Consider the following 143,330-nt stretch of genomic DNA (forward strand, 5'->3'; position numbering starts at 1 on the left):
TATCAATGCTGTTGGACTTTAAAAGCAGTGTATATGGTTTGGCACGGGCATATTTTGAGTTCTGATATTGGGCTGGTTTTGGGGCTGGTTTTGATTGGCCATTGGGCTGGTTTTGTCACACAGACCTGGCAACCCTGCTCACAATGGTTTTATATTGCTGAGGGTGAGTTGAGTGAAAAACGATGTCGTACTATTTTGGCTATATTCTTTAATAAAAATTAACCGTTTATGTTACATACAGTAATGGTCGCTAATACGATCACGGCGTCCAGCTGTCGTGTCATTTAGACCGTCAACATATACGTTTGGTGGCGGTTTCATTGAGCCACTTTGGCACCGTTTGTTTTGCTACATCCGGTCGCCCCAACGTATATTTTCCTTGTGTAAATTGTGTTGTTTTGCGTGTATAGGAAGTGGAAGTGCAGAGACAGATCAGAAGGCAAATGTGTGTGTTCTGTTGTCTTCTGCAGAATAAATAAGTGCTGGGAAAATCCACCATCTGAGCCGACTTCTTCCATGCCCGTTCCACATCTGTTACATCTGCTCTGAACCTCTTTCATGTGAGGGTGAAACTCTTTTATTTTGCAAACCTCTGAAACCCAACCCAATGTTTCTTAAAGCTGCTCTGAACCTCTCATGCCCAAAGTTACAGTGTGTTGATAGTTGTTATTGGACAGTGTTGAGCACGCTGTTTTCTTGAAATAAAGCTTTGTTTTTTGCAATATTCTACTCAAAACCTCTTTTCTTCTCATTGTTGAGTGCTATTTAAACCGCGTCGCCCAACTGCGCCCCCCCAACAAAAAAAAATCACCAGCCGCCACTGGGTTTGCAGCTCTTTAGATCCCTCCCCCCGTTGTAGTCCAGAGAGTTTCAGTCCCAGGACTTTAGAACAACAGACAGGGGAAACTAAACAGCGCATTACTCACTGAGCCTCCAGCTGAACAGCTCCGGTTAGCAACCTGCTCGCGTAGCTCCGTGGAGCTCTCTGGGCTGAGGGAACGATACCGGTCTCTGATTGGCCGAATAGTCCAACCACGTGAAATAAGAAATGATGTGATTGGCCAGAGCGCAACTTTTTGCGCCCCAAGATTCACGTTTCATCCGCCAATGAGAAGCCGTCCTTGCCGAAACGACCGTGAAATGTTTGCTCGCTGCCGCACACACACGTTAGGCCGGTGTCCCGAAAATGGGGAGGGGCTTCTCTCCGTGATGATGAGTGGCGAAATATTATTTATGTCACATTTAACTTAAGTGGTTGTTGACAGGGGCTTACGGTCTCCCACACACATTTAGCGCGTCAACACGGTATATTTACTATTTAAATGATTTGGTACATAATGTTTTTTGACACTCAGTGCGTTTACATGATGGTATAATTCGAATCTTGCTTTAGTCGGACTATGCTATCTTTTGGGGGATCTGCTGTTATCCCAATATACATGGCACTGAGTAATTCGAATCATTGGCCGAAAGCATGTCATATCTGATACGATAGGTGGCGCTGTTTTCATTACAACTCGTGGTGATACAGCCATTTCCGCTTGACCTCTTCACCACCACCAACAACAACCAACAACAACATCATCAACATTTCGAGAAAGAACTATGAACTTTAGTATGTTCAACTCCTTCAATACATTAAGCATAAATTCTGTCTGCTCTTCGGTCCAGAGATGTGTGGTGGCTCTTGTGTTCTCCAAAGCGTTGTTTGCAGCGCCGCCGCTCCCATAACGCGCACTACGCGCTGCGCGTAGGGCACCAAGTCCTGAGGGGGCTCCACAAAATAGGCAACTAAAAAAATCCTCATAGTTATAATAATTATAATGCCGATATTATTTCAGTCTAGAAATATTAGGCGCCTTTTAGGCATGTATATCACAAAACAGGCAGAACAAGAGAGATGTTTAATCGCTCAGCACCCCCGTTAACACTTCTCGGGTCGCATCGCTCTGCCGACACATCCGCGCACACAGACCCTATCTCAGGGGGCATCATGAGGAGTTATGCTTAGGGCACCAACATGGTTAGCAGCGGGACTGGTTGTTTGTTTGTTTTCTGCCGGCCAGGCTCCCGGCAGTGACAATTTATCGTCTCTTTCGACTTCCGGGTCACGACATGGGAGGGAGGAGGGAGGAGGGACGGCGGGATCTCGAGCATGCGCAAAGACGCAAAGTCCAGTTCCTAATCGAATTCACCGTTACATGCCGCGATAGTCGAATTATCAACTGGATCGGACCAAGCTATCCAGGGGTGTTAATCGGATCGAAGTCGGACCGCACATAGTCCGACAAAGGTGTTTACATGAAACGGATAATTCGATTTCAGTCCGACTAAGCCAATAATTCGATTGCATGTAAACGCACTGACTATATAATATATATTTTTTTTCTTCTTTTTTTTTTTCATCTCAAAATTTTAAGAGGGGCGGCGCCCTAGCGCCCTCTATGGACGCACCGCCACTGTTGGCAACGCTCTTTGTGTGAACACAGCTTGAGTCTGAATGATCACCTCCCTTCACGATACCTTCCACCAACACATCTGGCTGGATGTTTACTTACATATTTCTTACCTCTCAGCTGTAGCTCATGGGGATGAGTGGTCCTCCCGTAACCAGCCGGTTCGATCCCCACCCTCCCCATTGTTGCATGTCGAAGTGCCCTTGAGCAAGACACTGAGCCGCCAGTTGCTCCACGGGCGCTTCACTGCAGAAGAAGTATTTCCCCATGGAGGATAAAGCAAAGTGTAAATGTGTTTCTCATTAACACATATTTCTCTCTTTCCTGCCGAGGTCAGGTTGACTTCTTGACCGGTCATGTGATCTCCTTGGCATGTCACATCATGATTGTGCAACGGTTCTGGTGGACAAGCCCGGTTCTAGAGGTTTCCAGGAAATGTTGACAATGCTTATCCGTTCCCCAGATGTGTACAATTCAAAGAAGGTCAATACAAACATGTCCATCTCACTACTTGATGCTCCGCGGTTGCATTTGCTGTAGTTGTCCTTATATCATCTGGGTTTCTCCCACACACCAGAACATTCAATCAAATATTAGTTTTTGGAAACCGGTGCGGTCAGGACAGATGGGGATGCAAAAGATTCTCTTAACACACCTCAGATACCTGACTACGTGACTAGGAGATCTTTAGAACCACCCTGAATATACGGGATCACACCGTAAAACCGCCTCTGCAAAGCACGTTGGGCTAAACACCTAGAGGCTGAGTACGCAACGCAACCGTGAGATCAAATGTGAATAATGATTTAAGCCGACAATAAGCTCGATCCGGAGCTGTGGAGTTATATATATAGTTCATCAGAATGAAACCCGCCGCCGACATCAACCTGTTCCACTGCTCCAGATCATCCAAGCAGGAAGGAGGAGGTGAAGTAAAGCGCTGACAAGTGGAGATTGTTTTGTATTTTACATTTGTACTCGTGTTAAAAAACTGCAAGAAAAGCAGTGATACCAAGTCCAGTGATACCAAGTCCAACTCAAAGGGAAGCATGGCAAACTTTTCATCGTGGAGCCTCTCGATACGGTGCATTGAAAAGTGTATCCTCCATATGCACTAACATAATATGGATCTATTTGATGCACCCCTTCACACGCCCTTTACATCTCCTCCACTGAGACAGTTCAGTAAAGTTAGAAAGATATTCACAGATTCGGACTTCCCGGCTCAATAGCTCTCTGACGAAACGGAGTTAAAGCACAAAAAACACCTCTCTGTGATCGTAGTGATGTCGACAACAAGCTACAACCTTCATTTTACCAAAAAAAGCCGGTCTCCGAGATCGATCAATAACGTTGGTCTCAATGTGCGATCAGCTGTTAGACCTAAGCCCAGGGACCGTCTGCAAAAAGCAATCCAGGAAAAACATATTTAAAAAAAATTCAATATATCCACTGAAAGATTGTGAAGGCTGACAGAACTTATACCATACGTCAAATGGCCACCCTGTGTTGTACTACAGCTGTTTATTTTTATTTTTACTCATCTTAAATAATTATTATGAATTATATTTAATATTTTATGGGAAAAAACTTCAATAGCTTCACTGTTATCAAGTGTTGGTTGAAACCATTCATTTCCTACATCAATGGGCTCCACATAGGTGGACTACACCTCTTACTTTGGAGAAATGTGTTTTTGAAAAATTATTATGAATATTTTTTCAGATTTTATGGAAAAAAATCTTCAATAGCTTCATTATTATCAAGTGTAGAGTGAAATCATTCTGTATCTACATCAATTCAATTCAATTCAGTTTATTTGTATAGCCCAATTTCACAAATTACAAATTTGTCTCGGAGTGCTTTACAATCTGTACACATAGACATCCCTGCCCCAAAACCTCACATCGGACCAGGAAAAACTCCCAAATAACCCTTCAGGGGGAAAAAAGGGAAGAAACCTGCAGGAGAGCAACAGAGGAGGATCCCTCTCCAGGATGGACAGATGCAATAGATGTAATGTGTACAGAAGGACAGATTTAGAGTTAAAATACATTCAATGAATATGACAGAGTGTATGAATAGTTCATAGTAGGCATATTCCACGATGGAGACCTCCACGATCCATCAGGCAGATGGCGGCGGGGAGGAGGAGCGGGCGGAGTCCCAACAGTGGGCGGAGTCCCAACAGGACAGCGGCGCAGTCAGGAGCAGGAACTCCACGACCCAGACCTCGATGATCCATCAGGCAGATAGGATCTATGCCGTCTCATAGGGTCCGATGACCCCATGAGACGTGAAGTCAAAAGGACTCCGGGGAGAAAGCAGAGTTAGTAACGTGTGATTGAGAGATGAAAATTCATCCTTAAGGAGAGAAAAAAGAGGAGATAGGTACTCAGTGCATCCTAAAACGTCCCCCGGCAGCTATAAGCCTATAGCAGCATATCAAGGGGCTGGACCAGGTGAACCTGATTCAGCCCTAACTATAAGCTCTGTCAAAGAGGAAGGTCTTAAGTCTACTCTTAAACGAGGTGACTGTGTCTGCCTCCCGGACTGAAATTGAAATGAGTGGACTACACCTATGATTTTGAAGAAAAAAGATTTAGAATAGTTATTATGAATATTTTGTCATAATTTATGGAAACAATCTTCAATAGCGTCACTGTTATCAAGTGTAGAGTGAAATCATTCAACATCTACATCAATGGGCTCCACATCAGTGGACTACACCTCTTACTTTGAAGAAAAAAGATTTGGAATAATTATTATGAATACTTTGTCATATTTATGGAAACAATCTTCAATAGCATCACTGTTATCAAGTGTTGAGTGAAATCATTCAACATCTACATCAATGGGCTCCACATGAGTGGACTACACCTCTCATTTTGAAGAAAAAAGATTTTGAATAATTGTTATGAATATTTTGATATCATTTATGGAAACAATCTTCAATAGCTTCACTATTATCAAGTGTAGAGTGAAATCATTCAACATCTACATCAATGGGCTCCACATGAATGGACTACACCTCTTACTTTGGAGAAATGTGTTTTTGAATAATTATTATGAATATTTTGTCATATTTATGGAAACAATCTTCAATAGCATCACTGTTATCAAGTCTAGAGTGAAATCATTCAATATCTACATCAATGGGCTCCACATCAGTGGACTACACCTCTCATTTAGAAGAAAACAGTTTTTGAATAAATATTATGAATATTTTGTCAGAATTTATGGAAACAATCTTCAATAGCGTCACTGTTATCAAGTGTAGGATGAAACCATTAATTTCCTACATCAATGGGCTCCACATAAGTGTGCTACACCTGGCCGGCTATACCTCATGAATCATTATACCATGGGTTTAATCTTGTACGGCATGAGAGAGCAAATGGCCAGGCAAGGGTTAAAAAAGGTGAGTAATTATATTATTATTATAAATCTTAACATCAAGTTGTTTTGAAACAATCCATTTGAAAAAGCAGCTTTAGATTTTTGGTTGTTCCGTTGGAGGAAAAATACATCATGCATACTGGGTACATTCTATTTGAGTTTTGCAGCAAAATACAATTATTTTTCCATTTTTACGCATGTTGTCAGGTCACATTTGATGACTATGATGGAGCCATTGGATTTGTCAACATAAGAAATGTGCACTGGAAGTTTGTGGTGAGTATGCAGCTGGTCATGTGGTACAATGTGCCTTTACAGCATTCATGTATGGCTCATTGTTGTGAGTGTATTTTAAGGTTATCTTAAAATTGCTTTAAATATTTATAACAACCTACAATCAAGTCAATATAACTAAATCCAATTTCAATGTTAAATACAAGTTTTATTCCAAGTTAATGTAATATTTCATAAATTGTCATTAATAAATGAAGAGACAATGAGATTATATATTTGTATCTAATGTAGCTGCATTGTGTACATGCACATCTGTAGCATGTGGATTGATTTTAAGACTGTTCTTTTAGTTTTAAATGTCTTCATGGTCGTCATCCCTATCTTAATAAAAAATATATCTTTGATTATTGTCCAATCAAAGCACTTGAATCATCCAACAGGATCCCGTTGGTAGTCCCCACTGCTACTCTAACAATTTGAGTTTTCTTTGATTGAGTATGACCCCATATTGTGGAACTTATTTTCAGACTAATATTCAGTACTTTCAAGTAAAATGTTAAAATATGCCTATTTAACGTGGTGTGTTTCTTTATTTACTCACAGTTGTGATTATCTTGTGTACAATAAATATACTTCCAATGTTGCTCATTCATTTAGGTTTAACATAAATAAAATGTATTATGTTATTATTGTTGCTGTTGTTGGTACGTTTAAAATATGGCATGCTTTAACACTATATTACTTTTTAAAACAGTATCTCTATGCCCTTTTAAACCGCATATTTGTGGTTGATCCTCTGCAAGGGTCAAATGAAGTTGACGACTCCAGAAAGGCTGGCCAAAGATGTGGGTAATATTAATTAGATTATGGGAAATATATAATGTTATTCACATCTTTAGTAAGGCTATAGAATAAGTGCAAATGTAAACCAAAATTATTTTCCTTTCATCCTGCAGACAGTATTTCAAAATGCGCCGGAAGGAGGACTGGGTTAACATCAAGTGGCAGCCGGGCCAGATAACCCACACCTGCCAGAAAGATGGCAGCAGTTGTGGGATCTTTGTCATGCAGGTTATTTAATGCAACTTTTTGTCTTTCTGATAGATTAAACAATATGCTGTTTTACTATGTAAATTGATACAAGGTGTGTTGTTTTGCCATTTGACAGATGGCCAAGATGACGGTGATGGAACTTCCAAAGATTCCGCAGCATTTTCGCATCAACTCATCTAAACAATCTATTGAAAAGCTAAGAAGAGACGAGGCTGAAGACATTCTGAAACAATCAGGTTTTGTTCAAAATATGTAATCAATATTTGTTTGACTTAATACATAATTGACACTAATATACATGTATTTATTTCTAGTTTCAAAGGATGAGCTCTGTTCCTTATGTGGAATTGAGGACCTGCCCAAAACTGATGTTGATGCTGTTTGGGTGAGACTTGTTTTTAGACAATCTGAGTTGTGGATAATCTGTAGATAACCTGGAGTGAGTTTCAAGGAATAACATTAGAAATCAAGTATTGTTAACTTGTATGCATAACATGTTTCCTAAAGTTTCCATTTTTTAAATATGTTTAATTTATTTATCCCCATGTAGATTCAGTGTGGAACTTGCTCAAGATGGTTTCACACGCAGTGCCTTGGGATGACAGCAGCACAAATACCAAACAACATTGGTATTGTGTGTTGTGTAACTGAACACTTAGGAATGTGTATGTCTGACTTTGTCGGATAAACTTGTTGACTTCAAGTTTATCCAGTTAAATGTTGTTCAAGCCGAACCAGTCATGTACAGTGCATCCGGAAAGTATTCACAGCGCTTCACTTTTTCCACATTTTGTTATGTTACAGCCTTATTCCAAAATGGATTAAATTCATTATTTTCCTCAACATTCTACACACAACAACCCATAATGACAAAGTGAAAACTGTTTTTTGCAATTTTTTTCACATTTATTAAAAATAAAGAACGAAAACATAACATGTACATAAGTATTCACAGCCTTTGCCATGACACTCAAAATTTAGCTCAGGCGCATCCTGTTTCCACTGATCATCCTTGAGATGTTTGATTGGAGTCCACCTGTGCTAAATTCAGTTGATTGGACATGATTGAGAAAGGCACACACCTATCTATATAAGGTATCACAGTTGACAGTGCATATCAGAGCATAAACCAAGCCATGAAGTTCAAGGAATTATCTATAGACCTCCGAGACAGAATTGTATCGAGGCACAGATCTGGCGAAGGGTACAGAAAGATTTCTGCAGCATTGAAAGTCCCAATGAGCACAGTGGCCTCCATCATCCGGACATGGAAGAAGTTTGGAACCACCAGGACTCTTCCTAGAGTTGGCCGCCCAGCCAGACTGAGCGATCGGGGGAGAAGGGCCTTAGTCAGGGAGGTGACCAGGAACCCGATGGTCACTCTGACAGAGCTCCAGCGTTGTTCTATGAAGAGAGGAGAACCTTCCAGAAGGACAACCATCTCTGCAGCACTCCACAAATCAGGCCTGTTTGGTAGAGTGGCCAGACGGAAGCCACTCCTCAGTAAATGTGTAGAATGTTGAGGAAAATAATGAATTTAATCCATTTTGGAATACGGCTGTAACATAACAAAATGTGGAAAAAAATCAAGCGCTGTGAATACTTTCCGGATGCACTGTATATATTGGTATCTGATCATTCATAAAGAATAAATGTGGGAACTACTTGACTACTATGATGGCTCTTATAATGTGTGTGGTACTATTTTTTTATTCAAGACGTATAAAGTACGAAGAATAGGTTTACAATTGCACTAATTTGACCAAATCACTGATATTACCAGACTTTTAGTAATGACCACTGGGTTACATGTTTTCTCAGAAGAAGCAATTAGTTAATATAAGATATATTATTTGTTTGAGTATGTATAATAAATCATGAAAGTGCTCCTTAACCAATATGCTGGTTTCTGGAAAGCAAATGGGACACCGTTTTACATTGTATCAATGCTAAACACATTTCGGTTCAAAATAATTCTAATTGAACAAACAATCTTAAATACACATTGGTTTTTCATAATCAATAGATATCCTGGTGACTGCCGAGAAAATGGTGCCACTACACTTTGTCCTAAAAATGAAACTGTGATTAAAAGAGATCTTCTGAAGAAAGTATTGTAGTTTTACCAACACAGGATTGGTGGTTAAACATCATTTTATTTAAAATTATGCAAAAGCACATCATCAATATAGCTGATCGAGTACAACAAAGGATTGACGTAGGAAATGTTGTCAGCCAACACTTTACTACATTGGGTATATTGAATATTGTCTCCATAAAATATTCATAATTATTCAAAAACACATTTCTCCAAAGTAAGAGGTGTAGTCCACTGATGTGGAGCCCATTGATGTAGATGTTGAATGATTTCAGTCTACACTTGATAACAGTGACGCTATTGAAGATTGATTCCATAAATTATGACAAAATATTCATAATAACTATTCTAAATCTTTTTTCTTCAAAATCATAGGTGTAGTCCACTCATGTGGATCCCATTGATGTAGATACAGAATGATTTCACTCTACACTTGATAATAATGAAGCTATTGAAGTTTGTTTTCCATAAAATCTGAAAAATATTCATAATAAATTTTCAAAAACACATTTCTCCAAAGTAAGAGGTGTAGTCCACCTATGTGGAGCCCATTGATGTAGGAAATGAATGGTTTCATCCAACACTTGATAACAGTGAAGCTATTGAAGTTTTTTCCCATAAAATATTAAATATAATTCATAATAATTATTTAAGATGAGTTTTTTTGCAAAAAAACAGCTGTATTACAACACAGGGTGGCCATTTGACGTATGGTATAAGTTCTGTCAGCCTTCACAATCTTTCAGTGGATATATTGAATATTTTTTTAATATGTTTTTCCTGGATTGCTTTTTGCAGACGGTCCCTGGGCTTAGGTCTCACAGCTGATCGCACATTGAGACCAACGTTATTGATCGATCTCGGAGACCGGCTTTTTTTGGTAAAATGAAAGTTGTAGCTTGTTGTCGACATCACTACGATCACAGAGAGGTGTTTTTTGTGCTTTAACTCCGTTTCGTCAGAGAGCTATTGAGCCGGGAAGTCCGAATCTGTGAATATCTTTCTAACTTTACTGAACTCACTGAGACTCCATCACCAAGAAAAGCCTTTGAATGTGACGGAGGCAGAAACACTCACAGTGGGCAGCAGGGGGATACTTCTACTACTACTGGACTGGACTGGAGGAGGATGAGGAGGAGGAGGAGGAGGAGGAGGAGGAGGAGAGACGGACTCATGAATCCAGCCGAGAGGTCTCAGTTGACCGCACCGAGCAGCACGCGCCGCCTTCGCGCCAGAGAACCGGGAATACCCGGTTTTTAGTGAGCAAGAAGTTAAGCCACACGCGGCGGGGGGAATTCCACAGACTTCCACAGACTTCCGCCGCCGTCTGCTGCGGGAATACCGGCCGGAGAGCAACTTCAGGTCGGAGAGGAAGAGCACCCGGGAGGCTGCGGGGAGGCTGTGTGTGACACCGCGCCGGTGTCGGCTCGCGAGGCTCGGTGCGCGCGTCTCTGGAACCAGGTGAGTCCGCTTCGTGCGTCCCAGCCTGCAGCGGGAAACACGTTTACACTTCGGGATCCAGACGTGTGACCTCCGTGGGAATAAATCTGGATCTATCCAACATTCAAGCAACCAAAAGATCTTTTTTTTTTTTTACTGAGCAGAATATTTTAAAACAATATATATATATATATTTATATTACGGGATATTATATTAACAAGTAATGGATCATTATTAAATCAATAATAGTAAAGAACATAAAGAAGAAAGAAAATATATATCATTTTGTTCATTTGGTAGAGAGAAAAAAAACAAATATAAAAATACATATTTGTCCTTTCATCTGGTATTTATGAATCTAGATAGTTTTGGTGTAACAGTATCTATTTCAAGCGTAACAAAATAAAAAAACATTAACTTTTTCTTCTTCTTCATATCAGCAACAAACACCGACGTGGTAACATCATCCACACACAGTCTGTTGTGAGCTTCATGTGGTTGAGAGAAAATAGTTCCCTCGTGAAACTGTACCCCAGATCGAGGTCCATCATACCGGTCACCTCTACGGCTGATATCACCACAACACTGCGGATTGATACAAGGTTAAAGGATCGATATGTTTCTATTTGGTATTTTGGGGTGTACTGTCCCTTTAAGAGCCCCGCTCTTAATTCCCGGCTGCTGCGCCGACATACGGGCACCCCGTTAATCACATTAAGACCACGTTATCTCTGGCTCATTAGGGCACGTTGAGGCTCACGAGCAGCCGGAAATGTATTGATTGTCTTAAAAAAAGACTTCACTGGTCTCGCACGAGAGGGACATCATCTCAAGTTCACAGAGCACTGGTCGGCTTCTGGTTCAGGCTTCTGGGCAACAGTTTAGGGGTAAACTCGTTTCACTGACCCTGGAGCATTAACCCGGACTGGGCCGGGCTAAACCTGGTGGACCAGGTTAGTGGACGAGAGCACGTGGTGCACATGCACGTTTTGTGCATTGTGTGTATTTTCTTATCCTGTATTGTTTGTTATTGTTTTATGTTTGTTATTGTTTTATATTTGTTATTGTCTATCAAGGGACTACTTATGCACATTATCTGTAGCTACAATCTGGTTCACTGCATCAAATAGTGACATTATGTTTTAACTGTATATGGTCACTTTTAAATAAATATAATAATTATTATAACAATAATTATTATACTTATAATAATTATTATTATAATAATAATCTGTTTTAAATTCATGACGCACATTTATTTAGAGTCTTAAACATACAATGGGTATATTTTCTAGGATATAGAGAAATGTTTCAGAGGTGATCAGACTTTTCATAATTTCAGCAATTTACAGTTTAAGACATTTAAAAGTATTTCTTGAACTAATTTTTCAACTGATATTAGCTAATGATCAAATGATTTTGATACTAGGGTCCCACTGGATTTGTACAACATATGCAGCACATTGTGTCTTTTTAGATGATTGAAATGTTTTGGCCCATTAGATACACGTTGACATGTTTTAAAACTTATTCAAGAGCATATGAAATGTGACAAATGATGATCTTGCTCTGGCATTTAAACATGTATTGTCTTTAAATAGTGGATTACTTATTGATCCACAACTTTAGTCTTGAAACTTTAGGATGATTTACAAAGTGCATAATAATGAAATGCATAATTCTCCCACGCCAATCATGACACATTGTTAGGTAAATACACATTTTTTTACAGCGTTGGTGTGTTTGCTAGCTAACATTCTCGCCGCTGCGCTGACGCAACACCATTTTTAAAATTGAAAAACTGACGTGAAAGAACCAGAAAGGAACGCAAAAAATGAGCTGCTACAGTTTCAGAGGGTAACTTCACTCTCAACTCGTCCAATACTGGTTAACAGTTTATCAACTGTCTCCCAGGTAAACCCACCTAACTGGGTTAGGGTTGCCGAGAACACGGAAGTTTATTTTGTGAAGACGCCATGGAGTTGGAAACTCGCCGTCCCTTAAACGTCCAAAACAGACTCTCCACTGAAGAGTCTTCAGTGGGGCCTCGAGTGTTTGAAGCGGAGGGCCACTGACCAAGCGTTGGGAGTAATTATGGGATGGCATCACAGTCCGACACCATCCGGCAACATGTTGCGTTGGCCAATTAAATATATTTATCCAGTTATAGTAGCAAGCAGCAAATAGACATTCTGCGTCATGCACTCACAATGCAGAGCCTCAGGGTGCTATCTCTGGATCATATGAGTAAGGTGGTTGAACGAGGAGGAGGAGGAGGAGGAGGGAGGTCAGGAGCAGCTGTTGCTGCGCTCCTTAACAAAGGCTGCAGTTAACCGATTAGAGGCTTTAAACGTCTACATTTAGAATCAGAGCTGTGTGCTGCTGAACGCACAGCATCAGTACCGATCAGGATTGGGTCTTAAACTGTAAAATGATCATTCCCTTTGCTTTGATTGATTCTTTTCATGTTTTAACTCTGAAGTTACAATTTAATATCAGACACTGAAGCCCCTTCATGTTTGGTCCCTTCAGCCAGATTATAAAGAAGCATGTCATCGCTTGAAAAAAAAGGAAGAATAAAGTATTACGAGATACTTTTGTCCACGCTACTTTTTTCAATTTGTAAATAGAAACAAGACTTTAAAAAAAGGAGAACCGGAAGAGTTCTCACCCACACTTGCGTCTCAGGGCTTCTGCAGAGCGGTGGTATGAACCGCTTCCGCCAAATAAAGCTGATGTGGAAGTGTCTTAAAACATTCGGTCAACTGACCACCTCCTCCAGTTGCAAACACAAGTCTGGTTGTATAGAAGTCCATGAGAAAATGACTTTACTTCTCTCACCAGGGGCGGCGACTCTGGTTGTATAGAAGTCTATATAGTGACTCTACTTCTCTCTTGATTTATTCCCTCAGTAAACATTGTAAACATGAGTTTATGTCTCAGTCTCTAGTTTCAAGTCTTCTTCTATACAGCATGATGTCGTCATTTAGTACATTATGCTCATTTAGAGTCAAACAGACCGTAAAGCAGGGGATGCTTTAGGGCGGGGCTACATGGTGATTGACAGGAGCCATATACAGTGTCTCTACGTTACTTCTGTGGATTGGTTGCAAAAAATTCCAATTTGGCAACGGCCTTATTTCAATATGGCAAAATCGCTGAACTCGAGGCTTGAAAACACAAAACAACGGGGGACGTCATGATGACGACATCCACTTCTAATACACAGTCTATGGTCGGAACTACGGTTGAATACAAGGAACTGAGATTTGGGGATTATCACCAACGTCTAGTCCGGTTTCTAGGAAACATTCCGGCCCAATGAAACGATTGGACAAGTTTATTCCAGCCACACGTTCCCGTTGGAACAAGAGAGGGATCTCCAGAGAGCTTTATTCGGATTATTCTCATGTCTCCTGATGCCTTATGGTCACTAAAATAACCGTCAGCTTTAAATGAAGCCAAAGCTTTGGTGTTTAATCTCCCGCGTTGCTCTCTGGATATCTGATATCTGAGCCTTTAAACCCTTGAGGTGAAGTTGCTGAGTAAATAACCCCCAAAAAAGAGGAAGGACCTCATCCCTGTGACGCGTTTTGAACTCTTTAATGTTAATTCATAATGTTGAAAACGTTTACATGAAAAATGACATAAATGGACACTTTGAGACCCACGCAAAAAGCCATCAATCCCCCCAATGGCGAGGATCGTAATGGTCTGTAAAGCAGATGAGACGGGTACGGTTCTGTGGATTGGAATGATCTGGAATCTAATTACATTCCCTCTTCTGCACTATTGAGGTTAGTTCATCTCGTATTCATTGACTACTTTATGGTCTTTGTACAAGAAACCAGTGAAGTATTGAATTAATAATAAATGAAGAAGAAAACCAACGTTTGTCTTCCCTTTAAGAAATTTGATTTGGCTGCAAAATAATTGGTCAAATGAAGATTTTTAAGACCTCATCTAAAAGCCAATAGGCCGGCTCTGTATAATAATAGGCATGTGAATGGTGCTTTTATCAGCTATTTGTCAGTCGTGGCAAAATAAATAAGTTAGATTGTATAGAAGTCTTTGAGAAGTTGACCCTTTAGGGTTCACACAGATGTTGATGGATTTCCAGAACTTTTTCAGGACTTTAAAACCAAATTTCCATCTTGGTGTAAACATGAAAAAGTGAGAACATTTAGTATTTAAAATAACAATGATAATTACAAAGCATACAGTATATAACCTTAAATGACACAAATGAATGAGAGACAATAGTTTGATTAAAAGAATATACATTTATGTCTTTTCAGTTACGGTGTGTTCACTTGCAGCGCGGAAACTTTGCGAGTATGCCGGTTTATATGTTGAGCGTCATTCTTTTAATAGCATATTAATTATTTAAAACTCAGCCTAAATGCATGAATATAACACATTTCTACGACTTTTCCAAAGCCTTTGGGATTATTTTTTTTACCAGGACTTTTCCAGGCCTTGAAATAACCATTTTAAAATCCCATGACTTTTCCAGGTTTTCCATGACCGTACGAACCCTGACCCTATAGCACTTGATTTATTAACTCAGTAAATGTTGTAAACACGAGTTCACACGGTGTTTACAGTGTGTTTTCAGGTGAAAGTTAATTAGCATGTTGGTCGCCTTAGGGTCAGACATGACTTTTTAAATACTTTATTTTTTACTTTACTTTTACTTTTTTATCATACTTTCAATACTTTTTTGAGAGTCGCGTCTGGTGTGATCGAGCCATTAAAGTGTCTTCTTTGGAGGTTTGGTTGTTGCTCCACCCTCTTATAAGAGCTCCTAATATACTGACAACAAACACATGATTTTAAATTGTTTAAAAAGTTAGAATCTTATGGAAAGAACGATATGTAGTCGAATTCATCCTTTAAAGTGAATGTACAGTACCAATGCATCATGGCCACACGGTGCCCATGCCGACCTCCTGTACAGCGTAAACGGAGCTGAGTGTACCCAGGCCAACGCGGTGTGAGCTGAGCGCCACAGTGAGCAGCAGTGACATGTTGTAGCAGCTGTGTGAGGACGCTGAGCAGCGGCAGCAGTGACCTGCAGAGCTCCGCTGCACTCGCCGACTCCGCAGGGAGCAAAGACACACACTCGTCTCACAGGGGGACAAATCATGGCGCGCCCGGATGTTAATTTGTATCGCAGCGGAGAGCCTTCCAGCTTTCTTTAGACCCGCAGCGTCGAGGCTCCAGCGTGAGGGGGAAGAAGTACTCGCGCTCGTTAGCGTTCCCCCCGCCGGCTCGCTCCGTGCGGCCCTCCGACGCTGACAACGCGGGGCCCTAATAGACGCTATTTGCTCTGGCTTTCGAGCCACCGCCATGTTAAGAGCCGTGTAGTCAATGGATAAGCTGTGGACTTCATAATGCACCTTCAAAAAGCGTATATACACTACCGTTCAAAGGTTTGGGGTCACTTAGAAAGGTCCTTCTTTTTTAAATCACTGTTTTTATCAATGAAGATAACATTAAATTAATCATAAATACTCTCTCTACATAGTTAATGTGTAAATGACTATTCTCTGGTGTTTAATGAAGTCTCTACAGAGGTGTGTAGAGGCCCATCTCCAGTGTTCGAATGGTACATTGTGTTATCGCCTTAGAAGACTAACAGAGGGGTATAAAACCCTTGAAAAGCCTTTTTATGTGAGCGCAGCTGAAAACTGTTTTGATGGTGAGAGAAGCTATAAAACTGGCCTTCCTTTGAGCCACAAGTTTGAAGAACGTAATTAATATTTACATTAAAAAATCATTATTTCTAACCTTGTCAATGTATTGACTATATTTTCTATTAATTTTGCAATTCATTTGATAAATAAAAGTGTGAGTATTAATGGAAAACACCAAATTGTCTGGGTGACCCCAAACTTTCCACGTCCCAGCAGACGATTCGATGACATCGTAGCCGGTTATTGGGCCACGTGAGCCAGAACTGAACGTAACATTCAGGTGACGATGTCATGGCCACATCAGGAATACGCATATTTAACCCTCAATATTACACCCTCCCCCCGCTTTAGGATTAATTTGACCCCATTCAATGTTTAATGTCGGTGTTCTTTCGGTAGTCAACAAACAAACATAAAGTGCCTCACACTTAAACTTGGAAAACAATATTAATTCTAATAATTTTCTGGAGGTTTTAATTGCTGGCGTCAAATTGAACTCAAAGGGTAAAATATGTTAGTAAATATAAAGGTAACAGGAGGGTGAAACATTGAATCGGGTCAAAATGACCCTAAGGCGGGGGGAGGGTGTAATATTGATTCGGGTCAAAATGACCCTAAAGCAACACAAGGGTTAAAATATATGTGGGAAACATTTCATTCACTGGCAGTTTTACAGGTTGACGTAAGATTGAGCAAAATTCGGCAAATTGGTCAAGTCTACACAAACCATACAGGAAGTACGATGGCTAAACCTTCAAAATAAAAGGACAATCTTTGTCACTTGTGCAAGCTTTCCTCCAACGTAGTGCCGCTAGGTATTTAGCGTCCTCCACCAGAATTTGTTTCCATTTTTAACAGGAGAGAATAAATGAAAATGTGCTAGTTCGTGATATTTTTTGCGTGATTGTTGTTTTGTTGTAGGCAAAATTACAAAATTGTTTCAGGTGATGGGTGAGAAATTGGTCTTATGGCCTCAGTAATGAGATTATTCTGTCAAATTTGTGTATTGTAAAATTACTAAGGACAGTAACCATGAGTGGCCTTTGGGGACACATGTTTGGGGGAGTTAATACATAACAACATATGCACATATTCTATAAACTGTTGTTGCTTTAAGGCCAAACACATTTTAAATAAATAATGACAATTTAACTCAGTCAAATCCTGAAAATGTGCAGACCTTGTTTTGGATTTTTCCGACTGGACTCTCATCCTTGGTGTGTCATGGAAACAGCGTTATTAAAAGGATGATGATGTGTAAACTTCATTACATGCACTGCATATAGTTTTGTTATCTCCAAAGAGACAGACGCTGTACGCCAAAAGATGAAATGCAAATGTTAAACTGCCGATAGAGAGAGTGCGTGTGGTGAAGTACACACTCTCTTGAAACCAAGAGCAACGTGGGGCAGCACTCGTCCTCAGGATGGCCTGCGGTGTCGAGGTTAGAGGCGGAGGGCGCCTGCACAGGGAGCTGTGCTACGTGGAGGTTTAGTCTGGTCATTTTGCTCCACTGTATACGGTTGTTTATGGCTCATTGGGAGACACACATTGAGAGACGAATATTGTCTTTGTTGTTCGTTTTTATGTGGCTTGTTTATGCTGAGTGTCCCAAAAAAAGGTATTTTATTCTGAAAAGCGGCCGGAACGTCCACACACACACGCTCTCTTTCGCCCTCCACACAGTGCGCGTATGTGTGTGTGTGTGTGTGTGTGTGTGTGTGTGTGTGTGTCGGCCGTCAGCCGAATACCGCGTTAGAAGCTGTGCGTGCACACACAGATACTTTGCCGGGACCGAAGCAGCCCTAAGCATCCTAAAGTCTGACCCGGGCTCCGCGCGCGTGGGGGCGGGAGGAGGAGGAGGAGGAGGAGAAGGAGGGGTGGGGGTCCGCTCCGGAGGCGCTCCATGGCCTGACCCGCGTTACCCCGCGGCGGCGGAGTAGCAGCTGCAGCAGCCGAGCAGCCTTCGAGATGCTCCGGGCTTCTCTCTCCTGCAGCCGCACAACGACACCCACAGCGGGCCGCGGAGGACGCGATGCTGTTCAGACGCAGAGCCAGGTAACGTGAAGCTAAAGGCTAGCGGGGGGGCGGGGGTGGGGGGTGAGTCGGGTAATGTTCCGGCGGGCTGGGAACGCAGGGAATGGGGAATGAAGAAAAAAAAGGTGGCGCTACGCTGCGATCCCGCAGAGTAAGAGGAGACGGCGTGGGGGGAGGAGTGGAGGAGGGGGGGGTCTGCTTCAAAGGCCTTTCTCTTCACCTCGCTTCTCTTTTTTTTTTTCCTCCTCAAATCATCTGCGAGATTTATTCGTGTCTATTGCAGCGCGCGCATTTCCGTGTGCGCGTGGGTGGGAATGGAGGCTGGGATGCCCACTGAAGGCGCCTTTGTGCCGCAGACTGTGCGGCCACCGCGGCTTCTTTGTGCCGCTCTGCTTGTGTGTTCTCCTGCTGCTGAGCCCGGGGAGGGGTTTTATTTTTATTACGTGTGTATACCTCCGCCTTCCATATGTTTATGAGCATGTGTTTAATATTGTCTGGTGTCTGTTTGTCATCACAGCCATCCGGCCACAGCCAAGACACGTGATTGTTCAAGTGGTTAGGAGACGTCTCGATCGCACGCACGCGTACGCACACACACTAACTTGTGTCTCACCGCAGAAAAGTTATTCCCTATTTTGGGCACGAACATTACCCTTTGCAACATATTTGCTTTATTATTAAGTGTCATGGGTTCGTGACCAGTTTAATTCTGAGAGCAATACCTCATTTTAATTGGATTCATCTGTTGAAAAACTGGTCAATACAAGATTTGTCGATGTAACGATTAATCACCTTATTGTTTGAGGGATATAAAAACGTTAAAAGTTTGTGACTAAAACTAACTATTAATTACCGTTATTGTTTTTATTTTATTGCTGTTTCAATGAATGACTCAACTGAGCCAGGAGAGAGAAGAACCAGACTTTTTACAATTTTTATTGTCATTATAAATTGTGTGTTCCTCCTGCTGTTCTTTCTCCAATTTATATATTTTGAATGCACAAACCATGTTGGAGTGTTAGACTTCCTTGGCAGATACAAGCTGAGACCTTTAGTTTAGGTTTAGCTCTCATACCTAAAGGTCAGTGAAGCTTATTTACAAGCTTGAAAGCCTCAATATGTCATACATTAAAGGGGGAGGCAGTTTTTTTCCTGGTGTCCTTGGGCCACAACTCCAAGATAACCTCTCAGCGTATTGTAATTCAAGCGGTCTGAAAACCAGGCGCCTGCACCGCCTCTTTGGCTCCACTTTCAGGGTTTAGGAAATCCAACCCGTGAGAGACTCCCATGTCATTTCAGCAAATGCCGATGTGCGTGCACGCCGCTTTCCGACGGCAAACAACTGATTTAACGGAATATTCTGCAAGAAGAGTTTCTATTGCAGACGTGGCAACAACTGCTCAAGAGGGACTGATCAAAAAGAGAGTCCCACAATATCAGGGATGTGTTTCAGAGATGGAGAGAAGTGGTAATTCATAGTTCACCCTTCTGCTCACCGCTAAGGCGAACTCACGGCTAACGTTCGCGGAAAGCTAATCGAACATTTTCTCTTCATCTTTCTGAAAGTTGAGCCTCCTGATAACCAGCCGCAGCCGACTAAGACCCCCGTCTGCACCTATTCTCATAAATTTTTTGTTGTTGACCACTTTTACCTTTCGTCAATAGAGTTTTAGGTCACTAAAACAAAGACTTTTGAGCTTTTTTACATTAGAACTTAACCATGCGGCGCCGCTTCCCTGACAAACGGAGGTCTAGGCCCTCATGTCATTTGGACAACATCAAGACTACAGTTTCAAAATCAAATACTATAGTACATTTATTTCACAGCAGTGGTGAATAGGGCTGCAACTAACGATTATTTTGAGAATCGATTAATCGGTTGATTATTTTATCGATTAATCGGATAAAAAAACAAAAAAACTTGAATTTTCAACCCTTTATTCAAAACAGGGTCCGTACAGTCATGGAAAACCTGTAAAAGTCATGGAATTTTTAAATGGCTATTAGCAGGCCTAGAAAAGAAATTGAAAAAAATTAAATCCCAAAATATTTGGAAAAGTAATGCAAATTTGTTTTATTCAAATGTTAATTTACACGGTATATATACGGTATGCTTTGGAATTCTCATTGTTAGTTTAAATACGACATCTTCTCACTTTGTCACGTATAGACATTCACAAAATGTTTAATCATGGAAATTTGGTTTAAAGTCATGGAAAGGTCCTGGAGATCCACTGGTCAGCATGTGGATGAACCTGTTCACTGGTCACCATGGTGATGAACCCGTCACAAACAGACTGACAGCTTTCCTCTCCTGAGCAGTGGTCCCCATGTGGCCCCCTGAACAATATCAGAAACGCGTTCCGATTGATTATTTTTTTCACCTGGCCCACTGCCGTTGAGATTGCAGTGAGACGCGGAAAAAATGTGAAGTGGTGCTCTTCGCAATAAAACATCTTTGATGGGACGTTATACTCTTGTGGAAATGCCACACACGTCGTGACATGTAGCGCCCTGGTGTCTGGGTTCATAACATCACCCGTAGGCGCACTTAGCTCCGTGAATGTCTCCGACTACGTGAATGACTTCCGCATCCAGCGCCACGTGAGCAGCAGCAGCCAATTAGATTCATCAACAGAGGAGCAGCTCAGCGCTGATTGGCTCTCACAACGCAGCGTTCCGTCTCTCCGCTCCGCTTGTGTTTCTCCTGCGCCGCTCTGCGCTCAACTCAACTTTGTTTATACTCCGTGACTTATTGAGCGCCGTAATAATCGCGCGACACAACGAATCAAGAATGAAATTCGTTGCCAACTATTTTAATAATCGATTTTTATCGATTCGTTGTTGCAGCCCTAGCAGGGTTTTTCCTGGGTCCCCAAAAAAAATGTTGCCGCGCAACGCGCGCACAGTCTGTTTCTCTCTATCTATTCGTGCACCTCACAGTTGCGTATTGATCAGACAAGAAGACACGATTATCAACTCGATTACTATTGATCAAAACAGAACGAGGGTTCGGCTGTAGCCTACTTGAAACATACTATTGAGAACTAGAGATGCACCGATCAGGTTTTTGGGTGCCGATCACCGATCACTGAAATCAGTATCTGCCGATCCGATAATACCAATCACGGTGTCGATTGAAGCATTCTATTTATTGTGTAGCATTATTGCCTAGGACTATGAGGAAATACATATATAAAGCACCTCAAACATTAAAGAAATTACAGATTTTTTAAACATTTAGGACTTTTACTTTGAAAAATGTCCTACTTGATACAATAAAATTGATTGATTGCCAGTGTAGGGGATATGTATGGAACACATCTGCATTATTCATTTCCTGGAACTCTTGGGGAAATCTATTTACAGGACTTTTTTTAACATACAAAAGTCTGACCTTTATTTTTATAAACTCTTCCTTGGTACAGTAAAAATGTTTTAATGTTAGCATAATTTAAGCTAAATCTCAGAAATTATCTATAAAGATACAAAATCAGTTCATTGTTTACTTGTGTATGATTTGTCGACATCTTATTTTGAAAAACGGATGTTGTTTCACGTGGTTCTTTCCGCTAACTTTGCAAAACCGGATGTTGTGTCACGTAAATCCTTCCGCTAACTTTATCAAAACCCTCGCGCGCTCCCGATCGAATGCGTTTACCGTGAGCATCAGTCTATAGGTGCACAGACGTGTAAGTGTCGGCTGAGTTGACCCAGAGATTCAACTCGGGGGACGGGGACGCCGCTCGCTGCGTGAGGATCCCCTCATGGACCTCTCACTCTGCGGCCCTCGCCGGGCGCATCGTCTCCGTTGCGGTGCGCCGCGATTGAAACGTCTCTGATTCTTTTTCTCGCAGATGTTACGTCATCTGATCGGCCGTTTTGAGAACGCCGATCAAAACCGATAATGGGAATATCGGCCGATATGGATCGGATCAGATCGGTGCATCCCTATTGAGAACATATTCGCTGACATGCACGTGATGAACACAGTTGTTTTTACCTTCGCATTGAAAATGCCGGAAGGTTATGTTTTGATCGCCGTGTATTTATTTATTTATTTATTTGTATGCGTGTTATTCGCAAATCTCAAAAAGTATTGAACCGAATCGCATGAAATTTGGTGGGATGATTGTTTATTATCCGGGGACCAGTTGATTAGATTTTGGGATCGATCGGGTCAAAGGTCATGAACAGGTCAAAATCTTTCGCAGAACTCAAAAGTATTTAACCGAATCGCATGAAATTTGGTGGGATGATTGTTTATTATCCGGGGACCAGTTGATTAGATTTTGGGATCGATCGGGTCAAAGGTCAAAGGTCATGAACAGGTCAAAATCTTTCGCAGAACTCAAAAAGTATTGAACCGAATCGCATGAAATTTGGTGGGATGATTGTTTATTATCCGGGGACCAGTTGACTAGATTTTGGGATCGATCGGGTCAAAGGTCAAGGTCAAAGGTCATGAACAGGTCAAAATGTTCTTGAATCGCATGAAATTTGGTGGGATGATTGGTTATTATCCGGGGACCATCTGATTAGATTTTGGGATAAATCGGGTCAAAGGTCAAGGTCAAGGTCATGGAAAGGTCAAACTATTTTTTAAACCATAGCACGATACATTTTTGTCCAATTGGCATGCAACTAATGCCAAAATGTTCATAATTCAATGCCCAATCTTGTGATATGCGAAGGTATGCGCTCTACCGAGTGCCCATTCTAGTTTTGTTTTGTTTTCCCATCGCAGACTTTTTTTTGCCTTAGGCGCTCGGGATTTGTCATAGGCGTTCGGGAAAACGGCTTAGGCGCGCGCCCAAATGTTCTCTATGCAGGAAAAACCCTGCCTAGTGGTGAAGCCTTGCAGAGTTGCAGAATAGAAGCTCTCGAAACGTAGGTCCACGAGACGCAAAATAACCACATTTGTCCAAAATATCCAGGATATATATTTGTTTTTGCAGTTTTTCCACAGCATACATGAAGCTTTAGATAATAGCCGATATTGAGCTTGGCAGGGTTTTTCCTGGGTCAAAATGGGTCTTCGGTGCTCCCCAAAAAAAATGTTTGCGCGCTGTATTGCCATGTCACTGTAATTAGCAGACATCTATGTTTTTTTTCTTTTTTTTCCAGAAATAATGGAGGCAATGCTTGAGGAAATGTTGCTAAAATATATAGGCTAATAGATTGACAATTAGAGATGCACCGATCAGGTTTTTGGGTGCCGATCACCGATCACTGAAATCACTATCTGCCTATCCGATAAAACCGATCACGGTGTTGATTGAAGCATTCTATTTATTGTGTAGCATTATTGCCTAGGAATATGAGGAAATACTCAAACATGAAAGAAATTACCGATTTCTTTAAACATTTAGGACTTTTACTTTGAAAAATATCCTCATTGATACATTAAAATTGTTTGATTGCTATTGTAGGGGATTTCAGATATGTATGGAACACATCTGCATTATTCATTTCCTGGAACTCTTGGGGAAATCCATTTACAGGACTTTTTTTAACATACAAAAGTCTGACTTATTTTTATAAACTCTTCCTTGGTACAGTAAAAATGTTTTAATGTTAGCATAATTTAAGCTAAATCTCAGAAACGATCTCTAAAGATACAAAATCAGTTCATTGTTTACTTGTATATGTTAGTGTATGATTTGTCGACATCTTATTTTGACAAACGGATGTTGTTTCACGTGGTTCTTTCCGCTAACTTTGCAAAACCGGATGTTGTCACATAAATCCTTCCGCTAACGTTAACAAAACCCTCGCGCGCTCCCGATCGAATGTGTTTACCGTGAGCATCAGTCTATAGGGGCAGACATGTGAGTGTCGGCTGAGTTGACCCAGAGATTCAACTCGGGGGACGGGGACGCCGCTCGGTGGTGAGGATCCCCTCGTGGACCTCTCACTCTGCGGCCCTCGCCGGGCGCATCGTCTCCGTTGCGGTGCGCGGCGATTGAAACGTCTGATAGTTCTCGCAGATGTTACGTCATCTGATCAGCAAAGTTTGATCGGCCGTTTCAGAACGCCGATCAAAACCGATAATGGGAATATCGGCCGATATGGATCGGCGTCGATCAGATCGGTGCATCCCTATTGACAATAGTCCAGGTGTATTCGTGCACGTCGGGCTGTTGAGTGATCAGCAGCTGGCCGCTCTGTCCATTCGCGCACCTCACAGTTGCGTTTTGATCAGACAAGAAGACACGCTTATCAACTCGATTACTATTAATCAAAACAGAACGAGGGTTCGGCTGTAGCCTACTTGAAACATACTATTGAGAACATATTCGCTGACGTGCACGCTGACTTTTTTTGCTGACTTTTTTTGCTTTAGGCGCTCGGGATTTGTCATAGGCGCTCGGGAAAACGGCTTAGGCGCGCGCCCAAATGTTCTCTATGCAGGAAAAACCCTGCTTGGTCGATATTGACTTGTTCATCAGGTGTTTTGCACGGAGAAACTCTTGCATAACGTTTCAATGTCTTCCTTTGCAAGTTACTGTCACTGAAAGGCAACGGAGATGTCTGAATGCTTCTTAGAACACGACTTCCAGTCAGCGTGACGCTAAGCAGCAACGCCGTACATCCACGCACAAGTCGACTTTTGTTTTTGCCATAGCACCAACTGGAGGGGAACCGTTGTGAACAAATGAAGTAATAACTTCTTCTGATCTCTCTAATAGCTTAGCTACCGCTGCGGCTAGCTCACGGCTAGGGTTAGCAGGAAGCTTAGCCACTCAAAATGTTCTCCTAATTTTTCTAACTGTTAAAACTGTTCCTCTCCATCTTTCTAGAAGTTAAGCCTTCCGCGTTGCAGTTAGCAGAGGTCTAAACTATTAGCAACTGTTCTTTTGGTCTCTCATAGCTTAGCCACCGCTGCGGCTAGCTCACGGCTAGGGTTAGCAGGAAGCTTAGTCACTCAAGATGTTCTCATTTTTCAAACAAAAAAACTGTTCCCCTTCATCTTTCTAGAAGTTAAGCCTTCCGCGTTGCAGTTAGCAGAGGTCTAAACTATGAGCAACGGTTCCCCTCCATCGTTGAAATCCTTGCCAGTTTTGTAGCTAGCTAGAACCATAAATTAGTTTGTGATCCTAAATGGCTTGTCAGGAAACCAAACAGGCCGGTGATTCTCAAATGTAATGTATGTGTAACGCTATCAGGATCATAATCTTTGTGATTGTTGAAATATACAATATGCTGGAAGTTTTATTGTGGATCTTGTGCCCAATGATAAAATAATGAATAAACTGCGTCCCCCAACGTAACGTCTTGGCCCAGTTAACATTTATTACTAATAGGTTAGACAATACTGGCCAAGTTTGGAATGAATCGGGTTTAAGCTCTAGGAGGAGTTAACTGTTTTAAACATGAAAAAGGCATATTTTGAGCAATGACATATCAACAATCTTTCAAACATGATTTCTGATGGCATTGAACCAACAATGAACCACAACAAGTTGTGTATGATTCGGACGAAGCGTTTAGGAGGAGTTAAACAAAAAGTGTTTTTCACAAAATTCAAAATGGCGGAAAATCTAAGTAGGCGGAGCTTAGGGGTGATATGGGCAATGTTGGACAAACAACAAAGGATCGCGGAAGCGGTAGTGACGAGGAACGAAGGTGGTCTGACCAATCAGAGGCTGAGCTACAGGTGAGTATTGTCGACTGGGACATGATCCAATCCAGTTCCAGTGGCGTCATGAGCCTGGTCTATGGACTGAGGAGGCGGTGAAGAACGCCAAAAGGAGGTACCGAGACAGAGTGGAATCACAGATGGAGCAGCGCGACACCAGGCTCTGTGACCGAGCACAGTGTGAGGAGGGCTCTGTTGAGGGTGAACACCAGGAAAGCTGCAGGTCCAGATGGCATATCTGGGCGAGTACTGAAGACCTGTGCTAACCAGATTGCAGCCGATAACCCTCTCGGCCGAGCGGATGATGCTCTGCAGCCTGCGCTTGTCTTTGGCTGTGGCTGCAGGGTGCCAGACGGTGATGGAGGAGCAGATGATGGACTCAACGATGGCCGTGTAGAACTGTACCATCATCTTCCCTGGCAGGTTGAATTTCCTCAGCTGCCTCAGGAAGAACATCCTCTGCTGGGCCTTCTTGGAGATGGAGCCGATGTTCAGCTCCCACTTGAGGTCCTGGGAGATGATGGAGCCCAGGAAGCGGTAGGACTCCACAGCGTCGGGGAGTCACACAGGATGAGAGGCGGGTGGGGCTGCATTCCTCCTGAAATCCACAACCATCTCCACTGTCTTCAGAGCGTTGAGCTCCAGGTTGTTCTGGCTGCACCAGGTCACCAGGTGGTCAGTCTCCCACCTGTAGGCGGTCTCGTCCCGCCAGAGATGAGTCCAATGAGGGTGGTGTCATCCATGAACTTTAGGAGCTTGACGGACTGGTGACTGGAGGTGCAGCTGTTGGTGTACAGGAGAACAGCAGAGGAGAGAACACAGCCTTGGGGAACCCGTGCTGGTGGTCCGGGAGCCTGAGACGTGTTTCCCCAGCCTCACGTGCTGCTTCCTGTCGGTCAGGAAGTCTGTGATCCACCTGCAGGTGGAGTCGGGCACGTGCAGCTGGGAGAGCTTGTCCTGCAACAGGGACGGGATGATGGAATTGAAGGCAGAGCTGAAGTCCACAAACAGGATCCTGGCGTAGGTTCCTCGGGAGTCCAGATGCTGGAGGATGTAGTGAAGGGCCATGTTGACTGCATCGTCTGCAGACCTGTTGGCTCTGTAGGCGAACTGCAGGGGACCAGGAGTGGGTCGGTGATGGTCTTGAGGTGTGACAGGACCAAGCGTTCAAGGACTTCATGACCACAGAGGTCAGGCGGGCCTGTAGTCATTGAGTCCTGTGATCTTGGGTTTTGGGGACGGGATGATGGTGGAGGCCTTGAAGCAGGCTGGAACGTGGCATGTCTCCAGGGAGGTGTTGAAGATGTCGGTGAACACGGAGACAGCTGGTCCGCACAGTGCTTCAGGGTGGAGGGAGACGGAGTCCGGGCCCGCTGCTTTGCGGGGTTCTGCTTTTAAACAGCCTGTTGACTGCTCTCTCCAGGATGACGAGGCGTCGCTGAGTTGATGGAGGGTGCTCCAGAGGTGTGAGCCCCTGATGGGCTGGGGAGGGTGGGCTGATGGTCTGTGGCTTGTTGGTGGGGCTGTGGGGATGGTCTCAGGACTGCTCCATTGTCTTTCAAAGCGGCAGTAGAACTCATTTAGCTCGTCTGCCAGAAGCACATTGTTCATGGAGTGGGGTGATTTGGGCTTGTAGTTGGTGATCTGCCTGAGCCCTCTCCAGACAGAAGCAGAGTCGTTTGCTGAGAGCTGCTGTTGCAGTTTCTCAGAGTACAGTCGTTTAGCATCTCTCACCGCCTTGCTAAACCTGTATTTGGACTCTGTGTACAGGTCCTTGTCCCCACTCCTGAATGCCTGGTCCTTCTGCAGTCTTAGCTTCCTGAGCTCCGCTGTGAACTCACCCTGGAGCTGGATGGAATACAGCTGTCCTCACAGAAGCTGATGTAGGAAGTTACAGCCTCTGTGTACTCATCCAGGCTGTTGGTAGCAGTCCTGAAGACATCCCAGTCAGTACAGTCAAAGCACGCCCGTAGATCCTCCAGAGCCTCACTGGTCCACTTCTTGAACTTCCTCACCACAGGTTTGCAGAGCTTTAGTCTCTGCCTGTATGAGGGAATCAGATGAACCATGACGTGGTCAGAGTTTCCCAGTGCAGCTCGAGGGACGGCGTGATAGGCCCTGCTGATTGTTGTGTAGCAGTGGTCCAGAATGCTCTTCTCTCTGGTAGGGCATTTAATTAACTGTCTATATTTAGGAGTTCGTGGCTGAGGTTTCCTTTGTTAAAATCCCAGTACAATAACTAAAGAGTCCGGGAAGGTCCGCTCCACACGCCGTATCTGTTCAGCGAGTGTCTGTTGTGCCTCGTTCACGTTCCCCTCGGCGGCATGTAAACTCCGGCCAGGATGAATGAAGCGAACTCACGTGGGGAGTAGAAGGGTTTGCAGTGGATGATAAAGATTCCAGGTCCGCGAACAGTGCTGTAGAATCACCGTTACGTCGTTGCACCAGCCGTTGTTGAGGTAAAGCAGATTCCTCCACCCTTTTTTACCGGAGAGCTCGAGACCCGGTCCGCTCGAACAGCTGGAAGCCAGCGAGCTGGAGCGCAGAGTCTGGTATCGAGCCACTAAGCCATGATTCCGTGAAACACAGAGCGGAGGATGAGGAGAAGTCTCTGTCTCTCCCACCAGCAGCTGGAGTTCGTCAGTTTGTTGCACAGAGCGGACGTTGGAGAAATATGCCCGGCAGCTGTGTACGAGATCCCGTTTCCGTAGCCGCATAAGCGCTCGAACTTTCCCTCTCCGCCAGCGTTTCACCACCTGGGCCTAGGTGAGCACACCTTTTACAAAAATGTCCAGTAACTCCACAGAAGTTAAAAACGTTGGAAGTAAATCCGCTGGAGTTGTTCCCCTGATATTCAAGAGCTCTTCTCTGGTGAAAGAGCTCTGGGAATCCCAGCAGAAAACAGTATTTAAAACGAAAACAATAAAAAACATCGCGCACCAACACACCGAGGCGACCTTTCGCGGCGCCATCAGTTGTTGGTGGTTGTCCTTGTGGCAATGACAGGAGGTGTGGTTGGTCGTTACAGTTGCACCCATGTGTGTTTAATCGCCAAATGTTCTTCTTGTGTAACGAGGCATGAGCGTGCCAGAACAGACCACTCTGCTGTTGACTGAGTTTTGCTGGTACTGTAAGTTTACACCGTGGTATGCAAATACACAGACGTGGTCTCCCTCTCACACATTCAGCTCCGCACCAATGAGTGCAGAAATGCAGTTGTGCAGTTAGCCCAGGGGTGGGCACACTTTTTGACCTGCGGGCCACAATCTGTTCTAAAATGTGACAGAGGAGCCGGGCCAGGAGCATTTGGACACACAATGTAATTTATTAAACCTGGAGATTGCGTGTTTTTTATACATTTCAATTTAAGGTGCAAAGTTAAAGTAATCAACATTTACTGGAAAGAGATCAATGATCACTTTCAACATTCAAAACAAATTATTACCCAACGAAATACTCAAGCTCAATAATTTCTAATTGTTTTAAACCCCGCAAAATAATGGACGGATTGTCCTGAGAGATAGATTGTATTAAATATCCTGCCTGCAGCAGAAACTAGAAAGGGGTCTTTAAATTGAGGGCGATGTGCGGCGTCATCTGGTCAGCATGTGTATGAACCCGTCACAAACAGACTGACAGCCCTTTACTCGAGAAAATATGACCCTAAAGCTGACAATTGAAGTTCGATTTTTAAAAATTATTCATAGCTCTTCTGAAAACACACCTTTACTCATGTGGACCAACTGTTTTGGTGTTTGAAATTGGTTTACCAAAGGTCATAGTTTAACAAAAGCAGTGAAATATCTGAATACAATGCTAGATACATGTAATTGCACCTGTCCATCCTGGAGAGGGATCCTCCTCTGTTCCCCCTGAAGGGTTATTTGGGAGTTTTTCCTGATCCGATGTGAGGTCAAAGGTCAGGGATGTCTATATGTACAGATTGTAAAACACTCCGAGACAAATTTTTAATTTGTGAAATTGGGCTCTACAAATAAACTGAATTGAATTGAATTAAATAAATGAGGAAAACCAAATTTTGTATTACCGTTTTTTGAGTAAAAATGATGTGTCTGTCACACATTCACCAAAATGATAAAGATGGGACTGAGAAATGACTTCATATTGCAGATAAAGTTTCATGGGGTGTGTGCAAATAAAAAATGACCATTACATTTTTTTTTTTATAAATATGTATTGTACATAAAATAAATAAAAAAATTCTACATTATATACATGTTGAGAAATAGAAAACAGAACACAACTATTGACACAGACTATTTACAATATGGCTTCACTATAATAACATCATGTCATCGTGTTACGAGACCTCTCTGCTGGCCGGGCAGGTGGAGCTGCAGGTGGAGCTGCAGGCGCTGGTGAATCCTCTCTGTAAAATACAATACTAGTCAGCACCGCGCACAAGTTACGGACACCGTGACACGTAACGATGTAAATACTCTTACCCGGTCCAAGTGGCTCTCTTGTGGCTGCGTGTTCCTCCTCGTGGCTCTGCAGCCCCTCCAGGCTCCGCGCTGCTCGCCAAAATAACTGCGGCTGTTTCTAAATGAGCATCACCTGTGTGGTGGGCGGGTCCTTTTTGATTGACTGAGTGTTCATTGGTTGTTTTTTCCGCAAAATGTTGACAGACAAACGGATTGACAAATCACGGTGAAGGGTTTCGTGTGACGAGTTCTTTCCGCGCCAACGCACATCGGAAGTAAACAAAGTCGCGATTTAGACAAGTTCGGCGGGCCGGATTTAAAAAGCCTAACGGGCCGGATGTGGACGGCGGGCCGTAGTTTGCCCATGTCTGAGTTAGCCAGTGTTACGCTAGCCGGTGTTTGCGTGCGGACTCCCTCGTCCGAGCTTTGACAGGTCCTGTTAATTGTGTACTACCAGGAAGTCCCGTTCATTGATTCACAGCGAACAGGCCACAACGACCTACACCCTTGTTCACACACAGGCAACCTCTTCCTCGTCACCCTCTCTCCAGCCCGAGGCCAGCACGCATGTTGGCGGCGGGCACGCCACTTACATACTCGGCTCTGATTGGACGGTTATTTTCTCCCTTTAACGGTTATTTGAAATGGCCGCGTGGCATATTTTTGTGTTTATGCCTCCTGGGTCAAAACGTATACGCGGCAAGGAACAAATCATCTAAACTATCAGCAGAGATTTTTTATAACTTTTTATTTTGCATTTTCCACAAACAGATTATTCCTTGACATCTAGAAAAAATAAAATAAAATAAATAATATATCTACAACAAAATAAAATCAGCACACATCCAAATCCATCCATATCCACATAAACACCCGCCAAAGATTCCCACCCATCCCCTCCCACATGTTTATACCCTCCAAGAGTAGGACCCAATGAGGAGGGAGGGAAGGAACAAACAATCAAACTACATACCACCAAATGATAAGCATGGAGTACAAAGTAAAATAACTAAAGAAAGGTAAAAGGCATTAATGTGAAAAGTAAAAAATAAATAAATAACAAACAAATCAACAGACATTCATTTCATACCCAGATTTTTCAGAGACCTCTTTGTTTTGCAGTTGCACTGTATGTGTACAACCTCAACCCCTCTGTTATAACATCTCCATCAAATATCGACTCTAGATATAACGTCACGCCCATCTTCTTGTGAAGATATCTAATGTCATTTGTAGTTTTGCAGTCATTTTTTTCCATTGTATGGACCTGGTTTAATCTCTGTCTCCACTGAGTTATGGTTGGTGGTTTTGCATCTTTCCAGTTCAGAGTTATTATTTTTCTGGCAATCATTAAAAGTATATGGAGAATATACCTCAGATTGGTGTCCCCTAAATCTCTTGGTATAGACCCCAGCACATATATTAATGGGTCTGAGGGTACCTCCACTTCAATGATTCTATTGATTTCTTTTTTTATATTTTTCCAAAAACCTTTGACTACTGGGCAGTCCCAAAAGATATGCGTGTGATCTCCTATTTTTCCACATTTTCTCCAGCATAATGGAGCTGAAGGATCCTTCACATATTTAGAGATTACAAGAGGTGTATTAAAATATCTGACTTTTAGTTTCCAATCAAATTCTTTCCATAATTGGCTATTGATTCCTTTATGACATCTGTTGCACAGATCTTCCCACGTTGCATCTTCAATTATAACATTTAATTCCAATTCCCACTTTTCCTTGATGTTCAATTTATTTTGTGTTTTGTCAGCTGTAAGCCTTCTATATATGTGGGAGATGTGGTTTTTAGTTGGAAAGCCGTTTTCTGCTATGCTAATAAAATAGTCTTCCATTACATTAGTTTTTTTTTTTACTAACTGTCTGTCTTTATGGTTTGTAATGTAGTGTCTCATTTGAAGGTATCTATACAGGTCCTTTGATGGAAGTGTATATTGTTCTTGCAGCTGAGAAAATGATTTGAGTTCTGTTCCATCAAATAATTGGTTGATGGTTTGAAGACCTTTTACAGCCCACTGTCTAAATCCACTATCCCACATCGAGGGAGGGAATTCTATGTTGCCTACAAGTGGCATAGCCCTTGAGAGTGAGCTGGGTCCTTCAAGCTTCTTTTTAATTATTGTCCAAATCTTCAGTGTGTGTTTTATCCATTCGTTTTTTATTTTTATTTTGTTAAATGATTTGATAACAATAAAAGGCAATGTTGATAGAGATATACCCTTAGCTGTGCTCTGTTCTATCTGGGTCCATCCTGTCTCCTGGTCATTTCCAATCCATGCCACTATAGCCGTTAGTTGTGCTGCCCAATAATATAATTTCAGGTTTGGTAGGCCGAGACCTCCAGCAGAGATTTTTATCAGAAAATTAAATACTCAACAATCTGTTGGTGTAATCATAATGCATCTTTGTCTCTGGATGCTTTCAGGCTGCTTTCCGCCCCGTGATGATGACGGCGAGGATGATGCCTTAGTCATGTTAACTTTGACTCATCCAAATCTCTTCCTCTTTATGCCTCCTTTTTTGCCTCTCCACTCTCCTCCCTCCAACACTACCCATCTCTTCATCTCCCCTGGTCCCCCTCCTTAACCTCATAAAATAATTTCTCCTTCCCCATCCATCACTTTGTCCCTCCATCCCTCATTCCGCTCCGCTTCTCTCATTTACCTCCCTCCCGCTCTCTCCATCCTCCACTCTCTAACCTTTTCTTTGACCCATCATCCTCTTCTTTACTCCCATCCCTCCATTCTTACCGTTGCCCCTCCAATCCTCCTCCCAGGATGTTGCGGTGGCTGGTTCGTGGTCGGGTGGGTCCAGTCTGGATGTGGAAAGCGTTGATGCTCTTCGTTGCCATTGGCTTCGCTGGCCAGCTGTTGGGGGTCATCTTCAACAAGAGGTACCTTAATGAATTAATCACTGTACTTTTATTTGAGCTTTCGCTGTAGGCCAAATACCTGCAGCGACATCATTGACAAGAGTTTAGAGTTCAAAGGAGTGTGTGTTCCTCCGCTTCCTTTATCGTGATTAAGGCACACTGTCATGATCTGGAGTTTGTGTCTCGTTTTGTGTCTTGTTTTGAAGTCCTTGTGTCGTCTGTCTCCCTGTGATTGGCTGCCCTGGCCCTGATTGTTTCCTTCTGTGTGATTGCTGGCCCCGCCTTCATTGTGTTCACCTGTGTCTCGTTCCCCGTTGTCCAATCACCTCCGCCTGCCTGTGTATGTAAACCCTGTTCGTCTCATTCCCAGTGTGGCTTCGTACTGTTTGGTCCGTGTGTTTGTCGTCCTGTTAGTAGTTGGAAATTAAATATTGGTTTTTGCAGAATATGTCGGCATTTGGGTCCTCTCTCTCTGCGACATCCGTGACTTATCATGACACACACTGTGCGTATGTGCACAGCTATTAACTACAATGAACTATTTCTCAGTCAGCTCCCAGTTGTTTGCACACCATGTGACACACCATGAGGAACAGAGGAGAACGATGTAGAGGGCTAAATGTCCCGCTGTTGAACTTAATCACGGGACACTTCTTTGACAAACATTGAAAGAAGTCATTGTTCGTTATTGGCTCTTTTTTAGGATAGTCCGCCTGCAAACAGGATATCTATAGAGACAGTTCATGAACATACCTACAAGTGTAAGATAAGATAAGATAAGATAAGATATTCCTTTATTAGTCCCTCAGTGGGGAAATTACAGGATCACAGTAGTATAGCTCACTGATAAACGAATAATAAAATAGAACAAGTAATATAATAAGCATTAAAAAAGAAAACATCAGTAGAATATAATAAGCATTAAAAACAGTAGAATATATGTACAGACTGAATAAAAAGTATATATATATATATAAACAAAGTATATAAACAAAAAGTACTTCAGCATATTGCACATGTTGTTGCACCAGGTAGTGATAAAGTGATAAACTGCTGAGTGACCAAGTTCAGTTTGGAAGAAAGGACCCCACCACTTCCACGGTATATCAGCTTGTCCATTCTCCTCCTGTCAGCTGAGACCTCAGTCTCCTCAGCAGAAAGAGTCTGCTCTGTCCCTTTTATAAAGTGCATGTATGTGGTCGGACCAGTCCAGTTTGTTGTTCAATCTCAATGTCTAGTCCCTGGATGCTCATGGTTTTACTGGAGTTAATCTGGTTGAAGTCCGATGTGTAGATGGAGAAGAGGAATGGTCCTGTGCTGCAGGACAGGTTGGTGAGGTAGTCCAGGATCCATGCGGTCAGGTGGTGGTCTGTTGAAGGCACTGGAGAGGCATCTTTGTAGCAGGAAGATGGTCCAGGGATGAACTCACCAGAGGGCGGAGATGGGCAAGGACCAGCCTCCAGGGTCTTCATGAGGTGGGCTGTCAATGCCATTCCATAGCTGTGGTACTTTCCCCAGCCTCAAGCTCAAGTTGAAGATGTGCTCCGCTATCCCGCACAGCTGGTCTGCGCAGGATTTGAGAAGCCTTGAGCTGATGCCGTCTGGACCCGTGGCCTTCCTCACTTTGATCCTCCTCAGTTCCCTTCTCACCTGGGTAAGGGACACTCTGGGGGGTGGGTTGCTGTGAGGTGTGTCCTCTTCCTCACAATGCCGTGCTACTGTTTTGAGTGTGTCTGACATCGTCAGTTTATCGGTTAATCATTTATTTCCCATGACTGGTCAGTCAAAAGGGGACATCTTGAAATGTCAGTCCAAAACCCCAAAGATATTAATTTTAAAACTCCAAATCACAAGGATGCCAATGGTAATGGGACTTGTTTGTGGAGGTTTTAACTGGACATATTTACGGACATGGCAGTACAGAATAAATAAAGATCACAGAAATATGAAAAATTCCTCGAGGTCCCCAGATGAAACTATTGCCATGCAGCTGTGGGGCTGAGTTGATGCCTGTTGTTTTTGGTTATCTGACACCTCGGAGCTGGATGGGGATCATCGTAGTGATCTAAAGCCCTGGGAATGGACCGTGGTGTTAAAACATACACACCCATGTGGGCCTGGACGGGTTTCATGAGTTTGAGTTCAGTTTGCACTCCAGAATCCACTGAGATCGAGCCTGTGCTGGGCGGAGAAAGACTCTGCACGACAACTCGGGATATGTTTGAATCTTGAAAATGATCTCTTTGCGACATAAGCTTATGAAATATTTATGTATGTCATCATCAAATTGAAACAAGCTGTGTTGTTCTGCTGCGGCTGCTTCTTAAGATATAATCTTAAGAAGAAAATTCGTAAAGAAAAATTTGACCAGATATATGATGTTAGTATTAATACTGAATAACTGCACATAGTAAGACCATAATAAGTCATTCACCCCAAAGTAGTCTTTGACTTGACTCCCCTCTCCTTATGGCGTACAGAGCCTCCTCAAATCTCTCCATTTAACTCCTTCACTCTAAAGTTTAATCATCTGGTTCCAAGGGCCCTGAGGGAGGTTCAGGTTTCAGAGCATGTCTGGCATAACAACTGGCTTTTAGAAGTATGCTGCCCTCTAACTGACCTATGTGCCAGGCCCTGGCTAATTTCTGAATCAATGCCAATATTAATATTTAGGATTCATAAGATTAGGCTGCTACGGAATTGAAGAACATGCCCTTTTGTGATTGATGAGTCGTGGATTAACTGATCAAGGCTCTACTACACACCAAACCTGCAAACTTTCTCTCATAAATCCCAAAAGGCGTAGAGCACTATATCATATGGTTGCACCTTAGAAATAAAATCAATCAATCAATTGGAACAGACATTGCGTTCCAACCGCGGCTCGTGTTATAGACCGGGGAGCGGCAAAACCAGAGAGAGAGAGAGCGGAATAGAACAAGATAAGAGATAAGAGATAGGAAGGAAGCCATGTAACAAGATGGATAGATGTGTGACTGGTTTAAAGCTCAAATCAGCGGAGGAATGCCTGCAGCCATTGACGTGGTTTCAACAGCTGTTCATGAAGCAACTCAAAACTAATGCGTTGTCAAGCCAAACTATTTCAGTGCATGTCGGTGACCTCTCTGCAGACATAGAAGAGCAGCTCATTGAGAAAATAAATGTTCTGGGGTGAGGTAACGGACTGGGGGATTTTCTTGCAGACTAATTCAGTTTGAAAAACAATGTTCCTTTATCATCAAAGGGGGGCTCGACATAAAAGGTTTGGGCACCATTGGTCTAGCCATTGTCTCGTATGAACTCTTGGCATTCTCAGGAGTTGCCCTTTCACTAATGTAGCACACAACAGGGGGTTTGTGTTGGGGCTACAAATACCCCGCTTGGTTTAGGCCAGGGATGGCAAATAAACATGGCGGTTACGTCGCCGGTGTGTAATTTGGTTATAAACAACAAGCCTCCTGCCGTCTCTTGAACTTGTCTGACAATTCTGCCGTTGGCCCTCATCAAAAGAAGTCTCCGAGTCTCGATGTCTCTCCAGTTGGCTTCTTCTTGTAGATGACCAAAGATCTCACGCGGTGCTTTTGTATGATTCTTTTTGCAAAAACTCTACAGGTCTGTCTAATCAATTAGTTGCCAAAACTGAACGAGCTGCTGCTGCTGGAAACCTCGTTAATAAGAGGTGCCTCGAAACCAAGGCAGTGCGGATGTTAGCAGAGATTTGATGTCTTTTGTTGATTAGTGTTACACTGCCGGATTTTCAATGCACACAATTTGACATGGGATCTCTACCTGTCCTCCAGCAGTCTCCAGACAGCTGGTCGCTCCATCTTCACGTCCGCTGATGCCCAGGGCCCGTCTCTGGGCTCCTGTCAGCCCCACACCCACATCATGTTCCTCAAGACCCACAAGACGGCCAGCAGCACCGTGCTCAACATGCTGTCTCGCTTCGGGGAGGAGCGAGACCTCCGCTTCGCCTTGCCACTGGGCTACCAGCTGGGCTACCCGCTCCCCTTCAACGCCCACAGGGTCAAAGGTTACCGAGGTCCCCGGGCCGTGGAGTTCCACATCATGGGCAATCACATGAGATTTAACAAGCCCGAGGTGAGTTATTGAGAAAGGTAGGGTAGATGATGATTATTCTGTCGGGATGTGGATACACTAAACTATAAAGTGGTCTAAATTGACTGTTTTTACCTTTTTTTTTTTTATCAACATGAATATAAAATCATCTTATTCCTTCAGTATAGAGCAAATATTACTTCATAACATCTTCTCTGTATCTTAAATGTGACTCAGGAAACTCACCACCTCTTTGGATTCGGTTTGTTTGACAGCACCTATAAGTGGCTACACGTTCTCCGTTTCTCTTTTCGTAGGTGGAGAAGGTGATGCCTGCAGACACCTTCTATTTCTCCATCATCAGGAACCCGGTCGCTCTGACCGAGTCCTCCTTCGCCTATTATAAAGAGGTAGCGCCCGCCTTTCGGAAAGCCAAAACCTTGGGCGAGTTTGCCGACGACCCTAAGAAGTACTATGACCCTCGTCTCCGCAACAACCACTACGCCCGCAACCTGTTGCTGTTTGACTTTGGCATGGACCACAATGCCAATTTCTCGGCGACGCTGGCTCAGCGCGCCGAGGAAATGATCCGCCAGACCTTCAGGCTGATTCTGGTGTCCGAGTACTTTGACCAGTCCATGATCCTGCTGAGACACGCCCTCTGCTGGCCGCTGGACGCCGTTGTCTCCTTCAGCCTCAATGCCCGGCAGCAGAAGCTCGGCGGCATCGGAGGGTTGAGCGGCGGCTGGGTGGGCAGAGTGGCGACGGTGGCCGGTGTTGGCGGAAAAGGGAGACGCTCACAAGCCAAGATATTAACCAATGTAACGGAGAAGCAGCGGGAAAAGCTGCGGCAGTGGAACGCCCTGGACTGGCATTTATACAAATCCTTCAACCAGACCTTTTGGGAAGAAATCAACCGGTTCGGTGTCGCCCAGATGGAGGAGGAAGTAGCTCTTCTCAGGATGCGGCGGGAAGAGTTGGCCCATGTTTGTCTCAGGGATGGCGGGAAGCCGGTGGAGGCGCATCGGATCCGAGACAGAAACATCCGCCCGTACCAGAGCGGGTTGGTGAAGATTCTCGGCTACGAGCTCCAGCCGGGGCTGGACAACGCCACGAGGACGGCCTGCCTGAGGATGATCCGGCCCGAGATCCAGTACAAAGACGTGCTGGACGCGAAGCAGTTCCCGCGTCCTGTGGCGGCCCAAGCCCAGCCAGAGGCCCACAAACAGAATCTGGTGGTGGCAGCCGGCGGCTCTCTTTTAAGACGAGACTCGTCCAGGACGAGAGAGAGGCCGATGGGCAGGTGGGTTGCGGGGAGGACTTTGGAGGAGGGGGAGAGAGACTGGGACGGAAACCGCTTAACGAGGAGGAACCAGACTTTGATAGGGGGGCAATATAAAGGACGATTGAGTTGAGGGATGAGGCGGGTCTGCTTCCTGAATACAGTACCTTTGGTCTCTGAACAGACGGACTAATGAAAGTGAGCCAATTGCGATTTCCACAAGAAGACAAAAAAACTCCTCCTTTGCACTTCCACTTTTTGAGTTGTTTGCTTGTTTTCGGTCTCTGATTTTAGTCGGTGTAATTATCGTGGACTACTTGACCCTTTGGATGAAAGGACTTGTTTTTATATTAGGAAAATTGTTTTTTCATGCTGCCGGTAGCTTCTGCGTTGTTGTTTATTCGTCGACGCACTGTTTGATTCCCTGTTAATTGTAACACTTTTGAGAGTGACGATTTTCACGTTGTCCTTGGCACACATGCTGGAAACTTCTGGATTTTTAAAGGTGCACGTGGCCCCAGTCTTTGCCTCTCATGCAGCACACAAACACAAAGCTGTGACTGCATTTGTGAATCAACCGCAGCTGGAAATTCCATTTCCTAATATTTATTGCTTGTCGAAATGGATTTTTCCCTTCAATCAGTTTTATCTTTCAATGCAAAATAATGTTAAAAAAACGAGCAAGGACATTTGTTATTTCTATCCGAATAAGGAAACATAGTCGAACTATGGATAAAAACATCTCGTTCTTATCGTGCAGCGGGCACAATTAGTGATACTAAATATCATTAAACAACCTTTTGTTTTTTTCCAAAGATTGCATGCTTTGCTGTGTGTCTCTGGTAACACGTGAGAGGCACACACTGGGGTCCAACACCAATGTCCCTTTGTGAAGTCACTATAGGCTGGTACTTGTTCACGGACAAAACAGAATTAGGATACGCGTTCTGTTTCTCTGACGCAAACTCTTGGTCGGCTCGGCTTCAAAGCGGACACCGGGTCACCGGCTCCAGACCGGGCTCGGTGTCGACCGCTTCTTAAATATCTCTTAATAATACAGGGGAAAGGGATCCGAGGCCCGGGCTCCTGTTCGCCAGTGTGCCTGATACTCGCCGGCCTGCAGGAGTCCGTTTAATATGTGCCGTTTGGGAACATTCCTTCACTCGGTGATGTGCTGAGGTAGCCGCGCGGCACACGCTGGGGTGTTACCATGGAGACCCATTGCAAGAGGAAATTAATATATCGTTGTGAATCTCAAGGCTGCTGCATGATAACGGTGAATGCTTTTTAATGACTTCAGCTCCCCAGAATGCCTTTCCAGATCAACTCGGAGCAGCATGTCAGCAGGTATTCTGGGAATGTCAACTCGCTGTGTGGTCAGACGAAGACACACTCCAGCTCCCACGCCAAGCCACGGACACTAACAATCAAATCCATTAACTAAACAACGAAAGCCAATCATAAGCAATGCATGGAGAGACGAGACCCATAGAAATAGGCAATACGTCAGAATTTAGAATTGTTTATTGGCCAAGGACGTCGCACATACAAGGGAAACCATGTCTCACAATGACCAGATGTAAAATAAAACATATCCTTAAAAAGTATGTCAAACATACAACTCATCTTAGAAACATTATATTAAGGCCATTTTACGTGTAAAGGAACTGTAGAGACAATTCATAATGTCAGCCACTTCCCCCAAGAGGCTGACATGAATAAATAAAGAAGAAAACAACTTGAGATTAAAGTGGTGAATTAGCGAGAGAGAAACCCACAGATTTACAAGACAAACTCGTCCCGTCAAAGAACCGCATTGCCTCCCTCCGCATCAACGCTAACCACCACGTGCAAAGCCGCGGTGACACCGGCTGCCTAAGAGTTATGGTTAGCCGGAGGTGATCGGTGGGATGCTGAATATGGTCTCTGAGGCGCTCTGTGCAAACACTTCATCCTCAAGTCAGACCTGATTGGCGTGGTTAGGCTGGTGCAACATTGTGAAGCAAAAAGAAGGGTTTAAACGGATCAGGACAAGAGGAAGTGTTGTGTGCAAAAAAATATATACAAGCAGGGTAAATCTGTGACAAAGGAAGGCCTGGTTCTGGACAAGCATGTTGAACTGTCTTTAATTTGACGTTTCAAAGTTGCTTTCTTTTACTTCACATGTTAAGTGTTGGGGAGGAAAAAAAGGTGAAGATTGTTTGACTTTAGATCCGTTACGAGTTACGAAAGCACTTGAGAACATTGTGAACCAACTCAGCTCTCCTCTGCCTCTGATTGGCTGAGCGTGGTATACTTACCCGAACTCTAACCAATCTCACTGCTCATGCTGCTCAAACCTAACCAAACCAACAAAGGCTACGAGCTCAAGCCTCGTGGCGTGATTTGGCCCGACGAAGGTGTCGCCCATGACGCTGCCTGTCAGTGGCCGGGCGGGTCACCTGATTCAACAGCAAACATCTCGTAGCCAAGTTGGCTTACGAGATGTTTGCTGTTTCATCCGTCTCCGTCCACCATGTCCTTTCTGCCTCTGCCACGTTTCACAAGCTTTCTCAGAACTGATAACTTTATCTTGGCCACAGGTCGTCTGGAGGTCCTTTTTACCAAATGAACAAAACGCCTCCAACACCTACTCGTAGACCCAATTTGTAAATCGACAATAGCGGCACGACTTACTTTGATGGTCCTTTTGAGAACTTCTCATCCGTGGCCTGTATTACGACCCGGGCCACAAGGGGGGGGGGGTCTGGGTTTCGGTCCCGGTCCGCTCGCTTTGGTGTCAACTGGTGTCAAGTTCCACCTCGTCGTTCAAGGAGAGAGATTCATGGGCGAGTTGCCCGTCTGCTGCGGTTTCACTCTTTCTGTGCCGATGGATATTGAGAGTAATATTCTGCAGGTACGGGGAGGCCCCTCATGACACCCTTTATAGTGACTTATTGCGTTGACAGACACCCAACAATTTGGACGAGCTGCAGCAGATGAAATGAGGACTAAATGAGCGTGCCGATAGCTTGACATCATACACATGCTCCGACCAATCAGAACTGAACATTCTCTATAAATGTATATTGTGTTGCGGTCAGCTTGCAGTTTGTTGGCGCTCCAGTTGGCCATTTGAGTGATCGATGCTTATAGTCCCAAACAAAGAGTGTTCCACAGAACGGCCGAGCGTGTGAATGGTGTCACCTTACAGCAGAGGGGGGAACCGGGTGCACTGCATTGTGTGGTCATGGCTGCCTCCTCTGTTTCCTCCCGTGAATGTGGGGTCTGTTGTTCAGCTTCTTCTGGACACTGAGGAAATAAATGAATTCAGTGGGAGCTCAAATGCATAGAGACGTACCTGTGTGTGTGTCCTTGTTCCCTCCGTCCCGGCTAACGTTGGTTTCTCTTCATTCCACTACAATGGAAAGCTCAACTTGAGTTATATAATCCATCGTTACCGTGGCCTTCATGTGGAATGGGGAGCCTCACACTGTACCACAGTGCGGCGCGGCTACCTCAAAACACCGTTTGTGTTGCTGATAAAATGTGAAGTTGGACAAATGGCCCAGTGAGGTCTCTTCTAATAAAGTCAAGGCAAATCAAAAATGCCGCTGGGTTTCTTCCTCTCACCTCACAGACCAGTGCCGTTTAAGCCGTGTGTTCAGTGCTGCCACCGGTGAAAGGAGTCTTGATGAGAATATTAGCTACAGCCTGTGGGGTTTCTTCCATTCTTCTTCTTTAAAGAGCTCTTAGATGCCCTCACTGAAATTAATGTATTATTTAAAAAAACGAAATGACTTTAAAAAGTACATACAGTTCATCCCCAAAATTTAGAAAAAACATATTTCCCCTCTGACCTGTAGTGCTACATATCAATCTAGATTGCTGAAAGTTCCGATGTAACGGAACTAGAGGGGACTCTGCTCGCGGGGCTCAAAGCGAAAACACATTTGAAGAGCTCAACGGCAAACGTCTCTTTCCAGAGGTCGTGACCCGGCTACTCGAGATGATCCTCGCCGTAAACCCGCGCGATACCGCTCGCTCATCGCCACGCTAGCTAACGTTACAGCTGTGCCTGTGAATTTAACATGTAGATTAGATAATTGGGACTATTATTCTTAACTGAGGATATTAGTTGTCTCTCCTTCAAGCTGGGGCAACCACTGTTGACCGAACGGCAACGCACAGAACAGAGACGAGCTTCGTTTCACGCCTTAGGATGCAATCGTATTACGGAGCCGGGCTTTAAACCAACATCCTTCTGTATTTATTATTCTAATTGCCATTTTGTACATACTGTATTTATGAGGGGATGTCACAGTGTGGCGGAATCTGTTACTGATGTTTTTTTATGTACCCCCCCCTCCCTGTATGCCACTCAGAAATGATGTTTGGCTCATAATTCAGTGGGATCATCTATTGATTTCGCCTGATGATTAGCGCGATTATGAAGGGGTTGTATCACGCTATTGTTTTACACAATGTAATCGTCCACATGTGGAATTTCAGCAGAAATTAGAAATACAATTCATCCCATTGAACAGACTATTTCAGATGTGATTGATTTATTTTTCCTTCTCAAAATCAGTCTGTATTATGCATATTGTCTCATAAATATAATATTGTTTATTTCATAAGCGATGTCGATCTTGAAATGATTTTCTCTGAATTATTATTAATATTAATTCACAAATCTTTCACACTGCACACACACACACACACACACACATCCTAGTCACACAGGTTGCAGAGAGGCAAATGAAGACTCTCTTCCACATACAGTTCAGCTTTGTTTGTATTCTTCCAGGAGAAATGGGATGCTAATGTTGATGTCTTTTTTTTTTACTGACATGGTACTGTGACATTTTGTCTTGCTATTTACTCGTTTTAAAGTTTTCACACGTGAACACGTTGTATGTTACATTGAGTGTCCGAGTAAAAGGTATTCGTCTTGTGTCAGTCTCAGTCAGCAGAGGTCTGGTGCACAGCGGGATCCGGTTCCTACCACTTCATCTGAGCAGCTTTGTGCTGCCATTACAAAAAACATTGTCAGGAAACACTTCATTTCTCTAATATTCTCTCAAGTTGTTACAGATTTGACTCGACTGGACTGAGCAGCGGTGCATTCAGAAAGCACCGGTGTACTTTGACTTGGATCTTACTTGAACATTTTGGGGGGGGGGGGGGGGAACTTGTGCTAGATCATGTGTGCATCTGTTTTTTTCCCTTCTTTTTCTTGTACTGAATAAAAGCTACATTTATTTGACCCCACTAGCACTTCTCCTTGATTTTGACTTGTGTGACTTTATTCTTTGATTTATTCTCAGAGAAAAATAAATAATGTATTTACCCTATACTACAATGTTTATGAATGGACTTCATGACTTAAGTCAGATCAATAAAAAGTAGAGAATCACATCATAATAGGCTTCATAATACCAAGCAACTTTAGACATATTGAGGGTAAAGACAGTTAAAAATATTATTTGAAATATCTAATTGTGGTTGAAAACAATGTAAGGTAATTGTGTTTCCCAAATAACACACGGAATTACAAAAAATTGTCCCAGTATAGCTGAATTTAACGGATTATAATACGATATATATTTTGAAATATTGACTTTAAACTTGAAATGGAGTTGTCTTTTTATGCATTGCGATATTACTACTTTTGAGTTATAATTCCACCACTGGTCATATCACAATACCACTTAAAAGATTTTAATAATAACTTATTTGCGAGCTTTACCCATCTGCGCCGTCTCATCTAATCGGTGTACTTTAGAGTTTATACTTTATCAGTGTTGTCTTCATCCGTGTTGTCCTTCTCCATCTGCACTTTGCTCAGTTCTCTTGTTGGTTAAAGTCGCGGCTCGGCTGTGTGTTCTGTCGTCCGGTGATTGATTAGTGTGGTCTGGATAAAAACATCTGTTTTTGATTAGCCGCCCTGTTTGTATTGTATACGGAAGCTCAACGGCGAAAATGGATATCGATGTCCCGGGGATTACTTTAACGCTAAACCCGTTGTTTGCGGTAGTAAAAGTAGTCGACCGTTTTAGTTAGATTAGTTAGTTTTATTTAAAACTGGTGTTTCTTTCCAGCCATACATGAACACACTGCGGCACTTCAGCCTCGCGCTGTGTACACCAGCAGATAGTGAGCCGTTAGTTCAGTAACTTCAGTGATGGAGTCACAATGCGAGTACTTCATGTATTTCCCCGCCGCTCCGATATCGAGTCTGTCCGACCCTAAGGACTACGCGTCTCTTCCGCGGCGGGACCACGTCTACCTCGGGGAGGTCGTCCAGTTCCTGCTGGTCCTGCGCTGGCACGACGACGACAGCTGGAAGGAGCTCGCGGGCTCTCTGTCCGCGGTGGCGAGCGCGTGCGTCGCCGAGAGCCGCGCGCGGACACCCGGCGCCGAGTACCAGCCGGACATCCAGAGCACCAGCAGCGGGGAGGAGGAGGAGTCCGGAGAGGGGGAGTGCGGGGGGGGCCCACCGGAGAGCAGCCGGACGTTCAGCCCGTGCAGCCCGCGGCTCATTCGCAACAGCTGTGCGGCTGGCGGGCGGCAGTCCGGGAGGGAGCCGGTGAAGGTATGGCGGACATGGACGAGTGGTGCTCCTCACTGTGTTGACTCTCGACATTCTGTATTAAAGAAGAACAACCACGTGGGACATGTTGGACAACCTTTAAACTCACTGCCATCACCGTGTCAGTGTAACCGGAAGTGACGAGGGGAGAAACCAAACCCACAGCCATTCATACACTTTTCTTTCTCCACTTACTTGCTTTCTTCTGATTTGATTTGAGCAGCCTGATCCGTGCAGGTGTTTGTGCTCCAGATGTGTCCAGACCTGCTAGTGCGGTGAGGACCTCAAGGGCTTTAAACCAGTTCCAGTCCCCAGTCCCCACCCCGAGCCCGTCTGACAGGAGGCCTCCGGGCACTGCAGACGACTCAGACGGCACCGCCATTTGACTATCGTTCTTGACTAAGTGTCTTAAAAGCTGCATTCCTTCTAATGTCCACCAGGGGGCGACTCTTCTGGTTGTAAAGAAGTCTATGCGCGATGTGTTAAAGCTGCATTATCTTTCCTGACCACCAGGGGGCGACTCCTCTGGTTGTATTGTAGTCTATATAAATGACTCCTCTCTTGATTTATTCCCTCAGTTAACATTGTAAACATGAGTTTGTCTCAATCTCTAGTTTCAAGTCTTCTTCTTTACACCATGGTGCTTATAGGTTGCAAAAAGCCAAGATGGCGACGGAAAAATCACCAACCTCGAGGCTTAAAAACCACAGTCCACAAACCAATGTGGGACGTCACGCTGACCATGCCAACTTCTCCTCTAACACGGTCCATGATGTTGAGATATTTGTTCAAAATCTCGTCACATTTGATATTCTCCATATCAGCTGCAATTCAGGTCAAACAATCTGGTTTCAGTTCCTCCAATGTGAGGAGTTTTCTGTCAAAATATCAAAACAGAAACATCCCCTGGACTGTTTAGACTAAACAAGACACAATGTCATTTGACTGGAGAACTGGAGAAGGACATTTGACACAGTTTTCGGTCGTTTTCTAGATAGGTTTGAGTCCTGAATGCTAATTTAATCTGGACATGATCACCATGTCTGTGAAAGACATGGTGATCAACGTCCTGTCCTCTGCTCGTCCTCCTGCAGTCTGCTCTGGTGCTGGAGGACCGGGTCGTTTTTAGTCTCGCCGTCTCTCTGGACAAGCTGCCGGTCAACACACTGAAAGCCAAGGTCAGACACGTCTGCATGTACACACACACACACTCATTCATCAGGAAGACCAAATGCAGGTGGACAGCAGGAATGTCGGCTCAACCTTCTGTTTCTCTCTGCTGCCATAAGATCGTAGTGACCGTGTGGAGGCAGGGCGGGGAGGACGAGGTGGAGGAACTCGGCTACCTCACTCTGCTGCAGCTCCGGAGTCCGATGCACACGTTCAGGCAGGACCTCAGCACCTTCAAGGCTCAGGGTACGAGCTGTAGCGCTTCTCTCAACGACATACACAAGACCCGGCGAGCGGCTGTGGTGTGACGAGCTGATTCAACCAAGCCATGTGGTTCCTTGACACACACAAAAAACAGTTTTTTCTTCCTGAAAATTTATGACTTTTAGAATCTCAAAGAATATTTCCACTTTTGTTTCTCAGAGATTTGTGAATTTCTACTATAGCCATGTTTTTTTTTCTCAGAAATTTACTGTTTTAATCTGAGATTATAATTTTTTTCCTCATCAATTTACCACTTTAATTTAAGAAAATGTAGATTCTCAAAAATTAAATTTAATCTAAGAATATCCACGTTTTTTTCTCATCAATTTATCAGTTTAATCGAAGAATATAAAATATATATACTCTCAAAAATATACCACTTTATTAAAATTTATATTCTCAAAAATGTACCGCTTTAATCTAAGAATATTTAAAAGAATTATATTCTCAAAAATATACTACTTTAATTTGAGAATATCCACGTTTTTCTCACAAATACCACTTTAAACTAAGAATATTACAAAATATATTCTAAAAGTATCGCTTTAATCTAAGAATATCCACGTTCTTTCATCATAAATGTACCACTTTTGTATGACCAAATGCAGAAATTGTAAGAATATGTATGTTTTGTTCTTGTCATTTTACATCCTCTTTTTATATTCCCATACATTTACTGTTTTAATCTAAGCATATCCACATTTTTTTCTCATAAATGTACCATTTTAATATAAGAATTTAATCAAATTAATATTCTAAAAAATTTACCGCTTTAATCTGAGAATATCCCAAAAAATGCCATCAATTAACCACTTTAATCGACAATATCCACATATTTTCTCATAAATGTACCAGTTTAATCTAAGAATATATATATATATATTCTCAAAAATGTACCGCTTTAATTTAAGACTATCCATATTTTTTCTCATAAATTTACCACTTTAATCCGACAATACCAACGTCTAAAAAAATGTATTTACCATTTTAAACTAAGAATATGTATGTTTTGTTCTCATCAATTAACCTCATTTTAAAATCGTAACTCTTTCCTCTGATTACTGAACACCTGTTTCCGTCCCCAGTCAGCACCGTCCTGAAAGTTCTTCCACCTCCCAGTGTCCAATGTCAGCACATGGCCGTGTCTGGGAAACACCTGACTGTCCTCAAAGGTAGTCCATCATCACACACACAAACACACACGCACACGCCTAGAGTTTTGCTAACCCCCCCCCTTTGTCTCCCCTCAGTGTTGAACTGCAGCTCTCAGGATGAGCTGTGTGTCCGAGATGTGAAGATCCTTCCTAACTATAACTCCTCCTACCTCCCCATGATGCCCGACGGCTCGGTTCTCATCGTCGACGACGTCTGGTAAGCATCAGCACGGCCATAGCGGGAGGCATCAGACCCAGCCAGGTCCAATAGACCCTATGAGACGCCACAAAGACTCCGGGGAGGAAGCAGAGTGAATAATGTGAGATGGAGAGATATAAATGCATCCAAAAGGAGAGAGAGAAGAGAAGACAGGAGCTCAGTGTATCCTAAAACGTCCCCCAGCAGCCTATCAGCCAATAGCAGCATCTCTAGGGGCGGGACCAGGTGAACCTGATTCAGCCCCAACTATAAGACTATCAAAAGCAGTGGTCCCCAAACTAAGGCCCGCGCTGGATACGGCCCGCCTCCACATTTGGCCCGGCCCCCTGAACAATACCAGAGACGCATTAGGATTTTTTTCTCAGTCTGGCCACGCAAATCCTAGACTAGCCCCTGTCAAATAGAACGGAATAATTAGGAGTTCCTAATTTTCTCCCGGAGAGGGTTATTATTATGGTGATGTGTGGCTTAATGGAAAACAATGAATGTTTACATTTAGCCACCCCTGCGATCGTCACACTTTTTCTGTTACGAACTGACCCCGGCCCCCATCAGAGAAGGGAAAAGTTATGTGGCCCTCACAGGAAAAGGTTTGGGGACCCCTTATCAAGAGGATTGATCTGCTGCTGGATAATAAACATTCTGACGGCGCAACCAAACTCCTCTTTGTGTTCCCTGGGTGTCGAGCCGTCGGCGGCGCTCGGTATACGACACATCGCCTCCGATTCAACTGGTGAGCTGCTCAGGTTCCCAGCAGCTGACAAGGGAACACGCATCCACGAATAGTTTCAAAACATCTTTAGGAACTTCCCAAATCTCTGCGGAAACCACTTCCCCCGCCGTGTTATGGCTCTGAACTGCCTCCTCCGGCATATTTAGTGGTTCATCTATTTTAAGTGGAGAGTGTCTGCTTCTCACTGAAGGCTCCGTCATCGGCTGAAGCGTACTGATGTTTCCTTTATTCGTGTGAGCCGTGTTGACGAACACACATTTAAGAGTGTTTGTTTCTCCATTTAATTTCCAAAAATCACCGAAAGAGCTCATGGAACAAATAAGAAATGAGCTCCTAGGAGTGTAAACATGAATTAGATGACATTAATATATACATGTGGACATCACTCACAACATGTTCTCTTTCTTAAAGGGAAACTATAGCTAATATCTAGCATTAGCATCTTATTACAATTTATTCTACAAGTTAATTAACAAATAAAGTCACTAAACATGTCGTCAAAGCCCAAATAAAACACAAAGTACCTCGTTCCCGTCCGGCTCGGTGCTCAGCCGTTCAGAGAGTGAGAACAATACTCATAAACACCTTTTCCTGCAGTTTGCCTAGCTAACGTACTTTATGCGAAGTAAAGTTTCGAGATTTACATCTACTTCCTGTCTCGCCGGAAGAGCTTCAAAATAAAAGGACCTAAAAGATTAAAAGGCGTTTACAAAATAAAGGCTTGTGGGAAATAGTATATGAACACATCTTTTCCCAGTGATTGACTCTGAGCTGGAGCCTCTTTGTTTGTGTGTTTCTCCAAAGCCGTTGACACCGGTTGTATTTTGCAAAACATAAATTCCCATCAGCCTCATGTGTGTCTGTCGTGAGTGAATGACTGCGTCGCCGTATTCTTGTGCTGGGCGTGTGATTGGTGCAGCAGGCGCCTCCAGTCATGATGACGCACACACACACACACATGGAGGGTTGTCGTCTCATCCGCCGTGCTGCTATGTGGGTCAGAGCAACGCTTCCTTTGTTTACACTTCCTCCCCTCAAGCCACCAATCGGCGGAGGTCACCGTGGCGTCGTTCTACCGGATGGATGGCGAGTCGTCGCGCTTGCCCAGCACGCTCAGCGCCCTGGAGGAGCACAACTTCCTGTTCCAGCTGCAGCTGCAGGACAAGGCGCGGGGGGAGTCCAGCGAGGTGAGCAGACGGCTTCCTGCCGTTCACCCGTCACAGGCCATCACACGAGCTCTCCAAGATTTGGACTTTATGGCAAAAGTCCTCATTTTTCTGTTCCTCTGTAGAATCACGAGATTCATTTTGTTGAGATAACAACAGATTGCCGTGTTAAGTGGTTTATCACAGGCCGTTAGCAAGGATATAAGTAGATACGGATACGTTGTTTTTGCTTGTAGGCCTCATGATGGAGACAGGAGAGGCATTTCTTCTGTGTTTGAATCCAGAAATGATCTGTTTTGGGTTCACATCTGTATGTATTATCGTCTGTTGGGACTTCAAGCCACGGATTTAAGGGTCAGTCCGACCAAAATTCCCCAAAATTAAATAAATGATATAACAATGTCCTCACTCCTTCCTCGTGGTATCCAGTTGGATCTCTAGTCTACAGAACATGAGAGATGAATGGAATTTAGTTTGTGGCACAGCATAAAAATAAAAAAGGCATTTAGAAAATGTCTCCGTCTCTTCCCAGAAACACACATGGACCGGCGGTCTGGAGCCGAACCCCCAACCTCAAGTCAACCCAAACCCCTATTTAGGATTATATTGCACAGAACTGAGAGTTCAGACATCTTATGAAACTAGAATATCTTCCTCCTCTGTCTTCAGGAGACATTATTATCCACAAAAAGACCAAAACCAAAAGGTTGTCAGCACTTTAAAAACAGCTGACTAATGTTTAATTTTATAAACGCTCTGTCATTCCCCTAGAAAAAGCCTGATTGTAAAACTTTTTCTGTCCACATTTTGTGCGCCAGTGTGTGTTTTTGTGTTGCCGGTGGTTGTGGGAGTGAGTCAGTGAACCACAGCGTGTGTGTTCATGTCGAGGAATGAACATGTCACCATGCGACAGGTTTACATGCGTCTAGTTCATCCTGTGTCCTAATACTGTGTGTGTGTTTTGTGTTTCTGTGTGTGTGTTTGTGTGTGTGTGTCTGTCTGTGTGTGTTTGTGTTTCTGTGTGTGTGTGTTTGTGTTTGTCTGTGTGTGTTTTGTTTTTGTGTGTGTGTGTTTGTGTGTGTGTTTGTGTTTCTTTGTCTGTGTGTGTGTTTCTCTCTGTTTATGTTTTTGTTTCTCTGTGTGTGTGTGTGTGTGTGTGTGTCTGATTGTGTGTGTGTGTGTAGGGTTTGGAGGTCCAGCTGGTGGCTGTGTTACAGTGGTACACTCCAACGCTGCCGTTGACAAGGTAACTGCTTCTCTTCTGGTCAACAGGTGTAAGGTCGGAGGTCATGTGATTAAAACAAAACGTTATTGTGAACGGCGTTCGCTCCACTTTCAACATTTCTTCAGTGAAAGCGAAACACGTGTTTCCCTCCAGGTACATCTCCAGTTGTTACTCGTTGCCCAGCATCCGCTTGGACCGCCCCCTGCTGGTGATGACCGCTTCCTGTCCCCGTGCCGTCCGGCCTCTGGAGCGCTTCTGGGTGAAATACACCCTGCTCAACAACCTGCAGGACTTCCTGGCCGTCCGGCTGATCTGGAGTTCGGACGGTGAGTCGCAGACTTCATCGTCGCCCGCTCCAGTTCTGATTGTCTTCTTCTTTATATTTATTTATTACTGTGCAGAAACTATTCAGCTCATTCCGTTTCTTGAGTGATTTTGTGTCGCAGCTCGACACAACATGTACAACGACACTCTGATGCCTCTTTCCCACTGTATTGATTCCTCTTCGGGAGGTGGGAAGATTTGAGCTTTTACCTTTAATTAGATTTTTAACCACATTCAGGGATCAGAGTTTTTCCCCAACATAAAAATAAGGTCTGGTGCTGGTCCAGCGGCTTTTCCTTTTATAGTGTGGCAGGAACGGACTGCCAAGGAGTCAGCAAGCGTTCAACATCTCGAGCTTCCTTTGAGCCGTCCGCTTTCTATCCTAATCTACTTCCACCTTCTCTCCCCCACCACTCGTTACCTACCTACCTATCGACCTACCTATTCAATTCAATTCAGTTTCTTTGTATAGCCCAATTTCACAAATTACACATTTGTCTCGTAGTGCTTTACAATCTGTACACATAGACATCCCTGCCCCAAAACCTCACATCGGATCAGGAAAAACTCCCAAATAACCCTTCAGGCGGAAAAAAAGGGAAGAAACCTTCAGGAGAGCAACAGAGGAGGATCCCTCTCCAGGATGGACAGGTGCAATAGATGTAATGTGTACAGAAGGACAGATTTAGAGTTAAAATACATTCAATGAATATGACAGAGTGTATGAATAGTTCATAGTAGGCATATTCCACGATGGAGACCTCCACGATCCATCAGGCAGATGGCGGTGGGGAGGAGTGGGCGGAGTCTCAACAGTGGGCGGAGTCTCAACAGGACAGTGGCGTAGTCAGGAGCAGGAATTCCACGACCCAGACCTCGATGATCCATCAGGCAGATAGGATCTATGCCGTCTCATAGGGTCCGATGACCCCATGAGACGTGAAGTCAAAAGGACTCCGGGGAGAAAGCAGAGTTAGTAACGTGTGATTGAGAGATGAAAATTCATCCTTAAGGAGAGAAAAGAGGAGAGAGGTGCTCAGTGCATCCTAAACGTCCCCCAGCAGCTATAAGCCTATAGCAGCATATCAAGGGGCTGGACCAGGTGAACCTGATTCAGCCCTAACTATAAGCTCTGTCAAAGAGGAAAGTCTTAAGTCGACTCTTAAACGAGGTGACTGTGTCTGCCTCCCGGACTGAAGGTGGAAGCTGGTTCCATAAAAGAGGAGCTTGATAACTAAAGGCTCTGGCTCCCATTCTACTTTTTAAGACTCTAGGAACTACAAGTAGTCCCACATTTAGTAAGCGCAGCTCTCTAGTGGGGCAATATGGTACTACAAGCTCCTTAAGATATGATGGTGCATCACCAATCAAGGCTTTGTACGTTAAGAGAAGAATTTTAAAAGTGATTCTTGATTTTACTGGGAGCCAGTGCAGAGCAGCTAGTGCAGGAGTGATGTGATCTCTTTTCTTAGTTTTAGTGAGAACACGAGCTGCAGCATTCTGGATCAACTGGAGGGACCTAAGAGACTTATTAGAGCAGCCTGATAATAAGGAGTTGCAGTAATCCAGTCTCGAAGTAACGAACGCGTGAACCAATTTTTCTGCATCTTTTTGAGACAAGATGTGCCTGATTTTTGAAATATTACGTAGATGAAAGAATGCAGTCCTTGAGATTTGCTTTACGTGGGAGTTAAAGGACAAGTCCCGATCGAAGATAACCTACCTTCCTACGAACCAACCAACGTACCTACCTATCGACCTTCCAACCTACCAACTTACCTACCCATCTTCCTACTAACCAACCAACTTACCTACCTACCTACTAACCTACCTACCTAACTACCTACCAAGTTACCTACAAACCAGCTTACCTCCCTCCCTCCATTCATCTGTTCATCAGCTGACAGAGGAGATGATCACAGCGCCCCCCCGGCGGTGGTGTGCCAGTCTCCCCTCAACAACCTGGGCCAGTGTAGGAAGGGCTCCTCCCTCTCCTTCACCGTGGCCTTCCAGATCCTCAGGACTGGACTCTTTGAGGTACCGCCCGGCTCTTTCCGATGCACTCCAACGGTAATCGGCTGACAACAATAAACCCAGTGACACCCCTGTCTCGCCCCCCCCACCGTAGTTGAGCCAGCACATGAAACTGAAGCTCCAGTTCACAGCCTCGGTGTCTAGCCCCCCCGTGGAGCCTCGGTCACCATCATCATCATTGGGCCCCGCAGCCAGAGGGCTGCTGGAGAAACGTGACCCGGCCCGGTCGCAGAGCTTCTCCCAGCCGGCGCCGTCCAGGTCCGGCCACAGCAGGTAGGGAGGGTTTATTACTCCAGCTGTCTAAATGATGTCGCAGACATCTACAGCTCATTCCCGTCTCATCAGGACCGGCAGCGCGGCGGCGCCCTGGGCCGCCGCGTCCACCGTGGGACCTCCGGGTGGCAGAGCGCTGCCGCCGGCCCCCGACCACGCCCTCATCTCACTGGGGAAGATAGCCAAGAGGGAGTGTAAAGTGTTGGTGCTGGGACCAAACCAAGAGGCTCACGGCAGGTCAGGAAACGGCGTTCACACGCTTACATCGTATTATGAGCAATACCCATGTGGTCGTTCTTTACATTCAGTGAGAGACGTGCGTGGGAACGGGTTCAGCTCATCTGACACCGAGCCGACCCGGAAGGAGGAACGACGAGAAACACACGGGCCGTCTTCAACTGTCTGGTCCAACCAACTTGGACTTTATTTTTTTGAAAAGATGTCCTCTCTGCCCTCTAGCATGGAAACGTTCTCAAAGATACACAGCAACTGTTTGCATTGGTCAGATTTATGTAACATTATTATTATTCTCTTTATTTAAAAGGGACCATGTACAGTTAAAACATGAATTTGAGCTAAACAGCTCATTAGCATCTGTAGTCCCTTGAGAGACTTTAACAAACATAAAACAATAACAAACATAACAATAACAAACATAAAACGATATTAATTAAAATAATTAAGTAATTAATAAAAACATTAAAAGCAAGTAATACAAACTATTAAAAGTAAGTCATAAAAAACATTCCAAATAATTAATAAAAAACATTAAAAGAAATTCATGATAAACATTAAATAAGTAATACATACTATTAAAAGTAAGTTATAAAAAACATTAAAAATAAGTCATAAATACTATTAAAAGTAAGTCAAAAAAATTGTTCTCAGTGAGTACAGCGCTGACCAGCTTTCAACTGATGTTTTTGATGATTGTGGAAAATCTGCCCGGAGCTGGAGGGGAATGGAGGGGGCGGCTGTGTGTGTGTGTGTGTGTGTGTGTGTGTGGGGGGGGGTCGGCTGTGTGTGTGTGTGGGGGGGGGGGGCTGTGTGTGTGTGTGAGAGCCCTTCACAATAGCCGGTGTGTACGTACTCAAACATGTTTAAGAGGCTCAGTTCTGCTGGTGTGACGTGTATGAAACGGGCTTTGGTTCAGTGGAACCGACATTGTGGACCAAAGAACTCTTTTCCTCCTCAGATGACGTGGAAAAAGTCTCGACTGAAGACGAGTAGATGGAGAGATGGACGGAGGAGGAGGAGCTTACAGGAGCGGTGATGGAGCGGTGATGGAGCCGATGCTGCTGGCCACAAACAATCTTCATTTCAGTGGTTCATCATTTCAAGTCTTGTTTTTCACACTTCCTTTTACATTTTATTTCACTCAGCGGGTTATTTTCATTGCGCTGTGATTTTAGTTTATTTATAGTTGCTAGTATATTTATAAGTTGTATGTAGGGTATAATCAGGAAACCCCAGAGTGCCTGCTTGTGCCTGGGGGCACAGATACAGCTGGTGGAACCAGTTGTTTGTATTTACTTAGATACATTTGGTGAAGTATTTGTTTACCATCAGTAAGTTTACAGATGGCCCTCGTAACGCTAGCGTAGCTAATGCTAATCCCACCTCGCCTGAGTCACATTCACTGAGATAGTTATTGTGATGCTAACTTAGCTAACAACATTCCAATAACTAAATGTACTAATTAACAGCCTATAGGTGCGCTTTAGGTCACCCTGTAGCCCCGCCCATAAAGCGTCCCCTGCTTCATGGTCTGTGTGACTCTAAATGAGCATAATGTACTAAATGATGACATCATGCTGTAAAGAAGAAGACTTGAAACTAGAGACTGAGACATAAACTCATGTTTACAATGTTTACTGAGGGAATAAATGAAGAGAGAAGTAGAGTCACTATATATACTTCTATACAACCAGAGGAGTCGGCCCCTGGTGGTCAGGAGAGAGAATGCAGCTTCAACACATGAAGCGTAGACTTCTATACAACCAGATGAGTAATTATATAGACTTCTATACAACCAGAGGAGTCGCACCCTGGTGGTCAGGAGAGAGAATGCAGCTTCAACACATGAAGCCTAGACTTCTATACAACCAGAGGAGTAATTATATAGACTTCTATACAACCAGAGGAGTTGCCCCCTGGTGGTCAGGAGAGAGAATGCAGCTTCAACACATGAAGCATAGACTTCTATACAACCAGAGGAGTCGGCCCCTGGTGGTCAGGAGAGAGAATGCAGCTTCAACACATGAAACCTAGACTTCTATACAACCAGATGAGTCGGCCCCTGGTGGTCAGGAGAGAGAATGCAGCTTCAACACATGAAGCCTAGACTTCTATACAACCAGAGGAGTAATTATATAGACTTCTATACAACCAGAGGAGTCGCCCCCTGGTGGTCAAGAGAGAGAATGCAGCTTCAACACATGAAGCCTAGACTTCTATACAACCAGAGGAGTAATTATATAGACTTCTATACAACCAAATGTGTAATAACAGTGAATATGACCCGCTGAAGGGTTACAACACGGCTCTATGTTGAGAAGAGGATCACATTTCAATGAGTGGACTGGTCAGCACCATCCACTGGACGTGCAGTTGATGTTTTTAATGATATTCATTGTTAATGTTCAGGTAGAGAGGAACACCTCCTCGGGACTTTATTGTTGAGCTGCTTCGTGTTTACATTCTGTCTTTGAACTTCATGACGGCCACATTCAAAGCGTTTCATTGAGCAGCCATTCAAGCTTTTGAATAAGACGATATGTACAACAGAATTATGAGTTTCGTAGGTTAAGATTATTTTATTTATTTGTTCATTTCCAGATCAATTGTTTCTGAAAGAAGTGTTCAATCTTAAAGACTGACAGAAGAGGCAAATATGTGGGTTATTGGACATTTGACTACTTTCATTTGTCTTGGACCAAAGTGTTGGCGTGGGGTGACTTTGAGATGGAGGTGGCAAAGGGTCAAAGGTCAACTCAGTCAAGAAAATGTGACATTGGCCGAATGGTGGATTTACAGCTTCCCCATTGGCTGACGAGTCTTTTGTTTTGGGTGAATGTCCGTATGGTGCCTTCCCAGTGTTAGCTGCTACACACTACTGACCTATTGACCTCCACACGTGCGTGTGTACACTGAACTTCAACCCCTTGAATTTGAGGCTATAGAATGTGGTAACGTGTGGAATCTCCCGAGTGAGACCGTTGTTTGTGTGTTTGTGTGTGTGTGTGTGTGTGTGTGTCGTTGTGCGTCTGCTGCTGAACACAGGCGCTGCTGTTCTTTGTCTGAATGTGTCTTTTATTCCTGAACCTCCTCCTCCGACATCCGAGCCGGCGGCGTGCGAGCAGGAAGCTCGTGTGGCGTCACGGGTTTGGAAACTCCGGGTGTTCTGCCCACGTTGAGGGCAAATAAAGTTTATATTTGAATTATTGTGTTGGCTGTTTATTACAGAACATTTTTCATCATTTGGGAAAAATATTCACATGAAGGAAAAGACCAACAGTTGAGCAGAGTTTTGCGTTTATAAAGTATAAGCATTTGTATAATATTAAATTATATATATATACTAATGCATATATATTTATAAATATGTATTCATAAATGTATATTTATTTATATATATATAAATGTATATATGCATATATATATAAATTTTATATAAAACAAATTTTTTATATATATATATTTTTAAATATTAAAACATGTATTTGTGTGTGTATATATATATAGATTCTCAAGTATGCATTTAAATATAATTTTTATAATTCATATTTTCTATTGCTTTATGATGTATATGCATATGTTAATCTATCAATGAGTATAATGCAATAATATTACTACTTTTTTGTACTTTTACATTTCGTACTTTAAGTATATTTTGACATTAATACTTAATACCTAAGTCTGATTTTTAAATACACTGCTCCACCGTAATGTCTCAGTATCACTGACCCTTTGACCCCGAGGCTGAGGGACATATTCTGTCTCTTTAATGTCAATGTTTTGATTATTTTGGCTCCGTTATTGTATATGTCTTATGTGAGGTCCAATAATGAGCCTCTAATAATCACTCTGACCTTATGTTTGATCCCACAGTCCTGACATGCAAATCCCCAAGTAACTTTGAGTATATGAAAAATATAAAATGTTTGTGTTTTTAAATAAAAAACAGTGGGTTAAATTAAAAAATACTTGGTGATGATCAAAAGTGTTTAAGTATAAAGTTCAGTCAGTAAAAGTGTAAAACAAAATGTTTGTATAGTATTTTTATATCACTGAGGGGACAACAGCAAAATATTAAATATGAGCACAAAAGATTGGAAATCCATCAAAATCAATTAAATAAAAAAATCCCCCCAGCATTTAGTATAATTACACTTCATAATAAACTTTTAGACAAACACACACATTCTCTTTTTGCACGCATCTCATTTCATAAATACACAAACACAGATTTCTACTTTTTTGTGAATTAAAAGTGCAAAACATGGTCATACGAGCAATATGTAAAATATCAACAACTCTCTTCCTTCAGTTCTCGGTCATGTTCTCCTCAGGAGGCTGAAGAAGAAGCCGTGTTGCATTCAGGTGCAGGGTCGTGTTGCATTCAGGTTCACATGGCGGTCACTTTGTTCTTTTCGTCCTCCTCGATGTTTGAATATGGAACGGCGGCTGGAGGAACAAACAAAGTCATCAGGAACGATTCGGAGGCGATGAGGATTCTTCAACTTACGCAAATACTTGGAGCTCGTTTCCTTTTTAACACGAAACATACACAGAATATATTTTTGGGGGACTTTTTTTTCTTCAAATATGGCTTTAAAAGAGTCAGGATATTAAATCAATACAACAATCCCATGTAGTGAAATGAAGCAAAGGGATGAACGCTTTATTACGAATATTAATGTTGCAGCGCATGATGCTGACAATGTGAGGCTCGGCCTTTTATTAAAAGCTTTTTATTGAAGCTTTTACTATTAACTCAAACTATTACTACGATTTACTTTGAAAGGGTATTTTTCTAAATATTTCTCTGAGAGACTATTGGGGACAAAATGATTTCTAAGCATATTAGAAAGAATAAAAAACAAATAAAACGTTCTACTTTCTGGTGCTATTAAAATACCAAAGACACTGATGTCATTTGATCTAATTCTGATTTTTTAAAATAACAAGTAATCAAATACTTGCAGTAAAAACATATTAATTTATAAATAAAACATTTTTTTATAGTTTATTTAAAAAAAATGTATTTATTAAAAAAATATTGATTTATAAAAATCTGAATTAATTATTTGAAAAAATACATTCATGTATTACAAACATATTAATTACAAATATTAATAATGATTAATTACACATATTAATATTTATTAATTTAAAAAATATATATAATTAAAAATATATATTAATTAGTTAATTTAATATGTTTATTGTGAATTAGAGCAGCTGGCTAGTTGGTGCTAAACAACAGGTTTGTTTTTAGTATTTCTTTCCGTGAACGTTGTTGTCTTTATTCTCCATGAGCAACAATAAACCTTCTTACTTGTCGTTTTCATGCTGATCTTTTTCTTGTGTTTCCTGCGGACAGAAAGAAACGAGTTGAGCGACCTCCAGGTAAACGTGATGGACAGGTGAGGAACAGTGCAGGGACAGGTGAGGGACAGTGGATCACACCCTAACCCTTAACCAGTACACCTTCACCCTTACTGCATTCTTTCATCTACGTAATATTTCAAAAATCAGGCACATCTTGTCTCAAAAAGATGCAGAAAAATTGGTTCACGCGTTCGTTACTTCGAGACTGGATTACTGCAACTCCTTGTTATCAGGCTGCTCTAATAAGTCTCTTAGGTCCCTCCAGTTGATCCAGAATGCTGCAGCTCGTGTTCTCACTAAAACTAAGAAAAGAGATCACATCACTCCTGCACTAGCTGCTCTGCACTGGCTCCCAGTAAAATCAAGAATCACTTTTAAAATTCTTCTCTTAACGTACAAAGCCTTGATTGGTGATGCACCATCATATCTTAAGGAGCTTGGAGTACCATATTGCCCCACTAGAGAGCTACGCTCACTAAATGCGGGACTACTTGTAGTTCCTAGAGTCTTAAAAAGTAGAATGGGAGCCAGAGCCTTTAGTTATCAAGCTCCTCTTTTATGGAACCAGCTTCCAATTTCAGTCCGGGAGGCAGACACAGTCACCTCGTTTAAGAGTAGACTTAAGACCTTCCTCTTTGACAGAGCTTATAGTTAGGGCTGAATCAGGTTCACCTGGTCCAGCCCCTTGATATGCTGCTATAGGCTTATAGCTGCTGGGGGACGTTTTAGGATGCACTGAGCACCTCTCTCCTCTTTTTTATCTCCTTAGGGATGAATTTTCATCTCTCCATCACACATTACTAACTCTGCTTTCTCCCCGGAGTCCTTTTGACTTCACGTCTCATGGGGTCATCGGACCCTATGAGACGGCATAGATCCTATCTGCCTGATGGATCATCGAGGTCTGGGTCGTGGAATTCCTGCTACCAACTACGCCACTGTCCTGTTGAGACTCCGCCAACTGTTGAGACTCCGCCCACTCCTCTCTACCGCCATCTGCCTGATGGATCGTGGAGGTCTCCATCGTGGAATATGCCTACTATGAACTATTCATACACTCTGTCACATTCATTGAATGTATTTTAATTCTAAATCTGTCCTTCTGTACACATTACATCTATTGCACCTGTCCATCCTGGAGAGGGATCCTCCTCTGTTGCTCTCCTGAAGGTTTCTTCCTTTTTCCCCCTGAAGGGTTATTTGGGAGTTTTTCCTGATCCGATGTGAGGTTTTGGGGCAGGGATGTCTATGTGTACAGATTGTAAAGCACTCTGAGACAAATTTGTAATTTGTGAAATTGGGCTATACAAATAAACTGAATTGAATTGAATTGAATTTACACCTTCACCCTTAACCAGTACACCTTAACCCTTAACCAGTACACCTAAACCCTTAACCAGTGCTGATAACTGCATGCACCCAGAAACAAAGATGGCGACATGTGGTTGCTCTCACCCGGATGACTCCGGCCTCTGAATTACATAAACTTTCGACCTGCAATGAAAATGCTGATAATTATCTGGGCTGAGGAGAGTGGATTCAGTTTGTGTTCAGTGGAAGAGGCTCTGGACACGTCAGGACACACACACTCACTCACACACACACACACACACACGCACACACACACGCACACACACGCAAGTCAGAATTACGATTCCAATAATTCTGACTTTACTCTCTTGATGCTGAGTTTCAAGTCAGAATTCCGACTTCATTCTCAGAATTCCGACTTGAAATTATAATTGACAACAAACCCAGAATTTATATTTTATTCTCAGAATTCTCACTTGAAAAATCAGAATTGGGAGTTTAATGTCAAATGAATGTCATACAAATAATATTCTGGTGTTAAACTCAAAATATGAATGTTCACAGCTCTCCTGTGTTCCCCACATGTCGCTCGTCCCCCTCCGTAGCTCTTCACACACACACACACACACACACATGCTTTGATATTTGTAAAGAAGCGAACCGGCCGGGACTCACTTGGACTTTTGGCGGCAGGCGCACGCCACGGCGGTCACCACGGCGACGACGGCGACCACGGCCAACACGGCGATGAGGATGATCCACTTGGTCTCTGTAACACACACACACACACACACACACACAATTATAACGTTTTTAAACAAACCTTTGTGTGAATAATCAAAGTTAGAAAAACATAAAAAACACAAAATCTTTTTATTTTTTATTTTATTTTAAATTTATTTAACCAGGAAATGCCTCATTGAGATTAAAAATCTCCTTTACAAGAGTGTCCTGGCCAAGACAGCAGCAGCAGCACGTCACACAAAGTTCCATACAATACAACATAAAACAGTGACAGACAATATATAAAACGAAAAACAAAATCACAGCATGAATAAAACCAAAACTAAGACTCAAGCCAACACAACCCAGCTCACACAGGAGCACATACCTCCGTCATATGAAACATCTACAGCTAGATGAATTTCCCTCCAATATTTTCAATCTATTTTTAAAAACACCTAAGGAGACCGGCTCCCGGAGACCCAGGGAAATTCCAAGCCGCAGGAGCAGCAAACTTAAAACCTCTTTTTCCCATTTCCAAACGGGTGACGACATTGAAAAACAAAATGCATTTATATATACATATATATTAATATACACACATATATCAATATATATATTAAAAATATATATATTAATCTATTAATATATATATGTATATTTATATATATATTAATATACAAACAAAGATGTATTAATATATATTTATATTCCTGTTGACAAAAGTCCCAAAAATCTACAAAGGAGTTAAAAATCTTTGGCTAGCCTTATGAAGTACATTTACAGTTTATTTGTGGTTTTGTTCTTGCAGTCTGACCCTGAGGAGTGAAACACGTACCCAGACCCCCGTCGTGTGTGACCTCCACCTCGCAGCTCGCGCCCTGGAAGCCGTCCGCACAGCGACACGTGTGCGTGTTGTTGCCGGCCTCGTCGCAGGTTCCTCCGTTCAGACACGGGTAGCTGAGGCAGGGGCTCGCTGCACACACACATCACCACGGGACATTAGCTCCGCTCGTGCACGAGTGCCGCTTGCATGGTGACTGAGTACGGGATGACCTTGAGTCACACACACACACACACACACCTCGGTAACAGTCGCGCCTGAAGTCAAAGATGGTGCACACGAAGCCGCCCTGGCAGGTCTTGGTCTGGCACGCGGAGCCGGTGCTGGTGCACTCACAGGCCTGGGAGCAGTCCTCCGTCACAAACTTCTCTTTCAGCTGCAGGGAAACGGAGGGTTAGAAGAGGTCATCATCACACACTCACACACACACACACACACACTGCTGAAGGCCTCTTACGGTGTAGTATCTGTTGAGGAAGGTGCAGCCGCACTGTGTGTACGGCACGCAGACGCCCTCGCTCATCACGAAGCCCGCCACACACTGGCAGCCCTCCACGCAGGCCGTGGTCTCACACTCGGAGGGGGCCGCCAAGTCGGCGCAGGAGGCGGGGCACGGTGTCATGCAGGTGGAGTAGACACTGTTGGCGTCACAAGACAATTCTGGGGGGGGGGGAGAGAGAGAGAGAGAGAAAGAGTCACAACCATCCGCCGCAACCTCTGGTCGAAGCAAAGCGTCTTAAAACTTGCATTCTCTCTCTTGACCACCAGGGGCTGACTCCTCTGGTTGTATAGAAGTCTATATAATGACTCTACTTCTCTTGATTTATTCCCTCAGTAAACATTGCAAACATGAGTTTATGTCTCAGCCTCTAGTTTCAAGTCTTCTTCTGCATGATGTCATCATTTCGTACATTATGCTCATTTAGAGTCACACAGACCATGAAGAGGAGAACACTTTCTCCTCTGGAGACGATGAAATGACTAACATCGTTAAAATGATGATGTGTAATTCAACAGCAGCATTATAATGTTCTCAGGCCTCCTACGACCAATACAACGCAAATGGAAAAGCTGTTTCACACGACACTTTGAACTAAGTAACATAATATTTCGAAAATTATAACGCTATCGTGGAAGAGGATTTTCAATTTGAAATGTACATTTGAATAGTCTTAAAGAAGCTGCTCGTCTCACCACAGCCCAGCTGCTTCCTCCAGGGCCCCAGCTTCACGCCGGCCTCCTGGCAGGCGGCCGTGTACGCCTCATAGCTGGCACAGCGCAGCGCCGGGGCGCCGGCCTCGGCACACAGGTCGAACACACAGTCACTGAGAGACGCACACACACACACACACACACACACACACACAGCAGTCATGGTTAGAGGAGCCCGGTCTGGTTCTGAGGCTGCTCGGTTGTTTCTTTATACATATATTGAGTTTATTATCTTTGAGGTATGCAGAGATACACTGGTAACCCCAGAGCGGTCAAAACTGTTTGCACTTTCCGGGGTCCAACGCCTATCAATCATGATCTGATTGACTATATATAGGTAAGTGGAGGACCACAGAACAGCGCCACCCAGTGTACATGTATAGTAATCCATTCCCACATGGCTCTTATAGTCATATATACATTGGAAGTAAGGATTTGAAGTCTGAAATTTGTTTTGCACCAATGTAAACTGCACTGTGGCTCTCCAGAGGATGGTTTCCACACACACACACACACACACACGGACGACTCACTCCTGGTAGGTCTTCGGCGGCAGGGTAGTGTGGCAGGCAGCCAACGGGCCCTTGGGGTCCGACAGCGCTCCACACTGAGACAGGCCGTTGAAGTCGTTGAGCTGAGCCGGAGAGCAGTCCGACGTCTGGAACCCGGAATCTGGATCGGTCTCCACCTCCCGCCTGGAGAGGAGGGAAGGGAAGAGGAAGTAGAACTGATTGAAGCTGCTACATCAGATATCAGATTACCATCAGATATCTCTCCATTACTTTACGTGTAGAGGTATTTCATATGCATATCTAGCTGTCCCACAATGGGCCCTGACACTTAGTACACCAGAGTACTGATATACCTTTGCCCTGAAAAGTATTATCACATGACATTGATCACATGACCGAGGTTAGGAATGAATCTCTATGCCCATAAACATCTATCCTAACATGTCTAACGTCTGGAGGACATGTATCCGGTGGACCTACCGGTGCACATTGTGAGGAAGGTGGGAGGTCTTCAGTCCATCCGCCTGGCGCTCACTGACCCTCCAGCTCTCTCCGAACTGGTCCAGGGACCGGATCACCCTTCCATCCGGCATCATGTACTCATTTCTCGTGATGCCATCGTAGTTTCCACAAATCCCCCTGACGGAGTTCTTATAGGTGCTGGGCAGTATGATCTCTGATGAGCAAACACAAAGATGGAGGAGGTTGGGGGTGAATGGATTCCCCAACGAGCCAGTGAGGGGATGCCGAGGTTTCTTCTTCTTCTCTTACCTCCGCGACTTCTGCCATCGAAGCGTACAGTGAGTCCAAAGTCGGTGGTGAGCTGGACCTGCCTGGAGTTCATCGTGATGGTCAAACCCTCAACCGGACTGAGAGGAGGTACCACACGCTCCCCGTTTAGCTGGAAGGGAACGACGTCATGTCACTACGGGCTTTTTTACGCACGCAAAAACTTAACAAGACACAAAACTACTGACCAGGACGTTCTTCTTCTGCAGGAAGCGGACATTGAAGCCGTAAACATCGACGTAGATCTGGTCCAGGAACGACACCCTCCGGCTCCCCCCGCGCCTGATGTTCTTAGACCTCACCACGAGGGGCGATAAAGAGTTCTGCAGGTTGTGGCTCTGAGTCAGGACGTAGGTGTAGGGGCCCTGGAAGTGATGCGAGAAGCCGTCGAATGTTCGGTAGTGAGGATCCCCGGAGATGCTGCACTTGTCGAACTCTAGATGACGACGTCAATGAAACGATGAGTTATGATTTCGACAATACCTTTTAGGTTTCAAGTCTTCGAAACGTCCACAGCCAATCAGAGTGACTCACTGGTGGGTTTGCAGGCGACCTCTCCGAGGTTGTCCAGGCCACACACGGAGTTGGCGTAACAGCTGTGGTCCTTACACGAGATTTTTCCACCGAGGTTGCAGGAACATAAATTAACACATTTATCCGTCAGCCACGAGTCTCCCAACTACAAACACAGAGCAGATCAGAAACACAACGATATAGATTACTACGTTGTAACAATCGTTCCTTTAAACTCCAAAGCGTGGATGGATGACTGAACGGGCTCAGGCCCAAAGGGCAGGGGGCCACCAGGGCCTTCAGTGGCATAATGTCCCTCAAAAAGGAGGAGATTAAAAATGACCACAAAGAAACATGAAGCAACTGCAAAAAGTTGGAAGGCTATAAAGAGACAAAAAGCACTACAAAGAGATGCAACACAGCTTCAAAGAGGTACACACAAACTACAAAGAGACATAAAGAAACTACAAAGAGGCTTAAAGAAACTACAGAGGCTTAAAGAAACTACAAAGAGAGATAAAGAAACTACAATGAGGCTTAAAGAAACTACAACGAGGCTTAAAGAAACTACAAAGAGACATAAAGAAACTACAAAGAGGCTTAAAGAAACTACAAAGAGGCATAAAGAAACTACAAAGAGACATATATAAACTACAAAGAGACATAAAGAAACTACAAAGAGATACAAATAAACTACAAAGAGATACAAACAACTGTAAAGAGAAGCAACACAGCTGCAAAGAGACTCAAATAGTTTGTAAAAGGGGAAAATAAATCCCAAAGAGAAACAAAATAACTACAAAGAGACTCAAAACAACTTCAAACAACCACAGACGACTGCAACAGGGACAAAACAACCACATACAACAGAAAACGACAACAACATATATTTGTTAACGACAGAAAGAAGAGAAACAGACAAAAGTAGAAACCCCTGAAACAGACCTGTTTCATTGGGTATCTACTAAGAGCTGCTAAGAAAAGTTCAAAGTTGACCAGCATGTGTCTCTGCTGTGATGTCACACCCTGTCCCTTCACTCACATCGTGGTACTCCCCGTCTGAGCCCAGGCAGCCACATTTGGCCAGAGGGACACACTTGCTGTCGCTGAGGACGTAGCCGGCGTCACACTGGCAGCCCTCCACGCAGGCGGTCGGCGGGAGGTGGCAGAAGAGGGGGAAGAGGTCGGAGCAGGTGGGGGGGCACGGGGGGGTGCAGTCCGAGTAGTGGCTGTTGGACGAGCAGGGCACGGCTGCAGGGGAAAAGGGGAAAGGATTACGAAACGAGGACTCGACTGGGACCTCTGGCGTGACCCGTCGATGGGCGCGTCCGGGACTCACGGCAGAAGGTGTTGTTCCTCCAGCTGATGGTGACGCCGGCGCTCTGGCAGGCCTGGGCGTAGCCCTCCACGTTGTCGCACAGCGTCGCCTTCATGCCGTCGTACTCGCACATGTCGTAGACGCAGTTGCCCAGGAAGGCCTCGGGGGGCAGCAGCGAGTGGCAGGGCTTGAAGAGGTCGGAGAGGATGACCTCGGCACACTGGGCCTCGTACTGCTTCTCCTCCTCGGCGGTGCAGTTGGGGTGCACATCTGGACGGGTGTCCGGCTGGCAGCTGGAAGGGAGGGCGTAACAAGTGTGAGAAGACAACGTGCACAGAGTGGACCGTGACTGTCCACGTGGAAGAGGCCGCGGGCCACTGACCCGGGATCACTGTCCCCGTCGGACTTCCAGCTGTTGCCCAGTTGGATCACATCCTTGGCTGGTTTCTTGTCGGGCATCAGGTTGTCATCCGAGGAGTTGTGGTTGTAGTTTCCACACATGCCGCACAGCTGGAGAAGAAGGAGGCGGGGCAGGGTCAGCAGGAGCTCTTCGCGGGGGACCACAAGACAATGAGTACATCTTCATACCTTGTTGAAGTATTCTCCGGGAACCGTGATCTCCAGGTGGTGGACGCCGTCGAACTTCACCTGCAGTCCGAAGTTTGTGACCAGCAGGCTGTAGGACCCGCTGGTGATCACCTTGGCCCCGACCAGGTCGAGGTACAATGGGGTTCGGACCCGCCGTCCATTCAGCTGGGACGAGAGGTACCAGACACAGTTAGTCGTGTTTCATTATGCCGGTTACCACCAAGTGTTTCCTCTGAAGGCCAACGGGCATGCTGCTGATTCGTGAGAGTTTTAATGTCTCTGGGCACTTTCAACACAAGGAAGTTATATTGTATGTGAAGCATGTAACACACAATATATTATGAAAATCATTATTTGTACAGTCATTTTTAGAAAAGGATTAAAATAACAAACCAAAAACTCAATTTCTAACTGCTATTTTTTTAAATCATCCCCTAAATCATAAACAGGAGAGACAATTATTTAAATTAGACTGAGAAAATGGATCCCCAGAACTTTGTAATTTTCTTCCGAAGTTCTATACGGCCAATATAAATATTTATATATATTTCTATATATATATACAGTATTTATATATACATATATATGTATATATTTATAGCAAAGAAAAGTCACTAGCACCCCCCACCCCCCACCCCCCCGTCAACAACTCTTCTCGGAGCTCTTGCCTGTCTTGAGAGCCCTGTAAATGTATATATGTGATTAATCATGATTAATCCACAGAAACCTGTGATTAACCTGATTACAAATTGTAATCGTTTCACAGCCCAAATTTATATATGAAAAAGAATAGTGTTCCTTACCATAACTCTGCGGCTCTTCTGCAGCTCCACCACGGTGTCGTGGGGCAGGTAGACCTTCACCGAGCGGACGTAGGAGGCCTCTGGTTGACCGCGCTCCTCATTCTTAGCTACGATCTTGAAGGGCGTGACCTTGGTGCTGTTACACACCTGTGGCACCCAGAACAAAGACATGTATTTCAAACAACATGCATATTGTCCCATTGTTTCAGAATGCAATGCTGAGGGTGAATCCACCCCGTACCTCCACCAGCGTGTACGTGCAGGTTCCCATGTACGTGTGCATCACACCATCGAAGGTGTAGTAGTGAGGATCTCCGGCCACGTGACACACCCCTTTACCTGAGAAACAAATATATATGTTTTTTAAACACACATTTGACGAATCATTAGCAGAACGACGCGTATCCTCATGAAGTGCATGTCTTACCTGTGGAGTGGCAGTCCAGCACGCCCTCCACGACCTTACACTCCTGTGCTGGGTTGCACTGCCACGGCTCGCAGGTGATGTTGCGGTTGCCGTTGCACTTGCAGCGCTCTGAGCAGTCCGCCTCCGGGAACCAGGAGCCTCCCACCTGCACGCACGGGGCCCCTGGAGGTCAACAAGCGCTCGACGGTACCGTCTCGCACACACAACACAAAGCGCTCCGCTCACCGGCCGGTAGTGTCCGTCCCCGTCGGTGCACCCGCACTCGGTGAGCGGGACGCACTTGTCTCCGCTGAGGACGAGGCCCGCGTTGCAGACGCAGCCCTCCACGCAGGGCTGGTTGCAGGCGCCGCCGGAGACCGCCGGGTCCTGGCAGCTGGGCTGGGCGCAGGCGGGGCCACACGGGTGGTACTGGCTGCCGGTTGGGCACTTCAGAGCTGGAGGGGAGGGGGGGGGGATGACAATGGATGTTTGAAGGAGGTTTTGGTCAAATACTTGTGTGTTTTTTTTTCTTCTTTTCTCCAAATGTAAAGTTTTCTCTAAAATGACGCCGTGAGGCTTTCATGAGGTGTGAGATCCAGACGGTGTATGTAGAAATCTAAATCACACATTATTTGAGAAATAAATGGAATATTCTCTTCAGTCATTAAGTCATGAATTTGTACGTTTCCTAAAACATATATTTTCCATCTTTCCATCTGGTTCTTGCCGTGTTTCTTCCCTTTGTTCCCCCTTGAAGGTTTTTTTACGATGTGAGGTCAAAGGTCAGGGGTGTCGTGTGTGTACAGATTGTAAAGCATAAGAGGAGAATTCGTAAATTTGTGATATTGGGCTCTATAAAATAAACCGAATCTTTCTTTTCTGAACATGAATCCATGGTGGTGGTATATTCTGCCGCTCACGTTGGAGCACGTTGTTTAGCGAGTGTGTGTGATGAGGTCGATCTGGCTCAATAAATCTTTCAATACATATTTCTGATGAGGTCATCTCAGAGAATACATTTCTCTCTCACCCCCCTAACTCCCTCCTCCCCCTCCCTACGATGGCCCCTCCCACGCAGCAGACTCACGACAGAAGGTGTTGTTCCTCCAGGCGACGGGCGCCCCGGCGGCGGCGCACATGTCGGCGTAGCTCTCCACGGCCTGGCACAGCGCCACGGTCTCGCCTCCGGTGGCGCACATGTCGTACACGCAGTTCTCAAAGTACGGCCCCGGGGCCACGACGGCGTGGCACGGCTTAAAGAGGCCTGAGGACCGCACGACATTCTGGGTTACTCAATGCCCCGCTGTCGCCGTGGCAACGGGCTACTTGTGTGTGTGTGTGTGTGTGTCACACCGTTGGGATCCGTGATCATGCCGCAGCTGGTGGGCTTCTTGGCCTCCTCCTCCACCTTCTTATCGCAGTCCTCCTGGCCCCCGCCGCTGGTGCAGCTGGAGAAGAGGCGGAGGATTTACGAGGATGAGATAAAGTGACGACGCCGCGGTGACGTGCGGATGTGACGCGACTCACTCGGGCCGCGGGTCGGGAACCAGCCAGCTGTCCCCCAGCTCGTTGGTGTTGGCCGCCGGTCGGCTGTCTGGCTTCAAGTTGTCGTCTTTGGAGTCTCCGTTGAAATTTCCTGCGGGTGAAACAGAGATAATGGGATGTCCGTGTGACCGAGCTGCGGCTGGGTTCAGGAGGAGCTGCCATGAAGGAACGGACGGAACCTGGAGGAACATGTCTGAGTTTGATGTGTGTGACTGTCGGTGGTTAGCCGGTGTGTCTTTCAACCGGGGGGTTGGTAGTTCAACCCCCGCCCTAGTCGAGGTGTCCTTGAGCAACACACTTCACCCTGAGCTGCTCCCCTGTGTCGACAGTGTGTGAACGTCCCATGGTTGTCATGTGACGATGTTTATCGTGCTTTTAATAACCTCTAACGGGTCACGACCGGTTCTTACCGCACATGCCGCAGAGCAGCCCGTTGTAGGACGTCGGCAGGGAGACGTCGGCGTGGTGGTTGCCGTCGAAGCGCACCCTCAGGCCGAAGGTCGTCTCCAGGACGACGAACTTGCCGCTCAGGTAGATCTTGACGCCGCCGATGGAGGTGACGGGCGGGACGACCGCCGTCCCGTTGACCTGGAGGATACGGGGAGACGTTTATTACTACTACTCACACACTCTGTCGTACTCATTGAATGTGTTCATGTAACTCTGGTCACATGACATCTATTGTTCTGTCCATCCTGGAGAGGGATCCTCCTCTGTTGCTCTGCTGAAGGGTTCTTCCCGTGAAATTTTTTTTTTCTTCTTCTATTTCTTTGGGGTTTCTCCTGATCCGATGTGAGGTCAAAGGTCAGATATGTTGTATGTGTAAAGATTGTAAAACCCTCTGAGGCCAAATCGTAATTTGGGGATTTTTCCAAAGACGTCCACACTTATAGAAGTCTGAGAAACCGGTAAACATGGACATTGAAGAAGGGCATTCTGGGCCGCCGTGGCCATAAACTCCACGAAGCGGCTCTGGTGGAAGGAGCTCACACACCTGGACCTTGCGGCCCTTGCCGAGCACGACGGTCACCCCGTTCACGTTGACCACCACGGCCCGGACGTAGGAGATCTTCTTGTTGCTCCCGCGGTGCTCGTTCTGCGTGTCCACGCTGAAGTACGGCAAGCCGGAGGAGACGTTGCAGGGCTTGGACACCGTGTAGGAGCACGCCCCCATGTAGTGGTGCGAGCGCTTGTCAAAGGTGGTGTAGTGGGGGTCGCCGGATACCGAGCAGATGCCATTTCCTAAACAGCAGAGCATTATTTATCAGTATAATGTGGATATTATCTGGCGAAATATCATATTTAATTCAGCATAACTCTTTTTTCGCACAAATTTGAGGGCGTTTTATCCACTTTGGCCAATGCGATTCTTCAAAATCTGCATAACAATATGTAAATGGTGCTTATATAGTACTGTGCTGTGTGTGTGTGTGTGTGTGTGTGTGTCACGCACCCAAAGGACGACATTCGTAATCTCCATCCTGCAGCTGGCAGCTCTCGGTGGTGGGTTTACAGCTGCTGTTGTGACACTGGATGGAGCCTCCACTGTGACACACACACTTCTGATTGCAGCCCTCCAAGTTCCACTTCTCATCCACCTGACACACACACACACACACATATGCACATTATACACACGTGTCAGATGTTTCCGTGCTTAGATGCTGCGTCGATGCTTTGACTCCGGGGCTCTGAGACTCTGAGGGTGGAGCTTCACTCACGGGGTGATAGCTGCCGCCGGCGTCCACGCAGCCGCAGTCCCTCAGCGACACACACTTGTCGTCGCTGAGGATGAAGCCCGGCTTGCACTCGCAGCCCTCCACGCACACGCCCTGGCAGCCGGGCGGCCCGACGGTGCCCAGACACGTCTCGGGACAGGAGCTGGCACACAGGGTGTAGGAGCTGTTGGGGGGGCAGCTCGGGGCTGCGTGGAGATGGAGGGGGAAGATGAGAGGATGGCCATCTCCAGTGTTCTAGTGGTACATTGTGTTATCGCCTAGAAGACTAGCGGTGGGGTAGAAAACCCATGAAAACCCTTTTTATGTGAGCGCAGCTGAAAACAGTTATGCTGGTGAGAAGCTATAAAACTGGCCTTCCTTTGAGCGACAAGTTTGAAGAACTCAATTCATATTTACAATAAAAATCATTATTTATAACCTTTTCAAAGTTTTGACTGTATTTTATATTCATGTTTTATTCATTTGATAAATAAAAGTGTGAATTTTCATGGAAAACACCAAAATCGTGTCGACGTCTTCATCCAATCGGATGTGGATCGCCCGAGAAGACAAACGATGGAGACTTACAACAGAAGGCCGGGGTCCTCCACTGGTGGACTTTGGCCCCGGCGCTGTTGCAGGCGTCGGTGTAGGCCTGCAGCTGGTCGCACAGGACGCTCTGCTGACCGCTGAACCGACACATGTCGTACACGCAGCTCTGGAAGAACGGCGTGGGATCCACCACAGCGACGCACTCCCTGGAAACCAAATGGGGGAGGGGGGGGGGGCACTCAGATGGTTCCAGCACGATGACACGGTGCTGATTTCACTGGAGAAGCTCGGGTTTATGGTTTTAAAATGAAAAATATACATTGGGCGTATATGTGACAACGGCGTCCATGTGACGTTCCAAGAACGAGCTATGAGTGTTCTCCGAAGCAGATAAACGAGATAGACTGTGGTTGTAAAGATAACATATCACGCCCTGTGCCACCGGACTGAACCCATAAACCTGTCATTTGAACAGACCGGTACAGATATGGGTATCTGCAGTCACACCTGAGCGGTGTGCATGTCAGGCACAGCTGAGGTCAGCTCTCTCACCTGAAGGGTCCTGCGGGGTCTCTGAGTTTACCACATTTGTCCGGTTTCACCACCTCGGCCTCGAGCTTGGGGTCACAGTCCGGGTCGGGCTTGGTTCCCGGGATGCACCTGATCAACGTTAGCACAACAACGGGGTCACGTTTCATCTCGCGAATAATCTTCTCGAAAAAACAACAATGTTGATGCAGTCGCGCACGTTCGGATGACGGCGTCTCGTCGCCAGGTGACTCTTCAGGAAATATCACTTTCATCTTCGCCCCCCCTGAGACTGAAAGGTTTTTTTCTCTCTCCGTGAACTCACGATTCATCCTCGTCCTCCTCGGTTTGCCAGCTGTTCGCGAAGTCGTTGACGTTTCCCGTCAGAGCGCCGTCTCTTTTGGTGAAGTCGTTGGCCGGCTTGCCGTCGTAGTCGCCGCACAGGCCGCACATCTGGTCATAGTAGGAGCTGAGGGGGGGGGGGCGAGCCAGGATTAAGAGATGAGGAGGGGGACAGGAAAACGGGATTAAGAGATGAGGAGTGAGGTCTTAAGGAGATTTAAGAGGTCAAAGAGTGTTTGAGCTTCAAGGGAATCCGAGAGACAAAGAGAAACAAAAAACCCAGCAGAAATCTCTTTATGACACATTATAGAGGGTCTTGGAGGGTTTATTAGAGAGAGAAGATCACAGATGAGTTCTTGACGCACAGCCAGATTAAACTCTCTGCACACGGCCCACATCGTCTGTCTCTCAGGGCGTTTCTGCTTCTCGAGACCGGGCGTGTTCATCATGTCAGCAGCAGAAATATTGAATATTGCATATTAAATGATGCATCAGAAGCAGCCGTCAGTGTCTGTGTGAGCTTTAACGCCAACGTGAAACCATCTCGGTCATCATGAGACTGAAGGGGTCAAACAAACACGTAACTTTCTCTGTTTGAGTCCCGCGTGAAACACAAAGTACATTTGGACTTATTTGATCTCCGCTTCTACGTAACTTCTGTGATTTACCACCAGTTACGATATATTATACTTATTTCAACCCAGAATTTCAATTTGGTTTCAATCCAATCCGAAACATAACCACATAGCTACGTTCATCCACCAACACGGGAGTATATTTCGAGAAGAATATCCTTTTGGCCTTGGAGACCATGTCGTCTTTTGGTTTATTTCTATTTATCATGTTTCTGTCTCGTGTTCCAGCCTTCTCTTTTCATTCCTGAAGGTTTCTTCCCTTTGTTTCCCCTCGTTTTTCAAAGGTCAAAGGTCAGGGATGTCTATGTGTACAGACTGTAAAAACCCACTGAGGCAAAATTGTAATTTGTGATATCGGGCTATACAAAATAAACTGAATTGAAATAGAACGGTGGCCACATTGTTGTTGCTGTTGTTGTCGGTAAACGTGTTGACCAGTTGTGACCAACCTGGGGACGGTGATCTGGGCGTGATGGTTTCCATCCCAGCGCACCCGGAGGCCGAAGGTCGTCTGCAAGTTGACGTACTGACCGGAGAGACTGAGGGTCATGAGCGGAGAGGGGGAGTGAGGGAGGGCCACACGCAGCCCTTTAACCTGTCAGTTGAGGGGGGGGGGGGGGGGGGAGAGAGAGAGAAAAGAAACAACAGGTTGACTTCATATTCAAGGGACGGGTCCAACAGATGAGCACCGGAGACGAGTGTGGACAGATCTCTGGGATTACGGCATTAAAGAGATAAATAAAGTCGGGGATGAGATCAAATAAAAAGGCGAGGAGGAGGAGGACAAAGGAAAGGCTTTACAGTGTCACTGAACCAGAAGATTAAGACACGGAGACCGCGTGATCCAACTGGTCATGTCCTAGTTAAAGACACAGAACCCAGCACCCCGGGGTGCCCACTGACCAGAGTCCTCCGGCCCTTCAGCATCGTCACCGTGACGCCGTTCACCGTGACGTAGAGCTTCCTCAGGTAGGACGCGCCGCTCATGCCTCTCTCCTCGTTCTTGCCCTCCACTGAGAACATCGGCCCTGCACAGGGGAGCACACACACACACACACACACTTCATCACGCCGGACAACGACGCGGGTTTATACGTTGTCACCTTCCTAAAATAATGGCCTATGTTATTTTGTGACAATTTTTTTTACCTAAATCATCTCCTCGTGATACAGGCCACCTCTGGTACAACGCCTACATCCTCAGTTGAACACGTCATGTGATTCTACCCCTAATATATATCACAATATCAAATAAAGATAAGAATGTGGTCACGTTTTTTGTGTTTTCTGAAAAACCTGTAAAAATGACGTAGCCTATGCCATTATTTTAGGAAGGAGACGATGTGTATCCTGTTGAAATAGTGGGAGGTGTCAGACTAATGGTGTATAGCTGCAGCGCCGCCACCTGGTGCTTTTTACAGTATACATCTAAAGGTGTTTTTTTCATCAGTATAGACAAAGCATTTTATTCTTAATAAATGACAAAAGAAATGATCCGGATAAATGAAATAGTTCTACACGTCTGAACCTACCGCTGCTGGTCCCGCAGGTTCTGGCCAGGATGTAGGTGCACGTTCCCATGAAGCTGTAGAACTTCTTGTCAAAGGTGGTGTAGTGAGGATCTCCGGACACCACGCAGTCCTGAGAGGCTGAGAGAGGGACGAGAATACCACGACTCAGCATTTTCAGGAAGAGGAATCGAGGAGGAAAAAAAAAAATCACCCAGTGTGTATCGTTCCGTATCCTGGCCTGACGGGCATTACCAGTGTTCAATGGGTCGTACTGGTAACACCCAGCTCGGTGCATTTGGGTGGTGGTGCTCTGGGTGTAGACTTACTGGTGGGGTAGCAGCCCAGCTCTCCGCCCTGGCTTTTACACTGGTGCATCGGGGGGCATTCAGAGGCCTTGCAGGTAACGAAGGGAGCGTTACACGTGCACTTCAGATTACAGTCCTCCACGTAGAACTCCTCTCCAGGCTGACACACACACACACACACACACACATTAGCAGATGAGGAAGCTTACATATCCTCACAACGCCCACCTCTCCCACACACACACCTCATAGTACTGTCCGTTGGTGTGCCTGCAGCCACACCGGCTCTTCTCGACACACTTGCCGGCGCTCAGGACGAAGCCCGGGTCACACACGCAGGACTCGGAGCAGGGCCCGTCGCAGGACGGGGGTCTCCCGGTGCAGGTCTCCTGACAAGCGTTTGCACAGGGCTCATAGTGGCTGTTGGTGTAGCAGCTAGGACCTACAGTGGGGGGGGAAGTCAGTGATAGTGAAGATACATATGAGCATCTTTCTTGTTTCTGTTCACACAAGACCACCTTCTGTATCGTGTTTCCTTTTATATTTCGTATTTTTTTCCTTTCTTATTCTAGAGTTATTTCTAAACCGTTGACCCTGAGAGCTGCACTAGATCTCCAATGTGTGTGGACTGTCGGTCTATAGCCACACATTGACACTTGATGTACTGAGAGGTTTTAATGACCAGCCGGGGGTACATCCACACATGTGATGACGAAATGAATTCAAACTATTCATTCAATTAATAGTATAAAACACCATTTATAGAGCAGATTGTAATTAATCACTTGACCTGAAACATGTATGTCGCCTTAATGTAAAAGAAAACGGTGAAATTATGTCAAATAATCATTTCCTGCTGAAGTTGAAAACATGCATTTGCATTGGTCAGTTGGCATTGATTTCCTAATTTGGAAAGCTTGACAGATCTTGCCCTCTATCCCTCCATCTCTCCATCCCTCCATCATGTCTTCTGTCCGTTCTTTCACCCAACACTCACGGCAGAAGGTTTCATTCCTCCAGGGTTTGACGTTCACTCCGCGGTCCTGGCACTCGTTGACGTAGGCCTCTATGGCCTCGCACAGGATGGGCCGGGCGCCATCCAGCTCACACAGGTCAAAGAGACAGTCCCTGAAGTAAGTCTGAACACACACACACACACACACACACACATGGCGTTAGTTGAGCTGCAATGCCTTACTCTCGCTCCTCCTTAATTTTATTTTTTTTAATGTAAAATTCTACATCAAAACTGCTTTGTGCGTACCGTATAGGCCTGTGTGTGTGCGCGTGTGTGTGCGTGTGTGTGTGTGTGACATGATTACATTTGGGTTGACTTTGGGGTGGCACATGGCGAAGGGACCCTTTTTGTCCAGCAGGATGCCGCAGTATCCAGAGCTCTTGTACAGTTCCTGCTCCGCCTGGTCACACTGAGGGATGGTGCTGTTGGGTTTCTTGTTGCACCTGTCAACACAGACGGCCGGTTAGAGAATCTCTTTGTGTTGTTGTTGTTGGTAGGTTTTTGGACCTTTTTGTAATTCTAACTAAGGGGTGATTGGTCTTCAGCATGGAGACTCAACACAAACTATATGAAATGCAGCTCACACTGGATCGGTGTTCCAGCTGTGTCCAAAGTCATTGGCGTTGTTGGTCAACGATCCATTTGGGATACGGAAGTCGTTTTGGGAATTTTTGTCGTAATCTCCACACAGACCACACAGCGTGTTCTCGTAGCTGCAAGAAAACCAAAAAGCAACAATTCAGTCCAAGAGTTCCCAAGAACTCGTGTTTCCACTGACGGTCCGAATATCGTCAGCATCGCGCTCCATTCAAAATGTGTTTCTCTGTGGGTGTCGGGGTGAGAATGTAAAGTTGGGTCTTTGCTCACTCTTTGATCACTTTGATGGCCATGAAGTGGTTTCCATCATAACGAACAGTCACGCCAAAGTTCATGGACACGGTGTAGTGCTTTCCTGACATGAACACAGAGACGCCAGGGGCCGGATACACTGGGAGGTTGACTTTGGTCCCGTTCACCTGGGCAAATAAGACAATGAGTGGATTTTTTAGCAGAGAATTAGCTCTTATAATTCTGTCGTTGATATTACATTTGTATGATTGTCACACTGCAACCCTCGTCTCCTCCAAAATCTGAGGAGACCAGGCTGATTTAGCTTCTCCCCTCGTTTATTACCTGCACTGTGCCACCTTTCAGGATGGATACCTTCACCCCGCGTACATACACGTGCACCGCCTTGACGTAGGAGATGGTGGGCCGGTTGAAACGATATTCGTTGTCCGTGTGGACCTCAAAGTGTGGCAGAGTTGTTTCATTGCAGGGTCGGGACATCAAGTAGCTGCAGTTGCCCATGAAGTTGTACTTGTGTTTGTCGAAGGTGGTGTAGTGGGGGTCACCACTCGCTACGCAGGTGGATGTATCTGAGGCGTGAGGAACTGTATGTTAGCAGTTATTTAGTTCACGTGAAAACATTATGTAACAGGAGCACAAGTAGAGAAGAGTCAAAGAGCGAATTCGGTTTTCTAACGTTAGCTAAACAAATTTATTGACGACGAAGCTGCAATTTTGGGCCGATGGGAACAGTTTGAAAGGAATGAATAGACTGTAAGAACCAGTCCCTGTACGCAACTCCTGGACAAGTTACCAGATGTTATTACCTTTGGGATAGCAGCCCGCAACACCATTAACATTGCGACACTCTTCAGTGGAGTCACACGAGTTGTCCACACATTGCAGAGTGTAGTTCCCCACACAGCGACACAGCGTTGCGCAGGCGTCTCCAAATATAATCTCGCCGGGCTAAAACAGAATTGAACAAAGCATCATCATTGGAGTCACTAGAACTGCAGAGTACAAGCTTCTTGTCGTTTACTCAACAGGAACATATGCTAACAGGAATATCTGACCTCATAATAATTATTATGGTTGTCCAGACAGCCACATTTCTCCAATGGGACACAGCGGCGACCCTTGAAGACAAACCCTGGTTTGCAGAAGCAACCGCTGATGCAGGAGCCAGAACAGTTGGTGGAAGGTTCCATACAGGTGGGAATACAAGCTGGACCACATTCAATATACTCTGCATCAGGAGGGCATGGGTCTGTAACGCAGAAAGACAAGGTGGATGAGCCGAATAAATATGAAGTATTCAAAATATAAAAAACGTTGATGAGGTCTTACTTGGTGGTTTTGTAGTTGGTCTAACAGTTGTTGGTTTGGGTGTAGTCGGTTTTGGAGTTGGTGGTTTAGGTGTGGTTGGACCAGGAGTTGGTGGTTTAGGTGTGGTTGGACCAGGAGTTGGTGGTTTAGGTGTGGTTGGTCCTGGAGTTGATGGTTTAGGTGTGGTTGGACCAGGAGTTGATGGTTTAGGTGTGGTTGGTCCTGGAGTTGATGGTTTAGGTGTGGTTGGACCAGGAGTTGATGGTTTAGGTGTGGTTGGTCCTGGAGTTGATGGTTTAGGTGTGGTTTGTCCTGGAGTTGGTGGTTTAGGTGTGGTTGGACCAGGAGTTGATGGTTTAGGTGTGGTTGGTCCTGGAGTTGGTGGTTTAGGTGTGGTTGGTCCTGGAGTTGATGGTTTAGGTGTGGTTGGTCCTGGAGTTGATGGTTTAGGTGTGGTTGGACCAGGAGTTGATGGTTTGGGTGTGGTTGGACCAGGAGTTGATGGTTTAGGTGTGGTTGGACCAGGAGTTGATGGTTTGGGTGTGGTTGGACCAGGAGTTGATGGTTTAGGTGTGGTTGGACCAGGAGTTGGTGGTTTAGGTGTGGTTGGACCAGGAGTTGATGGTTTAGGTGTGGTTGGTCCTGGTGTTGTTACCGGTGGTCGAGGAGTTGTTGGCGGAGCTGTAAATGAAACAGATGTTGTTAGTTTCTGATGAACAGCTGTCCACGTCACACAAGTGACACGAGGACATCCGATGGTGCTCGGGGTCTAACTTCCTGCTGGTCCGTCCTCACCTTTGCACGCCATCACACAAACAGCATCAACAGCAATGTCGGTTTGAGAAGTTTCTCCAAAGGTTCCCACAATCACAAACTGAAATACATACGAATGTGACACGAGCGTTAATGTGAACCTATGCACAGACACACGTACTAGAGTTCAAGTATTTACCTGAATGCCAGCAGCTCCCAAGTACCGGACCTCTGCAGGCTTCCAGCCCTGACCCCGGTTACCCCTCACAGTGAAGAGAGCCGGTCCAAGGCTTCCACCTGGTAAACAGAAACGTTTATTGAAATGAAACAAATGGCTTAATGCTGTCTTTGTTGCTGTCTGTATGGTCATAACGATCATTGCAATATTTGACCTGTGGTGATGGTGTGGACGCTGATCTCCATGGTGGTGCTGGTGCCGTACAGGTAGTAGTGGAAGGAGAGGTCCAGACATCCAGAGGAGGGGGTTATTAGAGGACTTCTGATCTGAGACTGGAGTCCAGGGACAGCCTCGAGAGAATCCATCAACATGTATTCGCCCACTATGTATGGAAGGATCACAGATAACAATCGTCTATTTGGTATAGAATACATTTAAATCAAATTGAAAGAAAAATCATAAAAAATCCATGAAAAGCTCTGTAGACGTTTGTTCAAATTTAGGAAGTCGAGCAAAGAGAGAAGAACCACGTACATCCCGGTGTGGAGAAGTCATCATCAGGCCCGGTGCCTGCAGTTTCCGTTTGCCCGGTCCACAGATCAAAGCCAAATATAGTTGTATCCTCAACGAGACTCGTCCACTCACACAGCCCATCGTCAAAATCACAGCCAGACACACAAGCTGTGAACAAAACATGAAGATAAACAGGGATAGAGCAATGTGTGCGTGTGTGTGTGTGTGTGTCTTTAAAATTATTTATAGTGAGGGCTGAATTAGTTTCACCTGGTCCAGCCCCTAGAGATGCTGCTATAGGCTGCTGGGTGATGTTTAGGATACACTGAGCACCTCTCTCCTCTTCTCTTTCTCCTTATGGACGTTTTATGATACACTGAGCACCTATTTCTTCTTCTCTCGCTCCTTATAGATGAATTTTCATCTCTCCATTGCACATTATTAACTCTGCTTCCTCTCCGGAGTCCTTGTGACTTCACGTCTCGTAGGGTCCATTGGACCTGGTGGGTCTGATGCCATGGCCCTGCTGATGCGCCCTGTCTAATTTGTAATATTAGGCTATATGAAATAAATTGAATTGAAGTGTGTGTGTGTGTGTGTGTGTGTGTGTGTGTTCTCACCGGGACATGCTCCTTCAGTGATGACGATGTTGTCTAGAGCTGTGTCACAGGAAGGACTGAAGCCTTTCTGAGCCTCAAACACAATCTACAGACACACAGCGTACATTATCACCCTCCATGATAAGAATACATCAATTGTACTTTGCTTGTAGTTAGTTCATTTAAATGTTTTAATCAATTATTGTGGCAATGAACTCCGTAAGTAAATTGTAGCTCATTTAGCACAACTTGTATGGTTGTTTTTTTCCGTTGTAATTGGTGCTTTTTTGAAATACCAATGTATTGGGCCCCCCTTTCTAAAGCATCCAATTAAAGCTAATAGATGGAGCAATTTAAAGAGTTCATGTTTGTCCTGGGTCCCAAGGTAAAGGTCTGTCAAAGCCAAGTATATTTGCAAAACAATTGTCAGGATGAATTGATCAAGATTTCATATTTACACGTTTTTCGTAATAATGATTTCTGGACCAAAAAATAAATTTCTTTTATGACCAAATTGCCGCAACTGGATTACAGTTGCGGCAATTTGCTACTCTCATCTAAAGGTCCAGATGTTGCCGGTTTAGGCAACATCTACTGTAAAGTGACCTGCTCACACACACTCACGTTGATGCTCTGACTGCTAGGTTTGGACACCGTGACAGAGCCCTTGAGCCAGGATGGACTCTGGATACCGATCTTCTCCCAGACCTCATCGGTGCCGGCGGACAACCTCCTGGCCAGAACCCTCAACGCATTCGCACTGTCGGAGCCGTACATGTAGTATCGGAACTGGACACAGATCTGAGTGGCCGGCGATGAGAGGGCGGGGCTCAGCAGACGCACTTTCTGCTTGTCAGCCATGTTGTCCACTTCGTGGTAGATGTAGTAGCCCGCTGCAGACAGATTGAGACAGAAGAAGGCGTGTATTGAGTCATAATTCAATGTTTTCATCTCAGGACTCTCGATCAACCTCAATCAAACAGAAAAACCATCCATTCAGAACTGACCTCCATCAGGGAAGTCTCCACTGGGGCCAGTGCCAGGTGTCGGGGTTACACCTTTGTGTCGGGTCCATTCCCCGTTGTCAGAGCCGTCCTGGCTGAACATGCAGTATGGTGCACTGTCCTGGTTAAAGTCACAGGAAGCCAACACCACCGCTGGAGGAACACAAACACAACACAGGAAAACAGACAAATGGATATCAGTTACATTCTGGGCCGGTACAGAATGAGTGTTTCTAAAAAGTTGGATGGATGAAAATAGAGTTCTTCAAATAACCTATAAAGGGGCCTCATGAAAATATGGTTCTTCAGTAGGTGATGGTTCTTCATAGAACCAAAAAGCCTTTTAAGAACCATTTAAGAACCGAATCCACACCTTGCTCAGAGTGATTGTTACAGGACGGATATCTCCTTTAGTGTTATATGTGTGTGTGTGTGTGTGTGTGTGTGTGTGTGTGTGTGTGTTAACACATCTGTACAGTGTAAAAGTGTTGTTGTTGGTTTATGGGTCTTGACGCTGAAGAGCTGTAAAGAGGTAAAGTCCATGTGGAGTCACGTGGCGTGCTCATGTGGGCCGGCCATCCAACTTATAATAATAATCACATTTATTTTGGAGGAAATAAACAAGATTTATTGTATGAAGAAAAGCAACCTACCATCTCTCTGTGTTTCCTGCAGGCTGTAAAAGAGAGAGAAACATGAACAGATTCAGGTTGGTTGATTCAAAGCACCTCATTTCCCTTTATCGAAAACATCCGCTCTATAATTGTGTGACGGAGGTCCAGAAACATAAGGAAAAATATACTGTACGCCTGAAGTGTAAAGTTTAGATGTACACTATGTTCAAAAGTTTAGGGTCACCCAGACAATTTAGTGTTTTCCATGAAAACTCACACTTTTATTTATCAAATGAATATGAAATCTAGTCAAGACATTGACAAGGTTATAAATAATGATTTTTATTGTAAATAATAATGTTGTTCTTCTTGTAGCTCAAAGGAAGGTCAGTTTTATAGCTTCTCTCACCAGCATAACTGTGTTCAGCTGCGCTCACATAAAAAGGGTTTAAAGTGTTTTCTACCCCCTCCGTTAGTCTTCTAAGGCGATAACACAATTTTACCACATTTACCACATTAACGTGTTGAGAGTATATTTATGATTAATTTAATGTTATCTTCATTGATAAAAACAGTGCTTTGAAAAATAAGGACATTTCTAAGTGACCCCAAACTTTTGAACGATAGTGTATATAAAGTCTTATTATATTTCATAAATTTAAACACTGCAGCTGCAAGCAATCAGCATGTCTATATTTCCTCATAACAGGTTTCATTTCATCTCATCAAAACGAAAAAAATATAATAGACCTGCGCGTGACGGACTTGAGATACGAGCCACTGCGGCCATTTGTGAGCATTCAAGATTTCAAGATTCAAGATTCAAGATGTTTTATTTGTCACATACACACACAGGGTGTGCAGTGAAATGAAAGTGGCATATAAAGTTATGATAAAAATATCATTATGTACTATAAAGTCCCCATAAAGTCAAACATGATCGATGCACTTCATCTTTACAGGGGATTATGAATTTACACCGAGACAACCGAACAGACGTTCCCAATTCAAATGTAAAACAATTCTGGTCCGAACACACGTAACTCTTTTGAATTAAAGGCGTAATAATCTGAATAATTAGCATTGTATTCGATTAGTGGATTGACAGAAAAAGGAATTATTTTCCCTTTTTTTTCTCTTGAAACATTCATAAATGTGTTACTTTTACATAACCATTAATTTGCTGAACAATTTTTTTTCTAAGTATTGGTTAAAATCCAAATTGTGCTGTGATGTGAGATCTGAATAATTAGCATTGTATTCGATTAGTGGATGGACAGAAAAAGGAATTATTGTCACTCTTTTAAATTTACTTGAAACATTCTGAAATGTGTTATTTTAACATAAACATTAATTGCCGACATTTTGCTCTGTCATGTTGGACATGATCAATTTTTTGGGGGACTCACCCGAGCTCAGCCTGCCCTCCACACATCCACAAGAGCAGGAGTAGAAAGTTGGACGTATCCATGGCTAACTGTTGGTTAGCGGGAGTGGAAGACAGAGGGACGGAGCAGGACTTTATAAAGAGGGCTAAGATGGTTAGGGAGGAGGAGGAGGGGGGTGGGGGTTATGGATGCTATATCGTGCATTACTTGATAAATGAGTAACCGTTCGTGATAGGGACAGGGTGTGTTCTCAATGTGCGGGATTTTCGTAGGTGTGTATCTGGGCGTGTGTGTGTGTGTATTTGTGCCTTTTGACCTCTGAGCAGTTCACAGAGTGGGCGGGGATGCCTATCAAACACTAAATTACAAACAACCTGTGCTGTGAGACGTTTTAGAGCTTGTTGTATAATATAAGGAACACTTTGATCACATGGACATTCCTTTACTGTACTGTGTTGATGTGTTTGGGGAAAAGACCGGCTACTTCCTGCATTCTTTCTGTGAAATAGAAATAAGGAAACATTGAATAGATTTGACTTTAAACTCCACGGGATATAAAATAAACAAAACACTTGAAACTTGACTTGGACTTAAACACCAATGAACTGTGACTCACATGGACTTGACTAGACGTGTCACCTTCCCCGAGGCCCAGATATTGAAACGTATGGTATTTAAAAAGTGTGGTGTAATTCATTTTATTTTATTCTTTTATGCAAACTACAGTCACACTTTTTAACAAATAAATAGAAACTCAAAGTTTACTTGACTTGGAACATGTGAGTCTTGATTATGGACATGACTATAGACATGACAATGGACATGACAATAGACATGACAATGAACATGACTATAGACATGACAATGGGCATGACTATGGACATGACAATGGGCATGACTATGGACATGACTATAGACATGACAATGGACATTACTATAGACACGACAATGGACATGACTATAGACATGACAATGGGCATGACTATAGACATGACAATGGACATGACAATGGACATGACTATAGACACGACAATGGACATGACAATGCACATGACAATGGACATGACTTGTAAAGATACATAATAATAATAATAATAATAATAATAATAACCATTTATTTTATATAGGGCTTCTCAAGACACTCGAAGTCGCTTTACAGTCCAGAGTCTAGTAGCCATACACACACAGTCATCCCGGTGGTGGTAAGCTACATCAGTAGCCACAGCTGCCCTGGGGCAGACTGGCTACCAATCAGCGCCTACGGCCCCTCCGACCACCACCAACATACATTCACATCCATACGAACCGGGGTGAGGCTGCGGGGCATGTCTTTATGATGGTGAGGGAAACCGGAGCTCCCAGAGGAAACCCACGCAGACACGAGGAGAACATGCAAACCCCACACAGAAAGGACCTGGAACAACCGGGATTCGAACCCAGGGCCTTCTTGCTGTGAGGCGACAGTGCTAACCACTGAGCCACCGTGCTACATAAAGTGTAGTTGTGACTTGAGTCTTTGGACTCTACTGGGTTGACCTGATGAGGTCTTCATCAGGTCTTCATCGGTCTGGGTCCTCTCACATCTAAAGCCTCATTGTTGTTGTTGGCGTTCCTCGGTGACCGGTCACATTGTTGTTAAGCTTTGTTTTCCATAGCAACCAGAATTACTCAACTTTCCGTGTGTACTTTGATCTCGGGCTGGCTCCATCACCAGTGACGCTCACAGCGAGGTTATCTGTGAACTGAGATACAACCGCGGTCTAAAGGCCCATGTGGTTCTGTAAGCCTTCGTCCATTTACATGAAACCGTCCTCTTCCTCCTCTTCCTGGACCGACTGACTCTGGTTGTTTCAGTAAACTCCATCTGAGAATTAATATTTGATGAAGGAATTTGATTGTTATCATGTTTGTACTGCTCTGCTTGTGTCGACACTCACACACACAATGCATTCCTTCACCGTGACACGGGTACTTATCCAGAAGGGTTCAGAAGAATCTCTATTAAGATTGATCATATGCAGCCATCGTGTTCATCGGGTCGAGGAGAAAGGAGACACCTTCAAATCTGTTCAACTCCAGCATCGCTGAACATCTCTCAGAGGTGACGAGCCAATCACAGAGCTGCAAAGTATAAGTAATGATGAGACGTTGGTGGTTTTCTGAAGTATTAGACAAGCAGGACAATGTGAGGAGAGACGTCTTCATCGGGCCGACTGTAAAGAATGGAGAGAATTCACATGGCCGCAAAGCAGCTGTTAAACCTGGGACCCTGAGGTTCTGAGGTTCTTGGCTTTTGAGGTTCAGAGGTTCTTGGCTTCTGAGGTTCTTCACCTTTTTATCCCCCTCAAAGGGTTTTTTCTATGTTTTGGGAGTTGTTCCTGTCTGATGTGAGGTCAAAGGTCAGGATGTCGTATGTGTACAGATTGCAAATTTCAAATTAGTGATATCGAATGTTTCTATCTTTCAGTGACACGTTAGTGTATTGACGGACTCTAAATGATAAATAAATATGTGCATCATGTCAAAAGAAGAAAAACCCTGAGAATAATAAATAAGTAAAGCATCCTGTTTGTTCACGTGTCAGAGCAACACGTACAAATGAAACAATTAATAAACTATTGATCCAATCTGTTGTGTAGATAGAGATCACAACAACATGTCCATTGTCATGTCAATAGTCATGTCCATTGTCATGTATATAGTCATGTCCATTGTCATGTCCATAGTCATGTCCATTGTCATGTATATAGTCATGTCCATAGTCATGTCCATACTCATGTCCCAAGTAATGTCCCAAGTAATGCCCATAGTCATGTCAATAGTCATGTCCATTGTCATGTCTATAGTCATGTCCATTGTCATGTCCATAGTCATGTCTCAAGTCATGTCCATAATAATAATAATAATACATAAAATTTCTATAGCGCTTTTCAAAGTACTCAAAGTCGCCATAGTCATGTCCATAGTCATGTCTCAAGTTATGTCCATAGTCATGTCCCAAGTCATGTCCATAATCGTGGATATAGTCATGTCCAATAGTCATGACAACAAGAACATCAACATGAGTCCGTCTTTTGCATGTGTCCCAGTGTCATAAAGATACTGGGACAGGAGGACACTCCTACGGAGGGACGGGAGGTCATTTGTTTTGGTATTCGAGTAAAATCTGTGTACTTTCTGAGAGCGGGGCTATCTTTGAGTGTATTTATAATGTGGGTTCTTTTGAGGTATATTGTGTGGCAGAATGAAAATGTTTGGGCCTCACCAGGTGAGATGACTCATGCGTGTCGTGACTCATCTGCATGGTATTATAAAGGAAAGGCCCAATTATTAATTGGTCTTGGGCCTAAAGAGATACGATGTTAGGTGACCAGTTTAACGATATTGATACTCAACCTACGTGTGTGTGGCGAAATATCCAAATAATTCGAGGCCTACTGATCATTTTGAATAGAATAACTTTTGAGCTATTAATGTATGCATTCAATCTTGTGGAGTCCTTCTGGTCACATGACACCTGTAGGTTCTACATACATGGAATAGATACGCGTTCTAAATATAGAGACATGCCCACTGCCTGATCGGCCTCTAGGAACACGGAGGGTGTGCTGATCAGCTGATAAATCATGATCTTTGTACCAACATACAACACAACATGCTTCTCCTACACGTCAACTAGGCGTGGCTCAGAGACGTCCATGAGTATTTAAGCCAATAAAAATACACATGACTACGCCTAACGCCCTACTAAAAAATAGAGCGGCATTGTGGAAATGTATTTACTCAAATCAATCAAGTCTTTGAGAATAAGAGTCGGGTAACTTCTAAATGAGACTGAGACGTATGAGACTATTTCACCCACACGGAAGTGGAGAGTGGGTCATCATTCTTGCATGTCATGGCAATTAATTTATTACCAGCAATTAAGGGCCAGTCTTGTGTCTGTTACGTCCACTTTTCGGCCTCTAGGGCAGGGGTGCGCAATACGTCGATCGCGATCTACCAGTCGATCGCGGCGTAGTATTGGTAGATCGCATGACATAAAAAAAAATGGGCCCGCCCCCCTGAAATCTCCGCCCGCCACCCTGTAATTTTCTCTATAGCACGTCTTTTGTTCTTTTACTAAACTAAATGTCTGTTATTGATCGTTTCTACACAACAGCATATCATTTCTGTCTCTACGTGTCGCGTTAACACTTCTTGTCTCGCGCGCCGCAGAGCTCCGATGCCGCCGTGTCTGCGCGCATCGGGACGTAGCAACAAAAAAAGAGTCACTTGCACCCCCCCCCCCCCGTGGGTAGATCATTTTGACTTGGTCATTTTATAAGTAGCTTGCATGCTGAAAAAGTGTGAGCACCCCTGCTCTAGGGGGACGAACACATGGCAGTCAAATAACTTGTGAAAAGAGGCCAAAAGTAGGAGCAACAGTTTCAAAATATTATTTATTCTCATGTGGTTAACACAAACCAAAGGTTCTATGAAGTGGGAGAGGTGGGGACAAACAAAAGAAATCCAGAGAACCAAACTATGCCTGACTGACTAGCTCTATGAAAAGAAACAAACAAAATGGCTTCACCTGCTTCTCTAACAAAGTTATATCAAAACATTACAGAGGACCAACCCATACTCGAATGTCTCTCAAATGTACAGGGGACTCCAAACTTCCCGACTTCCCGACTGTCCTCAACCTCCCACCACACACCTGCACAACTGGCAGTGTCTGAATGTACGCTCCACACACACAACTTGTAAAACTTACATTTACTGTTATTCACCGTGTGAGGTCTCTCTGGTGTATATTGGGTTCATCATTGTGTATAATTTCCCCCAAAATTATTTTTATAGTGGGATGGGCCGAGTTTTGGGTCTGAGGTTCTTGTATGTATTTTATTATATGTTAATGTTTTATACTATCTGGACCGTGAGTCTGTAATAAAAATGTGATTGATTGATTCATTGATTAACTTATTATTACAATGTTGGGTGGTTGCATCACATTCTATGAGATCATTATGTTTTCATCCTGTGAGATTCACATATCTCTGAAGAGTAAACAGTTTATTGTGTTATGAAGCTGTCCATTCAAAGCATATTCTAACAGCTTCTCTTGCTCTTGAACGTCCCTGGGTGCCAAATACGAATTGAAAATGAAACCGAATGCGTGCCTGTAATCACTGGCTGCGATGGCCGAGTGGTTAAGGCGTTGGACTTGAAATCCAATGGGATCTTCCCGCGCAGGTTCGAACCCTGCTCGCAGCGAACTTTTCTCAGGGTTTTTGCCCAAGTACAGTGTTTACACTTTTTCCAGCAGCTGTATTAATCCTGGAATTGAGAATTCTGTAGGTGAAAAAAACAGCGACGTGTAACCCCTCCCCTTCCGGTACAAAAGGCATCGCTGGGATTCGAACCCAGGATCTCCTGTTTACTAGACAGGCGCTTTAACCATCTAAGCCACGACGCCACCTATTCCGCGCCAGTGTTTAAAAAACTGATATATAGGCACTAGATGACGTCACGCTTTTGTTGTATTTCCATTGTTACATATTTATTAGCGCGCGCTCATTCCAGAGCCTCCGTTTGTTTATATGTGTAGTAACTACACACCACCACGGTGGGGCGCTGTGAGACCATAACATTAACATTTGTAATGACATCACTACAACAACACTGTGACTGAAGTCAAACCTCCTAATGAAGACCAGGAGGACATCTTCACATTTTGATTTTAATCAAACACAGATTATTGTTACAGACTGCCAAGTCGCTCAAAAAAGAAAAGAAAAATGTTATTGATCACTGAGTTGAATCATATCAAATAAATCCCACTCTTACACAATCCACAACAACTCCAGGAAAGTGAGATCAAACTGACGACATGAAGTCACGATGAGTTGTCAAAACATTCTAGATTCCAGACATTTCTTATTAATAGAACACACATATTTTCTCCTGTGGGTAACTTTCATTTCCATGAGTTACTTCCTGTTACTAATCGCCCCCAAACCACCAGGCCACTCATCCTCCTCCTCTCTCACCACTCAGTGTCTATTGTTGGAATGTTCCCTGTTTGGGGAATCAGCATCGTAGTGTCAAATATACGTCTTAAACTGCACATGTTGTTTAATATACACGTGTTATCATCCATCCATATGCAATAATATGATGTTCTGGCAGCTTCCATCATAAATCACATTACACTCAGTAAAGCTGCTGTTGATGTCAAACCGTTTTGTCTTATTTTACTTTATTTAACTAATTTCCTGTTTTATTTTGGCATTTACCTGTTGTATTTATTCACTTAATAATAAAATTAATTCTCCTTTAAATAATGAATTGATACAGTATAGTGAAATAATAAAATCAGAATATCCATCCATCCATCCATCCATTCTCATCCGCTTATTCCGGGGTCGGGTCGCGGGGGCAGCAGACCCAGCAGGTTGACCCAGACTTCCCTCTCGCCCGTGACACTTTCCAGCTCATTCTGACAAAAATATATAAATAAAAAAATATACAAAAAATATTCAGATAGCTAACTAGTTAGAATGTTCTATCAAGAATGCTATGTGAATATTTTATTTTAAGTAAATTAGAATATTAGAGGGGTACGTGGACCTACATACTCATACTCCTGTGGTTAATGCGGTTATGGATTATAGTGAGAATACAACATGGAGTTCCATCACTGGACTGGATCGTGAGGCATGTTAGTGAGTGTACACGCATGTTTGGTCATTTCTCGTCACACGTGGAGTTTAAGGATTTGTTTCTGTACACGTGTATTAGGTAACTAAATTTAAAAAATACAACATGTTTTCCTTCACAGCAGATGATGAGTCAGATTGGACAGACATAATTTGTCATGTTATAATTCAGACATGGAGAAAACCTGTGACACAGCACGTTTCTGACTCATCTTTACATCGTGCTGTGACCCACGTCCTCCTCAGCCATCCTTTTATCAGACATTTTAAGGAATTTATTGAGCGACCCAGAACATCTCTACCTTTTAATTCAAATTAATTTCACCTGCCATTATAAGTGCAAGTTATATATGAAAGCTTCCAGGAGACGTTCAGCACACATCTGGATGAATACAATTGAAGAACGTGCTGAATATTTCCCTTTAAAGCTGCAGTTTTTAACTCTTGTGAACATATCTTGTTGTCGTATTAACTCAATCTATCACTTTATCCTAACAGTAGAGGACACCAGACCGAACATCTGGGAAGAGAATCCGGTTCTTCTGCCTCCTGTGTGACTCCTGAGGTCAAGAGAAGATTCAGATAGAAAGTGAAACAACATCTCAGAGCACTGGTCCAACAGACTGGTAGAACCTCTCAGACCACTGGTCCAACAGACGAGTACAACATCTCTAACATCTTGCGACACACATCGAAGGATCGAAGTTTGCTCAAGAAAAAGAGTTGACTCCTCCCTTCTTGTACACAGACTCTTTAGCAGGTCACATGACCGTGTTGAAACCCTTCCCAGCTGTCTGTGAAGCTGAACACACCTCTGCTATGCCTGTGAAAGACGTAGCAGGACTCGTCTTCAGCCCAAGAAGTTCTTTTTGAAGATGAAGAGGACATTTTTCCACTTTCAAACAATCACTGGGTTGTTACTTTCTGCTTTATATTGATCATGTTGTGATATTTGAGTCATGTTGTGCATGATAAAATGGAGTTATGATGGACGCAGATTGAGCTTGAGCCAAACCTTTGTGTTCATATCCGGCCCAGAGGAGTTTACAAGGCAGCTGTTCTTTCTCAAAACACTCACCTGATGCATCAAGTTGATATTTATAATGAACACAATATTATTAATGTTCCCTCTACATCCTCTAGTCTGAAGGAGCATATTTATAAATGTCATGTTGCTTTTCTGAGAATTATGATGATGAAGTTCATACTAGATGCAAAAGTAAAGTTATGTATGATATATTATGTTGAACTGTGTTGCTCCTGGATGGATCACAGCCAACACAATGACCTTCAACACAGCTCGTTGTCCTTGGTCATGATGCCACAGCACTTAGAACATTCTGACCCTTTGTTTTTGTATCGGCAGCATTTACTTGTACATTTATTATCAATACTGAAGTACATTTAATATCAGAACATTACTTTTGATACAGAAGTCCAGTAAATATCAGATACTTTGAGACTTTTACTAAGTAGTATTCTCATCAGTGACTTTCACTTTTACTGGAGTCATTTTCCAGTAAGGTATCTTTACTTTTACTCAAGTATGACTTTTGGGTACTTTACACACCACTGAGTATAGGTAGTATGGAACTGGGACACAGCTCCATAGAAACACACACATAAACACACACACACACACACACACAGCTGGGTTTGATTTCTGGTGCTTCACACACTTATTTCCCCCACATCTCTTCCTTCTCTCTTTCTGTCCGTGCGTTACTCATATGGATCGTCAAAGGAGCAGGAAGTGGTTAAAAGGTCGGTACGCCTGTCACAGGGGGATCCTCCTCAAGAAAAGCCCTGCACGGGAAAAAATGAGTCAGGTTTTAAAAATAGCTGGAGCTCCACACAGTTGTTCCACGTCAGGCCTTCTGGGGAACAAGTTGCGTGACGTTGCTAACACACATATCCCACAACCAGTAGCCGTGGAATCTGAACCCCGTTTGTTCGGCGCCATTCGGCGTTGCTCTTTCTGTGGTGATCGTAAAGCTTTCCTTTGACTTTGTGCAGCGTTTTTTGTTGTCGAGCCAAACTGTGAATGCAGCGAGAGGAAGAATGTGCTCAGGGTCGCGCCGCGACATGCACGGACACTTATGAAGGGGTTGAACCTCCAGCGGTGGGCAGGGGGAGCTGGGAAACCCAGCGGGGGGGGGGGCTGACTGAGGGTGAAGGTGCATGTTTGTCATGGTCCTGTGAGGAGTGAGTCACTATGTACAAGTCTGTGGTGTTTTTGCTTTAGTATTTGAAAAAACAAGGAAACATGTCATTCAAAGTTAAAGCCCCATTATGTAGTTTTTCCCTTTTAGCGCCCCCTTCAGTTTTTGAGGTATTTAACGTTTACTTCAGTGTCGTAAATACCCAGTTACGATAGATGCAGTCCGGTAGAAGCAATCCGGCGACTGTTTCTATTTTGGATTTATACCAACGGGCGGGATCACTAATACGAAGACTGCGCAGGAACACTGTGAACTGGCCCAGCACCTACCGGACTAGGGTGAAGTAGCGCGGGGATTGAACGCGGCGCCTCGCCACGTTTCCGCCTGGTCGGTCAGCTGTTTGCCGGCTTTTGGGGGGAGGGGGTGTGTGCGCGCGTGCAGTCATTTACTTTTGTTTTGGGCGACTGAAAAGACTTTGGGGACTGTCGGGATCCGGGGATTATACTTCGTTTTGAGTGGGTTTGATTGTTTGTAGTGTACAGGACTGTCTCAGAAAATTAGAATATTGTGATAAAGTTCTTTATTTTCTGTAATGCAATTAAAAAAACAAAAATGTCATGCATTCTGGATTCATTACAAATCAACTGAAATATTGCAAGCCTTTTATTCTTATAATATTGCTGATTATGGCTTACAGCTTAAGAAAACTCTAAAATCCTATCTCATAAAATTTTAATATTTCCTCAGACCAAGTAAAAAAAAAGATTTATAACAGCTGAGTGTTTGTCAAGGCTCAGGAAACCCTTGCAGGTGTTTCGAGTTAATTAGACAATTCAAGTGATTTGTTTAATACCCTACTAGTATACTTTTTCATGATATTCTAATATTTAGAGATAGGATATTTGAGTTTTCTGCCAGGGAAGATGATGGTACAGTTCTACACGGCCATCGTTGAGTCCATCATCTGCTCCTCCATCACCGTCTGGCACCCTGCAGCCACAGCCAAAGACAAGCGCAGGCTGCAGAGCATCATCCGCTCGGCCGAGAGGGTTATCGGCTGCAATCTGCCTTCCCTCCAGGTCCTGTTCACTTCCAGGTCACTGAAGCGGGCCAGAAAGATTGTCGCCGACCCCTCCATGTCTGGACTCTCCCTGTTCGAGTCCCCCCCCTCGGGAGGAGAGGCTGCATCCATCATGCCCCCACCACCGCCACACTTTTTTCTTTTTTCCGACGGCGGTCGGATCCCCGGGACGGACTGACTGACTGACACCCTGTCACCCCCCCACCTCTTCTTCCACCTTCCTCTCTCCTCCTTCTTCCTTCCTCTTCCTCCTCCTCCCTCTTCCTCCCACTCCTCCTCCCTCCTTGCGTTGATTGTTGTTTGTCATGTCCAAATGTTGCACCTTCCACCAAAAAAAATTCCTCGTTTGTTTGTGAAAACATTCATTCTTTGGCAATAAACCTGTTTCTGATTCTGATTCTGATTATGTGTTCATTTTGGGGGCTTGCAGATGCATTGAATTTGATTTAATATAATAACATTTGGGTTTCCGCATATCGACTGTGTGTTTTTCTTTTACGACCATTTGAGCAGAGAGAGTTTACACCAGAATTCGCAGATCCGCTCATTCCCTTTTTTTTAGCGTATTGTACCTTTTCCCCTTGATTGAGTTGCTAAGGGCGAATTGTTACAACATAACCAAAAGAATGACATTTAGTTTAGATTAAATATCGATCGCGTTTTCAGCCTATATACGTTGTTTTCTAAATGTTTGAATGTGGAGTACGTGTGATCGAATACAATAGTGTTGACAACACCAAAAAGCTACATAAAAAAGTTTAGTGTATTTTCCACTTTGTTCCTCTTTGCGTAGACCCAAAGGTTGTGTGTGTGTTATGGTTAACCCCTGCATACTGCTGGACCCATCAGCTTAATATGTTTTGTTCCAAGCACTGACTACAATGGCTACAGAGCGAACAGCTAATGGAGTTAACAGCTAACAGAGCTAACAGCTAACGGAGCTAACAGCTAACGGAGTTAACAGCACACAGAACTAACAGCTAATGGAGTTGACAGCTAACATAGCTAAAAGCTAATGGAGCTAACAGAGTTAAGAGCGAACAGAGCTAACAGCTAACGGAGCTAACAGTGTCAAGAGCTAACAGCAAACGGAATTAACAGTTAATGGAGCTAGCAAAGTTAAGAGCTAACAGCTAACGGAGCTAACAAAGTTAAGAGCTAACAGCTAACGGAGTTAACAGCTAACGGAGCTAACAGCTAACCGAGCTTACAGAGTTAAGAGCTAACAGCTAACGGAGTCAACAGCTAACAGAGTTAAGAGCTAATGGAAGTACAAGAAGTTCAACAAAGTATTTCTTAAAACCTAAGCAGTGTCAAGATATTCGTATACCTTTGAATAAAATAACTAGTGTATTTGACAGCTGGAGCCTTGACTATTGAGTCTAGCTGAGTCTTTTGTCTAATCAGGTCCATTTATGTAATGCAGTTACGAGTCAAGGGGAGTCTCCACAACAGCAGCTGTCCTGTGGCGGAGCTTGGAGGCGGAGTCAGTGACGAAAAAGTAAATAAACCAAATGAGGGAATATCTTTTGGGAGAACGCTGCTCATCCAAAGACTTTTAACTTTGCCGCACTTCCAGTGTGCAAACATATCCACGTTGTTCGAGCCAGTCCACATCTCCTGACGCCTTCATGTGAGAGAGGAGGTGATGGCTATCAATCAATATCAATCTGACATCTTCAGAAATGAGTACTCTGTGTAAAGAAAATAATACTGTAATACATGTGTTTGATAACAACTCTGAGTAATAACCACAAATTAGCCAACACCTTCAGATTAAAATAAAGATAAATAGACCTTATCTTGATAAGCTAAGAGCCAACATGACCAACATGTTACAAGCACACTTCAGACTTTGTCTGTATTTTGTATCTCCAACCACAAACACATCCCCTCCATGACCACACTCTTTAGCGCTTCACATTAAATCATTAACTGCTCTTGTTTTCATGTGATTAGTTCATTTAAACAATGCCCATAATTACAAACTGAGATCATTGAATAAAGTTTCCTTTCCCCCCGTGTGATGAGGGTTAGATGTGTCATTAGATGAGGAATAGGGTTGGGTTAGGTGTGAATGAACAAGCGTCTTCACTGGAAAGTTCTCTCACGTAACACTAATGTATTTGTATGTTTTTTTGCAAGTGCACACAATTACACAGCCCAAGCCCACTGGGTCAAAGAGCACGAGACTATTTGTTTTGTCTCTTTGCAAGACACTGTTTGAAAGTTACGGGAGATGACGGTGCAGGGCTAAAAAAAAACGACTCATGGGTGGTGCGAATGTGGCGAAAACAGACGGTGAGTCACTCTTTTCTGCAGGTAGGAAGGAAGAGGTGCGGGTGGAGGTAAATCAGCACACGGTGTGCAATTATTTTCAATTCAATTCACTTTATTTGATATAGCTGGGAAGCAAGATAAGGTCGGGGCGCTTCAGCAGGGCCATGACAGGAGGCATCAGACCCAGCCAGGTCCAATGGACCCTATGAGACGTGAAGTCACAAAGACTCCGGGGACGAAGCAGAGTTAATAATGTGTGATGGAGGGATGTAAATTCATCCATAGGAGAGAGAGAAGAGGAGAGAGGTGCTCAGTGTATCCTAAACGTTCCCCAGCAGCATATAAGCCTATAGCAGCATCTCTAGGGGCTGGACCAGGTGAAACTGATTCAGCCCCAACTATAAACTCTGTTACAGAGGAAAGCTTATATTAAACAATACATTGATTTATATTGAAAGCATTTATGTATCAAGGAAGAGCCAATGGTGAGGCCAAAAAGAGGGTGGACCTCTGGGCGTAGAAAGCCTGTGACTCCGACACCTCCACTCCTCCAAAATGTTCTGCACTGACTCAAACACAACCCTTGTCCTCGTGAGCCAGGAAGTCAGGCGACGTTGTATGAAGATCAACAAAATCCATGTTGGGAGGGAGTCGAGATGGATGGACCGGTCAAACCAACACAGGACTTTCACCCAGCAGAGCGTAGAAACAAAGACACGTAGAAAACACACACGCCATCTTTTCCTGAACCGGCCTCAACCGGTCGCTCTTGTTGTTGGACATAAGAGATGATTCTTCGTAAGATGTCATACCAACTGTTTAATGAGGACACGTTGCTTTGACACCAACTGCTGCTCAGATGCTTCCTCCAACCAACCGTCAATTCAAACACCATCTTTCTTGTTGTTGTAACCGGCCTGGAATGACAAAGGTAGAGGGCCAGAAAAAGCTTTTACGAAGGATTCTTTCGCAATGTGTCATTCGTAAAAACAGATTTGGACAACAGAAACAATGTGATTTCACAGAAATGGAAACACAGCACAGACTTTTGGTTTCATGGGACACAGACACAGGTCTCCGGGACTTGGTCTCAAACTACCCAAACCACGAAATACATCTTCGTTTACATCCTTCGTCACCTGCAGGAGCTCAATGACTCCTTGAACTGTTTTTGCTGTTAGTTTTATTCTAAGGAAACGCCGGGTGGGTCTATCGGGTCAGATCAGGGCCAAGATGCCAAGTGTGTGTTATCTGTGGAATCACTGCAGGCCTCATCTAGATGTATGCTTGTTGCTTGGTCGGTAAGGGAGGGGCTCCAAACTCTTTGTGTGTTGTCTGGTTTTATAGGTAGAGCTAGCCAGGTTATGTAACCATGCATGTCTGGGTTAAAGTGTGTTCACCAACACATCGTGTTCTGTCTGTACTTCCAGTCTGGTTCAGCCTAACCTCACCCACTTACTCACTAACAACATGCAGGTTAACACAAGCCAAACCGTAGAGTTTCCGTTCCTTTTCCCTTTCAACTCCTTCTCTGTGGATCACCATCGGAGATCGTGCTGCACATTCTGTTGCTTACACACGGACGTCTTCCAGCACGGTTCTGCTCAGAGCAATGGAAAGATGATGTCATAAAGTTATGAATTCTGCAGGATGAAGTGCTCCATTTATTAGTCAAAGTATCCAACATATCAAGCTAAATAAACTACTTCAAAAGCTTATTTAATCAGCTGGAAAATGCATCACCGCAAAGACAGAAGCAGAAACATCATATGTAATAATAAAACAGGGAAAGTTATAATTTGTACTTGAGCTGATAAAAATCACAATGTTTCGGAGCGTATCAATTGCTTCCAACACGTTCAATTGAATGACCAGAGCTCCACGCCACAAACGGTTAGGAGCTCTGACCCAGAAGAGATCGTGTGATAGTCTTATGCAGTCAGAATTATTGATGAAGTGTTTGCCCCTCATCCCTCCTTCCTCTCTTGCTCCTTCCTTTTTCCCACGGCGTCCATGTGAAGAATCAGAATACTTTATAACTGGATTCATATTTGCATCAGCAGGGCCATGACAGAAGGCATCAGACACAGACAGGTCCAATGGACCCTACGAGAAGTCACAACGACTCTGGGGAGGAAGCAGAGTTAGTAATGTGCAATGGAGAGATGAAAATGCATCCATAAGTAGAGAGAAAAGAGGAGAGAGGTGGTCTATGGCCACCAGCTGGATGGATGTCAGAGAGGAGGAAGACATATTTTGAAACAAATGCCCAATCTAGTTTTGAAGTCTGTTACAGAAATGTTTGTAGGACATTGTAAGTCTGATATATTCTGTTAATATAGAGCTGGTCATCTGTAAATATATCTAAATTAGTTTTCCTTAGTTTGCCAATTTGTGTTTGCAGTTCGATAATTTAATGCATAGTAATTACTGAGTGTTACTATAATTTTTATAATAATGTACTGCACAATCAAAAAGCCATGTTATGTGCTTTAACCCTTGTGTTGCCTTCGGGTCAATTTGACCCGATTCAATATTTCACCCTCCTGTTGCCTTTGGGTCAATATGACCCGATTCAATGTTTAACCCTCCTGTTACCTTTATATTTACTAACATATTTTACCCTTGAGGTCAATATGACCCCAGCTATTAAAATCTCCAGAAAATTATTAGAATTAATATTGTTTTCCAAGTTTAAGTGTGAGGTACTTTATGTTTGTTTGTTGACTCCCGAAAGAACACCGACATTAAACATTGAATCAGGTCAAATTGACCCGAAGGCGACAGGAGGGTTAAATATTGAATCGGGTCAAAATGACCCGAAGGCAACACAAGGGTTAAGAATGTCGAGAAATGTTCCTGCAAGTTTTTTTCCAGGGATAATGTACTACTCTGCCATGTGGTAGTGTATTGTTGTGCTTTTTGTTATTTATGATACAATTTGTTTAAGCCCATTTGAATCATTAAAGTTAAAAACTTTCTTTTTATGTTCATATTATATCAGTTGTGTTTTGTTTATGAGAAAAATGTGTTGATTTGATTCCATTACAGTTTAAAAAAGGAATGTTTCTGTATTTTTTCACTTTCTATTAAGAGTGATACACTTTCCTTATTTGGAAACTCTTGCCACACAGTGGGCTGTTGGGTGAATAATGGTCCGGTGTACTCAGGTCATTGTTTGTCATGGAAAGCGTCTGTTGCTGTTATCAAGAAAGAATGTGTCACTAAACCAATTATTTGCGGGTGAGATGATGCATTCAGGGTCCCGGCAGCAGCGTTCCCCCTTACGTCTGTGTTTGTTATCAACAACACACAGCCCACTTGAACTTCCCTTTCTTCTATACATAGGAACTCTGTTGAGGATGACTGTTGCCTTGGAGACACCAGAAGAACTAATAAAGAGTAAAAAAAAAGGAATTTAGAAAATTGGAGAAACATGATCACTGGTCTGGTAGTCAGAACCTTTAAGTGATACCAATACCAATGGGGTACTTCATCCATTACCAGTGGCGGTGCGTCCATAGAGGGCGCTAGGGCGCCACCCCTCTTAAAATTTTGAGATGAAAAAAAAATGAAGAAGAAAAATATATAATATATACTGTCAAAAAACATTATATACCAAATAATTTAAATAATACATATACCGTGTTGACGCGCTAAATGTGTGTGGGAGACCGTAAGCCTGTCAACAACCACTTAAGTTAAATGTGACTAAAAGTAACATATCGCCACTCATCATCATGGAGAGAAGCCCCTCCCTCTTTTCGGGGCGCCGGCCAAACGTGTGTGTGCGGCAGCGAGCAAACATTTCACGGTCGTTGCGGCAAGGACGGCTTCTCATTGGCGGATGAAACGTGAATCTTGGGGCGCAAAAATGTACGCCCTGGCCAATGACATTGTTTCTTATTTCACGTGATTGGACTATTCGGCCAATCAGAGACCGGTATCATTCCCTCAGCCCAGAGAGCTCCACGGAGCTACGGGAGCAGGTTGCTAACGGAGCTGGTCAGCTGGAGGCTCAGTGAGTAATGCGCTGTTTAGTTTCCCCTGTCTGTTGTTCCAAAGGGACTGAAACTCTCTGGACTACAACGGGGTGAGGGATCTAAAGAGCTTCAGACAAGTGTAAAGCATGAATCTTGCCGCAGCATCGAGCTAACAGCATGAAGCTAACTAGCTAACAGCATGAAGCAGCCTTTAGTTATCAAGCTCCTCTTTTATGGAACCAGCTTCCACCTTCAGTCCGGGAGGCAGACACAGTCACCTCATTTAAGAGTCGACTTAAGACCTTCCTCTTTGACAGAGCTTATAGTTAGGGCTGAATCAGGTTTGCCCTGGTCCAGCCCCTTGATATGCTGCTATAGGCTTATAGCTGCCGGGGGACGTTTTAGGATGCACTGAGTACCTCTCTCCTCTTTTCTCTCCTTAAGGGTACATTTTCATCTCTCAATCAAACGTTAACTCTGCTTTCTCCCCGGAGTCCTTTTGACTTCACATCTCATGGGGTCATCGGACCCTATGAGACGACATAGATCCTATCTGCCTGATGGATCATCGAGGTCTGGGTCGTGGAATTCCTGCTCCTGACTACGCCACTGTCCTGTTGAGACTCCGCCCACTGTTGAGACTCCGCCCACTCCTCCTCCCCACAGCCATCTGCCTGATGGATCGTGGAGGTCTCCATCGTGGAATATGCCTACTATGAACTATTCATACACTCTGTCACATTCATTGAATGTATTTAAACTCTAAATCTGTCCTTCTGTACACATTACATCTATTGTTCTGTCCATCCTGGAGAGGGATCCTCCTCTGTTGCTCTCCTGAAGGTTTCTTCCCTTTTTTTCCCCCTGAAGGGTTATTTGGGAGTTTTTCCTGGTCCGATGTGAGGTTTTGGGGCAGGGATGTCTATGTGTACAGATTGTAAAGCACTCTGAGACAAATTTGTAATTTGTGAAATTGGGCTATACAAATAAACTGAATTGAATTGGATTGAATTAACCCTGTTTGGAGAGTATAGCAGAGCAGCAGAAGGAGACCGAACTGGCATCGAAAACACAACGAAGAAGTTCGGAAAAATCGACGCATTCCCTCAAGAATAATAGAAACAGGCTCGTCACAGACATGATTGACTTTAACCAGAGAGTTATTGAGAAGTTTGCGAACTTGAAGGAGAGGAGGCTACTTTTCTTTACAGTAGTGGGGCCGACTCTGTCAAACACCCAATGTAACATGTGCTGCATCTCTTTCTGACTCTATTCTGCTCTGAACCTCTTTCATGTGAAGGTGAAACTCTTTTATACTGTAAACCTCTGAAACCTAACCCAATGTGTCTTAAAGCATTCTGCTCTGAACCTCTTATGCCCAAAGTGACAGTGTGTTGATAGTTGTTATTGGACAGTGTTGAGCACGGTGTTTTCTTGAAATAAAGTTTTTTTTTCTTCAATATTCTACTCAAAAGCTCTTTTCTTTTCATTGTTGAGTGCTATTTAAACCGCGTCACCCAACTGCGCACCCCCCCCCCCAAAAAAATTCACCAGCCGCCACTGTCCATTACCCATCATCAGTGTGTATGGATGAAGTGGAGCCAGAACCAGTGGAATAAATGCAATGCAATACCTTCTAGGCCGCCCTACCTGGCCGATTACCTTCTACGTACTCACGCCCCACCAGATACAACTTGTGCCTGTTGTTTTTTCCCACCCATTCCTATTTAGACCAGAGTACACTTCACCTACTACCGCAACACCATTCTTTTCAATGTGTTTTCCAACATTCCACAGTCTAAAGAATGTCCAAAACAAATAAGATAACCTTCATTCTCAGTCTTTGCTGGGATGTCAGGAAGTGACTATATCTCTGCCCCTTGATTCACTTCCTGTTTTTACTCCTCTGAGGCGTGTGCTGTCGTCTGACATGTCTGACCTGAAAGAACCAGGGCTGGTTCTGTCTGTTCCTCTCTTGACAGTTTTGGTAAACGTCTGCTTCTTGAGGCTAAAATGTGAAGCAAAAGATGCGTTGACACATCTAACCACCTTAATGAGGATGCACTCTAAGGTTACATTTAGAACATTTGGTGAAAGTGACCAAAAGGCTTCAATTCAATTCAATTCAGTTTATTTTGTTTAGCCCAATATCACAAATTACAAATTCCCCTCAGAGGGCTTTACAATCTGTACACATCGACATCCCTGTCCCAGGACCTCACATCGGATCAGGAAAAACTCCCAAGAAATAGAAACAACCCTTCACAGGGAAAAAAGGGAGAGAAAAAAAGGGAAAAAGAGAGCAACAGAGGAGGATCCCTCTCCAGGATGGACAGACGAATAGATGTCATGTGACCAGAAGGAATCATTACAGAGTTGCAACACATTCAATGAATATGACAGAGTGTATGAATAGTTGGTAGCAGGCATGAACCACGATCCAGACCTCCATGATCCGTCAGGCAGATGGAGGTAGAGAGGAGGAGTGGGCGGGGCATCAGCAGGGCCATGGCATCAGACCCAGCCAGGTCCAATAGACCCTATGAGACATGAAGTCACAAGGACTCTGGAGAGGCAGTAGGGTTAATAATGTGTAATAGAGAGATGTAAATTCATCCATAAGGAGAGAGAGAAGAGGAGAGAGGTGCTCAGTGTATCCTAAAACATCCCCCAGCAGCCTATCAGCCGAGAGCAGCATCTCTAGGGGCTGGACCAGGTGAACCTGACTCAGCCCCAACTATAAGACCATCAAGAGGAAAGTCTTCAGTCTACATGAGGTGACTGTGTCTGCCTCCAGGACTGAAGGTGAAGCTGGTTCCACAAAAGACTGTGATACCTCCGCAATTATTGGATGGATCGACGTTCATGTTCCCCAGAGGATGAATCCTAATGACAGGAGTTGACCTAAAGTTTTATGAAGGGCTTCTGGGAATCATAAACACTACTGCTTTGTCCACAGGGATGATGATCCTTGATCTCGCATCACAGGAATCTCTTACAGCTGACGAGTATTCTGTTTTTACAAACAATCTTGAAACTTCAGGTGACTAAGAAACTCATGACTAACGACTAATGACTGACTAACTAGCTAACTAGCTAACGACTGTGGGTCTGTGAGTCAGTGGTTAGCAGGTCTATTCTGCTCTTGCTTCTTTAAGTTAGCTTAGCAGATAGCTAACAGTAGATCCATAAAATGAAGACCAAGGAATCCAGAGTTGAGTTCTGGGTTTTTAGTATGAATCTTTGATATTGTAAAACTGTGGAGACATAACATGACATAACCTTACACATTGTCCACACACATATACATAAACACAACTATGATTAGCACAAAGCCATCATGCCAGAAATGTTACCCCTATCCATCAACATGAATCTCCTGACTACTTAAGAGTCTAAGCTTACCCCAACATGACGAAATGCTAATGTAACCTGTGGCTCAATTTCAAGATTTAAATTCTAATGTCTATGCTGTCATCTCCAGGTTCGGCTCTGGAGCTCAAGTCGTGTGTGAAAAAACACAAAATCAAATAGTTGAGGTTAAGGCTTTTACTGAACATAAAAATAAATCAAGTAAACATATTTATAATGAAAAGAAACTGTCACAGTGGGCATTGTATTCATCCAACTCGTGGGTAGCTCGCCATCTTCCTCGGATACAAAGTTGGTATCCCAAAAACCTGACCTGTACACAAGGTCACAAAACAGTTAATTCAAAACAAACAAATGTTAACAGCAGTAACCAAAAGCGCTGACATAGTCAGGGAAATACAAAGAAAAAGGATAAAACCATGCAATATAACAAAATGGAGGTCTAACATTTACACAAAATATTCTCAGCACATTGCACAGACTACAACACAAAATTAACTTAAAAGTAATGGAGGTACACTCTCGCTGCACTCACCGCTGTCTGCACCCACACGAAAACAGGAAGTGACCTCCCTTGACCCGGATATTTATCAGGACTCGGGTCCTGGATGGGCCAATTAAAAGTCTTTCCTCCCTGAGCCAATCAGTGGGTTACACTAATCACGATTAGCATCTACCTAATTGCGATTAGCTAGACGCTAATTAGCGTCTATTGCTACAGCACAAATTACACTATAACAGTAATTTCATAGATAACAGATATTTACATGTTACATACATAGATACTCACAGACGTAGCTCTTCAAAGGCTATCAGGCAGTAAAGGGGAAACGTAGAGAGGAGGGATGAATCCAAGAACAAAAAGGCAATTGCATTATGCTTCACTTGGCGTCTCTAATGCAACATATGACAATATGGGGCAGAACAAGGTCTGTCATCCAATCAGGGGGTTGGCGGTTCAATCCCCGCCCTAGTTGATGTGTCCTTGAGCGTGAATTCAATAAAGTATGTTGTCGAACAGAACCTCGTTGGTGGTGGCAAATCCTTGGTGCTTTGGGGGGAAAGCCACGGGTGATGGCCCGAGAGGCGTTACAGTTATGTAACTAACAAACAGCGCCAGAGTTTGCAGTTTTTCTCTGATGTTTCCAATGTTGTTTGTAAAGAGCGACATGGTCTTCATCAATACCATATCTTATTGCTGAGATACATCAGAACTCGCCCGTTTAGACGAGTCTGATGTCACATGTTGTCTTTCTCATTGGTTCCAGGTCCATCCTGATGGTCAGCAAACACAAACACTCAAATAAACAACGTCATTGTGTTCTGAGCCAGAAGGTCAAAACCTTAAGTTTAAAGGGTCAGGAGGGAACCAGGGGATTCCCTCTTACTCACACCATGTGTTCACTCTCCTTTCCTTATTTCTTCACGTTTCCTCTTCAACATAAGTGGGTCGCTGTCTTTTTATCGTAAAGAAAGACAAATACTGTAAACCCACAGTTGCTTTATGAGGGCGGGGGAACTTTTACTTTGGCTGGTACGTCGTTTCTGACCTCTGTGACCTGTGGTTACTGTGGTTACTGTGGTTACGTGGGCCAAAGGTTTCTCTTCCTGCTATCAGTCCACAAACATGTTAACATAAGAGTTAAATATATTTTTTTGTAAACTATGGAGGTGTTGAATGTGGTTGTTTCTGCATCCGGTCAGAGCAAGTGAGACAACATGTTGAGCAACCGCTATATGGAGAGTTCTGTGGCATCGAGGCCTATTTGACTTGTTTATATCATTAAATTAAATATTATTTCTACCCATAGAATCTTTGAGACCTTAGGGCTTAGGTGTTGCTGGTACTTTCTCATCAAGTCGTTTTGTTTTCTCAAGCTAACCCACACACACCAGGTGTTTCAAGCCCAACACCAGGTGTTTCCCAAGTGTGATTTGAGGCGGAGAGGAAACACATTTATGAAACATATTTTTGGTTCAGAAACGTCCCGTTCAACATATTCTGTGGTTTATAGACACATACATTTCACAAAAAATTCTGAAGACTGTTTTATTGGATTAGGAGCCCTGTTTCTATTCACCTATGCACTACAGTCAATAACCATTCCAGCAATGGCAAAATAAATAAAGTCAAGTCTAGATGCAGTTGTAGAGAAATAAACCCTGGAAACACAAATGTTGTCCGCTTGACATAATACATTAAATTGTAATACATTATATATATATATATATAATGTATTATGTATAACGTTACCTGATACGTACCTACACGTTACCCGATACGCACGACATCGCTTACCCGACGCACGTGCGTACACGTTACCGACACGCACGTTACACGACACGTGCGACACGCACTGCACATCGTTACCCGACATCGCATGCGACCGCGTTGCGACACGCACGACACGTTACCCGATCGTTACCCGATGCGTCACTACGCGTTACCCGATCGTACGTTACCCACGTTACCCGATGCGTGCACGTTACCGCCATGCGTACCGATCGTACCCGTTACCCGATGCGCCATGCGTTACCGACGCACATCGCTACCCGATACGCACTACATCGTTACCCGACACGCACGTTACACGCGTGCCCGATACGCACTGCACGTTACCGATACGCATTGCGTTACCCGATACATACGCATTACATCGCTACCCGATGCACGCATCTACCCGATACGATACATGCGTTTACCGACACGATCACACGTTACCCGATACGTACCTACACGTTACCCGATACGTACGTACACGTTACCCGATACGTACGTACACGTTACCCGATACGTACCTACACGTTACCCGATACGTACGTACACGTTACCTGACGTGTCTCATTTATTAACACTGACAGATTTTGAAAACATGAAATGAAAGGTTGGCATTTCTTAGTAAAGTTGTCATTACAGCCTCTAAGTGCAAATACATAATATTTTAAGGAACAATAAAGTCGTTAAGTAGCGTAACATACAACAAAAAATGCACATGTGAAGGTAGTTCTAATTCATCATTGATTGCCCACATACATTTTACTGGAAACAACTAGTTTTATCCTTTTTGTAATTAATGACCACCAAGAGGGTGTGATGTTGCGTGTTGTCTTGGCAACGGTTTCATTCCCATGTTCCCTGAAGCCCCCAAGGAGAACAGGGTGGGTGGTACACACAAGATTTCCACTCGCAGCTGTATATGGAATGAACCACATCCTCAGGGGTCACGGAGGGGGGTGGGGGGGGGGGGGGTTACACCAATTTAAAGTACAGAGATGTCCTCATGCATTTGGTGTATTTTTGGCAACGCCGTCTAAACAAACACAATGACATCACAAACAACAGAACAAAGCCTCCTTGGGTGACTCATGAGGCCGTATCGCCCGCCGCTCGCGGCTCTACTTCTTTCGTTGGGGCGGTTGTGTTTGCTCACTTCTTCTTAACTGCAGCTCTTCAGCTACGATAGTAAATTAGCTGTAAACTGATTTAACGAGGCAATTTAAAGTGACACCAAACCAAAGGAGAACCAACGCCGCCCGTCTCATAAGACGGTGTAAACCGGCTCATAAATGTGCGTGGCTTACATCGGCGTCTTCGCACGAAGAAAGATGAAAGGCGGCGGACGATGACATCACGGCGGTCTGGTTCCTAAACCGTGTCGTCTCAGTTTATAGTCTGGTTTTGTCCTTTTTCTTTGGTGACATGTGTAGACGTTCGGGGCTCGACCCAAAGCCTTAAGGGGGGTCTGGGGGATTTATTTGACCCCGTTTCAGCATGTCACGTGCACTATATTTAAATCTGTTTGAGATGATGTAAAAAAAGCCTAAGAATATGCAGAAAAACACAATATTTGCATCTAATTGTTCTCCGTTTATCTTCATTATTCCAAAAGTGCCACACAGCTGTTCTCCTGGGTGGAGGTACTTTATGTGTTGGACCCATCCTTTACAACCTCTTTCCTGACGTGCATATGAATTACATTATATTGTTTTTATTAAGTATGAGTACAGACAGTGAATGACAGCAGCCTGATGTCTTACGCCACCTCCATCCAACCCAGAATCAAAAGAAATGCTCCATATTGACCGATTCCGCACCTCAAAATGTTCACTAGGTCAAAAGTTTTGGAACTCTTCCACCAAGTTTCCAGTTTCTATTGAAATGTGAGCAGTTCAAGTGAATAACCTGAAATGGTTCAAAGGTCAGAGGTTAAACTAAAAAAGTTTAGGTTACCAAAAACTGAAAAATAATGTACATTTAGGAGTGGTACAAAAAGGGAATAAGTGATGAAGGGTTAACAACGTGCAGCTGGAAAAGCTTTCTGAACAATATTGGATTTCCATTGTAGAAAGAATGAGTGTTCGGCCGTTATATCTGCAACAGGTGACAAACATGTATATTACATCTTGTTAAACAAAACGATTCCATGATTTATTTCTGTGACAAGTGTGTAGCCGTCACTAGTAGGTTCTCCCCCCCCTAAGCACCAATAAGGAATAAGCAGCCAGAGGGATAATCGGTAACAACGTTTATTCCTACCGCAGACTGTGTCTCTGCTCTCCACGCTCCCGATCTTCCTTCTGTCCAGCTCCTTTATGGAGACAGACTCAGATACACAAACACAGATCGTCATCAGCAGGACCGATTACCAATCTGATTACCAATCAGTCCAGCTGATGACAATCAGACACCGTTCCCTGAACCACACCCCCGCTCCACCCACTCTGCAGCCGAGCCTAAACATCCCCCGCAGATTGGTAATCAGTCCAGCTGATGACAATCAGACACCGTTCCCTGAACCACACCCCCGCTCCACCCACTCTGCAGCCGAGCCTAAACATCCCCCGCTGCCACAATTTCTTTTAACGCCAATTGTTTATTCATTCAATGCTTTAATTTCAGAGCACATTGAGAAATTAAACTGTACTGTATTTCAATAAAAAACTGGAGAAATTGAGGCGTTCTGAAACTCTTGGTGGTGTGTGTTCAGTGCGGATGTGAGACGTTTTATATGCGAAGGGTAGATCACCATCACCACATCTTCCCCTTTGCTCTACATCCACCAAAACTGACCGAGCACAGACGGTGCAGAAATAAATCCCTGAGACAGATGGCTCAACATTTAAACCCGGACGAATAAAACCCCAAAACTGTTGCATCATCAGAGGCTGTCGCGCTAGAGAGAAGTGAGAAAACATGTCCGCTTGAAGTGCGGCGGTCCCTCTCATGGTTTAGTGTTTGCCATCTGCAGAAACACCTCATGGATACATCTAGTTTTCTCTTTTATGACCCCAAACCACTAAAATTTGACATCAAGCACTCGGTAGCCTCCGAGTGTCGGACACAGAAAGCTAATTGGCTTTTCTTCTCAGTGTCTTTTACATTTCATGGTTTCAATTAATTTTTTTGTGCCTCTCATTCCCGATAGATTTGGAAACAGTGTGTTGATTCCCGTTCTCTGTATGTCTACCAGATGCTTGGTGAGTAGCGGGGTGAGGAATGCTGGAAGCCACGACCAAATTTGGTGTTCTGATGTGTCACACACACACACGCACGCACACGCACGCACACACACTAAAGCGAGAGTCGAGAGAGTGACTGCGTGAGCTAATGTTAAAGCTGCGGGGGGCAGACGGTGCTGAGTATCCTGATACCTCTGAATAACTTTTTTTAAATGGTTCTTAAAATCAATCGGAGGTGATGAATTCCATCCATGACATGACGCCTGAGTACTGACCCGTACTACTGGACACTGGGACGCAGTACCACTGAGGACAAGCTAGGTGGCTAAGTTAGCGGCGAATAAGTGAATGAGGTTTACAGTCCAGATGTCAACACTTTAATACCAACAGCAAACTAATACTTTTCTCTTCAAACGCAGTTTTTACAATTGAACATTGTCAAATGTTAATGTCTAAAAACATGTTAACATTGGCTTTCATCTGATCTGATGCAGGAACAATCTGGACACGTTTTCCATCCCATCATAAACAATAATAATGCAGTTTAATGTGGCGCTAGGACCAACCCACTCATAACAGAAACAAGGTTTTATCTTCAAATTTTCCAATGAAAATGTAAATGACTAACATACCATTAAGAGCATAGATTAGATATTCCTTTATTATTTAAATGTATTTATTACATATCTTCATTGTATAGCATCAATTCATTTAAAGATGTTTACTTGTTGTCCTCTGCACAGCAATGTGGTTACAGCAGTAAACAGAGTTTATTTTCACTGTAAATATTAGATTAAAGGTTTCTTTTGTCATTTATTTCCCTGGCCTGTTGCAATCACATGTTTAAACAAAGTGTTAAAATAAACTTTCGGCAAATTGAAATCTCAACTCATAAACAAGATCAGAAAATACATAATAAATGAATTATAAAACACACAATACAACATAACATCCACTGCATCTACTGGCTGATGTCCTGCAGGTGAAACATGCCAGAGTGGTGTGTGTGTGTGTGTGTGTGTGTGTGTGTGTCTGTGTGGCTGTGTATGTTTGTGTGTGTCTGTGTGTACGTGTATGTGTGTGTGTGTACGTGTGTGTACGTGTGTGTGTTTATGTGTACGTGTGTGTGTACGTGTGTGTGTGTTTGTGTGAATGAGACAGTGAAAACAGCCAAGTGACTTTCCATATGCTCCGTCATGCTTCCAGCAGACGGGGGGAGGAGGAGGGGGGGGGGGGGGGGGAGTGCTCATGAAAAGGAAGCCTGTCCAGACGGCGTCAGATGACATCATCCTCTCTAATGACTTCTGTGTGTGTATGTGTGTGTGTGGGGGGGGGGGGGGTGTTGCTCCACTATATAAAGGCAGGCGAGTCCTCCAGTCCTTCAGACTCCAGCAGACACTGAACCGGCTCACACCGCTGACCCACACTAGAAACCTCTCAACCGAAGGTAAGAACAACGACAACATGGACGACTCGGAGCCTTTGAAGTTAGATATATGAAGATAATTTTAAAAATAATTATTGCTTCACATTGGGGAGCTTAACACACACACACACACACATCTCAGGGAATCATCACTGAGTTTCTGTTGTTTGATGTTAATACGGCGTTAATAAGAATGCACCAATAGGAAGAGAGGAGCTTTATTCTATTTTAAGTCATGTGGTCTCGTCTCCTTTGGTTTGATGAGACTTCACAGACTCTGTGGATTTTACATTATTTATACTGATTTAATATTTTATTCTAGCAATGGTGGAAAGTTGCTTTATTTGTAATACACTGTTCAGCTTTGGGCTATTTATTTAACTTCCATGTCTTCTTTCAGTGTAAAATACTCATGTGATTGTTTATCTTGAGTCTGTATATTTTTCCTAAATCCAAAATATGTCACATAACTAGATAATGAATAACTTCTTCTCGTACTTTCTTTCAAACGTAATGGCATGAATATCCACTTCAGGAGTATTTACATACGCCACACGTTCCAATGTCTTCTCTGAGGATTTGTTTATATTTATTATTCATAGCCTGACGTTTGTATTTCTAAGAAACATGTTGGGAATAGATTATTATGTCTGTTGGCGGTATTTTGTGATTCATGGAGTGATGCAAAGAGATTCCCTCTGCACTCTCCATGGTGAGTGCAGAGGGTTCAAATATTTATCCTCTTCACCTTGGAAGCCTCCCGTCAAGTAAACACAGGTTTTTGAGACAGAGGCCGACCTCTGACCTCCGCTCACAGTGCGCACCATTGATGTCTGCAGTGGAAAAGCCCACGGACACACATACACACACACACACACACACACACTTTCCAGTTGACACACTGGTGCGAATGCATACACGTTCAGCATGAGTCACACACACACACACACACACACCGTAACACAAACAGTTGCCGGGTTGACAGCCACATTTTTTATTGTGGGAATAAAAAAAGAAAAGTGAAATTCCCCGGCTCCTGTCAACATCTGCCAGCTGTTCAGAGTCTCTGCAGGTGTTGAGCAACCCAACGGTTCCTCCTTAGCAGACGCCCTCACATCGTGTCCCAACAGTAGCGTACTCACATTTGCACAGTTCAAACTCACACCTGTGTTCCTTCTCTCCCAGAATGCTTTGCGTGTACGCCTTCCTGCTGCTGACTCTGAGCAGAGCGGCCCTGAGCTCTCTGCAGGACAAGCAGACCGACTTCGGCCTGAAGGTCTTCTCCCAGCTGGCCCGGGACTCTGCGGACCAGAACGTGGCCTTGTCCCCCTACGGCGTGGCCTCCGTCCTGGCCATGGCTCAGCTCGGAGCGTCTGGAAGCACCCGCAAGGCCTTGACCGCTGCCATGGGCTTTTCTCTGCATGGTGGGTAGAGCAGACGGTCAAACAGTCCGGGTCCTGTCGGGGAAGAAGGGGTTAACGCAGCACCGACAGGAGAAAGCACTTCGTAAACCCAACGGGTTTAACGTCTGGGGTCACGAGTTTTGGTTTTCCATTAAAACTCACTTTTATTAATGAAATGATTTAAAAATTTCTATAAAATATAGTCAAGACATTAACAAGGTTAGAAATAATAATTTTTATTGTAAACATTAATTTAGTTCTTCAAACTTGTGGCTCAAAGGAAGGCCCGTTTTATAGCTTCTCTCAGCAGCATAACTGTTTTCAGCTGCGCTCATAAAAAGGGTCTTCAAGGGTTTTATACCCCTCCGTTAGTCTTCTAAGGCAATAACACAATGTACCATTAGAGCACTGGAGATGGGCTTCTACACACCTCTGTAGAGACTTCATTAACAACCAGAGAATAGTCACTTACCACATTAACTATGTAGAGAGAGTATTTATGATTCATTTAATGTTATCTTCATTGATAAAAACAGTGCTTTGAACAATAAGGACATTTCTAAGTGACCCCAAATGTATCATATATATATATATATATACAGGACTGTCTCAGAAAATTAGAATATTGTGATAAAGTTCTTTATTTTCTGTAATGCAATTAAAAAAACAAAAATGTCATGCATTCTGGATTCATTACAAATCAACTGAAATATTGCAAGCCTTTTATTCTTTTAATATTGCTGATTATGGCTTACAGCTTAAGAAAACTCAAATATCCTATCTCTAAATATTAGAATATCATGAAAAAGTATACTAGTAGGGTATTAAACAAATCACTTGAATCGTCTAATTAACTCGAAACACCTGGAAACACATTTTCAAATGTTTGATTTTGTTTTGCTGTTATAAATCTTTTTTTTTACTTGGTCTGAGGAAATATTCAAATTTTATGAGATAGGATTTTAGAGTTTTCTTAAGCTGTAAGCCATAATCAGCAATATTAAAAGAATAAAAGGCTTGCAATATTTCAGTTGATTTGTAATGAATCCAGAATGCATGACATTTTTGTTTTTTTAATTGCATTACAGAAAATAAAGAACTTTATCACAATATTCTAATTTTCTGAGACAGTCCTGTATATATATTCGTATTGTTGGAGTAACCATCCGCCCTCCTCTGCAGAGCGAGGGATGTCCCGGCAGCAGCGCCTCCTGCAGCGCGACCTGTCCATCGTGGACGGGGTGGAGACCGCCAGCGCCGTCATGGTGGAGAGGAAGATGAGCCTGGAGAAGGGGTACCGCCGGGCCCTAGCCAAGGCCTTCCAATCTCACCCCAACCAGCTGGACTTTACCAAGCCCGACCAGGCGGTCAGCATCATAAACTCGTGGGTCTCGGACCACACTGCAGGTACCAGCTGCTTCACATCTGCAGGACCCCAAGTGGCCTACTTCCTTCTTTTGAATCCGTCGTGACAACTTTGGTGTCTTCTTTTTCCACCGACCCGCTACAGGTGCCATCCCCGAGTTCCTCGCACCCGGATCTCTGACCGATGCGACCCGCCTGGTCATCCTCAACGCCCTGCACTTCCAGGCCCGCTGGAAGGTGCCCTTTGACCCCAAAATGACCCAGGAGAGGATGTTCCACTGCGCCAACGGCAGCGACGTGCCCGTGCACATGATGCGCCTCGCCAACCGCTACAACTACGGTAGGTCCATCGCGCCGACCCCGGGATCCGAACCCGGACGACGGCGAACCCGCTTAGAAACTCACATCCATCTCCCTCCACAGGCGAGTTTGTGACCGCCGACGGGGTGGACTACGACGTCATCGAGGTGCCGTACGAGGGCGACTCGCTGAGCATGCTGCTGGTGTCGCCCTTCGAGCCCGAGGTGCCACTGAGCGCGCTCAGTTCCCAGTTGAGCAGCCAGAGGATGAAGCAGTGGAGAGCGGAGCTGAGGAGCGTCAAGCGGCAGCTGGCCATGCCCCGGTGAGAGGGGAAGACACGTGGAGTGTGGTTCATGAACTGGTTTTAAAAGTACTTTCCAGGATGGAAGCTGAGCGTGTGTGTGTGTGTGTGTGTTTTGCAGGTTTAGTCTGAACTCTGAGGTGAATTTGCAGACCGCTCTGATGAACATGGGTCTGGGAGACATGTTCAACCTGGCTACTGCTGACTTCTCACGCATCACCAGTGAGTTGACCTCCTAGTCCAGTGGGAAGACCGGAGTTAGTAATGGACTCCAGAGGAAGTGTGTGTATTCAACCTGTGTGTGTGTGTGTGTTTCTGCCCTGCAGCTGACGAGAGGCTGTGCGTGTCCAAGGTCCTGCAGAGAGTAAAGATCGAGGTGAATGAGCAGGGAACCAAGGGAGCAGCAGCAACAGGTAATACTGAGTCTCTCACACAGACACACACACACACGCACACACACACACACACACACCCGTGTGGGCATCGGACCGAGGACCGGGTAAATTTCGGTCCTCACTCAAAAGGTTAAAAACCCTCGACGGTCCTCAGTTTGATGCCAGTACAACCACACACAACCACACACACGTCTTCTTCAATACAGCATGATATTCGCGTTATAAATGAGGCTCTATTCAGAGTCACTAGACCATAACGCAGGGTGTGATTTGAGGGCGGGGCTACCAGGTGATTGACAGGTCGCTGCCTCGGCCTCGTCTGTAATCTAGTCGTGTCTGAGAACATACACAGTAATATGAAGTGATGACTACCATATTGGTGGTCCTGACTTGCAAAGGGCAATCAATAAAAGTGATTATGACTTAAGTCTGCATATTACAAAAGATGTTGTGTTTAATCAAGTTATAATAAACTGACCTTTTATTTTCATTCCCTCCGTTAGCCGCCGTGATGTTCTCTCGCATGGCGGTGGAGGAGATCACTCTGGACCGGCCCTTCCTCTTCCTCATCCAGCACAAACAAACAGGTAACACACACACACCTGGTTTGTTTTATTTCTGAATCCCATTTTTAGAAAAGCGTGTGTGTGTGTGTGTGTGTGTGTGTGCGGTGTGTTTAACGTTCTACTTCCTGTGTGTCCAGGTGCTGTTCTGTTCATGGGTCAGTTCAACCAGCCTCAATAACGGGGGAAGGACTCCACACTGTGTCTGACTACTGCTGCTCATGCTCCACATGATGACCACACACACGATGACCACACACAAACACACATGATGACCACACACACACACACACACACAAGGACCACAATGGGCCCGCTGTACAGGGCACTTATTTTCGCTGACAGCTTTATTTAAGACGTGAGGACACACAGATTTAACACGACTGACAGTAGAAACCTGATTTGACCGAGAGTTTATGTTTGCCAATAGTTTATGTCTCTGAATGTTTATGGTTGCCAAGACATTAAGATATATGAAGGAAAGTTAAATAATTAAGTCTAATACAACAGACACCAATGCACTGCATAAGTACACCCCCTAAAAAGATGTATTTTTATCTATGTTATTTCTAATATCTATTTTTGTTATTGCCTATTTTGTTGCCGAGTTACATTTGTATTTTGCCGTATTTATATTTATTAAAATACTATGTTTTTACAAAGCTGTGTGTGTTATTGTTGTGGCGTTGGTTCACGCTTCCCTCTAGTGGTCAAACGGCCAAAGGTCAGGACTCAACCCGGCCTTCATTGTATGATGTAAGCTTTCAGCATACAATATATATTATGAGAAGGTAAATAAAGCTAATTATCAAAAAGGTGAACATCTTTCAGAATATTTAACTGATTTCACCATTTTAAATAGAGTAACTTTAATAAACACATTATACTAAATCTGAACTAACCATGAGCTGTCACTCCAATCCAAACTTTCAAATTATATTGTTCTATTAATATTAGTAGGACTACGTGTTCATCATGTTTAGTGACACAAATCGTATTAAGGAAAAACACTCTGTAACTATATGTTATCACTTTGTTGAACATCTTTCTGCACGTACTTATGCACAATTTTTTAGAACCCTCGAAAAATAAAATTGAATACACACAAATATTTTAGAACACCTCAATTTCTCTAAAGGAAAGACCTAAAGGTTATTATGGTCTGTCTATCTTTGTTAATTGTAAACAAATTGTTAAATTAAAACTTCTAACCCGGTAGCGTGTATATATTTTGTATATTTTTTCAAAATACATTAGCCTAAATTGTCAGGTTAAGCTCCTAAATCGAGAAAATATGAAAGTCCTCTTGGCATCAAGCCGAGTTGTTGCCGGAGAAGCCATACTCCGGGCATAGGGACACCAGAGCAGACTGCGCATGCGCACCAGAGGCGGAACTGCTCGCTGTAGCAGGGAATGGGTCCAGCTCCTCTTACTGTACGGTACCGGGCGCAGACATGGACCGGCAGCGTTAGCTCTGTCTTCGCTTCCCTAGACGTACGATAGTCTGTTCCGAGTAGTTTGTTAAACTAAAACAACAAATGGTGAGTTGCTGCTCCTCCTTCGTCTAAAAGAGAGGGCACGAGCGTCGGTGCTTAGCTAATGCTAGCAAGGTGTACGGTTTCAGGAAGTGTGCACCTGCGTTACCTTCACCTGGCTTCACGTCGGCGCAGCCTGCAAGCTAACAGGCCGCAGAACAGCACACGGTGGGTCCCGGTTTCTACTTCCGCACACATTTAACGCGTTAACCTGGCGCGTGTAATGTTGGCACTCAGCGATGTTAAAGTTGACTGTGGTCATTTCCATGTTAATACGAGTCGCAGGTGAGGATGTAACGTTCGGCCTGCTGTCAACACGGAGGTGACGGTGACTGTCACTGAATATACAGACATGGGTTCATTATTACATTCTAATGTACAGTAGATTTTTGGTCCCCGAACTGAAAATGAGGTTGTCATTTTTATAACTTTTATATTTTGTGTAGTTGGTCTTCATCATGTTTGTTTGAAGTGTTTTTGCAGGATCTTATTGCCAGGATACTTTGACGACTAATACTTAAAGAAGATATATTTTCTTTTCTTTTTAGAAATGCAGGTTTATCTGGTTCTTTTGTCAGTTGACTCAATTTACACATTTGTTCGTGACGTCAACCTTCCTTCCCCACGGCCAAACTACTTTATTTGCCTCTTAAACACACCCGAGCACATGCACAGGATCCTGATTCTGATTATAACGGCAGTATATAAAGATTACTTACGCAACTTATATGAAAAATAGATACCTGAACAGCTGGATCGGGTATCGGAGACATGGGGTCCATTCTTAATGTGTACTTTATATATTATCTGACTTCGCCCTACACATGCAATAATAACCTCAATCCTCCATACAGTGATACACAGATTATTAGATCGGTCCTTGATATCGTGATGAACTGTGTGCGTGTCATTTAAATGGACCTTCCTACTTCCGATCTGTCAAAGAGCTTTAACACTACACAACATCATTCACACCCAGGTACACACTGATGGGAAGGGCCACCTGTCATCATCGTTCACACACCTTCACACCCTGTAGGCACGGCCACGGGAGCAGTTTTGGGGTGAGGTGTCTTACACACGGACACTTTGACATGGACTAGCGGAGCCGGCACTGGGCTCAGAACACATAGCACTTAGTGTAGTGGTCAGTGGATTCTGTCTTTCTGTTCAAAAAGACCACGTTTCAGACCGTCGGCCGGCCGCTTGGTGTCCTCGCTTTGTCCCCTTTTTTTTTTTTTTTACGTCTGAATCGACCTCCAGGATTCCGTTAGTCGGCCGAGCTGTCGTGTTTGAGTCATCAGTCGGATGTCAAAGCGTTGCCATCTTTTGTCATTATGACCACGAGGGGCGGTGTAAACTAGGGCTGCAACTAACGATTATTTTGATAATCGATTAATCTGTTGATTATTTTTTTGATTAATTGGATAAAAAACAATAAAACTGGAATTTTCAACCCTTTATTCAAAACGGGGTTCGTACGGTCATGAAAACCCTGGGGGGAAAAATAATAAAATCTCCAAAAATTTGGAAAAGTAATGCAAATTTGTTATATTCAAATGTTAATTTACACGAAATATATACTGTATGCCTTTTAATTCTCATTGTTAGTTTAAATACTAAATCTTCTCACTTGTTCATTTATACAGAGTTTTCACAAAATGTTTAATCATGGAAATTTGGTTTAAAGTCATGGAAAGGTCCTGGAGACCCACTGGTCAGCATGTGGATGAACCCGTCACAAACAGAGCTGAAGAGAAGAGTTTACTCAGCCGACTATTTGTGGGTTAAACGCGTCATAGGTGAGGGGGTGGGGCTTATCTCCGTTGCCTTTCTCCGTGGAAAAATATGTTTCGCCATCCGCAACGGAATAAATAACCACTTTTTCTACGTTATACTTCTTGTGGAAATGCCACACACGTCGTAGCGCCCTGGTGTCGGGGTTCATAACGTCACCCGGAGGCGCACACAGCTCCGTGAATGACTTCCGCATCCAGCGCCACGAGAGCAGCAGCAGCCAATTAGATTAATCGACAGCGGAGCAGCTCAGCGCTGATTGGCTCTCACAACGCAGCGTTCTGTCCTCTCCGCTCCGCTCTGGTTTCTCCTGCGCCGCTTTGCGATCAACTCAAATTTGTTTATACTCCGCGACTTATTGAGCGCTGTAATAGTCGCGCGACACAACGAATCGATAATGAAATTCGTTGCCAACTATTTTAATAATCGATTTTTATCGATTCGTTGTTGCAGCCCTAGTGTAGACACAGGACACACACACACACACACTCCTTGTGTTTTCTTTGCACTGAGCCAACAGACGAGGGCTCGTCACTATTTAACTACATAACTGCGGCCTTAAGACCAACAGGAACCACACGAGCCACATGGACCACACAGAGGCGGTACGTACAGGTGTGAGCTCCAGTAGACGTACAGGTGTGAGCTCCAGTAGACCTACAGGTGTGAGCTCCAGTAGACCTACAGGTGTGAGCTCCAGTAGACGTACAGGTGTGAGCTCCAGTAGACGTACAGGTGTGAGCTCCAGTAGACGTACAGGTGTGAGCTCCAGTAGACCTACAGGTGTGACCTCCAGCAGACGTACAGGTGTGAGCTCCAGTAGACGTACAGGTGTGAGCTCCAGTAGACCTACAGGTGTGAGCTCCAGTAGACGTACAGGTGTGAGCTCCAGTAGACGTACAGGTGTGAGCTCCAGTAGACCTACAGGTGTGAGCTCCAGTAGACCTACAGGTGTGAGCTCCAGTAGACGTACAGGTGTGAGCTCCAGTCGACGTGTTCGGGCTGCTCAGCTTCTCTACTGTCGTGTGTGTGTTGATATTCACAGTATTTGCATGTGAATGCAAACTGCACCCGTTTGGTTCGCGGTCCGTTTACATGGGTTTACCGTTCAGTATCTAACTCACTGATTGGCTCATGGTGGCAAAGAATTTTCTTGGTCAATCCAGGACCAGAGTCTTGATAAATATCCGGGTCCAGGAAGGTCACTTCCTGTTTTGATTGCGTGATGTACGTGACCGACGCACCTTAAATGTTGTATCCCTTGCAGACGGCGGTGAGTGCAGCACGATCGCAACTTGCATAACTGTTAAGTGGATTTTATGTTGTGGACTAATATGCTAGCTGAGCATATTTTGATTAAATGCTGGGGGGGGGTGGGGGGGTGGTGTGTGTGTGTGTGTGTGTGTGTGTGTGTGTGTGTGTGTGTGTGTGTGTGTGTGTGTGTGTGTGTGTGTGTGTGTGTGTGTGTGTGTGTGTGTGTGTGTGTGTGTGTGTGTGTGTGTGTGTGTGTGTGTGTGTGTGTGTGTGTGTGTGAGTGTGTGTGTGTGTGTGTGCAGATTCTTCATGACATCATCGGACCAGGACTCTAGTCCAACTCCTAGTTGTGTGTGAGTGGTATTTGATATCCTCTGTATTTAGTCTCCATTGAGATGTTTTCTATTCGGGGTGAAACTCACATAAACAGACTTGATGAAGCTATTCGGACTGAAGAATGTGTCTTCAAATTTCAAGGTGATTGTGGAAGATTTAGATTAGAAAAATACTCTTGAAATGACTAATTTAATTAGCATGAGCTGTCACTATTGATATTCTCAGTGATGCTTTTATTTTACTCACTTTCTTTGCTGCTTTTGAGTTATTCTGCTAATCTTTCAGTGGATGATTATTCTTCCCTTTAAGCTGCTGCAAAGCTTTTAATGTAAAACATGAGTATTTAAATGTGTTTACAGTTATCCGTCTCGTACAGCATTAAGGCCTCTGCAGTCGAGATAAAGGCTCTGAGTTTTGATGCCTAATTATATACGATTCCAATTCTAACCGTAAACTAGCCCATGTATTTATAACTCTGCCTGCAGAGGTCCAATACAGCCACAGATATGACATGAACATGACAAAACCACTGATGCATCATCATGTCCCCAAATCTATGTGATGCACCTCTTGTATATTATTCATCTTCAACTCAAGCAGGTCTGTGATGCTTTAATGGCTTCTGTTCTTCCCCTCTCTTTGGGTCGTGTCCCTGTGCAGATGCGCTTCATGCTGCTCTTTAGCCGGCAGGGGAAGCTGCGACTGCAGAAGTGGTACACGGCCACAGCGGAGCGCGACAAGAAGAAGATGGTGAGGGAGCTCATGCAGATCGTGCTCGCCCGAAAACCAAAGATGTGCAGCTTCCTGGAGTGGAAGGACCTCAAGATCGTCTACAAAAGGTATGAAAGCTGAAATCATGAAAAGTGTCGTCAAGACTTTTTCTTCCATCTTTGGCGGGTTATATAAAAGTTTTTTTTATTTTGATGTTTGGCCAGCTTGATTCACGTCAATGAGCAGTGACTCAAGTCCTCAATATTCAAAAGCAAATCAAACATTAGTGCACTCTCGTGTTTATTCAACACAGCCATCTATCTGAAAATCTGTTATATCAAAGCTATGCTTCTAATGCACGATGTATAATACAACAAACGTATGATTTAATCATTGACCATTAAGCCAATAAGCATCCAAACAAGTCCCAAATAATGAAATGCTTAATAAATGTCGGTGAAACTCCATGTATTGTAATAATATCAAATAAGACTTTGCACAACAATGATAACAGGAAGATAGTGAATATTCATAATTTAATGGCTTATAATTAGTATTTTCATTACTATGGGTGAAGCTTTATTTTCATTATTTAATAAGCTTCCAGTTGTTTTCTTGATTCATCGTTTTATTCACGAAAAAGTAAAAAATATATACATCTCCCAAAAACCACTATACATCTCCCAAGTTGACATATCTTAATTTCATTGATAGATCGACTTACTCCAGAATAGGACTAAAAATGTAAGCGTCGGAGTCGACTGAACAGAGACGGCAAACTCTTTATTGCTTCATGGCCAGTGGAGGTGAATCACAGCTTCTCTCTCGTTTACCTTTCACAATAAAAGCCCTCGACAAATACACTGGGTCGCTGCTCACCAATGGCAACTTAAATATGGTCCAAGTATTTGGCTCAAAGAAATATCTTGCAGTCCTGCTCGTATTCATCTCTGCAGGTATTCCACCTGTTTAGAGCAGCACGGTGACATCATGAAGGAGAGCTGATCTGAAGTTAGAGTTTCTCCAGTCCTGGTAGGATCTAAAAACATATGAACCAGGTGAAAACCTCCAGTTCTGCTGAGCTAAGCCGAAGCAGAAGTTTCTTTAATCAAAACATGCATTCTCTCTCCTGACCACCAGGGGGCGACTCCTGGTTGTATAGAAGTCTATTATTCATGTGCTAAAGCTGCATTCTCTCTCTAGACCACCAGGGAGCGCCTCCTCTGGTTGTATAGAAGTCTATTATTCATGTGCTAAAGCTTCATTCTCTCTCCTGACCACCAGGGGGTGACTCCTCTGGTTGTATAGAAGTCTATATAATGACTCTCCTCTTGATGTATTCCCTCAGTTAACATTGTTAACATGAGTTTATGTCTCAGTCTCTAGTTTCAAGTCTTCTTCTATACAGCATGATGTCATCATTTAGTACTTTATGGTAATTCAGAGTAAATGAACCATTAAGCAGGGGGTGCTTTAGGGCGGGCCTTACTGTGATTGACAGGTTGCTGCCACTATACGTTGCTACGTCACTCCTCCGCATTCCAGATATATACCGTTTTTCAAAAAAGCCAAGATGGCGTCGACCAAATTGCCAAACTTTCACCAATACGGCCATTACCTCTCCTGATGTTACAATATCGGTATTTTTATATTGAGGCAGGTACGCAAGACAAACATTTCTGTACGTACCTTTTGAGTTTGATTTTAGCCCCGATTTGACATCAGTAATGAATTAAAGTATTTTGTCGCAGTAAAACCAAAGCAGATGGTCTGGTTTCAGTGCGTCTCGACAACAGATCGCCTCCCACACACCAATAAAAGTTCATGTCTGTTTGTATGTGGGCTGAGCAACTTTAGATTTTAGGTGGGTGGAAAGGGTGAAACCCAGCCTCCACACACACACACACACTCTCTGATCGGTGTGTGTCGGGCTCATTACTGCCTCACAATGCAGAGGTGGACGAACACAAGCTGCCTGTGTGTGGGCGGGGGTGCGTGGGCGCTGAGTTTAGCATAGAGGGGTTTCCTGCAGTGGGGAAGACTGAGGGAACACTGCAGCGCTCTGCTCAGTCCTCCGTTAACCCTGTGTGGGTTCAGAGCAGCACTTCAAATACAATATGCATGTAGAGAGTACAGCTGCAACAGGTGGTCCACTAATCGATCAACAGAAGTGTAATCGACAGCTATTTTTGAGAATGACTTGAGTTGCTTTGTTACTTGGTTTTCCATTGAAGTGACTGTAATAGTATTGCAGGGCTGTGTGATGATGTCACTGTGGGATGTTTTATAGACTGTGGCAGAACAGAAACGTAACAATACAGGGTTGTAAACTGGGAAAACAGAAGTACATGTAGACAAAATGTCAACAGATTGTTCCCAGAATCATTTGGAAGTAGTTTGTGTGACCATGAACGTGGGAATATGAGTTGGTGGAAGGAACCGTCGGCTAGTTACCGTGCTCTTGGTTCCCAAACATCCTGAAAAACCTGGAAAACAGTCATGGGAAGGGAGACGCTGGCCTGGAATACCAATCCGAGCTCCCCAAAACCTTTAGGTCAACTATATACGAGTCACGGTGATGTCACCCATTGGTTGTTGGACTGCAGTCGCCATTTTGGTTTTTTTTAGACAGAAGTGACACGAGAGGGCGGAGCTAAATCCAACCAAATGCTGAATTACTTTCATGAGCTGAGAACACGCTGAAAGGGTTAACGCTGTCAGACGGGAACATTGAAATGTGTCGTGTTGTGTTGTTGTTGTGTGTGTTCCTACAGGTACGCCAGCCTGTACTTCTGTTGCGCAATAGAAGAGCAGGACAACGAGCTCATCACCCTGGAAGTCATCCACCGCTTCGTAGAGCTGCTGGATAAATACTTTGGCAGCGTAGGTCACACACGAAGGGTTAAAGGTTATAGGAGAAGGATCTTCACTGCTTCAGGAAACCTCGTTGACGTGTGTTTGTTCGTGCAGGTGTGTGAGCTGGACATCATCTTCAACTTTGAGAAGGCCTACTTCATCCTGGACGAGTTCCTGATGGGAGGAGAGATCCAGGACACGTCCAAGAAGAGCGTCCTGAAGGCCATCGAGCAGGCCGACCTGCTTCAGGAGGTAACCGGGCGTTACCCCGGGGGGCTTAACTTGTCTCTGATTGGTCGAGCACAAACCTTGCTACACTTTATGCTGCTTCACCACTTATCGCTCAAAGTATCGTTATTTGGACGAGGAAATAATCACGTAGTCTGCTCTAGGCCTATCGGAAGATATGTGGACGTCACACATTTTGCAGTTATCAACTTATTTTACAATATGTAAAGATTACCCCGATCATTTCTACGTTATCGACTTATCGTACGATATATGAACATGACCCCGATCATTTTCACATTATTGACTTCTCGAACGATATATGAACATGATCCCGATAATTTTTACGTTATCGACTTATCGAACGATATATGAACATGATTCCAATAATTTTTGCGTTCTCGACTTATCGTACAATATATGAACGTGACCCTGATAATTTTTATGTTATAGACTTATCGTACAATATATGATTGTGACCCCGATCATTTTCACATTAGCGACTTATTGTACGATATATGAATGTGACCCCCATCTTTTTTATGTTATCGACTTCTCGAACGATATATGAACATGATCCCGATAATTTTTACGTTATCGACTTATCAAACGATATATGATCATGACCCCGATCTTTTTTACGTTATCGACTTATTGTAAGATATATGAACATGACCCCGATCATTTTTACGTTATCGACTTATTGTAAGATATATGAACATGACCCCGATCATTTTTAGCGACTTATCGTACGATAAATGGACGTGACCACAATATCAACTTATTCTACGGTATAAAGACGTAACTTCTAGCCTTTTGACTTTCACGACTTATCGTACGATGTGAGCTTGACCTCATATTATTAGTTCCTGGAACTATTTGGTCATAATTGACTGTTAAAAAAGACGGTGCAAAACGTGCAACATTTATATTTAAATAAAAAAACGTAAAATACTCTTCTGAATCTGAACAGAGCTTCAGGGTGTCATGGCATTATGTAACATGTCTATAATGCATTACCAACAGTATTATAGCTTATAGCACTTTATTGTATTTTTATAATACTCATAAATATTTAGACTGCGTAAATGGGAAATATAATGAAATCCTAATAAACTGCTTTATGTATTATGACTGTTATAAAGCATTATGAATACGAGGGCTTGCAACATTAGTTATACAATGCTATAAGATTATAATAGTTTATAATGCGTAATAGAGAATGTTACTGGACCTCGATGGCAGCCCCAGGAAATGTAGATGTGTGTTTAGTTCTTTGGTTTGCGAGTCCTCCCTTCTAGTGTCTCTCTGCTTGTTTACAGGAGGACGAGTCCCCCAGGAGCGTGCTGGAGGAAATGGGCTTGGCCTAGAACGCCGCAGGCTGTTAAGACTTTAGATACTGAAGCGGGGGGGTGGGATGAGAAGGAGAGAGAGAGAGAGAGAGAGAGAGAGAGAGAGAAGAGAGAGAGAGAGAGAGAGAGAGAGAGAGAGAGAGAGAGAGAGAGAGAGAGAGAGAGAGAGAGAGAGAGAGAGAGAGAGAGAGAGAGAGAGAGAGAGAGAGAGAGAGAGAGAGAGAGAGAGAGAGATTTGGTAAAGGGGGAGATGGAGTCCACCTTTGGCTTATCAGAGAGTTGGATGACAAAGAGCTGAACAGTCACTACCTGCTTGTGGAGGGTTGAAGGTCCTGAATGTGGACCAGGTCCGGGGTCTGATGGGCCTTTTTATGTTTTTAGTTTTTTCAACAAGTCTCATGAAAAGACCAAAACAACCAACGTGACACTCACTTCCAAACCCAATGGTTCCTCCTGAAGACATTCATGTTTTAAACGTGTGTGTGTGTAGCTTGTTGATGTGGTAATAATAGAGCTCTTTCTCTCTGCGTCACGCTTTGTTACACAAACGCACAACAGCCTGACCGTGGGACACGTGGACATTTGGTGACAATCAGAAAAGTCTAGAATACCTTTTTTTAAATATTTAAATTCAGTTTTAAACTCTCCTGTTTTTATAGCGTTGTCCATCTTGTGCGTGAAGACATGGAACGAGATGCGGGTGAACAACGCACCGCGAGTGTCTCCTGTGGTCTGTGGGGGGGGCGAGGGTCACTTTGTTGTCGTGGTGTCCGTCGTAACGACCACACAGCAGCTCGGTTATTTGATTTAAAACATGAAGGCAGCGTGTTGCTGCCCGGAGGTTCACGGTTCCTCGTGGTCCTACCTCACGTTTTCGGTCCATGAGCAACACACGCGTGTTCTGCTCTCGTTGTAGAATCTGACTGCGTATTCCTGTTCACGTCCATCAGCTTTCACAAGTTCAAAATATGGATGTGTCCTCTTGGCGTGTCCGAGGTCGGCCCCGTACTGTGCAAACCTTTTTCAGTTATCAATTATTACCAGAAATCCTGAACTCTATTGACTTTTGAGACGACATATTATGCAACGAGATCGAATCCAGGCAAAGCAACGGAGTCCAAATGTCCCCTCATGGGACCGAACATGTGACCCGCTGGTGCGTTGTTGGTGTGCTGTGATGTTACTTCATCATACCCTGTGGACCGACGCTCGGATAAAGAACCAGGCGCTCCCTTCATTAAAATGAATATGGACCCAGCCTGATATGAATATCTGAAATATTCATGAAATCCTATTATTTCTATTAAAGGAATAGTGTGTGTGTTGGTCTGCGGTGCTTCCCCATAGTCTGTGTGTTACTACAGTACAGATGGAGTCTGACAGACAGCAGTACCAGCAGGGGACACGAGTCCTGCTGTGGATGTATTTTAGACACCTAAAAAAAATCTATATCAGTTGAAGTGTTTGTTATATTTACATTATTCCCACTTATTCAACTCGATTCAGTTTGTATAGCCCAATGTCACAAATTATGATCGTGCCTCCGAGGGCTTTACAGGGAACTGAAGTTCTCTATTCTCTCTTCAAAGCCCCTCCAGTAACAACTCCCGTCATGTTTCCTCAACCACGACCCCAATAAGTTGGTTGTTTCTTTTGTGTTGCCTCGTGTTATTGTGTGACTTTGGGGAATCCCAATATACCCTTTGAGTCCCACAATGACACAAACTAACTGACCAGCTGCTCCTGTTCTACAAGGTCCACTTGCTGCGTTTGTTAATGGAGTCCGGTTCATATACATCTATCTATATTTATCTATAAAAATATGTATTAATAAATATATATTTATATATATAGATATTTATAAATATATACATTTATATCTTTTCATAAATATATATTTATATATATATATTTATTAATACATATTTTTATAAATATATGTACATGTTTATTTAAAAAATATATAGATATATGTATCTGTAAATATATATATTTATCTGTAATTATTTTTATTTATAAATATATTTGTATTTATAAATATATTTTATCTGTAAATATATATATATATATATATATAGATAGGGCTTCAGTTCCATGTCATGAGTGGTGAACATATTGTAAATGTAGTGAACACTTCCAAAGCGTTGCTGCTCCGTCCACAGCTTGTTTTCTCCCGGTGGAGCGAGACCTCAGACGTTTAACACTCTAAAAGCTATATCTCAACATTAATTTGTCTTTTTTGGTGTTTGTTACATTTTCCAATCCTCTTTTTTTTTTAATGCCTCAAAAAAAGTCTTCATGTTTTTCATAACGGATCTAATTCATATCGCGTCCTCTCAGGACCTCGCTCATGTTCTGCGGGACGGTCATGGTCTTTGTGTTGCGTGGATGGAGAACTTCAACTCCCTCCATCTTGAACTGAAACACTACGTTCTCCAGGAAGTGGCACATCCTCAAATGACCTACACGTGTACCTCGTGGAAGACACTAAGGGCAAAGGTCAGAGGTCATTGGCAGCTGCAGGTCATTCAGCCCTGTTTCCCTCTGCTGAACTCTGAATGTTTAAGGGCTCATCAACGCTTTACCGGAACAAAAGGAAGAGAAGATGGACGTGTGTGTGTGTGGAGATGTTGGACTTCTGAGATTAGACATCTGGTTTTTGCACTGTTGCCCTTTTTTTCTCCACACTTTTAAATTTGAATCTCAGAATAAAAATGTTTCTTGTTCCCGTGGCCCCTAAAGTTCTTGCACATGTGTTTTTGCCGCTTCCTGTTACCTGGTCTCAAAGTCGATGTTTTTCTTTTGGTTCGGCCCCTGAAGATCTAAATATCCCTCTGAAGTTTAAAATGTTCAGCAAGCGGCGTCATGAAACTCCAACACGTCCTCCCTGGACATCAGCCTGTGAATGTGAGGGCCGCCTGGACGTCACGCGGCCGCACCGAGACCGTCCGGTGGCCACAGAGTTTTATCTTCTGCAATAATCCAAAAGCCGAAGCCTGTCTCCCATTGGCTCCTCGCCGAGTGTCTGCGCTGCAATAACGCCTCATAAGCCACGTGAACAAGGCTCCTGATGGTCCGCTGTACTTTTTGCATCCCGAGGCTTCATCGTGTGACCTCTGCCGCCCTACAGAGAGACATTCTTTGAATTGTGTGTTGGATGATTTATTTAAGCCCAGTTTTAACTCATCAGTCGGCTCCTCGTGAGCATCGACTTTATCAAATGTGGTGATTTGATCCAAATGAACGTGTTCACGTGAAAGAGAGGATTTATATGGAAGTCTTATCGAGAGCAGGAGATCCGAGGATGTGATCAGGCTTAAAGGGACTCTGCGTGAATGTAATTTTATAAAGAATAAACTGTTTTAAACTAAATGCTGTGTGTGTGTTTTATATCTGTGTATTCAACAGGAGTTTTTAAGTCATAATTAAAACAAGTTGCAAAACTCCAGTTCTTTCCAAAAACAATCCCCCCCAATAGTTTTATTCTAGTGGAGAATGGAGACACATTGAAGGGAATAGGGGACTCCAAATGGACTTTAATATGGATGTTTAATAAGAATCATGAAGTTTTGTTCTGGATGTTCATTTCCTGTTTCAGTCCCTGTTGGTTTCTTTCTCTTCTTCAGTAGACGTATGTTTATATTTGTATTTTGACATATTGGTACTTTTACTGGAGTAAAGTATCTGAATACTTCCTGTACAACCCTGTATCACAAAAATTACGTTCCCCCAGACCTAAAATGCAATTTGCAGTTACGTTTGACTGAAACGTATTTCTCTCCAAATTACGTTTGACTGAAACGTATTTCTCTCCAGATTACGTTTGTATTTGACGTATTATAATAACAAATACGTCTCTGATCAACGTATCTTTGCCGTTTGTTATCTCTCTTTTCTACAATGCTGTTATGAATTGTAAAAAGCGTCCTCTAGTCTTATTTATTATTATGTTATATATGTTGTTTCGCCTGCGTATTCTGACAGCAATAAACGTTGTCGGATCATATGAATTGGCGTGAAGATTTACTGCTGGTGACTCTCCTTTATTTTCTTTTTTTAGGTGACAATACATTAATTAAAACTCGTAAACTATCACCACCTCATCACCACCTTAACAGAGTCAGTCCCATACGGGTCAAATCAACTATTAAACTTGTTATAAAATGCGCATCTGTCCGTAATCTATACCATAAAGTTCGCATTTTAACCTAAAAAAAAGTGCGCTTCCTTGTTACCTTTCAAAATAAAAGTCCGATTTGTCTGTTAAGCGGAAGTAGTATAAAACGTCTATATTTATTCAAACAATACAATATAAAAGGCATACATCAAAATCAATAAGGAAAATGCTGAACAGTCAAACAACTCAAAACAATAAACCCTTCATGGGGTTATTTACAGGCGTGTTTACTTCTCATCAAACAAAAGAGCAGGTATCTGGAAAAATCTGGGAAATAATTTGGGAATTGTTAATAAAACATGATTTACCCTTCAACTTCCACTGATATGCATGCAAACTAATACATCGCTTCACACACACACACACACACACACACACACACACACATAGACACTCACATACGTACACACACACACACAGGCAGAGACACACACATACTCACACACACAGACACACACTCTCATACGCACACTCTTACACACACACACAGACAGACTCACACACACACACACAGAATGACAGACACACACAGACACACACTCACACACAGACACACAGACACACACATACAGACACTCACATACATACAAACACAGGCAGAATCACACACACACACACACACACACACACAATACACACACACACACGCATACTCTGCAGACTGACCTTTGACCTCCCAATTGTCTCTCAGATATAACCCTTCTGCTATATATTAAATATATTATATTTACCTAAATATAAGACTTTGAGGTCATGAGGGGAATCCCCTCCAAAAGATTCACAAGAGAAAATTGTCACCGTGCCAATAACCCTTGTACGATCCTTAAAACCAGTCTTTTAATTAATTTTGCACACTTTCAATCAACTTAAAGATCTGGATTGTTTTCAGATTCAAAGAAGGGCATCTGAATATGATATACCCTACAGTTTTGGACCGATAGCACTGAGCTAAGGGCCCCAAAAACAGGTCTAAAGGGTCAAATTGGGCCTTATTCTCTTAAATTTGCATATTTTTTGACAAGTGCAAAAATGGCCATAATCTCCTAAATATTAGTCCTGGAAATCCCAAATTGAACACAGACACTCAGGACAGAGCCTACAATGAGGTGATGGGGTGAAATTTCCTCCGAAACACCCACAAGAGTTAATTGGCTGTCTGAAATCCAGAACTTGAAGAGGGTGTGTGGTTTAACGAATCTTAGACCCTGTTGTGAGTTTGGGCTGATTTTAGCTTTTTTTTCTCTAAACATGTCAGAGCTTAGCTTTCTTTTGCAGGTTGTAGCCCCTCCCAAATGGGTCCCAACCATGTAGGCTGGCCACATATAGCACTTAGCATCCCTGCTTGGGAAGGGTTTAAAAACCCGGAAAAAAACAAAATTCCTTCCTTCAAAGGTTAACAACTCCTCAAATGTTTGTACTATATGAACAATTTCAATTGTATTCTACCCCATTTGGGAGTGGCTACAACCTGGAAAAGAAAGCTAAGCTCTGACATGTTTACCCAATTTGACCCTTTGGACCTGTTTTTGGGGCCCTTAGCTCAGAGCTATCGGTCCAAAACTGTAGGGTATTCATATTCAGAGGCCCTCTTTGAATCTGAAAAGAATCCAGATCTTTAAGTTGATTGAAAGTGTGCAAAATTAACTAAAAGACTGGTTTTAAGGATCGTACAAGGGTTATTGGCACGGTGACAATTTTCTCTTGTGAATCTTTTGGAGGGGATTCCCTCACGACCTCAAAGTCTTATATTTAGGTAAATATAATATATTTAATATAAAGCAGTAGGGTTATATCTGAGAGACAATTGGGAGGTCAAGGGTCAGTCTGCAGAGTATGCGTGTGTGCATGTGTATTTGTGTGTGTGTGTGTGTGTGTGCGTGTGTCTGATTCTGCCTGTGTTTGTATGTATGTGAGTGTCTGAGTGTGTGTCTGTGTGTGAGAGTGTGTCTGTGTGTGTCTGTCATTCTGTGTGTGTGTGTGAGTGTGTGTCTGTCTGTGTGTGTGTGTGTAAGGTGTGCGTATGAGTGTGTGTCTGTGTGTGTGAGTATGTGTGTCTCTGCCTGTGTGTGTGTGTGTACGTATGTGAGTGTCTATGTGTTTCTGTCAGTGTGTGTGTGTGTGTGTGTGTGTGTGTGTGTGTGTGTGTGTGTGTGTGAAGCGATGTATTAGTTTGCATGCATATCAGTGGAAGTTGAAGGGTAAATCATGTTTTATTAACAATTCCCAAATTATTTCCCAGATTTTTCCAGATACCTGCTCTTTTTGTTTGATGAGAAGTAAACACGCCCTGTAAATAACCCCATGAAGGGTTTATTGTTTTGAGTTGTTTGACTGTTCAGCATTTTCCTTATTGATTTTGATGTATGCCTTTTATATTGTATTGTTTGAATAAATATAGACGTTTTATACTACTTCCGCTTAACAGACAAATCGGACTTTATTTTGAAAGGTAACAAGGAAGCGCACTTTTTAGGTTAAAATGCGAACTTTATGGTATAGATTACGGACAGATGCGCATTTTATAACAAGTTTAATAGTTGATTTGACCCGTATGGGACTGACTCTGTTAAGGTGGTGATGAGGTGGTGATAGTTTACGAGTTTTAATTAATGTATTGTCACCTAAAAAAAGAAAATAAAGGAGAGTCACCAGCAGCAAGTCTTCACGCCAATTCATATGATCCGACAACACTTATTGCTGTCAGAATACGCAGGCGAAACAACATATATAACATAATAATAAATAAGACTAGAGGTCGCTTTTTACAATTCATAACAGCATTGTAGAAAAGAGAGATAACAAACGGCAAAGATACGTTGATCAGAGACGTATTTGTTATTATAATACGTCAAATACAAACGTAATCTGGAGAGAAATACGTTTCAGTCAAACGTAATTTGGAGAGAAATACGTTTGAGTCAAACGTAACTGCAAATTGCATTTTAGGTCTGGGGGAACGTAATTTTTGTGATACAGGGTTGTCCTGTACGTCGCGCTGTGAAGTAACGCAGTGATGGAAGAAGTATGCATGTGCAGGGACAGTTTTTAAATATTTCATCATGAAGAGCTCTACGATAAACAAGCATCAGTGTTCACTCGTTCCTTAAAACACTCGGTTGTGTATTTCATGTCCTCCACATGTTTTAAATCGATGTCTCCACCCCCAAACATTTCATCCTTCTGTTGTATTCTATATTAAAACTGCACAACCTAAACAAAAAAACACACACAATGGTATTTAAAAATACAATAAAAATCATTATTAATATAATAATTATTAAAGAAGCACGTATACCTGGTAAGTATACTTTGTAGCACGAGGCTTCGTTTTAAATCTTTGTTGTGCTGAACCTGTCAATGATTTCACTGATCTAATCCTCACTGTTGCTTTGTGTTGCTTTGATGATATATTAAATATTTGCTGAGTCGTGGAAGAGAAAGCAACAAATTCAAGTTCCTCATCTGTCGTGTGCATAATGATTATAGTTATATTAAAATAATATAGTTATTATTCCTCTGACAGGAGATTCTTGTTCTGGTCCCAGCGCTGATGGTATGAAATTAATAAATCCGTCAAATAAAAACAAGAATACATAATGCAGGAGTTAAAACATGAAGGAATATATTATTTATAAATTAAGAGAGTAACAGAAATGACATTGCGGTGATGCAGTAGAGAACATACATATATATATATATATTTATTCATTTCATGACTTCATGAAGCTCCAACATGAAGGAAAACAATCCATCATGGAGCGATAATATTTAACAAATAGCATTCCTGTCTGTGATGGGTTTTTTTCCTTGCTGTTTGGAATCACGCACGTGTCCCGGTCCCGGTCCTGGTCTCCGGTCTCTGGTCCCGGTCCCGGTCCCGGTCCCGGTCTCCGGCCCTGCAGAGACGGAGCTCCATAAACTGCAAATTCATTCTACAGCTTCTGTTCCTTCAGCAGCGCGGAGCACTGCAGCTGATTGGTTGGATCAACAAAAAGAGAGAGGGTGGGGGACACGGGGTGCAACATTAAAAAAAAAAAAATCTTATGAATGAAATCCAGTCTAGTGACGTCAATGGGGACCGCCTGACGCACGAGTCACGTGGGCGGGAGGTATAAGAGCACCGCCGCCGCTGTCCGTGGTCCTGAAATCAGACCGAGCCATAGAAGCGGAATCCCGGGAGAGGACTCCACGAGAGGTGACACGAATAACAACAACAACAACGACACGTAACGTCAGACAACAACTCGCGCACAAAAACAACAACAACAACAACCACACGCGCACTGTGTAGTCGGCGGGCTGTGCGCGTGTCAGCGGGGACTTCTTGCAGAGTGTGACGCGAGGAGGAGGAGGCTGGGATCCCCGCTGCTCCACCGAGCCGCACCGTGAGTTCACTTTCTCTTCTATGAACCTGTTGGGCTGTTTGATCTTCACCGCCGAGAAGTGTGATTATAGTTTATATATTATCATATTTTGGGGTGAAAACATATGTTCACTGTGCTGAGTGGAGAACAGCCCAAAAGAAAAGAATGAAAGGAGAGGTTACTGGTGCTCGTTGAAGTTGTCAGAAAACCATCAGAAAATGTATTTTATTTTATTTAATATTAATTGAACAATCCAACAACACATTTTAATTCAGTTCATAAGAGCTTTTTAATTGATCTTTGCGTTGTGTGGGAGATGCATGTATTGTCACTTCCCATATTCCTTTGCTTCTGGTCAACACAGAGGTGGCTGTGTGATCCCCCTCCTTTGTCTTCCTCCTCCTCCACACCATCATCATCATCATCAATTATCGTCATCCCCAGCATCACCATGACTCGCTTTGCCAAATATAACCAGAATTAAAATTAAGTGCAACGAAGCTGCCTTGTGCATCAAGGGGACGGTTTGAAATAGATAGAAAGAAAGAAAGAAAGAACAAAGAAAATAAACAGAGGTGATAGAGTCGATGCCCGCCGCCGTTGCGTCGTGTCTCTAACGTCTGCATAACACCTGCCTCCGTGACCGCCGTTATTATTATTTTTGGGGAGGTTTCCAGTGTGTGGGCTACTGTGACGTCACAGGTCTGGAGACACTTCGAGCTCGCGCTTCTTTCTTTTCTTGATTCATGTCTTCAGAGGCGGATTATTGATCCGCTGTGTTGGTCTCAGCGCGGCGACCTGCGGCCTGTGGGCTGAGAATACATCTGATGCATTATCATGACATCTTATTGATAATAATACATCTGATTGATAATAATATATCTGATTGATTATAATACATCTGATCGATTATAATACATCTGATTGATTATAATACATCTGATCGATTATAATACATCTGATTGATTATAATACATCTGATTGATTATAATAGATCTGGTTGCTAATAATACATCTGATTGATAATAATACATCTGATCGATTATAATACATCTGATCGATTATAATACATCTGATTGATTGTTCATCTGATTAATTGTAATTCATCTGTTTGCTGTACGAAGGATGAGATGAAGCCGTTCGATCACGCGCTGCTTGTTTGCACATCCAGCGCCGCCGCTCCCAAAACGCGCACTACGCGCTGTGGTAGGGCACCAAGTCCTGAGGGGGCACCACAAAATAGGAGACTAAAAAATTCCTCATAGTGTAATTATAATGCCGATATTATTTCAGTCTAGAAATATTATGCACCTTTTAGGCATGTATATCACAAAACAGGCAGAACAAGAGATATATTTAATCGTTCAGAACCCCCGTCGACGCCGCTCGCCGTGGGTCCCTTTCCCATCTCAGGGGGGGCACTTAGCGGCAGCACTGTGCACATCACGCATCACGTGTCACGCATCCTGCAATCAGCCCCCCGCTGCAAATGGAGCCCTGTCGCCTTATTGGTTTTTGTAAAATGGCAGATTTATTTTTCCAATCACAAATCAACTAGTCTCCGAAATTTCTTAGGCTATCTTGCATCATCTCTCCAATATTAAACATAACTTCAAACAATAATGTAACATATTTATATATATGTTACGTATATATATATATATATTAATTTTTTAAATTATTTATGTATTTAAATATCGCTGCAGCAGTGCGGCGCAAAAGAAGAGCGGGTTGCTAAGCGGAAATTCAATGATGTTGCTCCATCTGCCCTACAAGTGGTGCATGTGGTGCACGTGGTGCACGTGGTGCACGTGGTGCACGTGGTGCACGTGGTGCCGCTCCTGGAGAGTCGCGTATGCTCTTTCAAGAGTCGGCTATTCATTGGCTGAACTGTGTTAACGTTTTGTGACCTCAAAGGAAACATAAACATGAACAACTTAAATCCCCCCCAAAAAGATTCAACCTGTGATGTCATCAAGTGGAGCTGCTCCGTTGGTCACTGGGAAATATTTTCTCAAGTTTGAGCCTTCAGACTTTCACACAACTGGGAGTGTTTTTTTCCTGAATGTATAGTTTTTGTCATGTCAAGCTTTTTTTAACGAGTTATTTCAACTGAAGAATGTGTTTCCTCTCTCCTCCAGGCATTTGTGATCCCCTCTTCTGAGAGACCATGATGGGGCACCACGACGCCCTCCTGGTCCTCCTGACAGCGGCTTCCTTCTGCCATCTGTCCACCTCCAGGGCCATAAACACCTCCGGAGATGTCGACATCCCAAACGGAGTCGCTCCGCTCAGAGACCAGGACACGGGACCGATGCAGAAAGAAGATGTGGAGGAGGAGGAGGACGAGCTCTTCAAAGACGTGGATCCCAAAACACTGGCGGCGGTTTTACTGGAGGCTCTGAATCACTCACGAGCGGAACGAAGAGGAGAGGGAGAGGAGCGCGACGGGATGGAGCGAGAAACGAAGGCTGAGACGAAGGAGGTTAAAGAAGACGAAGGGGGCCGAGAAGTGAGAACAAAGGAGGGGGCCGACAGAGACAGAGACGGGCGACAGGAGTTGGAGCTGCTGATGGCTGCGCAGCAGAAGAAGAGAAAGAGAGAGGAGGAAGATGAGAGGCAGAGAGCTCAAGAGGAAGAAGAGAAGATGACCGAAAAGGTGACCAGTCGCACCACGAGTCAGGCATTCCAGGTCCAAGAACGGCATCCCGCTCGTCAGGATGGACGAGAGGACGACGGGCAGAAGGGGCCAGACGGCCATGAGCAAGGCAGCAACGTGGAGGAGGAGGAGGAGGAGGAGGAGCAGCTGAGCCCCGAGGAGCTGAAGAACCTCGAGACGATAATGAAGGAGTTTCCTCGTTTGAACGTGGCCACGAAGAGGGATGGAGACTCGGAGCAGAGCCAGAGAGAGAGCCGAGGCTACAGCAGCTACAACGACGCCATGTCGGAGAAGAAGCTGAAATGGAGGGAGGAGACGCAGAAAGGCCTCAACTTCCCGACCTTCAGGGGCGGCAACTTCTTGGACGACTTCGAGGACAGCGGCGCGGCGCGGCCGCAGAAACCGGCGGAGCAGGAGGCGACGGAAGACGACGAACCACGCGATGAGGAGGAAGAGGAAGACGAGGAGGTGTTGAGTCCCGAGGAGGAAGAGGCTCGGGCCAAAGCGGAGCAGGAGGAGATGAGGAGGCAGGCGGCCGAGGCACAGAGAGCCAAGATGGAGGAGGAGAAGCTGGCCGACATCGCCTCCGACATGCTGCTGCGCTACATGGTCAAGCAGAGAGGCGGCAACAAGAAGCACGGCCTGTCCAACGCCGCGGAGGACAAGAGGTCCGATGAGGAGCAGGAGGAGGACGATATCGACCCCCAGACCATCGACAAGCTCATCGAGATCTCCAGCAAGCTCCACCTCCCTGCCGACGACGTGGTGGACATCATCAGCGATGTGGAAAAGAAAAAGAAGAAAGACGTGGCGCCTGAGATGGCATCTCGTTGGCAACGACCTCCAACTCCACTATCCTCCCAGTTCTCGTCATCCAATGGTTTCCCATCATCCAATGGATTCCCATCATCCAATGGTTTCCAGTCACCCAATGGTTTCCAGTCATCCAATGGTTTCCAGTCACCCAATGGTTTCCAGTCATCCAATGGTTTCAAGTCATCCAATGGTTTCCCTTCCTCCAATGGTTTTCAGTCATCCAATGATTTCCAGTCACCCAATGGTTTCCAGTCACCCAATGGTTTCCAGTCATCCAATGGTTTCCAGTCACCCAATGGTTTCCAGTCATCCAATGGTTTCAAGTCATCCAATGGTTTCCCTTCCTCCAATGGTTTCCAGTCATCCAATGGTTTCCAGTCACCCAATGGTTTCCCATCATCGCAGATGCCGACCAGTCAAAACATCTTCCCCGTCTCTAAGCAACCGTCTCTGGCTGTCCATCTCCTCAAAACGTGGTTAGAGGAGAAATCGCCAACCAAGTCTCAGGATCTCTGGAGCAAACCTGCCAAGCCTCTGTCAGCCAATCAGAACCGTTGGCCCAAGCCTCAGAAGCCTCTGTCAATCAAACCGGACCTCTGGCACAAACCGCCCAAGACAGTTTGGCCCGCCTACCCTTCGTACCCCTACAGATACCCTTCCTACTACCAGAGGAAGCAGTACCCAGACTACTACCCTATCTATTTGGCTCCTCCCCCCAGACCCAAACCCCGGTACTACGTCCCCAAACCGGCTCTCGCCCTCAACAACTTCCTTGAGAACTCCGTGGACGACACCTACTCCTTCCCTCCCAGACGCCGCTACCACAGCTGGGTCCAACCCCGGATGAGGACCCCGCCCGCGGTCCTCTGGCAGAGGCCTTACTACCCTGGCTACCGGTATCAGCCGGTACCCAACCTTCGCTCCCCTCTCCGAGCGCCCGTCATTCCGCCTCAGCAGAAGTATTATTACTCCTCTGGCCCGGCGGCAACGACGAGAAACGAAGATTATTACGCGAATAGAAAGCAGCCGGAGAGCAGCAACCGTGACGATCTGGAGAAATACATCCAGCAGATACTCAGGAAGAGGCCACTGTCGGCCTGAGAGGGGGATGAGCGGGCGAGAGGATGGGGGGAAGACGAGAGACGGGCAGAAAGGTATTTCTTCATGATCTTGTGTTGCTCGTGTTCGGTTTAGTTTCACATATGTAACGAGTTCCTTTCTCCTAATGGGTTCTGATTGGGACGAGGACACTAAGGAGGACTTTACTTTCACTTAGATGGGAAAAGGACCTGAAAGACAAGACGTCCACACTCCTGACGATGGGACACGGGACGTATCCGTTAGAAACATTCTCTATGTGGACAAAGGAGGACACGAATATGTCGTCATCTCTACCGACAACTACAGATCTTTTCTAGAGTCGAGTGCCGGTTCGGAGGCTTCTGGAGCTCCACCGTCTCGACTCAAACAGGGTGTGTGTGTGTGTGTGTGTGGTTACCTCAGGCGGGGGACGTTGGGACAATAATTCATGGACATATTATTCCTGGAATGACCACCTTCCGTCCGCATATTGCACAACAGACTCACCTTAATGCATATACCCATTCGCTATCTCCTTTTTTAATTTTTTATTAATACATTTTGATAGAAATGTCTCATTTTTGTTGTTATTATTGGTATGAAGATGCAGATGTAGAAGGATGTACACTCACACATACCCACCGAAGCTCTTCATCATAAAATATAACGCAGCAGAAAGCATATTTCATAAGGAGCCACAAACACCACCATTATGGCTCGGATGACTCATCCTGGTGCATAACTTCAATTACCTTGTTGCTATGGTGCCAAACCCGGACCAGACTCTGGATGGCTTTCTTGTGACGCCTTCAGAAGAGGACTCGGTGGTGGAGGCACACACTGCTGGTGTGGTTTAAGATCTTATTCTATGCCACTAAGAGGGTTTCATACCCCGTCTGAAGCACAATCAGCAGCCTTAGAATAAGAGGCCCTCCATGGTTTGGTCATCGCGCCCCAAAGTGCCCCTAAATCCCTAAAAGGTTCCCTTCAGCTAAATGAATGATTTTATTATTATTCATTTATTTTCATTTGGGCTCACAAATAAAGATTACTAGCCTGCCGGGGGAGACTCAACATGCCTCATTGGGCTCGTCTAGCAACTCGACGTTGCCGCTTGATAGAGAATCAATTTGTATAGAGACGTGTCAAAATGGACTAAACCCAACATTAATATGGAGTTTTTCTAAATGCCACCAATCAGGTTTTATTCATTGGTGAGTGAGAGTTCTGAGCTGAAGCCGGCTGCCTTCTATGTCTCTCTGACATCCCCCAAAATTGCGCTTCATGTTTTCTTTAGTGCTTTTTATGATCCCCGAGCTGGAGTCACTTTAGTAACGGGAGCAGACGACGACGTCACTCTCTGGAGCTGATCGGATGTGTTCTTTCATATTCAGGTTCAAGTCACAATTTTCTTTTAACCACAATGAACGGATTTTTTGTTATTGCTTGGATTGGATGAGGTGTTATAAATATGATTGTACAAAAAAGAAAAGTTTTTTTTGAACGTGCAAACAAACGGAGAGTTCCTGTCTTTCCTTGTCTTTACGGCTACTGATAATCAGTAATCAATAAGCACTTCCTTTTCTCCCCATTTACCTCTTTCGCCAACGCGTCACTGGGAACCGGAGCAGATGTTGCTCTCGGTCCGTATCGTTGACCTTTGTGGTCGTCTGTTGCTACGCGATGAGCACATGGCAACGTCTCTGTTGTCGAGCCACAATCATGGCGCTGGCGATCTCACGTGGATAAAGAATGTAAACAGGAGGCCATCAGGAGAAAAAAACATGTAAAAGAGGGAACAGAGATGGAAATACAAAACTACGCTTTTTTAAGATTTGTAATCGCTTGTTGTTTTTTCAAGACGGAAGTCCCAGATTGAGAAAGAGGAGGGGAGAAAAGAGGCTCAGATATGAAGAGGCGAGGGTACAGTGTCTGCACGTTTATGTATACTTGCATCTAAAAACTGCTTCTTTGAAGACGTACAAGCATCAATTAAAAAAGTATTACAAAAATCTAAAGATGACAGAAACAATAACGTCGGTGTACCTTGATCATCGTGTGAGTCGTGTGTGTGGTCCGTGGTCTCTAGACGTACTCGTTGTAACCGTCGTGATCAACATGCGCTGGCTGGATGTAAATATGCGCATGTCAATGAAGACTTTTGCTACACATGAAGAAACAATAAAGTTCAACTATTTTTATTACAAACGTGTTTTATTGTGGTCAGAGATCATTTTATGTGACGGATGGATGGATATGGAATAGATTGATCGATAGATGGATGCACATTGGATGGATGGATGGACGGATGGACGGATATTGGATGGATAGATGGACAGATGGATGGATGAATATTGGATGGATGGATGGATATTGGATGGATGGATATTGGATGGACAGATGGATTGATATTGGATGGATAGATAAAAAGCACTCCGAGACAAATTTGTAATTTGTGAAATTGGGCTATACAAATAAACTGAATTGAATTGAATTGAATATTAGCTGGAGGGATGGATGGATATTGTACAGATTGATTGCTATTGGATGGATGGATGGACGGATGTATATTGGATGGATGGATGGAGGGATATTGGAAGGATAGATGGATATTAGATGTAGGGATGGATGGATATTGGACAGATGGATGGATGGATGGATATTGGATGGGTGGAGGGATGGATGTATATTGGATGGGTGGATGGATATTGGATGGATGGAGGGATATTAGATGTAGAGATGGATATTGGATGGATGGATGGATGGATATTGGATGGATGGATGGATATTGGATAGATGGATGGAAGGTTTGCAGTCCGTGAAGCGTTGACCAATCACATGTGAGCAGCTTTGGTTGAGTACAGATTAAGCACAGTTACATTCCATTGTTTCTGCTCACGAGTCACCCGGCAACAACTGTCAACGTCACCGTCACCGGGAAGAGGCTGACCACCACCTGAGACCTCCACCCTCCTCCACCCTCCTCCTGCTGAGTAACCATGAACACGTCTACAGGTTAACAGTGATCAGCCCCGATTACAGCACAGACAGTAATTAAAGGTGGGAGGGAGCAGAAGACAGAATCGGGCACGCTCTGATATGTCGTGCTGCTCCGAGGTGGGGGCGCTGAGCAGGGTGCTGAGAGGGTGGAGCAAGAGGTGCATTGTGGGATGCATGGATGTGCTCACACCCACACAGAGAAACACTGGAACTACAGAGGCGACTTCCACAGGCTGTCAACGAGTTCAGTTATTCAACCTCAGAACAACATGCACCGGTGTGTGTGTGTGTGTGACAGCAATGCATACTGCAATGGGATGGGGACATGCATTAGTCAGACTGAAATGAAAATCCAAATGAAAAGGCTGCTGGTGAGAATAAAGAGGAGGGAGAGTGGAGGAAAGAGAGAGAGCGAGAGAGAGAGAGTACGTGCCAGATGATGGGGTGAGGAAAAAGTAAAGCGGGGCTGGGCAGAGGGAGGGAGGGAGCGAGGGATGAGATGAGGGAGGGATGATGGTTGCAGCCCATGGAGAGGTGCGGTGATTCATGAAGTCACGTGGTGAAGACTGGGTGACTCATCCACCAACATCATCATGCAGCCACTGCAGAGCACCCAGACACACACACACACACACACACACATGAGACATAGCATGCATGTTCATGGACAGAAGTTGATCAAGCATATATATTCATGAGAGTCTAATTCCTCAATAGTAATCAGTAAGCTGCTTACAGCATGTTTACATATAATACATATAAACTACATCTCCCTTGTTGTTAACATGTGATCGATGTCCGGGTGGCGACACCTGATCTCGTAAGGTGAGGTAAGGATGTTTATTATCATTGTAAAAACATACATCGAAATGAAGTTGCCGACTCATCAGTCAGTACAGCAGTAACAGGTAAAACACGTCAACACACATTAAGACATTCTAATTTAAAACAAAAATAAATATCAATAAACAAAACATAAAGCACAGGCATCAATGGCTGAACAAGTGAACAAGTGTGTTATTGTGTATTACATATTTTTGTATTGTGACTTAAGTCATGGTAATTATTCCCACTTGGCCCAGATCTCAATAATTTAGGCCCCAAAAAAAGGTGCAAGAACTCAAAGAAACAGTGTTTGCTTTATTCTGCTGTTAATTAGATTTGCACTCCACAACCACACCCACAACTATGTGTTTCTCATTGCATGTATTATGTATTAAGAGTTTGCAGGACATGTTTGAAAATGAGTAAACCAGATAGTTCAACAAGCTAGAAGAGAAGAGCACGTGATCCATACATTTATTTACGTACACTTTTTAAACAATATCCTTTCACTAATAGACAAAGATGTTATGACGTCAAGCACACAACACACCAGGTAGCGTGGCCGAGCGGTCTAAGGCGCTGGATTAAGGCTCCAGTCTCCTCGGAGGCGTGGGTTCGAATCCCACCGCTGCCATTATTTTACTTTGTGCGATATAACTACACACGGTCTGCAGGCGGCGCTCCCATCAGGCTGCATACACCGTCAGCTGTTGGCTTCGCTAACGTTAATCATACATAACATTACATTTCATTTAGCTGACGCTTTTATCGAAAGCGACTTACAATAAGTGCATTCAACCACGAGAGCACAAACTCAGAACAACAAAAATCAGGAAAGTACAATTTATGAAAGAAAGCCCAACTACAAAGTGCTATAAGTTACTTTTTTTATTCAAGGTGCCGTCGGAATAACGATCGTGTATGAAGGGGAAAGCGCAACACCTGAAACATGCCTGGAAGAAAGAGATCAGGGAAAATGTTGTTCTGGAAAAATTACGCAACCCGGAAGCAATTTGAACTCTGGTCTTCAAAATAAAGTGAGAGAAAATCACATCGAGTGACAGTTCCGGATTTTTTTTGCAAGTTACACATATTTAAAAATAGGGGGGAGTTATAGAAGGAGCGTGAGTTGCTCTGTGTTGAGATCACTATCCAGAAATGATGGGACCTATACAGCGTTTACAGTTTTTAATGCGACAGCTTGATTAGTTTTAGGATAAATATTGAATTTGCATTTGCAAGTAAAAGTTTAAACTTTTTTTTCTTTTATTTGAATCTTAAATATAATAAATCTTAAATGTATCTATTATTGTTTTCATTGTATAAAAAAAACTTTACACACCATTTAAAAACTGAAAGTGGGAATTTGGTAAATTATATATGTTCTGCTTGATGCTTTATTTTTGTGTACACATCTTATTTTTCTTTCAGCCCTGCAAAGCTTCAAGTTAAATCCGAAGAGAGAGGAAGCGCTTTTACTCTGAAAATATCGCACCGGAAAACGTATTGATGTCGTTGAATCCGAACACCGGCGGTGGGCTTCTCACAGTGGCGACAGCGCGACACGCTTCACGTGCACTTTGACGTTACAAGGAGAAGTGTGTAGCTCGTGAGGGACTCAAACTCACCTGGGCTGCACGAGACGAACGCGCCGTTGAGATGAAGCCGCCCGCTCGGAA

General features: G+C 43.9%; 7 protein-coding genes and 2 non-coding genes across 14 annotated transcripts in view; 8 read left to right on the forward strand and 1 right to left on the reverse strand.

The window, feature by feature from the left end:
• The first annotated feature begins 10,159 nt into the window (after positions 1 to 10,159).
• gal3st4 (galactose-3-O-sulfotransferase 4) lies at positions 10,160 to 43,985 on the forward strand. Of its 4 annotated transcripts, none has more exons than XM_056442767.1 (4): positions 10,160 to 10,701; positions 33,301 to 33,417; positions 37,197 to 37,497; positions 37,773 to 43,985. In XM_056442767.1, exons 2-4 carry the CDS (start codon positions 33,302 to 33,304, stop codon positions 38,868 to 38,870), a joined length of 1,515 nt encoding a protein of 504 aa, XP_056298742.1. In that variant the 5' UTR covers positions 10,160 to 10,701; position 33,301; the 3' UTR covers positions 38,871 to 43,985. The 4 variants fall into 4 exon arrangements, with proteins under 4 accessions (XP_056298742.1, XP_056298743.1, XP_056298741.1 ...); XM_056442768.1 differs by lacking the exon at positions 10,160 to 10,701 and adding an exon at positions 11,431 to 11,634; XM_056442766.1 differs by lacking the exon at positions 10,160 to 10,701 and adding an exon at positions 17,697 to 18,438.
• A 717-nt stretch (positions 43,986 to 44,702) lies between these two features.
• On the forward strand, positions 44,703 to 57,314 carry trappc14 (trafficking protein particle complex subunit 14). Its single transcript, XM_056442966.1, has 12 exons — positions 44,703 to 45,314; positions 46,406 to 46,489; positions 46,601 to 46,727; positions 47,831 to 47,917; positions 47,996 to 48,116; positions 49,892 to 50,039; positions 51,203 to 51,264; positions 51,397 to 51,569; positions 53,468 to 53,604; positions 53,696 to 53,874; positions 53,947 to 54,111; positions 55,070 to 57,314. The coding sequence occupies exons 1-12, from the start codon at positions 44,904 to 44,906 to the stop codon at positions 55,071 to 55,073; spliced, it is 1,698 nt and encodes a 565-aa protein (XP_056298941.1). The 5' UTR covers positions 44,703 to 44,903; the 3' UTR covers positions 55,074 to 57,314.
• Positions 57,315 to 58,183: 869 nt separating this feature from the next.
• zanl (zonadhesin, like) lies at positions 58,184 to 88,491 on the reverse strand. Its single transcript, XM_056443312.1, has 51 exons — positions 88,488 to 88,491; positions 81,868 to 82,017; positions 81,485 to 81,753; positions 80,882 to 80,966; positions 80,283 to 80,429; positions 79,963 to 80,130; positions 79,770 to 79,867; positions 79,613 to 79,691; positions 78,839 to 79,498; positions 78,565 to 78,758; positions 78,316 to 78,457; positions 77,834 to 78,078; positions 77,528 to 77,676; positions 77,245 to 77,373; positions 76,965 to 77,103; positions 76,640 to 76,781; positions 75,888 to 76,084; positions 75,664 to 75,802; positions 75,359 to 75,475; positions 74,730 to 74,854; positions 74,276 to 74,421; positions 73,175 to 73,318; positions 72,874 to 72,981; positions 72,358 to 72,527; positions 71,773 to 71,975; positions 71,505 to 71,649; positions 71,046 to 71,293; positions 70,462 to 70,639; positions 70,034 to 70,142; positions 69,860 to 69,954; positions 69,594 to 69,770; positions 68,753 to 68,961; positions 68,528 to 68,672; positions 68,342 to 68,439; positions 68,101 to 68,247; positions 67,298 to 67,462; positions 67,092 to 67,219; positions 66,731 to 67,002; positions 66,434 to 66,642; positions 65,413 to 65,557; positions 65,067 to 65,314; positions 64,861 to 64,990; positions 64,570 to 64,765; positions 64,111 to 64,272; positions 63,560 to 63,690; positions 62,823 to 63,025; positions 62,606 to 62,741; positions 62,360 to 62,497; positions 61,474 to 61,567; positions 59,435 to 59,469; positions 58,184 to 58,560 (listed from the first exon to the last, which is right to left on the reverse strand). The coding sequence occupies exons 1-51, from the start codon at positions 88,489 to 88,491 to the stop codon at positions 58,502 to 58,504; spliced, it is 8,151 nt and encodes a 2,716-aa protein (XP_056299287.1). The 3' UTR covers positions 58,184 to 58,501.
• A 552-nt stretch (positions 88,492 to 89,043) lies between these two features.
• trnas-uga (transfer RNA serine (anticodon UGA)) lies at positions 89,044 to 89,125 on the forward strand. Its single transcript has one exon. It is a non-coding gene; the product is annotated as a tRNA-Ser (tRNA).
• Positions 89,126 to 110,272: 21,147 nt separating this feature from the next.
• On the forward strand, positions 110,273 to 115,323 carry serpine1 (serpin peptidase inhibitor, clade E (nexin, plasminogen activator inhibitor type 1), member 1). The gene is made up of 9 exons (XM_056442836.1): positions 110,273 to 110,355; positions 111,520 to 111,758; positions 112,920 to 113,144; positions 113,248 to 113,442; positions 113,526 to 113,724; positions 113,825 to 113,925; positions 114,030 to 114,116; positions 114,602 to 114,685; positions 114,802 to 115,323. The coding sequence occupies exons 2-9, from the start codon at positions 111,521 to 111,523 to the stop codon at positions 114,840 to 114,842; spliced, it is 1,170 nt and encodes a 389-aa protein (XP_056298811.1). The 5' UTR covers positions 110,273 to 110,355; position 111,520; the 3' UTR covers positions 114,843 to 115,323.
• A 733-nt stretch (positions 115,324 to 116,056) lies between these two features.
• ap1s1 (adaptor related protein complex 1 subunit sigma 1) lies at positions 116,057 to 124,824 on the forward strand. Of its 3 annotated transcripts, XM_056442839.1 has the most exons (6): positions 116,057 to 116,202; positions 116,286 to 116,364; positions 120,244 to 120,422; positions 123,069 to 123,177; positions 123,265 to 123,402; positions 124,701 to 124,824. In XM_056442839.1, exons 3-6 carry the CDS (start codon positions 120,244 to 120,246, stop codon positions 124,746 to 124,748), a joined length of 474 nt encoding a protein of 157 aa, XP_056298814.1. In that variant the 5' UTR covers positions 116,057 to 116,202; positions 116,286 to 116,364; the 3' UTR covers positions 124,749 to 124,824. The 3 variants fall into 3 exon arrangements, with proteins under 3 accessions (XP_056298814.1, XP_056298813.1, XP_056298812.1); XM_056442838.1 differs by lacking the exon at positions 116,286 to 116,364; XM_056442837.1 differs by lacking the exons at positions 116,057 to 116,202; positions 116,286 to 116,364 and adding an exon at positions 119,548 to 119,598.
• Positions 124,825 to 133,260: 8,436 nt separating this feature from the next.
• Positions 133,261 to 140,013, forward strand: vgf (VGF nerve growth factor inducible). Its single transcript, XM_056442999.1, has 3 exons — positions 133,261 to 133,292; positions 135,413 to 136,815; positions 137,143 to 140,013. The coding sequence occupies exons 2-3, from the start codon at positions 135,442 to 135,444 to the stop codon at positions 137,845 to 137,847; spliced, it is 2,079 nt and encodes a 692-aa protein (XP_056298974.1). The 5' UTR covers positions 133,261 to 133,292; positions 135,413 to 135,441; the 3' UTR covers positions 137,848 to 140,013.
• Positions 140,014 to 142,203: 2,190 nt separating this feature from the next.
• trnal-aag (transfer RNA leucine (anticodon AAG)) lies at positions 142,204 to 142,285 on the forward strand. Its single transcript has one exon. It is a non-coding gene; the product is annotated as a tRNA-Leu (tRNA).
• Positions 142,286 to 143,171: 886 nt separating this feature from the next.
• snapc2 (small nuclear RNA activating complex, polypeptide 2) overlaps positions 143,172 to 143,330 on the forward strand; it is a 7,306-nt gene continuing 7,147 nt past the window's right edge. Inside the window, exon 1 of the mRNA XM_056443000.1 lies at positions 143,172 to 143,330. This exon is cut by the window's right edge and continues 211 nt beyond it. Coding sequence (XP_056298975.1) covers positions 143,311 to 143,330 — 20 coding nt within the window. The 5' untranslated portion in view covers positions 143,172 to 143,310.

The sequence above is a fragment of the Pseudoliparis swirei genome, chromosome 21 (assembly GCF_029220125.1).
Source record: "Pseudoliparis swirei isolate HS2019 ecotype Mariana Trench chromosome 21, NWPU_hadal_v1, whole genome shotgun sequence".
Lineage (NCBI taxonomy): Eukaryota > Metazoa > Chordata > Actinopteri > Perciformes > Liparidae > Pseudoliparis > Pseudoliparis swirei.

Excerpts from the sequence above, each read along its gene's own strand:
- zanl (XM_056443312.1), bottom strand. Across the intron at positions 75,476-75,663 it reads GCTGGGCTGCTACCCCACCA|CCTCTCAGGACTGCGTGGTG; the intron begins GTAAGTCTACAC and ends TCCCTCTCTCAG. Across the intron at positions 72,982-73,174 it reads GAGGAGGACGAGGATGAATC|GTGCATCCCGGGAACCAAGC; the intron begins GTGAGTTCACGG and ends AACGTTGATCAG.
- gal3st4 (XM_056442766.1), top strand. The coding sequence starts at position 18,416 with ATGCTGTTCAGACGCAGAGCCAG. Across the intron at positions 33,418-37,196 it reads GGGGTCATCTTCAACAAGAG|CAGTCTCCAGACAGCTGGTC; the intron begins GTACCTTAATGA and ends CCTGTCCTCCAG. Across the intron at positions 37,498-37,772 it reads TGAGATTTAACAAGCCCGAG|GTGGAGAAGGTGATGCCTGC; the intron begins GTGAGTTATTGA and ends CTCTTTTCGTAG.
- serpine1 (XM_056442836.1), top strand. The coding sequence starts at position 111,521 with ATGCTTTGCGTGTACGCCTTCCTGCTGCTGACTCTGAGCAGAGCGGCC. Across the intron at positions 113,926-114,029 it reads TGACTTCTCACGCATCACCA|CTGACGAGAGGCTGTGCGTG; the intron begins GTGAGTTGACCT and ends TCTGCCCTGCAG. Across the intron at positions 114,117-114,601 it reads CAAGGGAGCAGCAGCAACAG|CCGCCGTGATGTTCTCTCGC; the intron begins GTAATACTGAGT and ends TCCCTCCGTTAG.
- trappc14 (XM_056442966.1), top strand. The coding sequence starts at position 44,904 with ATGGAGTCACAATGCGAGTACTTCATGTATTTCCCCGCCGCTCCGATA. Across the intron at positions 46,728-47,830 it reads CAGCACCTTCAAGGCTCAGG|TCAGCACCGTCCTGAAAGTT; the intron begins GTACGAGCTGTA and ends TTCCGTCCCCAG. Across the intron at positions 51,570-53,467 it reads GCTGATCTGGAGTTCGGACG|CTGACAGAGGAGATGATCAC; the intron begins GTGAGTCGCAGA and ends TCTGTTCATCAG.
- vgf (XM_056442999.1), top strand. The coding sequence starts at position 135,442 with ATGATGGGGCACCACGACGCCCTCCTGGTCCTCCTGACAGCGGCTTCC. Across the intron at positions 136,816-137,142 it reads TCTCGTCATCCAATGGTTTC|TCATCGCAGATGCCGACCAG; the intron begins CCATCATCCAAT and ends AATGGTTTCCCA.
- ap1s1 (XM_056442837.1), top strand. The coding sequence starts at position 119,557 with ATGACATCATCGGACCAGGACTCTAGTCCAACTCCTAGTTGT. Across the intron at positions 119,599-120,243 it reads CTAGTCCAACTCCTAGTTGT|ATGCGCTTCATGCTGCTCTT; the intron begins GTGTGAGTGGTA and ends GTCCCTGTGCAG. Across the intron at positions 120,423-123,068 it reads CTCAAGATCGTCTACAAAAG|GTACGCCAGCCTGTACTTCT; the intron begins GTATGAAAGCTG and ends GTGTTCCTACAG.